The sequence below is a fragment of the Mytilus galloprovincialis genome, chromosome 1 (assembly GCF_965363235.1).
Source record: "Mytilus galloprovincialis chromosome 1, xbMytGall1.hap1.1, whole genome shotgun sequence".
Classification (NCBI taxonomy): Eukaryota; Metazoa; Mollusca; class Bivalvia; order Mytilida; family Mytilidae; genus Mytilus; species Mytilus galloprovincialis.
Window position 1 is genome coordinate 42,746,952 of NC_134838.1, and position 122,265 is coordinate 42,869,216.

At 32.3% G+C, this 122,265-nt stretch overlaps 2 protein-coding genes across 4 annotated transcripts; both read right to left on the reverse strand.

Moving 5' to 3' along the window:
* Window positions 1–12,985: 12,985 nt before the first annotated feature.
* On the reverse strand, window positions 12,986–56,345 carry LOC143075165 (protein shifted-like). Of its 3 annotated transcripts, none has more exons than XM_076250508.1 (10): window positions 55,409–56,345; window positions 54,671–54,804; window positions 29,793–29,895; window positions 21,101–21,244; window positions 20,800–20,814; window positions 20,281–20,376; window positions 19,969–20,064; window positions 18,046–18,132; window positions 15,800–15,958; window positions 12,986–14,829 (listed from the first exon to the last, which is right to left on the reverse strand). In XM_076250508.1, exons 1-10 carry the CDS (start codon window positions 55,518–55,520, stop codon window positions 14,690–14,692), a joined length of 1,086 nt encoding a protein of 361 aa, XP_076106623.1. In that variant the 5' UTR covers window positions 55,521–56,345; the 3' UTR covers window positions 12,986–14,689. The 3 variants fall into 3 exon arrangements, with proteins under 3 accessions (XP_076106623.1, XP_076106614.1, XP_076106630.1); XM_076250499.1 differs by having other exon boundaries at window positions 20,710–20,814; window positions 55,409–56,344; XM_076250515.1 differs by lacking the exon at window positions 20,800–20,814 and having other exon boundaries at window positions 55,409–56,344.
* Window positions 56,346–74,142: 17,797 nt separating this feature from the next.
* Window positions 74,143–117,115, reverse strand: LOC143060911 (protocadherin Fat 4-like). The gene is made up of 19 exons (XM_076233652.1): window positions 117,100–117,115; window positions 115,676–115,918; window positions 101,126–101,265; window positions 100,263–100,359; window positions 99,638–99,778; window positions 96,646–97,401; window positions 96,051–96,354; window positions 94,639–94,754; window positions 89,019–91,061; window positions 88,510–88,632; window positions 84,805–87,418; window positions 82,753–83,978; window positions 82,109–82,379; window positions 81,446–81,585; window positions 80,613–80,805; window positions 79,696–79,808; window positions 77,912–78,177; window positions 76,494–76,635; window positions 74,143–74,292 (listed from the first exon to the last, which is right to left on the reverse strand). The coding sequence occupies exons 1-19, from the start codon at window positions 117,113–117,115 to the stop codon at window positions 74,228–74,230; spliced, it is 9,009 nt and encodes a 3,002-aa protein (XP_076089767.1). The 3' UTR covers window positions 74,143–74,227.
* Window positions 117,116–122,265: the final 5,150 nt, after the last annotated feature.

Genomic DNA, 122,265 nt, shown 5'->3' on the forward strand with positions numbered 1-122,265 from the left:
CAGCGGTATACTACTGTTGCCTATATTCATGGTGACGGGGTGATATATTTAGTTATTTAAGTATAAATTAAGGTATTTGATTTATATAGTTCAAAGTATCTGCATTGTTTATTTTCATTGATTATATGTAAACTATAATATGTATAGATTTTAAATATTAATGTTTAAACTTTTTAAGCCATTGGCCCATATGGGCATAAAGTGCTTTTCAATAAAGTATTATTATTCCCGGTCCCTAATTTCAAGTGATGATTTTTGTGCGTCTGTACATCGGTCCTCCTGCCACATAATTCTTGTGACAGTAACTCCTCCTAAACAAGCTGACATAATTTTGTGAAATTTCCACATATTTTGAAAATCTTATAAAAAAGAAGATGGGGTATGATTGGGGGTATGATTGTCAATGAGACAACTGTCCACAAGAGACCGAAGGAACAAGATGAAACAGCTGTCGTGTCTAACAAGGAAATGCTATCTGTGTGTTTAAGGTTCGTGTCATGTAACAGAGAAATTAAAGAAGTGTTCACTTGCGTCATACATCGGGGGAAAAGATAGCAAATGCCATACTTGAGTCATTAAGAGACCATAACATAGACATAACAAAGTGTAGGGGATAAGGATATGATGGAGCGGTGGCTATGTCATCCATGAGGGTAGGTGTGCAAGCTCGTATCAAAAAGAGGGCACCTTTAGCAATGTACGTCCATTGTAATAGTCACGTGTTGAATCTCTGTATAGCTGCAGCATGTAAGCTCCCTCCAGTGCGAAATATGATTGACAGTCTTAATGAAATCTACTTTTTTCCCACAATTCCCCTAAAAGACAAACGTTTTTTGAACTTGTTGTCGAAAAAGAAGACAACCCGTCTAAAGTAAAAAAAAACTTGAAGGCTTATGCAAAACACGATGGGTGGAACGTCATCTATGTTATGAAACATTTTATGACCTTTTTCCAGTCATCTGCAAAACATTTGAAGGTATGCTGAACTCCGAGGAAGTGGACTTGGTAGACTTACCAAATGGTCTATGTATTTGGGATAGGGAAACAAAAACTCAAGGCTTATTGAGTACAGTAAAGACATCATTTATAGTTTATAACTGTCAAAAGCTGCTAAAAAACAATCAAACCTCTCTCTATTAAATTACAGAAAAAGAGATCAAGACATTTATACTGCCTATAACAGCATTGATAAAGTAAAAAAATCAATTGCAAACTTGCGCCTTAACATTGAAGAAGAATTTTCTGTGTGGCTTAAAGATTCTGAAAAGATCGCTGAGCATATTGGTACCGAAATTACAAGACCTAGAATAACAGGTCGACAGAGGCATAGAGCAAATGCCGAAAGTGACAATACAGAGGAATATTTCCGTCGAAATATTGCGATTCCATTTTGTGACATTTTAAAAACCGAAATGGCCGTAAGATTTCAGACGGAAGATCGGAAAGGTACTACATTATTTGAGTTGCTTCCAGTACAAATTACTCAGCTAGAAAGTGCAGATGATTTAGTCACAAGCCTTGTGCTTTTAGAGGACGATTTACTTACACCATCTTCACTTAGAACTGAGATATTGTTGTGGAAGAGATTATGGGAGGGTCAGAATGTGTGTGACTACCCGGAAAGTCTGCACGAGTGTTTGAAAACAATAGATGAAGACGTATTCCCTAATGTGAAACATCTTACAGTAGCATGCACCTTGTCGATATCGTCTTGTGAAACCGAGCGGTCATTTTCAACTCTCAGGAGAACAAAAACATACTTACGCAACACTATGGGCGAAGAACGCCTGTCAGGGCTAGTTTTGATGAATGTTCATCATCAAGATTTAAAAATCGATGTAGGGGAGATCTGCCACCTTTTCATTTCAAAGAATACACGAAGGATGTTTGAGAAATGTATTTTGAACATAAATAAAGCATAAGAATATGAAGATACCAAATACAAATTGAACAATTTTACATTTTACACGATATTATTGATTTCGTGGCTCATTCAGTTTTTCTTTTAAAATGAAAATTAAAAAAGTAATATTGTTTAAACTTTCTACTAGATATCTGAAATTATTAAAACTCCACTGTGTGTATTATGTAGTGTATATGCTTGCTGAAGTTGTCATTGAATTTCGTGCTGTGTATTAGAAATCTTATATGTTACATGTTCAAGTTGAACTACTAGTATATGTATGGTTAATCTACGATCAGGAAATCACTCAGCTTACAAATTTTGCACGTAAACGTAATTGTCTTTACATAAGAGAATTTGTTCTTGATTTGAGGTTACATGATTTGTATGTCGTGCATTTATATTTCACCGGAAGAAACTTGAAACAATGTTTATTTAAGTTGCTGCAAGCACAATTTGACAATGCTTAGACATTAAATGATTTTCCCGAATATAACTAATTGAATGTGTTGAAGCCCCCAAGTTTTCAAATTATCGAGTTCTGGAACCCTCCCTTTTTAAAAAAGGGCTGGATCCGCCCCTGGAATTTATATCTGCCTTATACAACATATCCTAACTTTTCAGAAGAATTCGAAACTCTGCACTCAGGAAAAAGTTTAAGATAAAATTGTAATATTTTACTTTTTTTAAGTTAGTTAGTATTTAAGATATATATAATTGTAATACATTTTATTTTTTAGTTAGTTATATTTGTACTCTAGTCACTTTCGATTTGATTATTATATATCAGAACCGTTAAAAGATAGTTAAATTTCGAATTAAGATAATCATTTCGGTATATATGTTTCAAATGAGCTAATAAAGATTTCAGGATGTAAGATATACATAAAAATTATGACTCGGCATCTAACAGTTGTCTATTCTGAAGAAACGAAAAGAGGTAAAAACTACATAATTGAACATATTTCATAGAACTTAATGTTTTACAATTTATCGACGAACATTTATAATCAAGAAATTATCGAAATGCAGTAAACAGCAATGTGTTTCTCAATCAAATCTTCATTTCTTTCTTTGAATAGATTATACCATGTCATTCCAATTATGTTTTATCTAAAACGAAAATTGACAGAACATTTTAGGGAAGTTAATCAACATTACGTCTCAGACACAAACAATTACAATGATAGTCAGTGATATCAAATATGAACCCTGCGTACCTTATGAATCAATCAAAGGTTCATGTTTAATTTGTTAAACACCAGTTAAATGTTATAATTGCGATTTAAAAATTATATATCATTCGGACGTGTATTTTGTTGAGTTCTCCGACACTTGGTTTAGTTTATCGTATATACAAACGTTTCTGAAAATTCCACTTTTCTGATACAATGTTTGATGTAAAAACTCAGGTTTTGTAAGAGTACGTTGATACTTTTTCAAACAACATATATGTGAACTACTCCCAATTTATTTCGGTCTTTACAATACTTCATAAATTTTGACATACAATGCTTTATATATACATGAATTCCGTCAGTTGTGTTTAATGTTATGAAAGAAAGGTTTCAGTGTCCCCCGCGGTGCACTTTTTATCTGCATGAAAGAAAAGTGTCCGTGCATTTACTTACGGACCGTTCATCCAAAGCTTTCAACTTTTTATATGTTGTTATTGATTACAAAATGGTGGTCAAGTAGCAATTGTTTTCTGTTTTTGTTTTTATTTTTTACCCATGGCGTGTCAGTTTTTTTTTTATCTACATGTATGATTTGAATGTCCCTCTGGTATTTTTAGCGTCTCTTTTAAATATTTCAACAATTTTCACTTTAACCGTTCAGGAGTTGCGGCTCTTGAAATATTGAAAAATTGTGTTTCAAGTTGTGCCCATGCTTTTACTCATGAACAGCAACCGATGTTTTTTTTTAAATTTAATATGTTGTTACTGATGACAAATTTGGGGTCAATATAAAAAAGAAGATGTGGCATGGTATGATTGCCAATGAGACAACTGTCCACAAGAGACCAAATTGACACAGATATTTAAAACAACTATAGGTCACCGTACGGCCTTCAACAATGAGCAAAGCCTATATCGCATAGTCAGCTATAAAAGGCCCCGATATGACAATGTAAAACAAATAAAACGAGAAAACTTATAATAAACCTTATTTATATAAATAAAAATTGAAAGAAAAACAAATATGTAACACATAAACAAACGACAACCACTGAATTACAGGCTCCTGACTTGGGACAGACACATACCCCCCCCCCCCCCCTAACCTTGCTTTAAAACGTGAACCGTACAACCAAAGCTTTTCAAATTTTAATATGTGTCATATGTTTTTACTGATGACACAATGGAGATTAAATTCAATATTGATGATTGTCACTTTTACCGTTCAAGAGTTATGGTCCTTGGGATATGGAAAATTCCAGGACACAAATTAATGTTAAAAAATTCGGTTTGCTGTCACTCGAGGAGCCTCTTGTTCAATTTATAATTCCAAGGGGCATAACTCCTTTGAAAACAGTTTTGGTTTCTGGAATTGTCATGCTGATATAAACCTTTGTTATGAATTTAATAAAAATAAATTGGCAAGAATTCTAGAATTTGAAAGCACTTACATGACCGAAAGGACGCTCGACATTCAATATAATGAAATTTGATACGACTGTCATACAAGTGACTATAGGTTTAGCCTTATAAAACCAGGTTCCATTCACAATTTTCTACATAAGAAAATGCCTGTACCAAGTCAGGAATATATGACAATGGCCATTGTTATATTATTATAGATCGTTTCTGTGTGTGTTACATTTTAATGTTGTGTTACTGTTGTGTCGTAGTTCTCCTCTTATATTTGATGCATTTCTCTCAGTTTTAGTTTGTAACCCGGATTTGTTTTTTTTTTTTTTTCTCAATCGATTTATGAATTTCGAACAGCGGTATTTCCCCAGTAGTCAGCACTTCTGTGTTGACTTGAGTTGTCATTGATATGTTCATAATTATAATTTAACTGTTGACAAAACTTTGATTTTTTGAAAAAACTAAGGCTTTTCTACCTCAGGAATAGATTACCTTAGCTGTTTTTGGAAAAACTTTTAGGAATTTTTGGTCCTCAATGCTCTTCAACTTCGTACGTTATTTGGCCTTTTAAACATTTTTTTTATTCGAGCGTCACTGATGAGTTTTTGTAAACGAAACGCGCGTCTGACGTAAATATAAAATTTTAATCCTGGTATCTATCTATGATGAGTTTATTATACTACTGTTGCCTTTAATTGTTGTCCATTCGTTTGATGTGTGTTATCATTTGATTAGGGACTTTCCGTTTTTAATTTTACTAGGAGTTCAGTATTTTTGTGATTTAACTTTTTTCGCAATGCCTCACTCGGGGGACAAAAAAGATTCGCATTTTTCCAGTTGGCATACATACATTTGTACCCTTATGGTTAGACCAAATGCAAATCTCATCAAAATTCTATATGTGTGTAGTCGAATAGTATTAACATTGAGTGGACTTTGATAGAACTAAGCATGTTAATCATTCAATAAGCAATCATATGAAAAAGGAATGATTAACGTACACTGTAATTAGAGACAGTTAAAACATGATTAAAATAAGTAAGCATATCAGTATATTCCATCAAGAAAATAATTTTAAAAACATGATAAATATTGTGATATTTTTTTTTTTTTTTTTCGCTACGGATTTCTGATTCTACCATAATAGTAACTTTTGATTGTTTGTATATTGCTTGAACAAATCATGCTGACTAAACTGTTTAGTGACTTTTTCATTAGAAGTGTGTTTCTGGAAATAAATGAACTCGCCATATATACCATAATCAATCTTTTTATTTACATCAGTGACGCTCGAACCCACAAAAGTTTAAAAGACCAAATAAAGTACGAAGTTGAAGAGCATTGATAACCAAAATTCCTACAAGTTTTGCCATATACAGCTAGAATGCGGACTACTGGGCTCGTGATACCCTCGGGGATTTAAAACTTCACCAGCAGTGACATCAACCCAGTGGTTGCAAATGAATTCATCATACATGTAGATACCTGGATTAAATTGAAACGCACCGATTAATGGAATGCTAATATTATAAAACTTTAACTTAAAAAGATACAGAATTAATAAATTATAATTTTATATTATAGTTTATTGTTTCAGGTCCAACAGCTATATTCACTCAATAATGCTTTTGATAACAACACGTTATCTGCTGATGTTATATTGCTTTTGCTATTTATAACGTATCATTCAAGCCAAAAATATCATTTTTAAACATCCTGCATTAAGTCAACTCTTATATAGAGGGCGGGGATCGTTCGATGGGGCATTCGTGTACTTGGGACACATTCTTATTGTTTTCAATTATTTTGGGTTAGACATTGAATTTCCCTTATCAAAGCACGGACTTTGTGCTTTTTGTGAGCTTTGCTGATAGTACTTCTAGTTTGTGTACTGTTTTCTATGATGCAAACAACGAGATGAACTATGTTAGGCTGGTCTTAAAAAAAAAACAGTTTCCTTAACAGCGTTTTAAAAAAATTTCTTGCATTGTTTATGTTTCCATACGAAATGCATGTACCAACCAGTAGAAAAGAGCCATCAAATGGTTTTTTTTCAATGCCTTTCTGAACTGAAGAATTCGGATAAACTCTAAATCAATAAAGAATTGTTAATTAAAGAGTTGCACTCAATTATATATTTTGCTGGTAAAATTCATCAATCATACATCGTACATATGATTTTACGAACAAGCAATAGACGTTTGCTTGTTAATTCGATTGCCCACACTAAGGATTAGTGAACATAACACGCAAGTATTGTAACTTTCAGAAATAAGATATTTGTTTTACTATATCAGTTCAATACATCAGTTCAAATTATCCTTTATAATACAACATCTTAATTGTTTTCTCATTTGTCTTCAAAGAAAGGATTTAACGGTGGGGGTGGAATATTTATATTCAACAGACACAAATGTGCAAGCAACATGATTATGTAAAATGTTTAATATAATATGATGCAATGTGATTGATCGGATATGAAGAAATTCGGTGAATGTGCAATTACAAAAATATAATAGTTCTATCATTCGGTTCGAAAATATTATGCAAGGATTATGGTGAGACGAATAAAATGATTTTTTTACATGCCTTTAATGAGTCCTGACCATCATTCACAAAAATTATGAATACAAAAGTTATATTCAATTTTCAACAAATCAATTTACAACCAATCTCTTCAAAACAGTATCAGTATGCTTTCATCGAACATTTGATTCAAAACTGCGGAGTTGAGAGATTCTTTCCTGGATGGTTAGTTTATTAACTCTAACATGTTTCTTTAATAGCTCTTAGATATAAAGAATCATATATTTTGAAAATGACAAATTGAGGGCGATTGTAGTTAGTTTGTACTGTACCATCCTCTTTTAGGGTAAACAGATACCGCTCGTAAATGTCCAGAGAACTCATATCACTCCGATTATCAACTTAACCGTTTATGTCAGGAATCGTTTATAGCGGTCTTATTGCGTTATTTACCTCTATGATATTTTACATTTTAGATCTTTCATCGTAAACACTTAAAATATTGTAGTGTAACAACATTGATCGGCAATCATTGACTTTCCAAGGATTTCCTGTGGTATAGAAATGTGAATGTCCATTGGATTCTCTAGTTTGGTAATAAAACACTTGCTTAATTTGGACTTCCATTTGGCTAAACAAGATGCATAGCAACGCAGACACTTCCGGTGGGAGTGAGGACTTTCTTTCTAATGCCTTGCATTAAGAGTCTGAAGTTTGCAGTAAACATGTACGTTTAAGACCCTTTGTAAACCCTTCCAGTATTTAAGAGTAGTCGTCTGATACATCGAAAATGCCAACCTTATCCTGCATGTTCTCATCTTACAGAGGTTATAGACATTATTTGCAAAACGTTCTATAACTATTTAAAAGAGCATAAATATAATTAACACATTTACCCCTGGACGTTAAGTATAACTATCTTTCTATAATTTTTTTGTGTATTATACATTAGTTCAGACGTATAGATCATTAATTTTGTATCAATCCAGCAGATAAACCAAATCTTAACTTCTCAAACATTCCCGATCTGTGTTGTCAAGAGTAGACACGTGGACAAATGAGACGACTTCTCATTATAGGGTCCTTTTTAAAACAGGCATTACAACTGATCAGGAAAGGGGAAGGGACTCTTCATTTATTTATATGAATAGATAAATGGATTGTTTTGCTTTTAACTTGTACATGTTTTATTGAATGTGTTTACCTATGGTTTTGGTTTTGTGTGTACATGTATGTTTTCATTTATATAAAATTTATAATGTTTATATGTTATATTTGTGTATCTTGCTGTCACAAATCTTATGACTTATATGACAATCAAATTATATTATTAATAGTTATTTCAAATTTCCAAGCATACGACTGAACAGAACATGTATTTTTTTATGTGTTGGTGCGGACTGTTATATTCATTGTCAAAAATGATATATGTTTTTGTTAAAATCCTGCAGGTTTTCATTTAACGTTTTATTCAAACACACAAATACGAGAATATGCTATTGATTTATGAATTAAAACTCTACCGAGACATTTATTTAATTTTAAAATGTGTGCATATACGAATCTTGAAATTCAAGTATTGATAATTAAACCAATGTGTCTCTATTTTCCACATTCTTTGGCATGCGTTTCTAAATGCACTAAAAAGAATTAAAAAAAAGTCAACACAACTGCATGTTTAATTTGAATAAATAATTTGTAATTGACATCGGTAGAATAAAAAAACAAAACCACTAAAGTCTTTCAATTGCACCTTTAACATTATAAATTCACATTAGTGCCTCTCCTAATTAGCACGTTTGCTAGAAATTTTAAACCCAGAGCAAATCGACTTGTTTTATATGCTACATTGATTCCAACAAGACAGTGCAAAACTAATTGTATATGTTTTATTACAAAGTTTTGCCGATTTGTTATAAACAAGAACGGCAAGCAAGCTATATACATCTACTAATTGGACGGAATCTGACAGAAGGAATTTAGCAATCACAATAAAACACCTTTGCTATGCATTTGTTATATCTATTGACCTGAACGTGTCACGCGACTATCATTGAGATCCTTTGAACTCGTGTTTGCAGAATTTATTTCTCTGTCCGATAATAGCAAGAACAGTCAATCTACTGAATTGATAACGTATATTTATCATTCTTTATTTTCCAAGTGCCGTATACGTTATCGCAATGAAATCAGCTATTTGCTTCAAATGTTGTTGTTTTTTGGATTTTATGAGCGTTCATTTCCGTATAATTTTTTAATTACAAATGTAAGAAAAAAAAAAAGGAAAAGATCCATACTTTAAGACTTAACTGTACTAAATCGATCCACTGTTTCACTCGCTTACACTAACCGGTTACCATTTACAGTTTACTATCTCAACAGATCACACAGAAGACAAAGATATCTGAAATCTCTATGTTAAACGTTTATTTTTTCTACAAAAAATAGTTCATGTTATCTTTTAACAAGCAACATAACATTAAAACATTGGTTGCGTGTGCTGCATTAACAAAGCAAATCGGACTTGAAATGTTCGAATGGCATCTGAATATTAGAGTGCAACGATAGTAAATAACAGTACTAGCTGTTTATGGGTAAAGATATGAGACTAAAATCACGATTTACAGTTAAATGTTATGCTGTATTATCTGTTTGTTAAAAATAAATGTTTATTTTAATAACCATTGTTTTATTTTAATCTGGCAACAACAAAAAAAAATGCATATTTAAAAGTCATTTATGCTGCTAAGTACTAATTTTGATTACTAAATACGTTCTAGTTGTTTATGTTGAAACGTAAAAGAGAACACTAATCTAGTAAGCTGGATGTTAAATATAAAAATAAGCTTATCAAACCATTTATCTGTTTGTTACTATGCATAGATATGAAATATTTTAATTTTTGTGCCAAACTTATGCATTCGTTTACATTTTTTAGAAATTGTTATTATTTATTCAATAAATTAACGAAAGTACAACACAAAAAATTTGCTCATAAAACAGATTTCAAAATAAAAATTTTAATTAAACTGGTGTTTCCTGCTACTATGTATGTGACCCGAATTATAACTTACAGAATGGCGATTTAAAAAGTAGAAGATTGTTTTTTTTTAACATTACAAAAAGACTGGCCTGAATGTCAAATAAGAACAGAAATTTATGATTTAAAGGAACCTCTAGTAAGATAAATAATAAAATAAAAATGATATTTGCGCACGTCAATTATGTCATTTCATTTTACTATACCACTTAATATGTATCCAAGCTATAGATAACTGTCAGTCTCTATAGGTACCATCCTCACAGTAGTCATTGCAATGCATAATGTTATTGACATGATTAAAAAAAAATGCATTGTGCTTGTGAATTTGTTTTTTTTTTAAACCGGGTGGACATATGTAGTAGTGTGCGCTTACACTTCCGAGGCACCTGAGATCAACCGCAGTTTTTCGTTGCGCTCGTTTCTTAAGTTTTCTATGTTGTGTTTTGTGTACTGTTGTTTATTTTCTTTTTTATTTTTTTTCAATTGCATTTTTTAGTTTATTTTTAAGATTGAATGTACTTTTGGAATATACATCTTTTCCCTCTCTTTTCAAAATGCTATATGATTATACTAAGGTTATCATTTCGCCCAAATCTACTATCGATTCCATAAACTTACATTTGCTGATACTCCATATTTGGGATAAGGGGAAAGTAGCACGGAATTTTGATTAAGAAAACCAGAAAATGTTTGCGACCATTTGTGACACAAATACAAAATGTATATGTTGTAACAGTTGAGCAAATCATTTTGTCCTTCATTAATTTTTTCATGCAAAGGTTCCATTTTTACCATTAAGTAATGCTTGACTTGTAAGCTTCTTTGTTAGCTGAAACCAACTACCAAGAGAAACATGAAATCGTTGGAATATAATATCAATATTCCACACCTGAAAAAAAAAATCGCAAGAATACACATAGGGGTTAAAAAAATCATTCGTACAAGAAGGACAAGCAGCACCTATCATTAATAATGAGAAAACAAATCTCGTGTTTTTACTTTTAGTTCTTTTTCAAATTGAATCCTCACTATCAATTCCAAGATTTAAATGACCCATTACAGCCGATTTCAATGAGTATGTAGCTAAAGATAATATCTTTTGTTAGCGTGCATGCTAGCTAAACCGTGAAGTCATTGTTAGTTAGGTATACTACCCTCCTTTCAAAGTAGCCCAGTCCTACAGACAGATATATTGGTTATCTGTCGGACTAGTCAACTCCTTAAAGAGGGTAATATACCTAACCTAACAATGACTTCCCGGCTCAGCTAGCAAGCAAGCTAACCAAATATATTACCTATAGCTACATACTCATTGACATCGGCTGTAAACATTTAAGAGGAATCGGCAAAAATACCACACAGAACAACATACATTTTCGTTATCTACCACCAGCACTCCTTAAAAACTAACATACATACAATACGGAATGACATGCTAGCCTGCCTGACTTGGTACAAACATAAAATATGGTGGGGTTACAACAGATTTACGTGCACATTATTTACAGAGCAAAAAATAGAGACATAAAACAAAACCAGCTTTTCCTGGAATAGTACTGTATAAAAATAGAAATCGTACACATGGAAAGTTTTGTTCCCCATCGATCGTTAATGTAGATGTTCAGATATGAGTCGATGTATATAATAGGTGTATGTATATTTGGTATCCTTTGATTTCCAAGTTCCATGGATATGTGATCAAATTTGTATTCTTAAGAATTCAGAAGTCCACGTCATACAATTAAGTTGGTGGGAAAGCATCAAGAGAAATGCCGATTTTTGCTGAAATTACTACCTCTAAACATTTATCAGATACCACAGGTATATTCATTCATCGGTCTACACACGCAAAATTAAGAAAACAAGACTGATAAACTCGAACCCCAACCAAAAAATAGGGGTGCTCGAAGGGTTAGCATATTCTGTGCCACAGTCAGAATCGATGTTTTACTTTTTGGTATTCCTTATTTAACCGTGCAGATGTTTAGTCAGAACCGTCGAAATGGAACTTTTAAGTTGTATATAATTTCTTTCTGTCAATGTGTAAATAAAAGTGGAGTATTATAAATATCCCAATGTGTGCAGTCTGATGGTCATAATGTTTCTCTATGCAGAATACAATGTCAGAATTGTATTTAAATATTCGTGAAATAAATTAAGATTAACAGATAATGACTGTAGTGCCAAGCATGTAACCCGAATAAATTTTTACTGGACACTTTTAATTTGCAAAACACTCATTTGCAAATCCGCCGCCGCCTCAAGCAAGAGCTACAGTGTCATGTATATAACCAAAATTGTCGGAATTACATGGGATTCAATAATTTCATTGGTTTTCTACTGTTACTAATAAACTGTTAAACTTCAAGGACAACAATTCGTTCCGTACAGAATGCTATCACAGACTGCATTTGTTTTGTTTAACTGTTAGTCCAAAATACAGACAGCCATTTGCATGTATTATAATGTGTTAGTAAACCTATTAATTGGCATTCTCAGAGATTCATAAAACTGTTAATCATTTAATTTAGGAGCTCAAACGCTATGATCCTTAATTTTGTATACGGGCAAGCCATAAATTAACTGATCGATCTGTGCTCCAAAAGAAACGACGTTATACATAGAGTGCCGTTCAGGAAAAATAATCAGTTGTCTCTTCAAGGAAAAGACTCAATATTTAAAGTTTTGTCCATAACACTCGTAGGGATAAGCATACAGCAAACATAATTATCTTCCATTTGTTCCTTACGAGCAAAAGATAATCTGTGTTTTATATCTAAGTAATAGGTGTTGCCCACCTACAAAATGTAAGAGCAATATGAAATACATGTAGCATAATGGTCTGCACATTCATCAAAATCATCTACAGTAAGTCCAAAAGTACAAAGACAACTGTTATTAACTGCATATATATGCTAAAACTAAAAGTTTCAATTTTATTAGAAATAATATATTTCAATAAAGTAATGCACATTATGAACTTAAAATATTACATTTGTGTAATGTATTGTCAATAATAACACCTTTTATTAATATCGGACATCAAAAATTAAGTACAATACTATGTTTTTGAACATTTTTAATGACTGTCAAAATAAAATTATAAACTAACATTTATTCTATTTAGTACAGTCCCTATAGTTTTATAGCGCTTTCTATGACCATTATTTTCTTTATAGACATCCAAAGCGGTAACAGGTACAGAAAAAAAACGAGGTTTTGCCCAGATGAAGTCAGTAAAGTCAGGTTTAAACCGATCCTTGTTTTTTTCATATAAGAAATTTACATTTCGCATGTTTAAGAGGTAAGAAGGTAGCATAATAAAATGAACAATTTCCCCATAATGAATTGTGAAAAAAAAAAAAAAGTATCAATACATTAAAAAAATTCTAATATTGACTGACAATTTAATGACCAGAAAAAAAAAATTAAGATATTGAATGTTCATGTAAAATCATAAGACCCACATAAGATGTTTTATGCCAAAAATTTCTTAATTTTGGGGACAGAGATAGTTTAAGCTCAACATCCACTTGAAGACAGATTTTTTTTTTTTTAAATTTTCTGAAAATGAAATATTTTTAAAATGATTTAAGTACTAGCTAAACTTCTTGAAAAGTGCTATTGAAAGATCACAAAATAAATCTAATTCATAATGTACAACAGTTGATAATTATATGGATTCTTAATTGGTCCGATTTTGTAGCAATTGTCGTCTGCAAGATTAGAAACATTTTGATAACTATAATTTGCTTTTATTTACAGTAGCCTACTGTTTCAGAAATTATAGACAGACGTTTTAAGATCCTACATCTAATACCATAAAACTTTCACTTTTACAGTCAGCTTATAACATAAATAAACAGAACAAGAAACTCCATTCTTTTATGAATCACAACCCACAAAGAACACACTATGTATAGCTTTGTTTATGAGACCCGTCTAACTCCATGTAATAAATATAAACAAAAACAAAAATAAACAACTCTTGTATACAAACAGACAAATCGTACTCTCCTTGCATCGGTCTTAACATTCATAAGAAATTTACAACTATAAATCACACCCCATTTCGTAACAGTATAACAAATATGTTTTGCTTGAACAAAATTACAATATATATACACCATAGCAATTTTCTTTCTTATCAATACAATAATTGCAATGACAAGATTTTACTAGAAAGTATCTCTACATTAGCAGAAGCACAATAAATGAAAGATTCTTCATGAAATATGTTCCACGAAATTCTGGACTTAATAGTTTTTTTCGGGATCACATTCGCATTTTTCTTAATTAAAAGGCAATTTTTAACACAAAATCGGTGAATATATTTATGTTCGATTCTTCCTTATTGCCAGCAAGTGTCATTTAAACATACTCTAGATTCTACCTTATTGCCAGCATGTGTCATTTAAACATACTCAAGACCTACATACATGTAACAATGAAGCATCGAGTTCACGCAATCGATTATCGTCTATCTAATGTATTTCATGTAAAACATCTTTTAAGTGCATTCTTAATAGAACTTAGTGTCAGCTCCCATCCTCGTCAATCCCTGTGGAGATGCAATAATTCGATGTTCTGCAGACAGCACTGAAGTTACAAAGTAAATCATTTCATTCACCGCACAAATAATTTGCGCCTTTTCCTCCTTTTTTCTTTCTTTTTCAGTTTGTCTAACTGTTTTTTCAACTCTCTATCCTTTTTCTTTCGTTGACGTCTTGAAAATCTCTCAACTTCAGCTAATAAAGATTTTCGTCCTGCAATGAAATGATATTATTCGGTTTTATAGCAAGCATGTATCATACTTTGTACAAACGGTTCTGAAAGCATGGCGATCAGAATCAATTAAGTATACCTGAACGGTGTATAGTCGCGCAACTTGTGTGAATCATTCTTTAAGCAAGAGACAATTCAAATATTGACAACATTCGACTTTCATAGATGATCAAACATTAAATAACGGCGAGAAACACTGACAAAATTAAGTACTGACTTTCTGTGTTTGTTAACGCAGTGAAAATACGCAATGTATCTAGTGTTCAAGTGCCTGTACCAAGTCAGGAATATGACAGTTGTTATCCCTTCGTTGATGTGTTTGGGCACTTAATTTTGCCACTTGATTAGGATTTTTATCTAGAAATTGACTATGAGGGTCGGTCGAAAACAAAACTTTACGACAAAAGACACGATTTTAGCTTCCCAATAGTGAAGCATTGGGAATCTGAAATCATCACTTCGTAAATATTACGGACGCCATCACGAGTTGGTTCACCCACCATTATGGAACATCTGTTATATAGATGATATCAGATATGTTCCTTATGTCGTAACTACAATCCCGTTCCCTTTTCACGAATTTGACCTACTTACTTTTTACCTTTATTTGTGACATTTTTACCTATTGTGTCTGTTTGTTTTGTTCAAGTATCATTATACATATTATTAAATGTGATGCGACTGTCATACAAGTGAGAGGTTTAGCGCTATAAAACCAGGTCCAATCCACCATTTTCGACATTTGAAAATGCCTGTACCAAGTCAGGAATATGAAAGTTGTTGTCCATTCGTTTTTGTCATTTGATTATGGACTTTCCAATTTGATATTCCCCCGAGTTCAGTATTTTTGTGATTTAACTTTTCACATATACCTTCAAGTTCGCTAAAATCCAAATTCGAATAAAATTCCATCTACTGTACAACAATCTGTGTACTTAGGCGCATACTTACTTTTTCGTTTTTTATTTTTTCTTCTTTTAGAATTCTTTCGGACTTTTTTATTTCGGCTCTTTTTTCTTGGACGACCTTTCCTGTTTTTCCGTTTCTTTTTCTTCTTTTTCCGTTTCCATTGGTTACTCCTTCTTGGTCTTTCAGTTTCCCTCGTCTCACCTGAAAGAACAAAACATGGTACATGTATTATATGCATAGCTTCCTATATCTAACATTCTAAATCATATTCTTTTAATTCGTCAAAATGATTAATAATTATTGTACTTTCAAATTATAAAGTATGAAAATGTGAAAAATGTGATTATTGTGAATGTATATATATTTTGAAATAGATAAATTATGTCTGTAATTATCCAAAACAATTGAATTTCCCAAAATAAATTAAAGTCATTGGAATTCTAGTTTTACTTTAAAAACGATTTTAAGATTGTAGCATGATTTTTCAACAAATGAACGTATGTGACATTTAATGAAAACGAAATGAGGAATTTACTAAATATTTTGACAATGCAACATATAAGGTTTAATGTCTTATCTCGATTCAGCGCAAACAAAAGAGATCATTATGATTTCCAATGTCATCTCAGTACCCGTCAATTCTCCATAAATATGTATTATCACAATAAAAATAGTACATCTTTGCTATAATATACCTAATATTAAGAAGAAACAAAGATAAACTTCAATCTGAAATAAAAGTGTCAAACATAAATACCACACTATACCTATTTTTTTAGTAGCATTTGAAATTGCTTACTGTCATTTTTAATTAACAATATACATCTTTAAGTATGCAAAGTAGCAATTTTGTATAAGTACACATATTTTGGACTAGTTTCACACACAAAGTTTTTGAGATGTTTTCACGTTATTACTTAAGTACAAGACCATTGAAAGTATTTGGGTTTATAAATTTTATTTCAATGATGTTTATTATTAGAGAAATTTATCAAATTTCCAATTATTAAATTATGATAGCGTCTTTGATGTTACGTGTAATACCAAAAAATCTCGGATACCAACTATTTCTACCTCGTCGAGAATGTATTGAATTGGTGACTTATAAAGAAATTGTCAACTTCATTTACTAGTTCAAGTTGACAGTGTAAATAAATTCTATAGATGAAAAGTTCTACTAATTTGTAGTCCGATACTTTTCTCATATCCAAAAGGTGTCGTTGTGGTATGTCAAATTACCGAAAGCAACGTCCGTTCGACAACAGAGAGTTAACTAAGAATCAATTTATTCAAATAACTTCTGAAATTGACATTCTTCAGTCGAAATCACTATTTTGATAAAATTCGAGTGCCTCACGTTTTCTGTGTTGAACAGTTGTGGTTAACAATTGCACAATTATCATGCACGTTTATTAAACGTGGCGTTTTGTCTTTACTGTAAATAACTGCTTATTAATAGCACCAATTACGAATAGTATTAATCATATTTTATATTGCATAGAACTGAAACTTTATATTTCTTTTATTCAAAACGTTTAAGTGAAAACATTAGAAAGGTCTAGATTTTTTTAAATACACAAATTTCCTATATTTAAAATATTTTAGTGAAAACTAGAGACAGATCTATATTTTTCTGAGCTATGCAATTCAAAGGGGTTTTCATCAATCTACAGATTTGGGGTTTACTTCCTAAATAATGTTTTGAGGGGATTGCCAGTAGTTTATAAAAGTTAAACTACTTACAGATGACCTTATATTATATTTGTTTATATCCCTCTTTACTGGAGAAAGGCCAAAATCTAGACCTGATTCTGTATATTTCTTCAATATTTCAAATAGGATTTTTCAAAAAACCATGATATTTTGGCACATTACCATGTTTTATTATATGTTATATGTACACAGTAACTTCCGTCAGATTATTAAAGAAAAGGCGCGAAAGATACCAAAGAGACATTAAAACTCAATGAACGAAATAAACTGACAACTCTATGGCTAAAAACGAATCAGACAAACAGACAAATAATTGTACACAAGACACAAAATAGAACACTGAAGACTTTAAGCAACTCGGACCCCATTAAAAACTTGGGGTGATCTCAGGTGATCCGGAAGGGTAAGCAGATCCTGCCCAACATTTGGCAACCGTCGTGTTTCTCGTGTTGTCATAGAAGCAGAAGTATCAAGTAATTAGTGCAGCATGTTAAGGGAATACCTATATGTAGCAATTACATGACATTGTATAGTTCATTATTAATAATACCGATATGATATATATTTATACTTACATATTGCACCGGAATACGCAGCTGGACATTGACATTTATTGTTTCCTACACAAATTCCACCATGTTTACAGTCCGGTCGACATTTGCCTGAAATATAAAAAAAATGCGATAATGAAGGGATTTACACAAACTACTAAATAAATGTTGTCCGTCAGTCAGTTATTATAATGATAAGCAGATTGATAAAAAGAGAGAAAGTACTCGAAAAAGAAACATGTAGATGGCCTGCTGCTGGACACAATTGTCGTTATTTAACATATTGATTAACTACCTCTGGTAGTCTCAATTTTCTGCCTTTTATCCCTACTGTCTCACCCTGCAGAAGCTAACATTGTCCTAATTGATAAAAAAAATAATCTGAAAATGATTTTTGTCGCTAAGGAATTAATCAATCATAATTATTTTTATAAGATGTGACAATAGGGATAACATACACACAGGCAGTTGTCTCAGAAGAAAAAAATCGTATAATATTAAGGCATATAAGGGAAATATTCTGAGATAAGTACATGTATTTATGTACATACAGTATTGCAGTATAACATGGGTTTGTGTTCATTTAATGAAAATGTTTACATCTTAAAGAGTTGATCAGATATTTGAAAAAAGTTATCTTTATCAAATGTAACGCGCTCTGTAATAATATTTATTGTTTAGAATATGTTTCTTCAGGGGTCACTTGTAGAAGATAAGTATACCTTACAAAAGGTCAAATAGATTTTATGATAAATTTGTTTAAGTAAATAGCTGATGGATATAAACTCAACTGAAATTTAACGATATTGGATCTATAATGCGGTGATTAATTTCTTCTTTCAAAAATATACTTATGAAAATGATCTTTTGGCGTTTTAATATCCTTTTAATGTACAGAAGCTGTAGTTTGGCACTGCAAAACGCATTCCAAAGCATGTTCACAGTAATCTTAAAATCCACCTGCTGAAATTGATGTGGCGCATGATGTAATAAAATAATGTCCTTGTTGATGAATATGTTACATGTTGTTTAGTATTTTAATAAATAAACCTGTAACTGAAACATTTTCTTGGAACACTAATTGTGATTCACGACTAATTTCTGGTTAATAACAAACAACAGATGGGCATTTACAAATGTTTTAACAACTGAGCAATGTCTGTATTTATGCGAGTGTCCTTGTACTGCTTTATATCTTTGTTTTTATGTTTGATTTGTTTTCACGTGTTTGTTTTAGGAAAAATGTTTAATTTTTGAATGATGTGATTGATAAAGTACTTCAATAAATCTAATAGAATTATATAAAGTACAAGTCTTCAAATGTTAGTACTACTAGCATCAGTATCTTCTTGAGCTCAAAAAATGTTGAAATGGTATAGATTTTTAATATCATTTTTTTTTCAAGACCATGACAGATTAAATGTCATATGCCAAAATATTTTTTTCATTTTTAAGTTTTATTTTCAGCTTTTCAAAATCTTACATCTATCATTATTCATATGTAACAATGTCCTTTTTTATCCTAATTACTTGATTGACAATTATTATTGTCCTTGTCTTTTATCGTTCTTAATGAATTGGCAAGCATTACCAATAGTGTCTTCTTCTCAACTTCGTATTTTATTTGAGCGTTTTAACTTTTTTGGATTCGAGCGTTACTGATGAGTCTTTGGTAGACGAAACGAGCGTCTGGCGCAAAGACAAAATTTAATCCTTGTATCTATGATGAGTTTATATCGTTCTATATGAATTTGGAACATATATATATCGTTCTACCTTAATTGGCAAGCATTGCCAATGTCTGTTTTACATCGTTCTTATCGAATTGGCAAGCATTACCCATATCTGTTATATAGTTTTTACCTAATTGGTAAGCATTACCCATGTCTATTATGTCGTATTTCCTGATTTGGCAAGCATTGCCCATATCTATGATATCGTACTTACTGAATTGGCAAGCATTGCCCATATATCCTTTGGTACACCAACAAACATCTTCTTGTATACACCGACCACCATGTTGGCAAGGCTCTCGGCATAAAGCTGTTGAAAAAACAAGTTTTAAAACCAAAAATAAAATTACATTTAAATAATTATAATTGTAAGAAAAATAAGATGCATAATTCCAATAACATAACATTTTAAGGCAGACGTCACCCCTTGAAGCCAATAACGGCAAAATAATTAAAATATTTCTTAAATTTGGAATAAAAATTGAGAACACTATATATATATATAAAAGATGGTTTTATTGTTTACCTCGTTCACATCTTTTTCCAGAAAATCCGTCTGGACATATACAAACTTCTGGAGACATACATGTACCATTATTTTCACAACTTGGATCACAGAGTGCTGTAAACAGAAAACGCATACTAGTATTTCAAGGTCAGTATAGATCTCTAGAACACTAAGTAAAAACAACAGATTAGAGTTAAAGTAAACGAAAGGTTGGTATATCAACTTCAAACACTGTAAAATAGTTTTAAAAAATATATTTATAAAATAAATATTCTTTTCCTGAGGTCCTGATATCATTTATCTTAATATATAAGGTGTTTGTATTGCTAGCTCTTGGTTGTCATTTTTTTATGTGTCACCGCTTTTAAGTTTTTCTTTTTTTATTTCTTATTCCAAAATCAAAAGAAGTTTTCTTGCATGCTGTGATTATCTACATGCAATACATACATTTTTCACAAGATTGACCATGGAAGCCTTGTGCACATTCACACAGACCTAGATGGTTACAGAATCCTCCGTTTAAACATTTAAACTTACAGCGAGTTGATGGCACTGAAAAAGAAGACAAACATTCAATTTCTTATACAAGCCTTTTACATACATTTTGTTTTACATTCAATCCACTAAAACCGTAAATTCCTTATGAACAATCAGAAATGCGGCTAAAATTACCAATCGAGGAAACAGAATTTGTTAACACATTTGCATTTGCGCTTAGATAGTATTAGTTAACTGTAAACCATACAGTATGCACAATAACCTAAAACAACCAGTCGTGTTCTGTAATATAAACAGAGAAAATTTTAAGTTTAAAACTAACATTAAGAACCATTCTTACCAAAAGCATCACATTTTTTCTTCAAAGTAAGCTTCATAGGGGATCCTTTAATTGGTCTACCTTTATCGGTGAATATTTGTAGACCTAATATCAATGTTGATATACCATCCTCCTTACCCGTACATGGTATGGATATTTGAAAAACTGGAAAACAAAAGCACACCATATATACAATGATAGAAAAAATTTTAAAACTCGTGTGTCGAAGGAAGAGGTTTCAATTTATGTGATTTAATAAAAAAAAAAAAAAAAAAATTGACCAAAAAAATATCGAAAATTATTTATATAGTCTACTTGATTAAAACAGTTTATAAGATGTTCCCATGACACTATTCCTCAAAATTGTGATATAATCTGGATGTAGCAATATTCGTGCATACATGTAGTTATTAGATTCTATTTTACTGCTGCTCCTCATATCATGAGACATTTATGAGTAAAAGCAGAGTATGTATGAGTTTGGGTAGATTTCAAGACCTTTAGGATTTACATGTTAAAAATCCGACTTAGCGTGTCGGTCTAACATGTTCTCGTTCATTTTTTAAATATTTGCCACTGGACGTTAAGTAACACTTCATCATCATGTGTTTGTGAGACGCAAATTGCTAGTCTGCAGTTATGCGTGCAAAATGCAATGGTTCACCAATCAATTCTTATTCTTTTCATATGAACGAAGTATTGAAATGAAGTGTGTATTATTTACCGAAAATTAATGTTTTGCTGAAATCTTACTTTCATCACCACAGCGTCAAATAGATATCAACTTGTCAATGTTCAGCATGTGTAATAATTAAAAGTAAATCGACACCACAATTTGTTTCTTCTGAAGAAGTCAGATGTTTGATTGAGCAGACGATAGAGAGAAGCGAAACAGCTGCTCTTACTTATAATAAAACTGTAGGTGCAGCAATATCATTGTAATAATTCTAATATTGTCTGATAATTTTTTGTACATTGAAAATTCATTATCTTATGTTAGATAATAATCAAAGATTCTTGAACTTTCAGTAACAGGTATCTATACATTGAGGCACGCGGTTAATGACGCAATTTCCGATCTATAATTTAAATTGTTATATTGCATATTATTCATTCCAATAACGTTAAAACAATTTATGATTAATATTAGTGATGACGATGCTATTTAAGATAATGATTTCGTCTTTGAAAAACGAGAAGCATTTTGAAACATAGTACGACTTTTATAGATAAACACCGGCCGTAACATAGACTGCCTATACTAAAAGTCATAGGAAACCTCAAATAAAAGAAAATGATGCATTTGATTTTTATAGCTAAATGGATAGTTTTCATTATAACTCTTTAATTTGTCCACTTTTTAAAGAAGTTTACTTTATTCCAACTTTTTGCGTAGAAACATTGCCTTTCTGCAGAATTTATTCTTGTCTATTATTAATAATGATCTTATGCTTATGATCTTAGTTTTTTTTAAATCTATTAAATTGTCATACACTCACAATAAAATGGATCTATGCTGTGCATTTTTTTTTAAATAACTGACTTGTTATAATTGATTAAAAATCATATGTTGACAGCCTCTTGATACCAGATAAACAATTAAATTGAAAATGGAAATAGGGAATGTGTCAAAGAGACAACAACCCAACCAAAGAGCAGATAACAGCTGAAGGCCACTAATGGGTCTTCAAGCGACAGCGAGAAATTCCCGCATCAGATACAAAATGTTGAGTGATTAAAAGTATATTTTTGCGCACCCTCCCCCCCCCCCCCCCCACCCTAAGTCACCACGTAGTTTCCGTTACTATACATGTTTACCATTTGTCGTTAAATGAAATACACCTTAAATAAATCACAGTAACACTTCATGTACATGCAAGATGAGAAACATATTGAACAGGTATTACAAAATGAATCTTATATATAAACTCATCATAGATACATGTACATGTACCAGGTTTGAAATTTTTGTTTTGATGTGTAGTTGATCGTTTCTCAAGAAATTCTAAAATGCTGTTATTTATTATAATTAGAAAATGCTAATGATACAAGACGAAAAACAACAGGGTGTTGTCACGAGCTGAATGTTGATACAGATGTTGAAAGGACCAATTATATGACCTTGCTATTCTTTATGTTGTCTTGAGGATGCCAGCAAAAATATATTTCAATCTTACACATTTAAAATTAACGCTCACATAGCCCTTCGCAGCAAGCGAGTCAAAAATTAATTCCCATGAATCAAAGAACATTAACCTTTAAATGGTCAATTTATTCAGAAATCTTCAAAGACGCCATTTTTTCAAGCAGAAATCTAAGCTATAAAACTGACAAAGCTTTAACAAAGCATTACATAAGTGTTATTAGGATGATGATGTAGAAAGCATGTTAAAATAATGTTGTTTAGACAAATTACATTGTGTAAATGTCAGAAAAATTCCAAGATGATATGGTATCACAAACAAAAACTTGCATTCCTATAATTTACTAAGATAATGATGTACCACGTTTTGTAGAACTAAATGTTAAAGGTATCTCATCAAAATATTTTTATGTTTACATGAAATTCATGTGGTAGACAGGGCGTGTTGTACTATAATGTTAACAATGAGAAAAATGTGCGGAAAATGAATGAAAGAAATGAGGAATGTTTATCCCTTTTGAATTATAGTAATGCTATATTTCAGTGAAACATTTCATATTTATAATTAGACTGGTTGCATTTTCCCCAGAAAAAAAAGATAAGAACCCTTTCATGTTTTGGTCAATTGTCCTTCCTTATATATATTAAAACTGACGAGGAAAAGTAACACACGGCCACTGAAAGCTTTATTTTTGTAGAGCCCAGGTGGTCGTGTGGTCTAGCGGGACGGCTGCAGTGCAGGCGATTTGGTGTCACGATATCACAGTAGCATGGGTTCGAATCCCGGCGAGGGAAGAACAAAATATTTTGCGAAAGCAAATTTACAGATCTAACATTGTTGGGTTGATGTTTAGACGAGTTGTATATATATATATATATATATATAAAGGAGAAATGGTATATGATTGCCTAGTGGGCCAAATATCCACCAGAAACCAAAGGACGATGTTGTAAACAACTATCATATGGGACTTCATTAATGAACAAAATCTATTGATTTTTTCATTTGCTTCAAGTTGTCTGTTTCTGTATTTCTATTCTCAGCTGTACTTAAGATTTGTATTAAGAATATGCAATCATGGTGTTTAATGTTGTCCATGAATGAACAAACCCACCAAACATTGAAACTCTAAAAAGTTCATATCTGAATACAGCCATGTGTGCCTTGGAGATGGCCGACAACAGGGCTGGTGATGTCCTCGGTGACAAAAGAGCCACTAACAGTGGCAACTCCCCAGTGGAAAAATACCGATGTCTGTGTACCACTGGGTCGATGCCACTGCTGGTGGACGTTTCGTCCCCGAGGGTATCACCAGTCCAGTAGTCAACACTTCGGTGTTGACATGAATATCAATAATGTGGTCATTTTTATAAATTTCCTGTTTACAAAACTTTGAATTTTTCGAAAAACTAAGGATTTTCTTATCCTAGGCATAGATTACCTTAGCCGTATTTGACACAACTTTTTGGAATTTTGGATCCTCAATGCTCTTTAACTTTGTACTTGTTTGGCTTTATAAATATTTTGATATGAGCGTCACTGATGAGTCTTATGTAGACGAAACGCGCGACTGGCGTACTAAATTACAATCCTGGTACCTTTGATAACTAAATATGTTGTTATCCCGACAAACAAAAGTATGCAACACACTACTTAGAAAACAAAGGTATTAAAATCATGAACCACACCAAAAACTTGGGGCGATCTATAGTGTTCTAGAAGTTTACCTTGAGATCCTGCTCAGCATTTGGCACCAGTCGTGTTGCTCATGTATGACCAACCCAGATGAAACAAATAAAAGACCACAGTCATTATAAAACTATAACAAATTAAATACTTGAACTTCAACATTCTGTCTAAAATATCATATGAAAGGGTTAGAGTCCATCTACTATAGTGGCTTATACTGTATGTATCAAATATAAAAAAAAAAGAAGATGTGGGATGATTGCCAATAAGACAACTGTCCACAAGAGACCAAAATGACACAGACATTAACAACTATAGGTCACCGTACGGCCTTCAACAATGAGCAAAGCCCATACCGCATAGTCAGCGTTAAAAGGCCCCGATATGACAATGTAAAACGTCTTTCAGAAATTAAACAGAGATTTAGAAGATATAACAAACATTTTCTTTTAATTTAGACAACACCTGGTCATATTTTCCTAGAAGCATTTAAATATGTGGCTAGTTTGGTATAATTCACTACACCTAACCGCCTTCTCCATTGTTTCTCATTATAAAAATAATATCCAGAAAGTTGAATACCAAAAAGCAACATCGAAAAACACTCAATAAAAATCACTTGAGACATTTTTCGGAACGATAATAAGACGACAGAAACATGTACAGTAACAAAATAAAATTGTAAAGTTGCATTAATCTAAAACAATTGTAGTTCCTGAAAAAGTAAACAGGAACGTACATGTATTGTTTGTCAGGTGTACAATGTATTCCGGAACATATAAGATTTAAACCTTGTGACCAATAATTTCATAATCTTGTTTTCGTCCATTACGAAGCTTTTCTCAATTACATAAACATTTATTTTTCTTCAAATCATCGGTAAGCCCAAATTAAATAACAGCATAACTAAAATAAACATACTCAGCAGAAACCAGAGTTAATGATTTGGAGTAAGTGTATTGTGTTACCATAATAGATTTACAGACTCATCACAAAGCCGTTTATTCTAACAATTGGCAAAAATTCAGACATCGCCTAATTATAAAGATATATGTTTTATTCAATATCACTATTATTTTATAAATAGAAGAATACATTTCTAACTTTCTTATTTCGTAGGATGAGACATAAGTGGATGATGTGAATGGCTAATTATCATTAATATAGTTCAGTATATTAGCTAGAATAAGGTATTCCAATGTGGCATTCGAAAACAACAAGTAGAAAAAGCCATATAAACGGATTAAAATAAATGAAAATAATGACACACAACAAATTTTAAAACACAACACAGCATAAAGCAAAGACTAAACAACGCATACCCAGAGGCTCAAAATGCGGACAAGAGTAGATGTAAAATGGTATGTAAGCCTTCTAGTAAAATAGCGCATGTCGTGCCGTTTAAAAGGGGTTGATGATTTTGGCTATGACAAATTATATATTCCTCATTTTTTCCAAGTCCCTGTTTAAGGCCTGTCTTTTACGAAAAAATTAAAGGAACAAGTATGTATATGCGAGAAGATAAGCACGGCTGGTACGTTGTACACATCTATACTATTAAACGAGAAGACCTCATTTTTGGTATCGCTTCTCCTCCTTTCACAATAAATTAATCATCATGCCTCTGTGTCCTATAGGTAACATGTATAGTCGCATTTGTCATCCATTCTTATGATCATTAAGTTTGGGTTATTTTGGGATAAAAAACGAAAAAGAATGCGTCCGGATATTTTCCCGTCATTGGACAAAACTTTAAGTCAGATTAGACTTCCGGTTTGTGTTTTTCTGTACTTCGAACATACAAAGACTATGAAATAAAGTATATGAATTTGCTTTCTGCTATCATTTTGAGTTCTAGCATGTATCATCCTTGCTTAACGTGTTTCAGTTTGGGTTATTTTGGGAGGAAAACGAAAATGAATAATATTTGCTATTTACTATCAATTAGTTTACAGTGGCGGATCCAGAACTTTTCATGAGGTAAGGGGGGGGGGGGCGTTGACTGACCTAAAGGGGGGGGGGGGCATTACTCTCATGCTTCCCCATATAATCAACAATTTTTTTTCAACGAAATGGGGGGCAGGCCCCGCAGCCCCGCCTGGGATCCGCCTATGGTTTACTATTAACGGCGGTCACTGCGGATATATTTCTATATACTTACATACATTTACTATGAATTACTGTATTTGTTATAATTTACTATAAATTCCAATGGTTATCTTTGGGGGGGGGACTCTTTACTATTCATGGCGTTCACTGATGTATATATATACGTATATATAAGTACCTTTGACTTTTGATACCTCTCCTGAAATTCTCTGTATTGAGTAATTAAAGTATATATTCATGTTCATAGAGTACAGAAAAACAGAAGGTATAAAAATCTGTATTTGGAAAATAGGAGGATGGCAAAAAAATGTGCCCAGTCCCTAAGTACCTTTGAATTTTGATACCTCTCCTGAAATTCTCCAGTCAGTATATTTTTTTTTTACAGTTTACATACGCTCTATTTCCCCGCGATTTCGCGGGTGTGTTCTAGTCAGATATTGATAGTCTTTAAGAGCAAGTTCCTCCCCTTCACTATTGACATCCGTCGCCTTCTCAATGGTACATGTATGTAAGCCTTCTAGTAAAATAGCGCATGTCGTGCCGTTTAAAAGGGGTTGATGATTTTGGCTATGACAAATTATATATTCCTCATCATCTGCTACAGATATTCATTTCGTGGTCAATTCAAGTTTTTCATTTAGACCATCATCATGGACAATTTTAATAAATCACGAGGAGCTTACGGTACCTATGATATTCTTTATTCAAAGTCCACTGGTTTAGAGAAATAAAGTAGTCCTCACATTATAAATTTTTAAACGCTTCACTTTTTAGTGGATTTGAAAATAAAAACAAGTGCAAGCTTCATTTTTTCCAAAGTCTCTGTTTAGGGCCTGTCTTTTACGAACAAATTAAAGGAACAAGTATGTACATTGTATATGCGAGAAGATAAGCACGGCTGGTACGTTGTACACATTAGATATTGATAGTCTTTGAAAAAATTAACGTCAATCACACGTTAAAATAAGTTAAAAATAAGTTGTCGAAGAACATCACGCATCTTGATGATGTCGATTTCACATATCATTTACGAATTTTCAAATAATGAAGTTTAAATCATCCCTTCGAAAATTTTACGGACGCTATCAAGAGTTGGTTGACCGTTATGGAGGCTCTGTTTGACATATGAAGACGGGCATGTTCATATTGTCGTAACCAAAACCCGGTACTCTTTTCCCCAAATGTAACCTACAAAGTTAGACTTAACTCCATTTGTGTACTTAAATGTTCCTAATGTGGAGCAACATCTACTTTTCCTCCCGGATCACCTGAAACAATTCCCGAATTTTGTCAAGGCTTTGTCGGTTTAATTTGGCTTATGATTGTGGATGTGCCTTTGGTGTTGTACTCGCCTCTTATTTGCAAGAGTCTGGGTGTGTTGCAGTATGATTAAAATCAAACCTCTCAGCGCACCCGTTTCTGATATGTCGCGTGGAAGCTGAGAGGTTTGATTTTAATCAGACTGGGTGTTTTAGGGTTTGTTTTTGGTTTTTTTTTTTCGTTTTTTTTTTTAAATAAATACGATTCTTTTCCATTCCAAGAAATATCTAGAAAGTTGAAATTGCGTTCGGAAAAATACATTTTATCACAAAATACGCCAGATTTTTAGAAAAAATCAAAGAAGTCAGCTTGCAAAGACAATGTTTGAATAGAAAATAGAAAAATAAAGTACTCCCTACCAATGTATAAGATATTTTTCAAGAGATTGATAAGAAAACTTGTACACATTATAGAATTCCAATAGTCAAATCGACTTTAAAAATCGAAATAGTTTGTACCATTGATGTAGGTTTGTTCAGTTTGTGTGTGCCAGTGAAAAGGTTATCAATGCTCATTGCAAGTTAAATAACCATGCCGACATTTTTAACCTTTTAAACATCTGTAAGATTAGCATTCCAAACGTAAAGTTGAAGTCGATACTGTAGGATGCTAAGATATTGTTTAAACGACAGCAATGAATTTAAGTGACTAAATATAGTAATTAAAATATTCAATTTACTTAGTTTTCCAATTTATGTAAAAACTTGTGTGATATAAAACGGACATGAAAAATCCACATACATTTTGTAAGACAATGCACCAATTGCCTTGTGTCAATTTTCTATTGTAAAATAATCAACTTCACATTGTGAGATTCATTTAACATTTTCAACCATGAGCCGAAAACTCATACTTTACGGACAGAATACTCATTTATTTTTTTAACTTTTAATTTTTTCATTTATGCTGCCTCTTCCCTGTATCGTTTGTATTTCCCATATAGCTAATCTCAGTTAACTATAGCAATAATCAATTAGTAAGCATTATTTAAGGCGAGATATATGTGGTCCGTAGATTTAGAATTAATGATAAATAACGGCTATCATCAAATTACATATTGATAATCGACAACCAAATTATCCATTTTCGATTTTACATTTGGGAATTTTAATTGTAAAATAAACTCATATTATTTATATGATGACAATATATATCAAATCTATTTTAGATAACGATCGAGGAATTTTACGGGCTTTTTAGTGCATACCTGTTAATTGCAAATCCTTCAGCTTTTATCACTGCTAATCTGTTTCTACAGCTATAATAGTAACATGTTGAAACTGATTAGACACTGAACAATCTTTTGACCAATTAGTCAAAACATAATATAGAAATGTCAAGTTTCACTTTTCAAATGAATACCATTTCTACATATGTAATGTATTTCACAAAGCATGTTTACATTGGAGTTAAGGGTTCTGTAGGTGCACGTGCTAACAAGGTATACTTACTACTTGGTCCACCGGGGATTACACCAGATGTCGGAATGCTTAGAAGTGGTGTGTACAATAACTTAACGTCTAGTGTTCTCAGCTCATCAAACCAATAAGTAAACTGAAATAATAAAAAAATAACAATATTAGGTACATTTTTTTTCAAGGCATTCAAATTTCAACGATAAAAGTGCTTGGTCTTTAAATATCACGTGATTGTGAATTCATTAATATTCGTTGGATACTAATTTTCGTGGATTTTGTGGTTACAGGGGAGCCATGAATTCAAATGTTCCACGATTATAAATTTTCTAAGGGAGACTTTGCCCAGACCACGAAATTAAATATCCACGAATATGCAAGTTTTTCTGAATCCACGAAAATTGGTACTCACGAAAATAAATGAATTCACAGTATTATTTTTAGAAATTGTCATAGGTTATGATTGCCAATGAGACAACTGTTCACAAGAGACCAAAATGACACAGACATTAACAACTGAAGGTCACCGTACGGCCTTCAACAATGAGCAAAGCCCATACCGCATAGTCAGCTATAAAAGGCCCCGATATGACAATGTAAAAAAATTCAAACGAGAAAACTAACGGCCTTTTTTTGTATAAAAAAATGAACGAAAAACAAATATGTAACACATAAACAAACGACAACAACTGAATTACAGGCTCCTGACTTGGGACAGGCACATTGACATACATAAATAATGTGACGGGGTTAAACATTTTAGCGGGATCCCGACTCTCCCCCTAAGCTGGGACAGTGGTATAACAGTACAACATAAGATCGAACTATAAAAATCAGTTGAAAAAGGTTTAACTCATCAGATGGACAAAAATACAAGTGGACGTGGCCGGGTACTTGTACATCCCGACAACAAAAAGACACTAGGAACAGATCTGAGAGTACTCTCAGTTATCTGAAAGCTAGTTCAAAGCCAATAACAACTAATAAAAAAAGGTCACTATAATTCGATTTTCAGCCATAGGAGGGGGCAGGAGGACTTTAACTTAACAAATATTCGTACTCAATTTCTGCATTTTGTGACAAAATTAGTAAGTGTCTATTCTTACAAAGCCAGACTATTCGTTGAAGTAATTTGTGTACTTTTTATATCAAACCAAAGACACAAAGAATATATCTTGTTTACACTAATAATTTGTCCAATACATGTATATTGCTTTCATAGTACAATTACTTATCAGTTATTTGAGATGACGTTATTCTCGAAATTATTCTTTATAAGATAATAAAGACGTTTATTGCAATAAGCACAATTATGCTATAGCACATTTAAATTACAACAAATTAAGAATGAGTGTAGAAATCAATTGTTCAATACATTTTCACATTATTTTTGCATTATACATACATATGCCTTTCATAGTACAATTACTTATTTGAGATGACGTTTTTCTTACACTTAGAAATTAAGAATGAGTGTAAAAATCAACTTTTCAATACTTTTGCACGGTAGTTTAACAAGTTGATAACCTACGTCCTGTAACAAGCCATCTGGATTTTGATAAAAATCTTGTTCGATTGTACAAAATTGAGAATGGTAATGGGGAATGTGTCAAAGAAAAAACAACTGGACCAAAGAGCAGAAAACAGCCGAAGGCCACCAATGGGTGTACAACACAGCGAGGAAATCCCGTACACGGATGCGTGCTTCAGCTAACCTATGAACATTTGTTTCCTTTTCTTTCGCTGCTCGTTTTAAACTTTCGTATGCCGACATACAGATCACTCTGGTACGCTGTTCGTTTTAAATTTTCGTATGCTGACATAGACATCAATCGGATACGCAGGTAGTTTTAAACTTTCGTATGCCGAAATACAGATCACTCTGGTACGCTGTTAGTTTTAAATTTTCGTATGCTGACATAGACATCAATCTGATACGCAGGTAGTTTTAAACTTTCGTATGCCGAAATACAGATCACTCTGGTACGCTGTTAGTTTTAAATTTTCGTATGCTGACATACAGATCACTCTGATACGCTGTAAGTTTTAAACTTTTGTATACCGACATACAGATCAGATCAATCCGTGATACGCTGTTAGTTTTAAATTTTCGTATGCCGACATACAGATCACTCTGATACTACGTTTAGAAAGTAATTTTAAATAAATTGGCAATCTTTCTATTTTCATAAAAGAGCAAACATGTATCTGCAGACGATGCAGATTTGCTATAATTAATTTTGATACGAGGTTATTTTTTTATATTCAGATATCAGTATTGATGACAATATAAAAATTGAAATAGTTTATTAAAAGAAAATTAATAAAACGGCGATGAGAAAGATACTTTAATAAGATTGTAATAAACGACGTTTCAATCTTAGTTAAATAGTGATCATGGCAGTTTTGCTAAGCAACTCGTGTAATATTAACTTTGCCTGCGCCAAGAAGCCTTTGATTTAGCTTCTGCTTAAATTTAAATGTAGTGTATACATTTTGAAAGTTAAATAATTTTGTAAATACACTATATAGGTGGTAGCAAATTCCTCAGTCAAAGCAAGCCTTAGACGGCTCGGCTCTTCTGTTAATAAGGCACTTGAGTTTGGTCACAGCTATCCTGATAAATGTTTAATATTCAAGAATCTCGTGTTGTTAGATCGAAAATTATTATCATACAGTTCTACAAATTCAAGATATCTTAAATTTTCATACACAATTGTAATGTATCGATGATTTATTGTTGTCTACTAAACGTCCAGTGACAAATATTTCACATATTTATATTTTTCTATGTCAACAATTTTAATTTTACAATTGTTTTAAAAACTAAGCATCAAGTGTTTGGTAATGAAATGTTTATTGAAAAAGCAAAACCCTAAAATTAAAGAAAAAAATAGGGTCTTCGTAAATAGAAAATATGAAGAAACGAAATACATGTTTAACATTAATGATATAATATTTTCTACAGGAACATGGTGCTTTGAACCATTATTCATACTCAAAACTCCCTTCTTAGATATCAGTTGGTCGATAAACTCTTTTCTTTCAAGGTGTTGATTAAAGACGGGAAAGGAAAACGGAACGGTAACGGAAATTATAAATATTTCTTTCCGTTTCATTTTCTGTTCATTACCGCCGTTTAGCAACACCCTTTCTTTCTCTTAGATTAATATGGTACTTTTTTATACAGATATAACTAAGAGACGTTCTATGGTTCCAATTAGACAGCGGACGCATCACAAATACCAAATAGACATTTAGAGTTCGATCTATAGTTTTCAACAAATACAATTGTTTTTACAACATATTCGTTCTTCTTAAATGTGTCAATAAATTAAACTTTCAAAGAACTGTCGTCAAGACATTAAAAAACAAAGCACAAAACAAATTTGTATCAGGTAAAACTTTTGAGTTTCATTAATTTGGAAAGGCACATACACATGAAAATCTGTAAAAACCTGTACTTTTTTTTCATTCAAGCACTTAACTCTATAATATATAATGATATACTAGATTACATAGATAACAAGACAAAAGTACCTTCAAAACAATAATAAACTATACTATTTATACTGTTTTATAGATTGTTCGCAGTAATTGATACAAACCTCAGAGTACTTTAACCTGTTGATATGAAATTATTTGATATGATAAAAAATACTAAAATGTTGAGATCAGATCATTTAAAAGCTAAATATAAGCAGTATTGAAACCCTAATAGAAGATTTGATCTTGAAACAATTACCATTACAGATTATTCTAAGCCCGCAATGACAAAAAACTGAGTAAAAGAGTAAAATATATAAATGAAAACCATATATATAAGTATTGATTGTACATGTATATATGCGCATATATGCGCGAAGCCCGACAAAGATTTTCAGCTCGTCTTGTATTTCCCAAGTTTTCCTGCTGGTTGTGATGTCTTTCCAAACAAATGTCACAGACATTTTGTCCCCCAAATATCTTTTGTTTTGGCTCGCATGCGTCATTTTTATTCGAGGCTGACAAATATGTCTCAAATTTTGCAAATTGATAGGTTATGGGAACTTACATAGCCAGGGGACAGCACTAATCAGTTCATAAAATTTTCTTTATTTTAATTCTATATAGTGTTTTTTCATCGGATACATGTACGTTGTAAACAAAAAACCGTCCGAAGATATGGAGTTGATTATTTATTGCGCATTTGTCTTCGTAAATAAGTTAAATTGATTTAAGAAATTTGAAAAACAAGTACCTATTTGCATTAATTAAGTTTAAGTATATAAATTTACTTGCATAATTTCCAAAATTCACTTTCACTGTAAGCTATTATGATTTTGTAAGCATCTCTACTCTCAGTTATCAGATTAAGAGATTTGTAAAGTATCTCATAGCATAAATCTCTAGGATAAGTTAGTTTTATGAATGCTTTTCGTGAATTTCAAATTTTTTCTGTAAAAAGCGATTAATTATATATTTATTTTAAAGTAAAATTAAATTTATTTGTAAAACGGCATTGCATGCACTTTAGGTATGCAATTTGAAAATGAAACTTAATGACTTCACAATAAAATTGACACTTTAATCTTATAACAACACAATCTTTTTCATGGGAGTCTTAACCTATTTACTCTATAAACAGTAGAGAACATCCCCTCAATAAGATAGGGTCAGATATCCTTAAGTATGGTACACGTCTGCTAAATTATACGGATCGGCTACATTTTGCCATCAGTCTAAGCCACTCTATATTTTAATACAGAATAATGTTCTGAGAAACCAAAGGAATTCACGTTAAATTACTTTATGGATTTCTGTGGAAGTCTCTTAAGATTACGTAGATTTTATAAATACTTATTATCTATTCCTAATGTTAGCATGTGTACGAGAAATAGAGGTGCATGATTAAAAATTAGAATGAAGCAATAATGGTAAATTAACCTATTAACATGGGCATTTTAACAACTTATGTGAGGACCGTTGTACTGTAGTTCCCAATTATATACAATATCCGATATGATACGATTTTGGTTAAGGAGAAATTCGATAGCAGCTGTATCATGAGAAAACTGACCTGTCTTTGGGTCGAACTTAAGGAATCTAACTGTAAACAGTTGGGTTATTAACATGACAATGTACTTTTGAAAAAGGATGCGCAAGAGTTGTAAATGAGTGCTTAAAAATTGTAATTGGTGTTTAACGCAACTTTCCGCACTATTGGTTATTCTATTGCGACCAATTTTCATTGGCGGAGGAAGCATGGGTTCCTATAGAGGACGTTCAACAGGAAAACTGACAATTTTAATCTATGAGATTGGAGAAGTCGAACACATCTGCCACGGGGGGGGGGGGGGGGGGGGTCGTACTCGGAACCTAAGCATTGATAGGCTATGGACTATTTTACTACGCGATGTTGGAAGGCTAGTAAATAAGTACTACTAAGAGATCACTCGGCCAGCGTAGCGATTTGATGTTATAATTTAAACATGAAATTCATTAAATTAACTATGAAAATTGTGAATTATTTTACAAATGATTTAATAGCATTGTCTGTTTTCCAAATCACAAATTGTGTTGTTTGTCTGTGATGTATGTTTACACAGTTTTTGGCTGTAAAAGGGGCCCTATAAGTCCCAATTATTGTTAATACATTACGTATTTAACCTATTATGTCAGTTTGGGTTGCTCACCCAATTTTTGTCCGTATATCGGAACTGTTAACAACTGTAATAATAGAGGGAGGTTTTACAAGCTAAAAACCAGGTATAACATATCATTTTCTCCGTAAAATGTCTGTACTTAGGCAGGAATAAACGGTATATTTTTATTCGTTCCATTGGTTGAGAAAGCACAACTTCCATTTTGTCAGTTCTTATGGACATCTTTTTATTTAAATATACTTATAGTTTGACCGTTTCGGAATTCTTATTTGCATATTAAATACCTATAGTTTGACCGTTTCGGAATTCTTATTTGCATATTAAATACCTATAGTTTGACCGTTTCGGAATTCTTATTTGCATATTAAATACCTATAGTTTGACCGTTTCGGAATTCTTATTTGCATATTAAATCTTCTAACTTTACGTAAGCGAATAATCATTTCTGTAGACTGTTTTGATAATCGAGATTATGTACTTCTTTTGATAATAATGACGTAAAATATACATTTTGACAATCGTATTGTATATAAGCGACTTCGATTTTTAGCTTGTTTTCACGTGATAACATCGTCACACGTTTGACTAAAAGTTGGAAAATAATAAGAGATTGATTGTTGCAGTAATGAACTATTATGAGGATAATTAAAAAGTTTATTTCAATTCTATAATCATCTTATTGACGTTCTTTATACGTACACTTTTATTCATGTTTAAAACATCACCATTGCCCATATAATCTAAGTCTAAAAATAAAGGTTTTCGCTATTAGAATAAAAATACAGAAAAAATAATTAACGAAATCACTATTTAAAATCAGAACATATCAGAACTAGACAACAATAAAGTTTGTTTTAAAGTTCGTAAATTACAACGCAATAACGATCAAAGACGAACTCCGTATAAAGATTTATTTGTTATCTTTGAGATTAAGCATGGACTTCGTCTGGAACTGAGATAATATCATATAAGAAATGTCAATTAATTAAATACACGGTGACGCAAGGTCTATATGCTTCCTTAGATGAACATCAGTCTTCAGTATTTTTTTTTTTATCAACTATTTATAATTTATCACATGAAAATAAACTATAAACTGTCTGTATGAAGATTTTTTTTTTACTACTGCGGTTAAATCATCATATCCCTGTCACAGTACATTGGGAGAGGTCACACATTTTGTTTTGAACACACATAAACATGTTGCATTAACATTAAAAACTGAAAAAAATCTCTTTTCTAATGTAGATTATCATTCAATGAAACTTCTTCAGAAAGATGCACATTTGCATAGAATTCCTCAGTCAAAGCAAGCCTTAGACGGCTCGGCTCTTCTGTTAATAAGGCACTTGAGTTTGGTCACAGCTATCCTGATAAATGTTTAATATTCAAGAATCTCGTGTTGTTAGATCGAAAATTATTATCATACAGTTCTACAAATTCAAGATATCTTAAATTTTCATACACAATTGTAATGTATCGATGATTTATTGTTGTCTACTAAACGTCCAGTGACAAATATTTCACATATTTATATTTTTCTATGTCAACAATTTTAATTTTACAATTGTTTTAAAAACTAAGCATCAAGTGTTTGGTAATGAAATGTTTATTGAAAAAGCAAAACCCTAAAATTAAAGAAAAAAATAGGGTCTTCGTAAATAGAAAATATGAAGAAACGAAATACATGTTTAACATTAATGATATAATATTTTCTACAGGAACATGGTGCTTTGAACCATTATTCATACTCAAAACTCCCTTCTTAGATATCAGTTGGTCGATAAACTCTTTTCTTTCAAGGTGTTGATTAAAGACGGGAAAGGAAAACGGAACGGTAACGGAAATTATAAATATTTCTTTCCGTTTCATTTTCTGTTCATTACCGCCGTTTAGCAACACCCTTTCTTTCTCTTAGATTAATATGGTACTTTTTTATACAGATATAACTAAGAGACGTTCTATGGTTCCAATTAGACAGCGGACGCATCACAAATACCAAATAGACATTTAGAGTTCGATCTATAGTTTTCAACAAATACAATTGTTTTTACAACATATTCGTTCTTCTTAAATGTGTCAATAAATTAAACTTTCAAAGAACTGTCGTCAAGACATTAAAAAACAAAGCACAAAACAAATTTGTATCAGGTAAAACTTTTGAGTTTCATTAATTTGGAAAGGCACATACACATGAAAATCTGTAAAAACCTGTACTTTTTTTTCATTCAAGCACTTAACTCTATAATATATAATGATATACTAGATTACATAGATAACAAGACAAAAGTACCTTCAAAACAATAATAAACTATACTATTTATACTGTTTTATAGATTGTTCGCAGTAATTGATACAAACCTCAGAGTACTTTAACCTGTTGATATGAAATTATTTGATATGATAAAAAATACTAAAATGTTGAGATCAGATCATTTAAAAGCTAAATATAAGCAGTATTGAAACCCTAATAGAAGATTTGATCTTGAAACAATTACCATTACAGATTATTCTAAGCCCGCAATGACAAAAAACTGAGTAAAAGAGTAAAATATATAAATGAAAACCATATATATAAGTATTGATTGTACATGTATATATGCGCATATATGCGCGAAGCCCGACAAAGATTTTCAGCTCGTCTTGTATTTCCCAAGTTTTCCTGCTGGTTGTGATGTCTTTCCAAACAAATGTCACAGACATTTTGTCCCCCAAATATCTTTTGTTTTGGCTCGCATGCGTCATTTTTATTCGAGGCTGACAAATATGTCTCAAATTTTGCAAATTGATAGGTTATGGGAACTTACATAGCCAGGGGACAGCACTAATCAGTTCATAAAATTTTCTTTATTTTAATTCTATATAGTGTTTTTTCATCGGATACATGTACGTTGTAAACAAAAAACCGTCCGAAGATATGGAGTTGATTATTTATTGCGCATTTGTCTTCGTAAATAAGTTAAATTGATTTAAGAAATTTGAAAAACAAGTACCTATTTGCATTAATTAAGTTTAAGTATATAAATTTACTTGCATAATTTCCAAAATTCACTTTCACTGTAAGCTATTATGATTTTGTAAGCATCTCTACTCTCAGTTATCAGATTAAGAGATTTGTAAAGTATCTCATAGCATAAATCTCTAGGATAAGTTAGTTTTATGAATGCTTTTCGTGAATTTCAAATTTTTTCTGTAAAAAGCGATTAATTATATATTTATTTTAAAGTAAAATTAAATTTATTTGTAAAACGGCATTGCATGCACTTTAGGTATGCAATTTGAAAATGAAACTTAATGACTTCACAATAAAATTGACACTTTAATCTTATAACAACACAATCTTTTTCATGGGAGTCTTAACCTATTTACTCTATAAACAGTAGAGAACATCCCCTCAATAAGATAGGGTCAGATATCCTTAAGTATGGTACACGTCTGCTAAATTATACGGATCGGCTACATTTTGCCATCAGTCTAAGCCACTCTATATTTTAATACAGAATAATGTTCTGAGAAACCAAAGGAATTCACGTTAAATTACTTTATGGATTTCTGTGGAAGTCTCTTAAGATTACGTAGATTTTATAAATACTTATTATCTATTCCTAATGTTAGCATGTGTACGAGAAATAGAGGTGCATGATTAAAAATTAGAATGAAGCAATAATGGTAAATTAACCTATTAACATGGGCATTTTAACAACTTATGTGAGGACCGTTGTACTGTAGTTCCCAATTATATACAATATCCGATATGATACGATTTTGGTTAAGGAGAAATTCGATAGCAGCTGTATCATGAGAAAACTGACCTGTCTTTGGGTCGAACTTAAGGAATCTAACTGTAAACAGTTGGGTTATTAACATGACAATGTACTTTTGAAAAAGGATGCGCAAGAGTTGTAAATGAGTGCTTAAAAATTGTAATTGGTGTTTAACGCAACTTTCCGCACTATTGGTTATTCTATTGCGACCAATTTTCATTGGCGGAGGAAGCATGGGTTCCTATAGAGGACGTTCAACAGGAAAACTGACAATTTTAATCTATGAGATTGGAGAAGTCGAACACATCTGCCACGGGGGGGGGGGGGGGGGGGGGGTCGTACTCGGAACCTAAGCATTGATAGGCTATGGACTATTTTACTACGCGATGTTGGAAGGCTAGTAAATAAGTACTACTAAGAGATCACTCGGCCAGCGTAGCGATTTGATGTTATAATTTAAACATGAAATTCATTAAATTAACTATGAAAATTGTGAATTATTTTACAAATGATTTAATAGCATTGTCTGTTTTCCAAATCACAAATTGTGTTGTTTGTCTGTGATGTATGTTTACACAGTTTTTGGCTGTAAAAGGGGCCCTATAAGTCCCAATTATTGTTAATACATTACGTATTTAACCTATTATGTCAGTTTGGGTTGCTCACCCAATTTTTGTCCGTATATCGGAACTGTTAACAACTGTAATAATAGAGGGAGGTTTTACAAGCTAAAAACCAGGTATAACATATCATTTTCTCCGTAAAATGTCTGTACTTAGGCAGGAATAAACGGTATATTTTTATTCGTTCCATTGGTTGAGAAAGCACAACTTCCATTTTGTCAGTTCTTATGGACATCTTTTTATTTAAATATACTTATAGTTTGACCGTTTCGGAATTCTTATTTGCATATTAAATACCTATAGTTTGACCGTTTCGGAATTCTTATTTGCATATTAAATACCTATAGTTTGACCGTTTCGGAATTCTTATTTGCATATTAAATACCTATAGTTTGACCGTTTCGGAATTCTTATTTGCATATTAAATCTTCTAACTTTACGTAAGCGAATAATCATTTCTGTAGACTGTTTTGATAATCGAGATTATGTACTTCTTTTGATAATAATGACGTAAAATATACATTTTGACAATCGTATTGTATATAAGCGACTTCGATTTTTAGCTTGTTTTCACGTGATAACATCGTCACACGTTTGACTAAAAGTTGGAAAATAATAAGAGATTGATTGTTGCAGTAATGAACTATTATGAGGATAATTAAAAAGTTTATTTCAATTCTATAATCATCTTATTGACGTTCTTTATACGTACACTTTTATTCATGTTTAAAACATCACCATTGCCCATATAATCTAAGTCTAAAAATAAAGGTTTTCGCTATTAGAATAAAAATACAGAAAAAATAATTAACGAAATCACTATTTAAAATCAGAACATATCAGAACTAGACAACAATAAAGTTTGTTTTAAAGTTCGTAAATTACAACGCAATAACGATCAAAGACGAACTCCGTATAAAGATTTATTTGTTATCTTTGAGATTAAGCATGGACTTCGTCTGGAACTGAGATAATATCATATAAGAAATGTCAATTAATTAAATACACGGTGACGCAAGGTCTATATGCTTCCTTAGATGAACATCAGTCTTCAGTATTTTTTTTTTTATCAACTATTTATAATTTATCACATGAAAATAAACTATAAACTGTCTGTATGAAGATTTTTTTTTTACTACTGCGGTTAAATCATCATATCCCTGTCACAGTACATTGGGAGAGGTCACACATTTTGTTTTGAACACACATAAACATGTTGCATTAACATTAAAAACTGAAAAAAATCTCTTTTCTAATGTAGATTATCATTCAATGAAACTTCTTCAGAAAGATGCACATTTGCATAGAATGCACTAAAAAACGTTGAAATATAATAACAGTTCAAAAAGAGTACGACATAATGTGTGATTTCTTTTCACCTTTAAAAATAACTCATCATCTTTTTGAAGATGTATGCCAAATTATATGTGCATCGCCCATTTTCTATAACTTCCAGAGTATGTTTTATAGATACACATATGTATTATAATAAACAATACTAGAGGTGTATAATACTTTTATATGTCTCTTACAATACCATACACAAGTGCTTACATTTAAATGCTATTTAAGTTCAATTTCAATCATTATCTTGTTTATTTAAATAAGAAAGGTATTACAAATGTACATCGATGTCCGTTCAAATAACTGAGATTATAAAAATATGGTCACTTGGATAACTATTGGACCTTTTTCGTGTATCTGGTAGTAAACCCAATGTGAAAGGCGTGCGTTTGGCTCTGTTGGGTATATAAATATGCAGTCACTTCTAGTCAGACTAGAGGCGTTAAATCGGCTGTCTCAAGTTTCCAATAGAAACTGGAAGATGGCAAAACATAGAAAGAGAAAACAGAAAATGTGTATTGTGTAATTCAGATGCCATTGGTGATGAATACCATTAAATTTTTCATTGTTCAGCTTTTGATAATTGTAGAAAACAATGTATTGCATTTTACTATAGAAATAGACCAAACACATTGAAGTTTTATAACTTAATGAATTAAAAAAAAAACGTACAGAACTGAACGAACTATGTAAACTTATTAAGGAGATCAATAACGAATTAAACTTTTCTGGGTGAACTATTGTGAATGCCTCTATCTACTTTTGTACATTATTTATGTATGTTATTGTATTGAAATATGTATAATTATCTCTATACCTTTGTAATTTGGTTTGTGAGAATAAAGATATATAGTAGGAAGAGTACACATTAAAGAATCCTTGCACGGTCAAATTTCTAGCATGTTCAACCAAACCCTTTTCCTACGGTAAGCTGAACCCCCCTACCTTCATCACAGTTGATATACATTGAAAATTCTACATATTTGATACATTGTGTGTTGAATATGCATGTAATGTATTCCAATAAACAATTTGTCAAGCAGATACATTCAATACTCTCGGTAGTTTTCCCACCAATTATACCTACTTTTTAGTATTGCTACTGAACGTTTAGAACACAACAATCAATAAAATGTCATAAGTATAGACATAATGATATGGAGTTAATTTCACAAAAATTAGACTAACGACTAAGATTTTTCGTAAGTACATTTATGCTGAATTGTTCTAGGCTTACGATCAATCTTTATCTCGTCAGAGAAAGAGACTCAGAGGCTTGCAATGCTCGCATGTACAATATGAAAATAAGAAGATGTGGTAAGATTGCAATAAAACAAATATCCAACAAAGTCCAAATATCGTGAAGTTAAGCAATTATAGGTCACTGTATGGCCTTGTAAACCAACCCAAGGCCCCGACATGACAAAATGTGAAGCAATTCAAACGGGAAAAAGCGAAGATCTGATTTATGATTTTAAAATAATAAAACGAAAAACAGATACTGTTTCATGTGTATAGTGACAGCAACCAACACACACCACCAAATAACAGCATCAGTATTCACGCCAATAACCGTACTTACATCGTACGAAACATGCAATATACGATAGACTGTTCTATTTACTTTGGCGATCCCCTTTAAAACTTGCGGTTGTCTTTATTTTGAAAATCTTCCAAGTCAATACTTTATTTATTCAATTTTTCAATTAATAAAACATTAAAAGAAGATAACATTCTTTATTTTTCTGTCAATATTTTATGTAAACTGCATTAAAATCTTACATACTGACTAATTTAAACAGATTAAAGCAATATCACATTTCTCTGGACTTAAATTATGTTAAAGTATTTTTAGTGTTGACTTTTAAATATTTGCCAACTAATATTTATACTTTATTATAGTGTTTACAGCTTAAAAGATTGAATCACACAAGCTGGACATATGAATGGTATATAACATAATAGAATTGTGTTTCCGGTTTGTGAATATCCAGTTCAGGATTCAAATGCAATTTCAAGGTAGCAAAGACAGCTAACGGTTTCAAAACCATAATTTCGGCATGCAGTGTTTTAAACCTTGTATTCGGTTTTAATATATTTGAGAAAAAGCCCATGACTCAATATTTTATTTATTGTTTTTCATAAACTTAAAGCCACGGATACATTGCTTTCGTTGTTGTTGTTCCTGTTTCTGTAGGGACATGTACCTAGCCAGTTTTCCTCTGTGTAGCATACTATTCGTAAACACTTCTCTGGTTGATGCTATTTGAACCTTTTCAAACACTCAAGATTTAGTTTAATATTCTCTTGCACATGTAATTTATTTTTATCAGATGACAATTGTCTGTGCTATTATAAATAACATTTTAAAAAGTTGCATAATAATCTTGCCTAGTACGCTTAATCAAGTCCTTGAATTGCACATTCCCAGTATCATAATGTTATGGAAGACCACGGGATATTTCATGGTTATAGAATAAAAGGAAGAGAATGAATTTGCATGTATTCAGTGTATAAATTCCCTATCCGTATACTTAGCAAACCCAAATGAAAAGGACACATGCTTGATTTTAGTCGATCCCTTGCACCAATGTTTTGTTCTACTATAGATTTCGATAACGCTATAAATTTGCTTATTGAAACACAGATTAACATTCGTAAAAAGCAAGGAGTACAACAATTCTTTAGTCCAGAAAGGATTTCAGACAGGATCACTTAAACTCCCCCACAAACCATGTGTAAACCGTGTAAACTATAATGTCTGAATGAAAGTATGGTATCAACATACTGAGATATTTGCTTTATGAATGATCCAGATGATGCATGAAACGCGTGTACATGTATATCACAATAGATATAGAAACGTCTGTCAAGTTTTCTTGGCATTTATTATGCTTTATTTACGTTTCCTCGTGCTGGTTCTTTCTGTTGTTATCGTAAGAATCTACGCGAGGAAAAGTAAATAAAGGATAATACAAAAGAAAAGACAAACGTTTAGAAACAAGAAGCTATTTGTATTACTAATATCGTTTTCCTTATTTTGAAATCAATACATGGTTCTTTACGATTTTTAGTACTTCTGTTTTGTAAATGTCAATTTAAAGGACTGTTCAAGTGGGTTGAACGTTTATCCAGATTGAAGGTACATCGCACGATTTGTCATATACATGTATTTTGCGTTTCATTGAACATTCATCAAACCTGAGTAAGTTGCATGAGATTTTTGGTATATGTTGATGAAACAGCAACCCAACGATATCCTTTATTTTTCAGTTAAGATGTCATTTTGTTTTGTACGTAGTACATTCCTTAAAAATGAACAAGTCAATCACCGGCACTTTATTTTTCTAGGATAAACTGTAAGTTTCCAAGAAAGACAACCACAAACAAGTTTCTTGACTTGTGATTGGCACGTGCAAATAGTCGCCATAACAAACTTGCTTTATTGGTTCGAATGATTACTCAAAAGAAAGTGATAAATACCACAGAGGACCCAGCATGAGTAAATAATAAATTGATTTGTGATGTAATTTTACAAGTACATGTACTAACGTTTACTCTTTGTATGAACGTAGCTTATACCAACAGAAGTCAGAAATGTTACCGAAGTACCGCTTATACATTTAAAAATTCAAAGGGGTGTTAGTGGTAAAAAGTATTTTTCACTGAACTAGTACAAATTTTGTTGAGATGCCAGCTGAAGCCCATCTCCGATTGCGGTTGTGGCCTTGGTTTGTTTTGAGCTCTTATGTCGGGTTGCTGTCTCTTTGACACATTCCCCGTTTCAATTCTAAATTGTAGTTTGTACATATTCAAAAGGGGGACTCGTTGAACTTAAATCATTATCATTATTATCATATTATGGTTCTCTTCCTTACATGTAGTTGAGACACATCTATTGGTGGTGAATAATTGTGCTTCAACAATAAATGATAGCCTTCTCTTTGTCTATCAATTCAAATGAGATTATTAAAGGAATTACAAAACCTCTATTTTCTATTTGTTCGACCTTCACTTGTTTTCCATTGTATATAATACATCAAGTAATATCTGTATGATAACTTAATGGAAAAACGACCTTCTTTCAAATTTGAACAATTCCCACTGAAAATATTACGATATGAAACACGTACTCCTAATAGTTTAATGAGTTTGCTGTAGGACAGATTATCATGGGCTTAGGTGCAGGTGCTTAATTGGTACGAGACGAAATATTACAAATATTAAATTTTAGACTAAAAAATCAGATATTCTATTTGCTATGACAAAGATATAAAATCTAAAGATAAAACGAAGTCAGTCTACGGATTAAAATCAGTGTAAGAAGATAAAGATGAAAAACATTGTAAATTCACATGTCAACACAATTCTGACCGGAGTTTAATACCGGATTAGTGGACGTGTCAGGAGGTCAAATGGTATGTCAAATAGCTTTAGTTACACATTGAAAATTTCAAATGATGTCCAGTCATGCCTTCCAATGTGAAAAAATATTAAATTTGTGAGAATGATATTTTTAATACGTATAAGTGAAACCCGGGGAGCAGTTGTGAGAAACAGCTATAAACTTGAATAAGTCTGATCAGAGCTTTACATCTTTAGATTCTGGATTAAGCGTGTCCGTTTTTTGCATTTTTTTTCTATTCAGAGCATTGATCAAGCAGTGAGATACCAAATTTTCAACCAGAATCGATAAAGAAGAATTAAAAATAATCACAAAACTATTACCTGATATTTTTAAAAAAGAAGATATTATTTTCATTAAAGCTATATACATGACTTTTAATATATACACACTGTAATAAAACTGAATTGTCCAATCAAAAGATCAATTATCCAATAGATAAATATGATTCGTTCTTCAAATTATTTCAAATAATATACTATGTCTGCTATACACATTAGTCAAACATCCTAATGAAGGTATTTTCAGTCGTTCACCCCCTTCACAACGGAGCCTCGGTTCCCGAGTGACCAAGAAGTTCACAAATAGTGATCTCTAGCCTGACAACACTAATGTTTTGAGTTCGAAACCTGCTTTTGGCAAGTTGCGTTTGGTTCAGTCCATAATTGACTAGGATTGCCGGTTTGTATACCAAATATCGGTGGTTCTCGCGGAGTATTTCGACTTCCTCCAATAAAATTTAGCCGCCATGATTTAGCAATTAAAGTGTACTGAAAACCACAATATCCTTACTAAAAACTTTCAAGAAACAAACAACAATTAAGTCCAACAATTGCCCTTACGACTTAGTTGACCGATACGATATTTGTACCCACATGTGATTTACTTCACGACAAATACGTTTTCGCAGTCATAGATCCTAACGGTACTACGAAAGTTCTCTGATTAGAAACTGATTGTGACATGTTTGACTGGGAATACATTTGCATATAGATAGTACGTGATGTGTGCGTACAGGCAAGTTAGTTTTCCACTGTGATTTATTCTAATTGAATATTTGGGTTTAGACCTCGACTGCTGTCAGTTTTCATTTATTCTCATGTACATTTGACAAATCTCACTTCGTCCTCGTGTATCTTACTTGGCGTAGTGTCAGATTTCTTGAAATCTACACTTTTTTTCAAATCTGAATACTTTCAAAACAATAGCGTTTTCATGGTGCAGTACTATTTATGATTAGGGTTTTGATTGCGGTCGTCAGTTATACGTTGGAGGTTACTGCAGTACTAAGGATAAACAATACTAACAAAGACGTATATCACAAAAAGAAAATACTAAACGAATTCAATGGATGATTTGAAGATAACATACCGGGATTAATTTTATACATGTTAAGGATGGTTGATATCATAATGCGTTTTTTTTTTTTTTTTTTTTTTTTTTTTTTTTAAATATCCACATTTAGTGCAATAAAGAAGTGTTTTTTTAACAATTAAAAGGGATAAACCAGACTTTTTCTCAATTACCTAACAAACTCATTCATAAATGTGTTAGTCTAGTGCATCATTTCATTGTCTACAAATGAACATACGTGATATTGTAAATAAAACATGTTAAAGCCTTTCCCAATGCAGTGCATTCTATCACAAAATTGATACATATACAATGAGTGTCTAAGTTATCATCCGTTCTTAGATATCAAATCCCCTTTTTTACTTTTGACAGTGAAATTGTGGCTAATTCTCAATTGACATGCATAATTATGTAACATCTCATAGGCCCCCTTTTTGTTTCGGGTACTGTTTCAGTCATTCCAATTTCGACTTATTGCTTTTTGAATTCCCCCTTTACGCTTGATTTCAGTCATTATCATCAGCATGAATATTCGCATAATCCGAATGTTACATAATTTGAACAAAACAACTATGTTAGGAGTAAAAAAGTATGGGAATCAAAATCGTACAACAAAATTGAAATGTTAATTCCTGAATTATAAATAAAAGTTGCGTAATAAAATTCCACTTCGTTTCTGATACCCCCAAAAGACTTCGCATTCATAGAATCAATTTATTGTGTAGCAGACGCAAATTATGACAGGCGCGTGCTCTCTATCATAAGTAAAAAAAAAATAATACATTGCAATATGTTTAAACTTCTACATTTTATATAATAACTGCTATTCATCTTTCAATTGAGATTACTTATGTTACAGCAATTTTTCGTGCATCAATCTGTTATACTTAAAGGGGATCTAACGGGTGAATACAAATACATAAATTAAAATTAAGTTGTAATCCTCCAAACTGAATAAATACTTAAAAGATATTAAAAATTCTGACCAAAAGAGTTGTGTCATCGTTTTAATTTGGAATGTGAAAACGTTAGCGCTTTTATCAGTATCTTACAACCACCTTTCATGTTGTTTTTTTTCTTTCTTTCTTTTTATAAACACTTTGATATTTATATCACGTGCAGCTCATCATTTTCAACAGAAGAAACGTATCAAGGGACTTAACCATCTTAAAGAAGTAAATAATACATAGAAGTGTTAAATAATGACGGCATTCTCACTAACAATAATCACTATATCTAGATAAATAAACACCAGGAATCTATGCAGTTGTGATTTGGCAAAATACATATAAACATCAATTTCTAACTGTTATATGAAACAATAAACAAATCGTAAAGTAATAACATCAGAATTACATCCCGTGATAAAATTGCAAGTGCTCAGTACTATTGCTGTCTGTCAAAGTTAACTCAAATGAAGTGAAGGAAAAAACATGGCCTTTTCTTATATTGTGCTGTATTGTCACAGGTTACATGTATAAGTGGGGAAAGTTGGGCACCATGTTAAACCCCCGCCACATTCTTTATGTGCCTGTCCCAAGTCCGAAGCCTGTAGTTCAGTCTGTAATTCTGTCATATTTGTTTTTTGCATTGCAAATTGTTTTGTTTCAAAATTTTCATTGTTGAAGGCCGTGAGGTTGATTATCATGGATTGATTTGAACTTTGGTAGATATTTGTCTCATTGGCAATCATAACTCATCTCCTAGTTTTTATGTATACTTCATCTTTGACCCCCTTTCCCCCTTCCCAAAGTAAAAGCACTTTTCAAAAACTAAAGTTTGTTGTTTAATTTATACAACTATTAAATGTTCCTTTCAAACACATGTTATTATCATTTCCTATTTATGCTTTGACCCTTTGTTCCCCATTTCTGACTTTTTTACCCATTTTATATGTTTGTTTTGTTTACACATCGTTGTCAATATAATGGAATTTTATACAACTGTTATACAAGTGAGAGGTTTAGCTAGCTATTTAACCAGGTTTAATCCACCATTTTCTACGTAAGAAAAAAGCCGGTACCAAGTCAGGAATATGACTGTTATTAACCATTCGTTTGATGTATCTGAGCTTTTCATTTTGCCATTTGATACGGAGCTTTCCGTTTTGAATTTTCCTCGGAGTTCTTAATTTTTGTACTTTTACTCTTTTTTTTTAAAATTAGAGACAAAAGTCATAACAAAGACAATAAAAAGAATGTTTAACATACATATATATATATATATTTGTGAAACTATAGACACGGGATCACGTTTTCTAGATGTACAATGTTTTTAGATTGCTATCAGTAAGTGCAGAAAGGCATTATTTAGAATTGTTTTTACACGAATTCGCGTTTTGCCGAGTGTTATAGCGAATCGAATTAATGAACAACACGTTTTTAAACATTTTTCCGTGTATCAAGATAATAGTTGAAGGTTAAACACTAGTTGTGTGACTGAACTATCCACATATCTCATCAATTGTTCTAATCATTAAGTAAATGTTTCTGTCAGATCTTTGGGCTCTGTGTAGCAATTTGGTGCTGGGACACAGACAAATAGAGTTCCTAATGTAGACAGTTTGTAACTTGCATACACCTTCAAAATGCATTCTTTTATACTATATGCCTAAAATAGCATATTTAGGAAGCCTTCAAAAAAAGAAAAGAAAAATACAATTTACAGGATATTTGTTCGAGACATTTCTTGTAAAGTGTTTTTCTTTTTGAAATAAAATTGAGAATGGAAATGGGGAATGTGTCAAAGAGACAACAAGGCTTCGTAAACATGCTTTATGTTTATATTTGTATAAAAAGGTTTATATTAAGTATGTACTGTTGGTCTGCTGTCTCAGGTTGCAAGCAAAGAAAAAAATTAGAACAAATTTAATTCCAGGAGCACACAGTAAAGAAGAAAAAAAAAGATTTATTAATCATTGACCGATACACAAACAATATTTTTTCCGTTCGGTTAAATTTGATACCACTAAATTTGAGAACGGTCAGAATTTAATCATTCTTTTTAGTTTGTATGATTATCACACATTTTAATTCGAGATTTTCTTTTGGATTTTCCCACTTGCAGCACTGGCACAACTTCGTTCTGAATCTTCCATGTAAAAAAAAGTTGTTCCAAAATTGTATGTAGTCATTACTCTTAACCTGAACGACCTGTTTGTATGTGATTTCATCTTCAGGTGTTTAAGAAATGTTTTAAGACATCTTCTGTTTCTATGATTGTTTTGTTTTATCTTAAGATGTGATGAATTACAACAAATATTTGTCTTATTATCAAATATTGTATGATTAGTTGTGGTAATATGCGTTAAGTCTCCCACTATGCTATGAAATTGATCACGATAAATTATCTGCCTTCAAAGTCAAGTAATTATTTGTTTATTTTATTACATTGTTCATTAACAAGTTAAGTTATAAGTGGTTTTTCAATTTTTTTTCAAATTTGCTTCAATGAAATTTCACTTTTTGTCTTTACTATTCATATTACTGCTATACATAGTATTGATAGAAAGAAAATCTTTACACAGCCCTTTTAGAAATTTCAGTTTGATTCCTAAGACATTTTCTAAGGTAGGGACCAAAATATTAACCAAACAAAGTTATTCATGCTGGCTGAAGTTACTATGTGTTTGAATTCAGTTGATAATAATTAGGGGTATATGTTTATAAAACATAAGCCCAGCTCAGAATAAAATAAAACTAGAAAAGACAGAACCATAGAAAAATATTCAAATAAAAATACATCCTTATCAAGTGTTCCTGTCCTAGTAAAACAATATGATAACTTAACAGACTAAAATTGAGAATGGGAACGGGAAATGTATCAAAGAAATAACAACCCGACCAAAGAATAGAAAACAGCCAAAGAGGTCTTCAACACAGCAAGAAAATCCCGCATCCGACGCAGGCTTCAGCTTGACTATTATAAACAAAAATGTGTACTATTATACGAGGACGTTACACTAAACTCTAAAACATATAAACGAACCAAAATTGTAAAAAATATCAGACTGAAAAAGGCAAGAAGTTGACTGGGACAGGAGCAAAAATGCGGCAGTGTTATAAACAGGTTTTGCGAGATCTCAACCCTCTCTCTACATATACCTATAGCCAATGTTGAATCAAAAAGAAATCACAGCATTACGCACAGTATAACTCAGTTTAAAAAATGTCCGAGTCCGTTGTTATACATGTATAAGGTAACAGAAGAAACTTAAAAAATACTACATGTTAAAAATTCTGTCGAATAAGTATACACGATAGTCATCATTTAATATCATTTAAATGTAAAAATATGCATTATATGAAATACCCTTGCAAGGTGTATTTTTGTTATCAATTTGAAACATTTCAATATATGCACCCGTATTTAGAATAGCGAACTGGTATAGTAATCATGCTCACGCGTATATATAACAGTACACCATATGATATTTAATAAACCAAGAATGAACGTTATTCTATTTCTATAGAACGCTTTATATTTCAAATAAATGATAAATGATTTAATGTATTGTGCATATATTGTAAAAGAGCGACATGTCATTATTAATTGCAACAATTAAATGTACATTTTGAGCAGAAGCAGTGACCTATGATATTTTTCTAAATCATCAATTCATAAATCTATTTTACTTCTGTCAATGAAATATCTGTTATAAGGAAACAAAAACGTTTTGATATTCTTCTTTTTATGTCGGAGAAGATTGATCGAGTAAAAATTGAATTGCATAATTCATTTTTAAGTTTGAAAATTGAAATTAAAGAAACCCGAACACTAAACATTTATTTGAAAAAAAACATCAGTAAGGTTAAATTTTATGTTCAGTGAGATGGTTTATCTGTATTAAAATTCACGATCGAATTTATTTTGCTTTTTCTGTCTGCTTTTTGAAATATTTGATTTAATGGATTTGCATTTTAAGTTAAAGTACCTTTTTTCTTTTTTATTTATCAAAAGCGACGCAGACAATCATAATTCAAGATTATAGACTTAGGCTTGATTGACCGAATACGGAATTCGTACGTGGTTAAACAGTCAATATTTGTAAGGTATTACTTAACCAGAGTAAATTGATGCTTAAATAGTTTAATAGCGTCTGAAATTTTGTGTGAAGACAATTTTATTTCTGTATCACTAGCTGGAGACACCGAACTGTATTTGTATACCTCTTAAACGGGGAGTCTTCTTTTAAGTCGCCTGTAGTTCTTATTTAATTGTCGGTGTAAAATTGCCGTTAAAAGAATATAAAATAACATTACTTGACAAGATTTTATGTCCCAATAAAAAAGAAATAAGTTTGATAAGTAAATGGTTTTAACCGACTCCCCCTACAGAGCAATAAAGAAATTTACAGTGTTATAAGTTATATTACGTTATAACTGTGAATATATTTCATTGACGAGCTGTAGGAAGGATAGAACAAGAATTCTAATATTTTGACTTAGAAAACTGGAAAACTGTAACGATAGATTTAAAATTTATACCTCTGGTCTTAAATTTGTATATTATGGGTATGTTTTGCTCAAATTGCTGTGAGATATCACAACACTATTCTCGTTTTAGGAATATGAGTTGCAGTAGGACACTAGGTTCTAAACATTCATGGAAGTATAGTTGAAATTCTGAAAATGGTTTTTAAAAGTAGAGTTAGCTGATACAATGTACGGACTAACAAACTGACTCACGTATCACTTTATATGTACATCAGTTTCAAAGATTTTGAGTTTTCCGAAATTTAACATTTTTTTTATTTACACATATATTAAGGCTAAAACATACGTGTGTTTATGGTTTTTCACTGTTTCTAATGTAAATTAATAACTAAATGCCTCCTAAAACTTCAATTGACATCCGGAAAAGAAGAAAACTGATGGCATAATGTTATAATAAAACTAGTTAGTGCCTTGGGCGAGTTTCTTGTCAGGAACACAAATAAAAAACTAAAACATGACAAGAAGAAGGTCCAACTGTGGCACAACAACCAAGTATGCCAGAAAAAAGGAAGAGAGGGGATGCATGTTAGCGGTAATGGGACAGTGGTTAAACGGTCAAATGAAACAAACACCAAGAATCACTTGCAATGGTCCTAACTAATCAGAACGGCTATTTGGGACAATTTACCCATTAAGACGATAAATTTGTCTAGTTTTATTAATAATTGTATATACGTATAGTAATGTACAGTTACACCCTTCAACATCAACGGGAAATACGCAGCTGAATCGTTAATTATCCTTAGACGATATTAGCAATATTAAATAAATAAGAAACATATTGAATTCCGAACACCTCGGAAATTCTGTAATGAAATCTGATCAAAACTTCATCAACGTATCAGTCAAACTGAAGCAATTATCAGCGTGGAATTGTGGGTAATAAGTTAGGTCTATATCGATTTCAAGCCAAACCTTGCTTAGGGCTGAAGATAAATATTACTTCATTGTAAAAATTAGATCCTCAAATTTTAACTACACGTGACAGATTTGTTTTCACGTATACAAGTTAAAAGCCGTATCTTATTTGGGTTAGAATAAAAGATTTTTGATTAAATCGCGACCTTTTTCGTTTGAAATTCAATAAATAATAAAAACGACAATTTTCTCTTTTAGTGAAATCTGATGTTGCTAACTATTATTGACAATTTTGACAATGGGGACGTACTTGTGTGTGTCCGTCGTAAATAGTCCAAACTGATAACATTCTGTTTTGAAAAGATCCCGAGATAGAGGAATTGTTCCGGTTGGGAGCCCTCATTGTTTTTCCGTACTTGCATCGCCAGATTTTAAAGTGTTTCAAGTGTCTCCTTATTTATAGATATGCGATGTTGATCCATAAATTTTAAACAGGACAATATTCAATTAGTATTGACACTCAGAATTGAAATAAATGGCTTTACAGTTCACTAACGGTTAGTGGGAGTTATTTCAAGTGTTTTTGTGAATGATAATTTTTCTAATGGCTTTTAGATGAAAGAAAGAAGATACGAAAAATAACGATCTGCGAACATAGTTTTATGTCTTAAAAGTAATTTAATACATTTATAATGTTTTAACAGTGCAAAATAGACATTACAAAGATTTTTCTGTAAAAAAAAACCCTCAATGATACTTCGAAGTTTAAAACCATATATATTTGAATTTTTAAAATCCTGAAATCTTATTTAGCATCAAAAGATTATTTAACAGACTACTGATTTTCTCTTTTCTCTAATTTGAATGCCAGCATGATGTTTTAAAAATTTCTGACTTTGTGTTTCAACATACACTTGACATATGCCTGCCTTCTTAATATAAAAGTCTACGTATCCATTTTATATATTAGACAGTCACAATGTAATTAAATATACGTTAAAAATTTCTATCAAAATTAATTAAATTGTGTCTGAAGGAAAGCGATTAAGAAAATACTTAAATATACCATGAAATTCTACAGATAGGGTGTGGACATTTTTAATTACTTAAATTACATGCTTTTTAAAGCAGTTGTGGTTTTATGAAACAAAACAGACACACGATTCACTATTTACAGATCCTAAGAATAAGCGTTTGGGTAAGCTTTTATAATAAAGTTATTAAATTAAGCATAATCGAACCAATTTTTCGATTGATGAAGATCATGCTAGAATATATAATGAAAACCTGAAATGTGTCAAAGAGACAACAACACAACCAAAGAGCAGAACACAGCCAAAGGCCACCAATGGGTCTGTAAAGCTGCGAGAAGACCCCGCACCAAGAGGAGGGATTCGGCAAACCCCTTAAATATAATTGTTACATACCGTATCATGACCAGCTTCCCATGTTAAATTAACAGTATCAACTTTTGAAGGAATAACAAATTTGTCAAATTCGGGGTGTTGTAAGTACGGCACTACTTTTCCATCACTAATAATATATATTTCCATATCTATTCCTGAAAAGGAGATATTTTGTGTATTACTTATTGATGTTTATTTCAAAAAATAATTAAACTGTATGAACTATATTACATAAATTCGGAGAGTAAAAGTAAAGAAGAACAAAGTTAATCTCTTAGATATATGATGGAACCGTTGCACGTGCTTCATTTACAACTGATCAAACAGACGATAAAAAATAATTGAAATATTCTACGGCTTTTAGAATGCAGGAGATCGGTTCTGTTTTAGAAACCGTATACATCACTCAAATTGTTAAACGCTACTTTGTACAAATGGTAATTCTTAACTGGAGGACATCAATACCACTTCATTCAAAGAGAGTAAGGTAGATTTACGTTCTACATTAAACAGCATGGAGAGACTGTTCAAATAAATTTTGCAATGATGTGTATGCAAAATGTAAAATATGAGGTGAGAATTATAAACAAGAAGGAAACATCTGAATATGATTGCTTAAGCAGAGACCTGATGATTAAAGAAAATCGTACTATCTCTACAGAACTTGGATCTGTAAAATGTATGCTTTATGAGATATTTTCAATTATATTTAATACCTAGCATTAGGCGTACAAGATGATGGTTAAGATATCTACATACCGATAATGTTGTTCACTTGTTTCTCATCAATCCAAAGCGAAAGCCTACTACGGGATCCACATATCGTCCAGAATACATGAATCGTAAAGAACACTAGAGTTCTGTATAGCATGGCAAAGAACAATAGCCGCACGAAGGCTTCAAATTGTTAATAACATCATTCCTTACCCAGCACGATTAATCTCACAAACGATTAAATAATTGTTCTTTCCATTGCGAATGATAAGTATAAAAAAAGAAAAATAAATCGGAATAGTTCCATGAGTTCACATTGCTAAAAATACGGTATCTACACACGTTAAAAGTTGTCTATGTTTTGTCCATGTTGTAAAACAATCGGAATAAGTATTACTATGTGCCAATGTTTCGGTCATCTGAAGGAATGTCGACGCTGTGACAGACTTTCATCTGCCATATGATTATAGAGATAGAAGTCGGTAGATACAATAACTATCTATTACAAAATTATTGACTGAAAATCGTAGAAGGCTCATTTCAACTTTCTCTTTACAGACTTGTCAATCTTTTGTATTAAGTATACTGGAGTTAATTAGTATATCCAAATATTTTCATTCTTTTCTTCCTTCCAAAGCCATTCATTATCCAATAAGAAAAACGTTGACCCGAGCTCCTCCTTTTCTACGGGTTTAAATAGAATTATATGGTATTCAATCTCAGCAAACTGTGTTTATCCCATCTCCTTTAATTATTTGTTGAATATCTATACATTCCACGTGTCTCAACTGTAAAAACGTGGTTTTGCTACCAACAAATTTGAATTTATGGCAGAGCGCTTAAGTACCTGCTTCGCTTTTATTTTACCGATTCATATCACATACGCATGAATAGGGGTCAAGTTTATTTGTTATTGTAAGCACGTATGAAATTTCTTCTTAAAACTATTGACTTTTTCAAAGATAAATATTAACATCAGTGTTCAAACGTTATTGTGTACACAAACCATTTCATGCTAGAGAGGTGTGTCGAGAGAGTTCCGAAAGAACACGTGCAGATCTCAGAAGGCGGAGCAATATGGGAAAAAGTAGTTACGTTAATTTCTTCAAATTGAAGTAACCGAAAACAATTAATTTTATGCTTGGTATTACGTCTCTATGATAAAATAAAATTTATTTCGTCATAATGAAGTATTGCGGAGTAAATCAAAAGGAGATATTTGAAGTAGGTGTCATTACTATTGATAAAGGCGAATTTCTATCAAAAAGCACGTACAATTGTATAATTTAGATTGACTCAGACAAAAACGAAAGGGGCGTTTCTTGAAAAACTCAAAACAAATGTGAAACTTTCGTTATATAATCAAATCATAAGGTCCATAAATACCAAGAAAATTGAAAATCTCTCAGAACATTAATAACGGTGTTGCCGTCTTAATACAAACTGTCGTAAAGAAGAATGAATTATATTATTAGCAGGCTGTTCATGTATAAAGTGGTGAATACGTAAAATTTCTTGGCTTGGGTAAACGTTAAATTCACTTTCATGAAGCTTTACTCGCGTTTTATACCTTTTTCATTATTTTATACTTAAAAGAACATTGAATCATAAACTTTACGGCTTTGCCCTACATGTGTACTCTTAAAAAGTAAGATGAACCCGAATTAATTTTTATTGCAAAATGAACACACTTCTAATAAGATAGTAATCTCGCGAGTTATAATAACAAGGTGAACCAATTTAAACAGATATTTATATTGTCCGTTAAATACCAAAGGCAATACATCATACAATAACTGGGTCTTAAGTTACGAAAATACCAAACACATAAATGCACTAGCTTTTATGTAACAAAAGCCAAATTTCTCTACTATTATTAATAATGTAAGTAGAATGTTTAAAATGCATACGATAAATACACACCGAACTATACTATAAGTGTATTAATAAGATTAGTTATTTTTATGATATGCATTGTAGAGAAAAGAATTAAAGGGGCACCAAAGAAGATGATGATGATTAGGGCTTGTTAAAGTCCAGTGGCAAATTAAATACACATTAACCCTGCCTTTTATGAGTATGACATTCTGAGCCGCATTTTATCGTGCTAGCAATTAGACAATTATATAATATTGATATGCTTAGAAATCTTTAAAAAAAAAAACATAAAAATTTCCAACACGCATGAAAATAATTAATCTTCTAGTTTTTCAAAATCATTTTCGAAATATATCAGTATCAGTATGTTATTTTGATTTAATAATCAAGCAATGCTTGATTGATTGTTGGTTGATTAGTGTCCAGTGGCCAATATTTCATACATATTCAGGTCGAATCAAGCAATGATGATCAATTGTCAGAAGTATGTAAACAGGTGGTTTCAGCATCCGGAGATGTGACATAAATAGACACCAGACAAGCCATAGGCGGCTCCATGGGGGGGGGGGGGGGGGGGGTTAATTATATAGGAAATCACTGTAGCGCAAACCCCCTTTTATGAGCAGTTCCGTCTGCCACTGCAATCCCATTTCAATTAGTATGAAATCAGTTTAATATTCACAAGATCTGTAAAATACAGCTCTATAATTTCATAAACTATGAAAAAGAGTATTCACACATTTTTCAACATTATGATAGTGATGAGACTACGGGTATGATAGAATATAACACAAACGATTAACATAGAACCATAACCCGGAAACAACAGACACAGATACCATTTAGAGTACCAGGATTATATCTGGTGTATGATTTGGTATATTGAGTCAATCTTTTGTGGATACTGGTTTTTTTTTTTTTTGTGTATTTCGACCTTTATTCCTCTGTCTTAACTTTTTTTTATGTTTAGACCGTTTTGGTTTTAATGGTTATTTGAAATACTAAAACTATTGGTCTCTCTCAGGCAAATTTGATCATTTACAGTTTTGGTCGTTCCGTTAAGATAATCTGGGTATCAATGCTCTTCAATGCATGCTAAATTATCCTTACAGCAATTTTATCACTTGTAAATGGAGCGTTGGGTGTGTGGGATGTCAAATAAAAAAACAGCAACAACTCAGCCAAAGAGTGGGAATCTTAATTCCGAGACCCAATTTAGATGAATCCAACATCTTTTTAAAGATTCCGTAGATGGTCTGTTGCAAGACAAAAAGACACTATACCAGAAGCATGGCCTCTTTTTTCAATGGCAGTACAAATTGCCTGCCCTTCTGTGCAATGGACTCCCTTTGAAAAAACATAAATAAGGCCTTTGGTTTTCTCGTTTGAATTGTTTTACATTGTCATTTTTGGGACCTTTCATAGCTGACTATGCGGTATGGGCTTTGCTCATTGTTGAATGCCGTACGGTGACCTATAGTTGTTAATTTCTGTGTCAATTTGGTCTCTTGTGGAGAGTTGTCTCATTGGCAATCATACCACATCTTCTTTTTTATAATTGAGTGTAGATTGTTCATAAAGTTTTTACACTGGACTTTCAACAAACTACCATTAAGTTGGCTGATTATTTTTGTATTGGGCAAACTTGATGAATGTTACTCCAGCACACATAAATTTGATACCGGTATTTCTTGCACCTTTTCGAGTTCGAATATAAGCAAGTCCGACTTTTTTAGTATGCTTCTCAATGTCAAGGGAGTCCTCTTTTGTGATATGTGTCCGAATGATAAGGATGAATTCTTATATTTGTTATAATATTATATAAATTAAGTTCATGTAATCTAGTTACATAAACAAAAATATGTTTACGTGTTAAACAAATACAAAAAAAAAGAGCTGATTGATTGATTGATTGTTGGTTGCTTTACGCCGCATTAGCTCAAAAAGGCTATATCGCGGCGAGAGCTAATTCGAATATTTTTAAATTTAAAGCATATTTTTAAAATAAGACAAAAAGTCCTTCAATATACTAAAATTCTAGACTAAAGCAAATTTATTATTTACAAATAAAAATCAACAGTAAGATAACGTGATAAAAATTAAAAACGACTTAAATATAATAACATTTTTATATTCTATAATAAATTCCAATTTCTTTTAAAAATGCAACTAGATGTTTGTGTACTTGCTGAAACTGTGAAACATTATCTACTCAGACTACTGTACGTAAAACTATATCCACTTATATCCGGTAATATCAGTTTATGACTATAAATCAACAAGTTTACTCTTAAAACACACATCGGAGGACGAAAACAACAAAGCAATCAAAGTTACAAAGAAAAAGAAAAGAAAAAAACTGAAATCATCATCAAAATAAACATTCTCAATTTTATAGGTCGTTAGTTTTATCGCTTGAATTGTTTAACATTTATTATTTCGGAGCCTTATATATTTAACTAAGCGGTATGAGCTTTGTTCATTGTTGAAGGCAGTGCGATGACCTTTAATAGATGTTAATATCTGTGGAATTCGATCTCTTGTGGAGAGTTGTCTCATTAGTAATCAGACCACGTCTTATTATTTTCATATATGTAATATCACAATTATAAAACGATATTAGACTAAAACAATATAAAATTAATCAGACAGATGTATTCGAAAGTCAGCAGTTAGCACGATGATAAATGCAATGAATGGTCCTAATACACTGAAAATATAATGTAAATTGGCAAAATCAGAAGATGGTGCTTAACAAGTCTGCAATTTTAAATGTTATATTCCAAGTTTGAGAGATATAAAGAATAACTAAATGTCGATTTTATGATATAATGTTTAAGGTTATTACATAAATTTTGCAATCCATGACATTTCTTTTCTGTACATAATTTTTTAACTGCTATGGATAAGTATTTTGATCAAACTGTTGCGTAATGCTGTTGCTTTCTTAAAAACATTAATCACTCAAGCACTATATTAACATAATAGACGGTTCCGTATCCGTATTTTAAAGTCCCATAACACTTAGTTACTTTATTGTAAAACTGTATACTTTATTTTGGTTTTAACATCATCTCTTTAAAAGAAACAAGCCCAGACTAAACATTTAGTTTAATAACCTCTTTACTTCAATCCAATGTAGATGTCACGAGCAAGGATTTGATTTTAAAATATAAGTAGAAAAACATCTATGTCAAAATATTACATACCTAGTTTAATTGTATTTATATCTTGTTTAAACAACGATGGATGTTATTTTATGTGTACGCACTTTTAGAAAGAAGAATTCAAGAACATTGCGTTGGCATTGCCAAGAGTTTGTGGCAGCAGGTGAATGCGTACTGACCTGTATGATTTTTTTCTTGCTGTAAAAGTAAGGACTATGATCAAGGTAGGAATGATATGTTGCATTCCAGTTCGATTTCTATGTTAAAAGGATAATTGTTATCACAATGTTGATGTATACATGATGTATCACATGTCCTCCTTGCTATCAATGATAATATGTACCATTTCCAATCAGAAATGAAGATCTTTCGGTTACTTGAAAATATTCAAAACTTGGTTTCTGTTCTGTAGTATTGTCTCATTGGCAATCATAACACTTTTTTTAAAATTTTGAATTATATGTAAAATGATAATATTTGCAGCAGTAAAGTATTCATATTTTTCTCATGAATTTGACTTTCAAATTATTTTTTTTAAGGATGCCTCTTCAAAATATGTTCCTGTCTATTCTGTATGGTGTTTTTACTGACAGAGCTGTGCGTATACTTAATAAGCTTAGATTTGATATTGAAAAGGACGATAACTTTTTTTTTGTAAAGCCATTAACACTTTACGTTAAGTAATCAGTATGTAAAGGGTTGAGCTCTAAAAATAGTATATTAACCTCGTTACATTTTTATAAGACTATCACAAATCCGAAACCTCGCCAGTAGCTGTCGTAAGTCATAGTTCAATGTTTTTGCAATCCGGGGACTTGCTTTGGGCGCTAAAAAGATCTGCTGTTGTTTCTGTTAGATTTTATTTAAATTTTTATAGATTCGGGAAACTATTTAGTCCTTCGTGTATTTAAAACCTGTCTGTTTTTCAACACTGCATGTTGCACTTTACTTTAAACATATTTATTTATAGTGGATTGGGAAACAAGTTTTGCAAATTATATTAATCCCTTTCCTCTTTGCGGATGCGAGTGCTGCCTTTTAGCGGCATTAGCCTACTCTTTATCGAAATCTACAAGGGTGTCTTTAACGTGCAAGAGATATGGCTCTCTCTTAACACGGATCAGCCATTTATCGTCCACTTCCGACGGACTATCATCGTTTCCTCAAGAACATACAGATGGTGTCAAGGGAGAGCAGAAAATTGAGTTCTTGAAATTTACATCCCAAACGGGAATCGAACCAGGAACCTTTGTGTTAGTAGTCCGATGCACTAACCACTACAATACGGCACTTTGGATGACTTTTGATTAGATTTTGTCGTTAGGTTGAAGATTCATTGATACATGTATCCTAACCCTAACCCACTTCTCATTTTCTTCATAACAATATTTGAATTCTTGCGGTCACCTCCATCACATAAGTTCCATTCAATTTTGCGAGAAGTTGATATTGAAATCATACATTGAATGCTGATACGTTATTTTAAAACAAAATTCCAATTACAGTATCTAGACAGTCATGATTGCTTTAAATATGACAGTCATTTCGATATGGAGCATTGAATCATGAAGTAGAATAAGAAACAAGAAAAGAACACAGAACTACCATAAGTTCAACATGACGGGTGCCACATGCGAGGCAGGATCTGCTACCCTTCCGGATCAACCGAGACCACTCCTAGTGTTTTTGTGGGGTTCGTGTTGCTCAATTTTTAGTTTTCTATGTTGTGTTTTTTTGTACATTTCTTTGTCTGTTTGTGTTTTCTTTTTTTACAAATACACTTTAACTCATCAACCATGGCGTTGTCAGTTTATTTTTAAATTATGAGTTTGAATGTCCCTTTGGTATCTTTCACTTCTTTCAGAAAATCACTGAACTCAAAAACATTGTAACAATCGATACATAAACAGTGGTAGATAAGATCGTTTCAAGGAATGCTCACCATGAATTAAAGCAATATCAAATTTAATCTGCAGATTAATAAATCATGTCCCGTAATATAACATTATACATCTGCTCAAAACAATTTCTCGTAGATATCATTCTTTTTTTACTTTTCAATTATACGTTAAATGAACTGAATTAGTTATTCTTACATTTGTAATCCCGCCTACACAATCAGTGGCGGATCCAAGGGGGGGGGGGGGTCAGTGGATTAGGCATTTGAAAGGGGACCCATCTTTTAGTCTCAAATTGTCTTTTGGTATTAATGCTGGACTACATGTTCTCTTACTGATGTATACCTCGTATCTCCTTGATTCGTATTCACGATACTTGATTTAAAAACGGTATTGGCTATTTTCGTATTTACTTTGATAGCTGTGATACATGTATTCTAAGAAAAAAATCTGTTTCAACTGTTTGTAGAAAGCGTTTTAATTGAGGATTTTATCAAGATGAGAAGATATATCATTATTGTCAATGATGCAACTCTTCACCAGTAGAAGTAGAAGTTTTAGTTTTGTCTTCAAAATACACCTTAACTCATTTGATACTGAAAGCTTGTTGCCAACCTTAAAGTTTACTAAAATGTAAACGTTATAACAATTTCGCACACGTGTCTACAATAGCATTTTACAATTGATGACATTCTTCTACAAGTGTAGTTGTGCATCTATTATTGATCAAACTGCTCTGAAGCAAGTGACGTTGTACATCTATCTAGACCAGAATGTTGTACAGCAAGTGCTTCTATACATCTCTTATTGATCACACACCTTCACAAGTGAAGTTGTGCATCTATCTTTATCACACTCCTCTACAGCAAGAGTAGGTATACACCTATAATTGATCACATCCTCTGCAGCAAGTGAAGTTGTACATCTTTCTTGACCAGACTGTTATACATCAATTGTACCTGTACATCTATTATTGATCACACTCCTCTACAGCAAGTGACGTTGTTCATCTATTATTGATCACATTACTCTACATCAAGAGCAGTTATACATGTATTATTGTTCACACCTCTCTACAGCAAGATTAGTTGTACACCTTAAATTGATCACACTACTCTACAGCAAGTGAAGTTGTGCATCTATCTTTGCCGCACTCCTCAACAGCAAGTGAATTTGTACATCTATCTTTGCCGCACTCCTCAACAGCAAGAGTAGCTGTACATCTATTATTGATGACATTCATCTACAGCAAGTAAATACATATATCTATCTTGATCACACTTCTCTACAGCACGTGACGTTGCACATCTATTATTAATCACACTACTCTACAGCACGTGACGTGCACATCTATTATTGATCACACTACTCTACAGCAAGAGTAGTTATACACCTATAATTGATCACACTCCTCTACAGTAAGTGAAGTTGTACATCTATTATTGTTCACAATTCTCTACACCAAGAGTAGTTGTACACCTATAACTGATCACACTTTTCTACAGCAAGTGAAGTTGTACAGCTATCTTGATCACACACCGGTGATCTGCAGCAAGTGATGTTGTTCATGTATTATTGTTCACACTTCTCTACATCAAGAGTAGTTGTACATCTTTCTAGACCAGACTGTTTTACAGCAAGTGTTTCTATACATCTATTATTGATCACACTCCTCTACAGCAAGCGAAGCTGTAAATCTTTTATTGGTCATACTCTGCTTCAACATATGAAGTTGTATAATATCTTGATCACACTCCTCTACAGCAAGGGTATCTGTACATCTTTAATTGATCACACTCCTCTACAGTAAGAGTTGCTGTACATCTATAATTTATCACACTCCTCTACAGCAAGAGTTGTTGTACATCTATCATTGATCACACTCTTCCACAGCCAGTGAAGTTGTGCATCTATTATTGATCACACTCCTCTACAGCAAGCAAAGCTGTACATCGATCTTAATCACACTCTTCTAAAACAGGTGAAGTTTTACATGTATTATTATTCACACTTCTCTACAGCAAGAGTAGTTGCATATCTATTATAATTGAGCATACTCCTCTACAGCAAGAGTTGTTGTACATCTATGATTGATCATACAGTATACTCCTCTACTACAAGAGTAGTTGTTCATCCATACATGTAAATAATCAACTGACTCTGCAGTAGTTAAAGTTGTACATCTATAATAATTAACCAAATACCTCTCCAGCGAGTTTAGTTGTACGGCTATATTTTATAACATAAGACTACATCAATTGTTATTGTAAATCTATAGTTACTTATTTCTGACTTTAAAGTTTCGCATAGACATACAGGAGCTATCAGTGAGATTGGAGAAGTAGGGGAAGAGTTTTGAACTCGGAATCCCTCAAAGAAATATAAAAAACAATAATGCTTTGCAATCGCATGTTACAACTCAAAACATATTTTTGGTTGTTTAAATATTTTTAAAAACTTGATGTGATACCTGGAAGAGACTACATGTACAGTGGAGATCACTTCTAACCTCTCATTAAATCTGTCAGAATCTGTCAGGAGAACTGTTCTAGGACAGTACGTAGAACTGTTAGCCTGACACCTTTTAGTCAGTTCTAGGTTAGAACTGTTCTAACTAGAACTGATTTGGACAGTTCTACCTAGAACTGATCCTGACAGTTCTACCCTAGAACAGTTTTAGACAGTTCTACCTAGAACTGACCAAATCTTTGGTCAGTTCTACTTCTAGAACAGTTCTGCGGTTAGAATTGATTACAAATTCTACGGCCAGAATTGATTTATAAATTCTACGGCTAGAATTGATTTATAAATTCTACGGCTAGAATTGATTTATAAATTCTACGGCTAGAATTGATTTATAAATCCTACAGCTAAAATTGATTTATAAATTCTACGGCTAGAATTGATTTGGTTTAAATTTAAGAACTCTTTGTCTAAATATAAAGGCTTCGGCAAAATAGCGATTAATATTATAAAGAGTTTTGCTATTTTGCCGGTATATTCTGCATGTATGTGACTGTTACAAGTCAGGAGCCTGTTTTTCAGTGATTTTCTTTTGTTGATGTGTTACATAAATTATTTGTTTTTCTTTCATTTTTTGAACATAAATTAAGCCGTTAATATTGGGGGGGGGGGGGGGGATTATTATTTCATTTATTTTCCATTTGTCATTCGGGGAGTCAGGATGACTCGTTTTACATAACAAAATTATCTGACCTTAATGTAATACGTTATTCCGGCCCAAACCACCAGGGACGGATCCAGCAGTTTAAAAAAAAAGGGGGGGGGTCCAACTAAAATTTATTGTCCTCATTCAAATGCATTGATCGTCCATAAAAAGGGTGCTGTACAGTAATTCAGTTATAATTTTAGGTCAAGAGGGACTGTAATATATACAAGTTATAGCAATATTGGAAAACAATGACCTCAAAATTTTGTACGCATGAATTTATAGTGCCAGCATGTCCTCTTTTTATTCAAAGTATTGAATCGTAAACAAATATCAGTAGTTTTCATACTTCAGACGGAGTCGTGTAATAAAATCTTTTGACCGCCTCAATCTAAACTGACCTTATTTGCTCTTTCTTTCTGCAAATCTATATAGCTGTACAGTAATTCAGTTATAATTTTAGGCCAAGAGGGACTGTAATATATACAAGTTATAGCAATATTGGATAACAATGACCTCAAAATTTTGTTCGCATGAATTTATAGTGCCAGCATGTCCTCTTTTTATTCAAAGTATTGAATCGTAAACAAATATCAGTAGTTTTCATACTTCAGACGGAGTCGTGTAATAAAATCTTTTGACCGCCTCAATCTAAACTGACCTTATTTGCTCTTTCTTTCTGCAAATCTACATGTATATAGCTGTACAGTAATTCAGTTATAATTTTAGATCAAGAGGGACTGTAATATACAAGTTACAGCAACATTGGAAAACAATGACCTAAAAAATTTGTTCGCATGAATTTATAGTGCCAGCATGTCCTCTTTTTATTCAAAGTATTGAATCGTAAACAAATATCAGTAGTTTGCATACTTCAGACTGAGTCGTGTAATAAAATCTTTTGACAGCATCTATCTAAACTGACCTTATTTGCTCTTTCTTTCTGCAAATCTATAAAGCTGCACAGTAATTCAGTTATAATTTTAGGTCAAGAGGGACTGTAATATACAAGTTACAGCAATATTGGAAAACAATGACCTCAAAATTTTGTTCGCATGAATTTATAGTGCCAGTATATCCTATTTTTATTCAAAGTATTGAATCGTAAACAAATATCAGTAGTTTGCATACTTCAGACTGAGTTGTATAATAAAATCTTTTGACCGCATCAACCAAAACTGACCATATTTGCTTTTTTTTATGTGAGTCTATATAGTTGCACAGTACTTCAGTTATATTTTTTTTTACTGTAGTATATATAAATAACTGCAATATTGGAAATTGAACAAACATCAGTAGTTTTCATACCTCAGACTGACTCATGTAACAAAAATATGTGTCTGCATCAATCAAAACTGACCATATTTGACAGCATCAACCAAATCTGACCATATATGACTGCATCAGCCAAAACTGATCATTTTGCTTTTTTTAATGTAAAAATGCGCGAAACGGGTTTTTTAATAGTGTGCACCACATTTTTTATGTTATTTCGAATAGACAGAAAAAAATGATAAGTCATTTCTTATAATTTAATTCTAAATTCCATTTTAAACCTTGCCAAACCATGAAAAAACGTTGATGACATTACGGTCACATGACTAACTTATGTCTATGGGCGCTGATAACACAATAACGACAGAAGACCCGTTACATCCAAACTTAAATTATTAAATAATGAACCGTCACAAAAAGTGACTTTTTAAGTCAGTAGTTCATGATGTTTTTTTTTTAAACAAAACTATTTAATGACATCACCCAACACTCACATCACTGATTCATATACTTTATTTTAAAATAAAAAGTACATGTATGAGAAGTTCTCTTCTTGGAAAGGTATACTGACTATACTGTTAATATAATTTGAAGAAGGAAAATGATTGGTTTTGTTTGTAGCCTTACGTCCAGTGGCAAATATTTCATTCATGTTCAGATCGAGTATATTTTTCTGACGTTCCAGACTCCCAGATATTATTCATTGTCGTTATGGATAAGTTTGGCAACGAGATAATGCAAATCTGAGACCTCAGTGCAAATGTACACGTAGTTTTCTTGCGTTTAACAACACTGTGTTCATTACTATGATATCCCATAATTCATCCACTGTACAATTTTCGTTTGAACATTTGTCAAAACTGAATCTTAGATCATGAATGTAAATCCATGGCAAACAAGGTAAATTAAGATTAAATTTACTTGAATTAAATGCAGAGTTATATTTACGAAGAGACTGTTAAAAACGGGGAACGAAGAAACGTAAACAATGATGTTTCATTTGCAATCTCATAAAAATATTTCTCCGATGAGTTGGATAACCTCCTATCCACTTCGATATTTGTACATGTAACTTTTGATCAGTAAAAAATATAGAAACATCTGCTATTATATAATAGTAAAGTAATTGGAACTGATTTTTTCTTCTAAATTCTAAATTGCCCTTTCTGCAGTGACGTCATTTAGAACTGTTCTACAGTCCTGACTGATTTAGTCAGTTCTGCTGACAGTTCTAAGGTTAGAACTGATTTGGTCAGTTCTACCTAGAACAGGTTTAGACAGTTCTACCCTAGAACTGATCCTGACAGTTCTACCTAGAACAGTTCTAGGGTAGAACTGTTCTAGCTAGAACTGTTCTAGGACAGGTTAGAACAGTTCTATGACAGAATATTCTGACAGTTCTAATGAGAGGTTAGCATATGAAGTGATCTCCACTGTACATGCGATTGCAAAGCATTATTGTTTTTTAGATTTCTTTGAGGGATTCCGATTTTAAAACTCTTCCCCTACTTCTCCAATCTCACTGATAGCTCCTGTATGTCTATGCGAAACTTTAAAGTCAGAAATAAGTAACTATAGATTTACAATATTTAGAGGCACAATTTGTTGTTATTTTCAAATATCTATATCACTGAAGAGAAAACAACAAGTTTGAATGGTCCAAATTTTCTTACTCAGAAACCACAACGCACAAGACAAATAAAAATAAGATAATTCATTTTGTATTTCATATATCAAATTTTATTTAGCTGTCATAAGTTGGTTCATTCTAAAAAAAAAGAAGATGTGGTATGATTGCCAATGAGACAACTCTCCACAAGAGATCAAAACTACACAGAAATTAACAACTATATGTCACCATACGGCCTTCATCAATGAGCAACGCCCATACCGCATAGTCAGCTATAAAAGGCCCCGAAATGAGAATGTAAAACAATTCAAACGAGAAAACTAACGTCCTAAATGCATACTGAACGACATTCTAAACGGGTGAAATCAATCTAAAGAGTTAAAGAGTACAAGATATATCTAATCACATGGTGCTTGTTAGCATTTGATTTCGCCTTTGAAAAGGAGATATACTGATGCATGCAGAAACTTTGTACCGAAAGTTATAGCAAACACTGACCAATACATGACTACAAATGTCAAACACACCTATTATTTATTATAGGTATACTGTTTCACGAGGGAACGACGCCAGAAACATTGAAAATAAAAACAAAAAGTAGAAAATACTTGACGGCCCGATAACTTAACTGATAGTGCAAGTAACCTCAGTAAGCTTTTAGAAGAACCATATCTCTATGATAACTTCCGAGATACACTGAATGCAATAATTACATTAACAAAATGCCAATCAAAATTTTCATTGTTTTCAATGCATTTGAATATGCCACAGGAAAATCAAGACAAACGACGAATAAACAAACTTGTAGTGAAATTGAATGATTTGATATTTGTTATTTAGATTATTAATTGCATCTCTATATAAACTGTGTTCAGCATTCGGAGCAATGATACTGCTTTTCATGGAAAATCATTTAACATACTTTTTTGTGACCTATAGTTGCTAACATTAACGTCATTGGGTCTCTGGTGAATAGTTTCATTGAAAATCATACCTCATCTTCTTTTTTATATATACATGTAGGTGTGAATATATAGATCTTCACTTTGTTATTGTCTGAGAGTATAATTAATTTTGCTGATCATGTAAAATCATGAATTTACGGAAACGTATTAGGGACATAGAAAAAATAAAATTAGCAGTCAACTTTTTTTTCAAAGTCGAAATTTTGAGATTTCAAATCTTAAAATTTCGACTTTAACTCGAAATTTTAACTTTTCTTATCTTGAAATTTTGACTTTCAAAAATCTTGAAATTTTAACTTTTTTAGAATTCGAAAATTTGGCTTTGAAATTTTGACTTTCAAAAATCTTGAAATTTTAATTTTTTTAAAATTCGAAATTTTGGCTTTTTCTAAACTCGAAATTTCGACTTCTTTTAAACCCAAAATTTCGACTTTTTTAAAACTCAAAATTTCGACTTTTCCTCAGTATTTATACGTTTGCGATTACCACATTCACAGTCATTTATATCAGCAAGCGGAGAGCCATATACATCATAAACTTAATAAGCATATTTTAATAAACTAAACCATTTTAAAGAGGTTATTTTAGATAGAAAATCTTGTTCTTGCCGAAGAATAAATAAAACATGTTTCACGTTCAAATACATATTTCAAGTCTGGACTTCAGATATATGTATCAAGACAACCCTGTTATTCCGACACATCTATATTACGACATACTTATATTCAACAGTCTAATATTATATAAAGACAAGGGTTAATAGTTGTGTTATAAGAATGCCAACTTGTAGAGAATGTTCCAGAAAAAAGAACCACATTTCAAAATTCCAAAAATTGAAAACTGAGCGGCTCATTGGTTTTCCTGAATATGCATTGCATTATTGGCTACTTGATTTACCATTGTTTAAACAAGGCAAAGTCAGTGACTTGCTATTGGAAATCAAACAGGCCTTTGAAACTGTGATGCTAAATGTCCTCAGATCTGACGATCCTATGAAAGTGTCTTGGAAACTAAAACATGGAATATGGGAAAACATTTTTTTTTCTGTCAACATGCATGTTCTTTCCGAATTAAACTCTTTAATATTAAATGCTAATCCATATGTTAATTTAAGAACAAAACCAATTTCTGAATATAAATTGCCAAAATGTTTGAATGACGCTTTAATAATTTGCCTCGATGTCTACTCCTTCTAAAATTGCAATAACTGTGTTTGAATACTAACATCAAAGTTTTAAAAGTACTTAGAAAAAGTCAAAATTTGGAGATTTCAAAAGTCATTATTAACTTTAAAATAAAAATTTCGAGATTTTAAAAGATGAAATTTTAAGTTCAAAGTCGAAATTTCGAGTTTAAAAATAGTCGAAATTTTGAGTTTAAACAAAGTCGAAATTTTGAGTTTAAAATAAGTAGAAATTTCGAGTTTTAAAAAAGTTGAAATTTTGAGTTTAGAAAGTCAATATCAAGTTTAGGTCAAAATTTCTAGATTTGAAAAGTCAAAATTTCAAATTATAGTCAAAATTTCGAGATTTGAAATGTCAAAATATATTCTTTGAAAAAAGTTCATTGCCAATTTTATTTTTACTATGCCCCTTATACGCTTCCGTATGAATTTTGAAGAAGCCCTTGAGTTTAATTATAAATCATTATTGATTGTATCAGGGAAAAACCATTACAAAGTCCAACATCAATTTTGATTGAAAAAATCCTAGTAATACATGCATGTATCTTTTGATTTTTCTGCATTGATGTTCTGAACAAATTAAATCTGAGCATTTGTCCGTGTTTTTTCTGTACCATGCATGTTGTACATTTGTAGCTGTATGTTATACAATGTATGTACCAAAGTACAGCAACCAATTTTAGAATGATATAATTCGTTAAGAAGATAGCAAATGAAATACTTCAAGCGTGCTTTTGGCAACTGCTAGGATTCTTTGGAACTTTTGTTTGTTGGTATTTTGTTGAACAGTTTATATGAATGATATATGTAGTGTTAATTGGTTTTTTTCTTTTCGATACATACTTTTACGTTTACATAATTATGTATATTAAGGTTGTTCTATAGAAGAGATTAAAAATAATCTAGTTAAAAATCACGCCACAGGCCTGTCTGCCCTTCCGGAGCACCTGCCTGAGATTACCCCCAGTTTTGGTGGGATTTGTGTTGCTTAGTATATGATATAGTTTTCTGTGTTGTATTTTGTATATTATAATTGTTTGTCTGTTGATCTTTTCCTTTTTCAGCCATGGTGTTGTCAGTTTAATTTCGACTTATGAGTTTGAATGTCCCTCTAGTATCTTTTGGATCTCTTTTAAGTCAGGAATCTGGTAATACTTTCTGTCAGGGTTGTTTGTTGTATAGGGAATTTGTCATAAATAGTCAGTCTTCGTTTAAATTCGTTTCTTTCAGAACTTTTTCCGACGTAGTCGGTATAGTTTCGGTTTGTGCCCTATGAACTTAAGGACGCTTAACTATGGCAACACAATACGCATGCTCGAAAATCCTTTCTGTGATTGGACAAAATGCTGTCATGGTGGGTGATTTGGTTGTGTTTGAAAAAACGTCTCGTTAATTATATGGTGATGGAAAGCAAATGAAAAACTATAAATATTTGAACTAGATCTTACAAAGATTTATATTTTTATTAAAATAATTATTTCTCCAATAGTTCTTTGCATCCGTGACAGCTGTTTATTCGGGACAATTATATAATTTTTAATGTAAACTTTGTTATACGAACGTAAATGACTTTTAGAACGCACCTACGCATGTGAGATTTCCGCGGGGGTTTGGTGAATGTAAACAGAAAGATACGAGGACCGAGAATACTGAACACAAATAGAGAAAACGTTATTTAAATGGTATCTTTGTGCTTCTGAAGGTTATTGAAATGATAGTTTTAAAAATAATTTTATACTCAAATTCAAATACGTCGGATATCTTTTCTAAAGATAGTTCTTGTTAAAACTCGAAGCAATTTAGAGCGTGATCTATCGTATAGACAGTAGTCTATACATGAAGAAGACACGTTGTGACTTCTTTTAATTATATCTTGGCTTTTTTGTGTGTCACAGGGTTGACGGCTTATTGACATGTAACGTACATCTCTTTTCAGTAGCTTGTTTTTATTTTAAGTTAACAGTGTATGCGGATTTACTTACGATTTTTGGTTGATAAGTAAAGTTTTGGATTTTTCATTTATTAAACGAATAAGGTTTATTTGTAATCTGAGCAACGATCTGTTTTCGAACAGTACATTTAATACACTGTTCGTCTATCTCAGTAATAATGTAAACACAGACACCAGATTTACTATTAAAATTTTATTTTTCAGTTCTAAAGAATCTTGATAATTTTCCCGCCAAAATATGATACACCAAATTGGCCATCAATTTTTATTAACATGTTTACCTTTTTGTAAGCTTTGTTTACAAATATTTAAATAGGTTTAAGATCGACAATTGTTTTAAACCATTGTACACGAAAGTGTCAAAACGATATGATCTTAACTGAAGAATATCTATGTATCTTAAGATTTTTTAGAGGTGATAAACACTTGACACTTTAGTGTTAATTTCATTTTGAAATCGAATATTGTTTAACGAGAGCAAAGCTAAGTAGATGAATGTGACAAAATGTATATCTTAATCTGTTTAAATTAACAAAATGTTCTCAATTTTCGCAACTGATAGAGCTATTGTAATGGTACAAATACTATTTATTAATTATAACTGACTTCTAGATATTTTCAGTTTGGGAGCTATTTTCCAACATTTCTAACCAGCAACTTTTTTCAAGAAGAAAAATAACTGAAATAACTGAAAAACATTGAGTTGATATTTAAATTTTCTTATTTAATTGTTTTTTTTTTAAATTTGCTAATGAATGTCTACATGTACGCAATCCCAACATATACACTTAATTTATTCATTTCCCAAAACTCCCCTTCCAAACAACGGGATTATTGTAAGTACAGAAATCGTTGGACATCTTTTTATCATGCGATAGATGCGACAGATAGTTTTACAAAAGGCCCGTTATGAGTTGCACTGTAATGCACACAGACAGACAGACAGGTGTACGTATTGACAAGATGATTCTTATAAACCCCGATAATCTTTATTTACGGAGGGTATGAAAAAATGTTTTGTTTGTCAGTACAATATGATAATTGCATGAATTTTGCCAGTTGATATCTGACACCGCAACTTAAAAAAAATACACACACAGGACAAATGCTATAGATAAAATGATTTTCAATCCTAATTTTTTAGTGTTGTAGCGTAACAGTAATACTGTTGTTTTCTCTGTTTTCTTTTTTATTCGCGGGCTTTAGTGTTGTCTGTATGTCTTTTATTTGCATTTTTAATATTTTCTTTCTATCGCTTTTTATATTTCTACATTATACAAGGAAAGCATGACCAACGGACCACACCAACAATCAATTCGTCTCCGAAAAATGTACAAACGATGAACCACACAGGGAGCAGGTCCTTGATTTGGTATACAGCACACACATTGGTCGGTATCATGTGAACTAGGTATACGTGTACACTACTACTGCCAATCTACAGCTTATGTCTTGAAAAGAGGAAAGCATTACCAAAGAACAAATCAAAATCATAAGAGGATGGAAATCCGATAATTCCATAGCAAAAACGAAAAACAACGAAAAACACAACAAAACAGTCTACAAAACATTGTACAGAAACTAAGCAAAGCCCCATCATAATTCCGGTTGCAAAACACGCACAATACAAAACCTGTTCGTGGTTACTGACACATTCAAACTATATGTTCAAAATAATTTTATTCATCAACGATAAAAAAAAAATCTTTATAACAAACATGTAACATATTTAAAATATCGAAAACAAATCAATTGTCATTAATGTACTTTTTTGTACCTGTTGCATAGTCGATTTCCACAATCTGCTTAGAAGCTGAAACAAGTAATATCAAAATATTATTTTTTATACGTGTAGTAAATCTAATTCTAAAAGACAAAAGGAAAAGTTCTAAAAGATTCATTTAAGTTAAATTAGGTGTGTGATAGCTAGCTAGACTGATAATTTTCCTAGGCTGATATGCATCAGTGGCGGATTCAGAGGGGGGCGTAGAGGGCGTACGCCCCCCCCCTTTGCTCGGACTTTTTTTTTTTTTTTTGTAAAATGATTAATAAGACTACACTTCATGAACTTTGCCATTTCCCGTGTACTCTTTATTTTATTTTTATGCGAAAATTCTTTAATTATAATATTTTTAGCTGTAATCAAAGTCATGTGTCTGTGATTCGCTATGGTGCAGTTGACCAGTGTATCGAAACAACTGTCGCTCAGTCATTTTAATATTTAAATTACAGTAACACATTGCTTTTGCTGAGGATGACAATAATGACACTTTCAAAGCAACCCAAACAGAAAGTAATACTCTCTATATATAGACTATTACACTCTCATGACAAAAAAGTTCCGCATCAATATTAAACACATACGAAAACATGTTTAACCCCAAACGCCCGAGCCTATTTTAAAATAACATAGCTGAATAATGATCCCCAGTCCAGTATGAGCTCTATATACATTTAAAGTCTAATGTACGAACAATTTCATTTGAGGAGACAGTCTTGGATATTTGAGAGAAAAAAATTGACTCTGATTTTTGCCTTAAACAAAAATTCTGGTCGTATCTGGATTGAAAACAATAATCTTGTCCACATTTTTGCTATTAGAAACGAAAATTTCCAACAGAATTATTAAACATTCAATTAACATGATGAATAAAAACGTGCATATTTTATTTTGTGGCAAGAGTTTGCATGTCTGGCCGACATATCTGTTTCGCCGAACTGATATATTGAATATTTTTTTCAAGACCAGACTGCAACCTGCCTGCTGGGTGTGGCCTTTATGTTTCAATTTGTCGGCCGTCAATCATAACTTCGTTGTCATTTCAGACTCATTATTAGCGATTGGTTGATTTGAAAACCCTCATTTCTGTTATTTTTGTTGGGTGAAATATATCAACCAAACATTTGGATAACAATTGCTTGTTTGTCTTTTTTTAACTCGTGACTGTCGTATTTTAAATTTAATCATATAGCCCGGCGTACATCTTGTTTACAACACGAAATTTGTGAGGTTATGATAAACTTATTACTTGCAACAGAGACATATAATACATGTATTATATGTCTCTGCTTGCAACAAACCGGCGAGAATTTTCCATGTCTATTTTTTACTGTTAAGTCCCATGCACATCAAATTTATCAGAACATAGACTTTGGATCCATACTACTGGTATCATTTAATGATAGACAATAATAGGGAGAATACAGCATCGAAAATATCCAACCCTTACACTTTACAGCAACTATAAAATATACATGCCCCACACCAGGACCCGTTTAAAAAGTGCATATTACACTTTATATTTTATGTTTTTAGCCCAAAAAAGGTCCCAAAAATTTTTCGCCTCGCTCCGCTCGGCGAACTTTAAAAACTTCGCCCCCCCTTTCTAAAATCCTGGATCCGCCCCTGTGCATAGTCTTTAAACATTCTTTAGAATTATATTCTTTCATAAATATAATTGTGTTAAATGAATGTGTCTATGAAGGACAGCAATTCCGAAAAAAAATGTGACATGCTAACCTGCTGTCTTTTAAGTTGAATAAAAAATCATGCCACCACTGCAGAGTAAGAAATGTATTTTTGCTGGGTGTTTTTTCCAAAATGAAACTAATTAAGGAACAACAGTAATTGAGAGTTCAACTTGCCTCATCACATCGTCTTGTATCTATTGTTTAGGCAAATTGATATAAGAGAGACAACTCAATTTTTAAAAAATATAAAACTAGTTTGTTTATTTTCTGCATGTCTCGCATTTCTTAACTATAATACATCAATAATTCTCGTTTCAAAGGTTCGAAGATTTACGTAAAGCCAAAAGTACACAATCATGGATTGTGCCGAAACATTTTAAATATTATTTAATTCAGTCAAATATGAACGACCAACGTTGCAATGGACAAGTACAATTCTTAACACTGAAGTAGTGATCTTAGTGTTAGAATTCATGATAGGAAGTTTTTGCTTTTTGTAACATGAAAAAGCGATGTGATATTTTTTTACGACATATATATTACCTGCATCATAAAAACGTGTAACTGTCGGTCTTTCAACTTTATGTTCAGTTTTCTTTGCTTTTGAAACGTTATTGAACCCAGTGACATTAGGAAGTGCCATATCATTCCAGAAATCATTGTCTTTGTAATGTGTCTTTTTGTCCTGAAAAAAATACAGAATGTTCAACTTTCTCTGGTATTTTATGGATCTGCTAAATAACAAGAGGAATTTCAAACAATTGTTTAACTTAATACATGCTTGTAAATTTTATGAAAATTAAAAGTGTTCTATTGTCATTTCGTTGTGTTATTCTAATATATTTGCACAAATATCATTCAGTTGTCCTAGATTGTATATGCAGTCTTAAATGAAATCCTAAAAGACAGACACATTCCCCATTTCCTTTCTCGATTTGATTTTTATTTAGTGTAATAAAGTATAATTATGTTTATATAATTATGTTTATATAACGAGAAAACATTATGGTATTTTGTCTCCTCTTTCTAGTAACTGATACAAAAAAAATAATAATACAAATGCTATATTCGTAAATGAAAATTAAAGAAATGTAACGTCAAATTTTACATCAAAGAATCATGGTAGAGAAGACCTAGGCAAAAAGAACTAAAAGACGAACAGATAACAAACAGTCCAGAAAACCAAAAATATGCAAAACGAATATAACCAAAACCCGATGATTAAAAAGGAATATTGGTCACCGTAGGTTAAGTGTCCTGTTCCACTAGTAGCACAAACTATATTCCTTATGCTAAGTATAATATATAGTGGCAGGTCAAATTCAGTGATCTTCATAAACAAAACAAGAGGATTGTGGATACTAGTGATCCATATTCATAATCATATAAGACACTAATATACCATAACGCTCAACAGGGAAAGCCCTCCAATTTTGTATCAATTGTGAAATAGATACTTCATATGCTACCTGTGATTAAGTATTGCTGCTTTAGATGAAGGAAAATGAATCAGTGCGAAACAGATTCACCCTCTCACATTTTTTTCTCGAGTTTTCAGGAGTCATAAAGACTCAAAAACAGTAACAGCGATAGTACATAAACAGTAAAATTATTAATTCTCGGTTTAAAAAAGGACATAACGCAACAACGTTAAAAGTTAAGCCAACCAAATTCGAACTCGATCTGTGTTCAGTGGTAAACATCATTGTGTATAAGATTCATTATATTTGGATGTGGCAAACTTATGTTAGAGACGTAAACTAATTTCGGGAACTTCGTACGTACAAGGTTTAACTTTATTGCAACCTTTTGCTTTTGTATTGGTCCCATTAACACGGATAACTTTATACCGATACCGTATCATAGAGACCACATTTATATAAGGGTTATCATTCAAAGAAAATAATAGAAAATATAAGATAAATGTCTGTTAATTTATATCAATTCATAATACACTTAACTATTTTTGGCATTGGTCCCCTCACTATAACAGGTGGTGGAAGCTTGCTTTTGTCGATTTCGTCATAAAATTTGTCGACATTTTCCAGTTTTATGTCAGATTTAGCCGCAGACATTTGATTTCTAAACAGATGTTTTGCCGAAGCTTGTGTTCCTTTTGGAAGGGCTGTTGATACATGTGTTCTTCTACTCTTATTACTGAAGACTGAACCTATTCTACTTGGTTGCCGTGTTGACGGTGAAGTCTTTAAATCATCGAGATCGTCCTCTGAAATATAAACTAAATGTGTTATATACTATGCAATGTTTCTAACATAGCATCGAAGCAATTCTGACACTACAACAATTAATATTTGTGTTTAAACCAATGGGCTTATGATAGAATTTTACATGACATGTATAAAAGAGGGACGAAAGATACCAAAGGGACAGTCAAACTCGTAAATCTAAAACAAACTGACAACGCCATGGCTAAAAATGAAAAAGACAAACAAACAACAGCACACACGACAAAAACATAGAAAACTAAAGAATACACAACACGAACCCCACCAAAAAACTAGGGGTGATCTCAGGTGCTCCGGAAGGGTAAGCAGATCCTGCTCCACATGCGGCACCCGTCGTGTTGCTTATGTGATAACAAATCCGGTAAATAGTTAAATTCGGTAGGTCACATTCATGAAAGGGAAGGGGATTGTAGTTACGACGTAAGGAACATATCTGATATCATTTGTGAAACGGTTATTCCATAACGGTCAACCAACTCGTGATGGCGTCCGTAAAATTTACGAAGGGATGATTTCAACTTCACCATTTGGAACTCTTGGTTTAATAGCTTCCTTATGAGCAGCAACCCTCTATCAAGAAAATCATGATAGGAAATGCAAGCACAGGAATATCGTATCAATTGGGAGATATATACCCCGTATGCAGGTGCTGCTGGAATGTTGTTACTTAGAAATGGAAAGTCCACAATTGGAAAGCTGAAATCATCTCTTTTGTCGTAAAGTTTTGTTTTCAACCAACCCTCATTGTCAATTTCTAGATGTAAGTCAAGATATGAGGCCGACTTAACTGTATCTGTAGTATCCTTTATCTCTAGCTCGATTGGATAGATGCGTTCCACATAGTCACCAAATTTTGAATCATTTAGTGAAAGAACATCATCTATATAGCGAACAGTAGAGTTGAAGGATATTGCTAACTTCTTATCTTTCTTCCTAAGAAGTTCCTGCATGAAGTCAGCCTCATAATAATAAAGAAACAAGTCGGCAAATAGAGGGGCACAGTTTGTTCCCATTGGAATGCCGACAGTCTGTTGAAAAACACGTCCTCCGAACGTAACAAATATGTGTCAATCAAGAAATCAAGCATCTTGATAATATCAGTTTCAGAGAATTTTTTGTTCGAATCAGAGTGATCCTTTAAAAAGTAGGATTTATCCCTCCCTAAGACAAGATACTTGTATCTACGTTGGCCATTCTTTTTTACGAAGCAAAGCAATACCAACTCTTTCAATTTGTCTTTTAGTTTGGAATGTGGAACACTAGTGTACAGAGTATAAGAGTTAGAGCTCTGTAGAGCAAAGTAAAGTAAACAAACAAAAAAAGAATTGTACACCATTTGTTTCAATAAATTGTGTTTTTTTTATGACTCAATATTTGATAGTATTTGTCGATCCCTGCTAAATTCATGTTTTATTTAGCACATCTTTCATCATTCTGACCTGTCTATATTTTTTTTGTAGTATATAACAACAATTGTTTAAATCCCTTATTTATCTTACCAATTTCTATTAGCATAGTTTGCTTTTTAACATCTGGAGGTTTCTCTAAGTCCTTTTCTTCAATCTTCGTTTCCAATCTTTTTTCTTTTTTCATTTCTTCTTCTGATTTTATTCTGTAATGTAATATTGAATACATTGGCTCAACAAAGCCATTTTAGACCAAGATAGAAAAAAGGATAAGAAATACGACTCATGCTTTCAAATAACATAAGTTTTATCATTGTGAAACTTAAAACTTATTTTCTCTGGATTTTCAATGACTTCATTTCCCAACTAAAACGTGAAATTCTACCAGAAATATGCGGAATTGGAAGGGGAACAAACAGTCCCTTGCAAGATTATTTTCTGAACAAAAATGTGTCCAAAGTACACGAATGCCCCACTCGCATTATCATTTTCAATGTTTAGTGAAATTGGGTTCAAAACTCTAATTTGGCATTTAAATTAGAAAGATCATATCATAGGAAACATGTGTACCAAGTTTCAAGTTGATTGGACTTCAACTTTATCAAAAACCTACCTTGACCAAAAACTTTAACATGAAGCGGGAGAGACGGACGAACGGACGAACGGATGAACGAACGATCTAACAAACGGACTCACAACCGAAAAATATAATGTCCATAAATGGGGCATACAAAAAAATATTTACTTGAAAAATAAAATTTCCGTGGCAAGGAAGACTTTCTGTGAGATTTTTAATAAGATTTCAATTATGCAAATTCCGAATTTGCTGCGTTTGAAGCATTTAATAAAGAAAAATCGGAGACAAAAGTTTCTGAATTCAATAATTAAAGCAGGCTGTCCAACCGAATTAAGCCATAAATAGTACGTAAACAAAAACTAGCCTGAACCAGTTGCAACATGTGTTTAAACCTGTAAATTTGAGTCATATAACAGGTGAAGTTTATCCTTACTTTGGTTTTCTTAAGGTCTTTATCAGGTAAACGGTTAGTAGAACACCAACTACAATTAATACACAAATGATGCTTAAAACTGCAATTCCTGTAGGTGACGTTATCCACTGATCGTCTGTCGAACCAGCCGTTGATGTTACAGTCGCAGTAAAGGATGAAATACCGGTTATGTTGAACTGGTCCCAAACACCACCTAAAAGGTATGATGATGTAAAAAATTATCATTTATACATTGTTCACTTTAGCAGTCCAAGATATTACCACTACACAAAAAATAAATAATTGACAAAGTCAACTATTAGACAAAAATTCAGTAGAATTTTAAAATTAAGACTTAAAAAAAAAATCATTTCTGAAATATGTATATTTCGACTTGGCCATGGATGTCAGACCTCACCTTACAAAGTCTTTTGACCTCCTACCACATGAAATTGTGCTCGATAAATTATCAGCATTGCTATTGGTGTCTCTTCTCTTCGATTTCACCTTTTTAATCATATTGTCACAGGAAACAGGAAACAGCAAATTCAAATTATTATTCTATAATTATAGAGCTATTTTTGTACCACAGAATTATATCCTTAGCACTCTCACATTTCAAAAATATGTTAACCATGGTAGCGGGATTAAAACTGATTTGGTATATATATTTGGACATCTCCACTGACTTTCAAGTTTATGTCCCCAACATTCAGTGTTAACAACCTAGTCCAAAACCTATTCGGAAGGACGAACGAAACGACTAGAATGCATTATGTCCCTAAGCATAAAATGTGAAACACAGTCAAACACATATTCTAACGAACAGAGCAATGCATGTAAGACAGACTTACCAGACAAAATAAGAGATCCATCGGAAGTCGTTAGCAGTGACCGTATAACTATTGCGCTTATCATTGTTTTGTTCTGTGGTACATTATTTGCCGATTCTGTAGCATTGTTTTCCAAAACATATACTGAAACATCTATTGAACTAAAACATAAAATTGACGACTTAATGTCATTGGCAAGTTTATTTCTTATTTCTGTTCAAAATGAATGTGTGAAAAAGCTTATCAATTGTTAAACCACCACTTCAAATAAAACATAAATTTTACAATCCATTAAAATGTGAAAACCGTTAGCCATATATTATAGATAAACATAAAATTAATTGTCCACGTATTCTTTTGCATGCGTGTACATATATATTAATGATTTTTCACTTATATGTATATCCATACATGTATAACAAAACATTTTAATATTATTAATTTATCTTCTTTAAAAAGTATTTAATAAGTATTCATTGAAGAAATGAATTTATTACAAGCGATAAGGAATGTTAGTTTGCACTTCATGATGTCTACTACGTTTTCATCATGTTTATAGATCGGTTAAAAACCCAAAACGAATATTACATAATAGAATCTAGGCAATACATGGTCATTCGCTGTAAAATTGGCAAACTTCCGTTAAACAGTCATTCCGTCTTTTATTTAATGAATTATACTTACCTTTCTGATGTTGCTTTAATACACCATTTTCTAGTTTGACTAGTACTGTAATTTTGCTGAATAACTAAATCAAGTTCGGAAATGAATGTTTGTTCCAACGGTTCAAAGGCTGTTTTGTTAATACCAAGTGATAATGTCACAACTGCACTCTCTGATTCGAATGTGTCGACTCGAACTTTCACAGTACTGTTAGTTAACGCAGTGTCGCTTGCAATGATTTCCAGTTCATACTTTGTGTTTTCACCAGGCGTTGCGATCAGTGATATCACACCTGAGAGCAAAAGATAAGCACGATATTTTCACTTAGCTAATAAATAATAAAAAAATAATTTATACATTTACGGTTGTTAAAAAGAATAAATTTAACCTCATACTTTAACATTCGACAACATTGTTTTCATTTATAACATGATGTAAGATTTTTAATTTCAGAATTTTGCAAAAGGATACATTTTTAAAATGTAATACCGATATCACCCCCAGAGTTGATTTATTGAACATCGCCTCATTTGAACATTTATATACAGTATCCATATATACCATTATTTATGTTGAGAGTAATATGGTTTGCATTGTCGTTGCGTAAAGCCATGTTATATGGCTAATGTGCAGTATCAACATTAACTTAATTAAACAGTTCTTACCTGAAGTAGAATTCAAACTAAATATATTTGAATATTCTGTTGTTGCTAGGTTGTATGTTACAATATCACCATCATCACTGTCACTAGCTGAGACCACCGCAACAGTCACATGACAGTTATCATTGTATGGTATCTCTGCATTATAAAAACTGGAGGAGAAAGATGGAGCATTGTCGTTCAAATCTTCCACAATGAAACTAATGGAAGCGTTAGATGATTTTGATGGCGTCCCACCATCAGTAGCTAGTAGTGTAAACTGGAACGATGACGTAATCTCACGGTCGATATTTTGCTTTACTGTTAACGTTTGTGTCGCTGAATCAATAGCAATGTACGTTTCAGTTGTTTGTCCATTTGTTGTTGATGTATCAATTGTTAATATTATGTCCTTATTGGCACCAATATCGGCGTCGGTTGCAAAAACATATACCAATGTGGTACCAACAGCCTGATTTTCTGGGAAAGATGCAGAATAAGCTGTATCATTGAACATCGGATCGTTATCATTAACATCTGTTATCGTTATTGATATATTAACAGTGTTAGTGAATGTTGGTGACCCGTTGTCTGCTATTTTACAAAGTATTGTATACGAATCGAATGTTTCCCGATCTAATGCAGCAGCTGTTGAAATGACACCCGTCGTATCATTGACTTGGAAATGAGAATTCAAACCCGACCAAAATATTGGTAAAGAATATGTAATATGCCCGTTACCATCAGCGTCCAAATCATTAGCAGTCACGGTTCCAACTTCTAGTCCAATGGCAGCATCCTCAGCGATATTGAAATTGAAGGTTACAGAGGTAAAAGTAGGACTATTGTCGTTGAGATCAGAAATAGTAATAGTTACATTCACAATGCTTGATTTCAATGTGGATCCACCATCTGTAACGTTTATAACTAAATCGTATGATGATGTTCTCTCCCTATCAAGTGTTTTGGCTACCTGTAAAAGTCCAAAGCCACTGTCTATTTTAAAGTCATTGTCAGTGTTACCGCTTACAATAGAGTATGTAAGTTCAGCATTTACACCGTCATCGGCATCCGTTGCATTGATAATTACTACGACTGTGTTTATTCCAGAATCCTCAGGTACTACGGACAAGTAATCCCCGTAAACAATCGGAATGTTATCATTGACATCATCAATTAAGACTGTAATTGTCGCTGTCCCAGTTAAAACTGGTGACCCTTGGTCGACTGCAGTTATATTTAATATATAGCTGCAAACATAATAAATATAATAAGGCAACAAAAAAAAAAATGCAATGATTTCAACGTCTCATCAGTATCTAAAATTATAGTTAAGTGTTTAAAATATTATATTATTTTTTTTATATTTTTAATAAATGAAAAATGTTGATTTTTTTTCAATTTTAGTGAAAAAATATATCATAAATATAAAAACCATCAAGTTGCAAATATGTCATTTAAAGTTGTCTGGAAGTAATTTTCGAAAATTATTTAACTAAATTGAGATGTGTGGGTTTACGTAAATTAGACAACAACGTAACGACACAATCAGCTAAACATGTATAACATCAAACAGCAACAACAAGTTGGTGTTCATATTGGGTCAACCTCTTTAGCATCCTGTATACAGAAATAGTTGATAGGATAAACAGAAACAATCTATAATCGTCTGTTGCGTTGTTACTCCACTGTAACTCCGCCACATACTGCATCATGTGCCTGTTATATGCCATGCGACATGTAGTTCATATGCTGTTGTTTGTTGCTTTACTTCCTAACTAGCATTAAAATTCTTGCTATGACGTACAGGCTTTGATAAAGGCCGTAAGGTGACATACGGAAGTTCAGCTTATATGTCATCTTCTAATTATTATTTTTAAAGATATGCCATAAACACCAAACTCTCAAAAATATGGAAAGATATGAATATATCTTATTTATAATTTTTTTGGCACTGCTTAGAAAATAAGTTTAAACTATTCTCCAAATCTTATATATATATATATATATATATATATATATATATATATATATATATATATATATATATATATATATATATATAATTTTACATACCTTGTGATGTTTTCTGTATCTAAGCTAGTAGTTGTTGTTATTATACCAGTCGAGACGTCAATAGTAAAGGTATCAGAAATCATATTGTATGTAAATACGTTGTTGTTAGACACCGCTGAATCTGGATCAACTGCATACATTGATGTTACAGACGTACCAATGACAGAATCCTCGGCAATATTAATAGCAAAATTGTCAGGTTGGAAAATTGGGGCATTATCATTAATGTCAGTAATTAAAACTTTTACTAAACATCGCGATGACAAACTGCTAGTGCCATTATCTTTGGCTTCCATAACTATCGAAAACAAACTTTTAGTTTCATAGTCAATATCTGATGATGATGTTATCTCACCAGATGTTTCATTGACAGAAAATACACTAGCGCCATCACCACTAACAATAGAGTATGCTACTTCGCCATTGTTTCCAGAATCGTCATCAGACGCCCCAATACTGCCGATCAAACTACCGGTAGTTGTATTCTCCTGAATTGTGAATGTATATACATTTTGCGAAAACGTTGGAGTGTGATCGTTTTCATCCGTTAGATTTATATATAGCCACATATAGTCAGATTTAGAGTCAGAAACGTTAAATCCAGTGTCAATGACTTGGACTGTCAAGTTGTACTCCGTTGGTGCTGTATCATAATCTAATGCAGACCAAACAATCAACTGTCCACTATATTCGTCAAGTAAAAATTCGCTATATGTAATGTTGTCAGCAATATAATACCGTAATGTTCCATAATCTCCTGTATCTTGGTCTGTTGCTACAAATGTGTACAAAATAGTTCCAAGTGGAATAATTTCGCTAACCGTTATCGAATTACTGTCATTAGCAAACGCCGGAGTGTACTCATTAACAGCTAAAACTTCTATATGAATATAAGCATTGTCTGATAATGATATTGTTCCATTGTCTCGTACCTGTATTTGAAGTTTGAAGGATGCTAATGTCTCCTTATCTACTTCACTTGCCAAAATTAATTTGTTGTCAGACAAATTAAATGTATGTCCTGTATTACCAGATATAATAGAATATAGAAACCCTGACTGTCCGTTTTCATTTATATCGTCGTCCGTTGCGCTCAAACTAAGCGCTGTAGCGCCTATTACAGCATTTTCCAATAAAGAGACTGAATAGGAGCTTTCAGAAAATCTTGGATAGTTATCATTGACGTCAGACACGGTTACACTAACAAAAGTGGTTGAAGTCATAGAATCAGCAGCCGATAAAGAACTGTCCGAAGCCAAAATAGTCAAATTATAGAATTCACTGGTTTCTCTGTCCAGTTGTCTTACTAGTTTTATTTGACCCAATGTGTCAACGGCGAAATGACCACTTGAATCACCGTAGAATATAACATAAATTATGGTACCATGGAAATTACCAGTGTCAGAATCAGACGCATTAACCAAGATAACATTACTGTTTAGCGGTAAATCCTCCGGAACGGATACATTGTATTCCGTTGACCCGAATATTGGAGGTTGTTCATTTATAGGGGTAACATTTATGTAACACTTGATATTTATGCTGCGGTTATGAGTACCATTATCTGTTACAGATATAACTAGAGTGTATTGTATAGAATTTTCATAATCTAAGCTATTGTTTAGCGATAAAATTCCAGTCGTTGCGTTTATTTCAAAAAGTTGGTCCGTATTTCCCGATGTAATCGAAAACACTAGATCTGTATTCGAAATATCGATGTCTGAACAATTAGGAGTTACAATACTGGATCCAACTGTTGTGTTTTCATTAAAAGAAACAGTATACACACTTTGGTCACAGAATGGATCGTTATCATTCACATCAGAAACTGTAATGGTTAAGTTAGTTGTATTACTATAAACACCATCTGTTACTTCTATTTCTAATATGTATTGGCTGGTTGTCTCTGCGTCAAGTGATTTTAGTAAGATAATTATACCAGTGTTGGAGTTAATTGTAAATTCTGAGCTTGTAATCCCACTGACGATTGAGTATACAAGTGTATCATTAGAATAGTCATCATCAGTTGCTGTTATATTATATATAGTACCAGCTACTGGAAAATCTTCAGCTATCGTAACACTGTAAGAATCAGACACCGAAAATACTGGTGTGTATTCATTGATATCGCTTACTGTAACATATATGGTGACAGTTGTATAATATTTCATGTCTGTTACGTTGACAACAAGTACAAACAAAGGTGTTATTTCTGCATCTAAGCTATTATTCAATGTCAACACTCCAATTGTTGCATTTATTTCGAACTCTTGGTCTGTACTTAGTAGAAGATATAACAAATTTGAGGTGCCATCATTATCGGAACACGTCAATTGTGCAACGTTATCTCCATAAGTTGCATTTTCTGTGACGGTGGCAGAAATAAAAGAATGCAAACAGGTAGGAGAGTTATCATTGACATCATTCACAGTAATAACGACATATGAAACATCAAACTGAACAGGACTTCCGTTGTCAGTTGCATTTATTGTTATATTGTACAAATTAGTTATTTCAGCATCCAAAGAAGATATAACTTTTACATTACCACTCAAAAGGTCTACAGCAAATTTTCCTTCTTCATTTCCAGATGAAATGGAGTAATAAACTAGCCCTGGTGAAATTTGAATAGAAAACAGTCATACATTAATTGTTTTAATCTGATAAAATTTTCTCGAGGATATGCAAATCTCCTTCATATTATGAACTCATTTGAGACATTTACGGCTGTTGTTAATACAGGAATCCCTAAACCAGATACCGTTAACACCAAACTATAATACGTTATTTCCCGGTCTAAAACGTTCAATAAGTTTCATTGAACGATGTTGTGTGGTTTCAGAGAGTTGCGATTTCAAACTGTTACAGTAGAAAATTAAAGTTAAATTTTTTAAGTTGAAAGGGATTTGGCTAATAAAAAAAGAATTGATTCATAATTTCCTGATGATGTGCATATAATGTCTTTAGTATCTACTATATTTCATGAATTTCTGTTGTGTGATTTCAGAGGAGTGGCGATTAGAAACTGTTGCAGTAGTATTTAGGTAAAAATTATAATTCAAAATGGGCATAAATCCTAGAAAATATTGAATCATAGCTTCCTGTCGACATGCGCACGTAAATAGTTTGTCCCGATTATCTACCATGTTTCATGAATTATGCTGTAATGTTACTGCGAATTTTTAATGACAAGAACAGGACTGATGGACTGACGAACAGACGGACGGATGGGTCAAAACATTATGCCATACGCAACTTTGAATAAGAATATATTTGCTGATGATCCAAATTATTGACGTGCTGATTTACTATGTGTTTGTCAAAATGGTTCTACTAAATTGTTAGCTCGGATTCCTTTCACGGATTTGGCTATACTTTTTGAACCTTTTGGATTATAGCTCTTCATCTTTTATATAAGCTTTGGATTTCAAATATTTTGGCCCCGAGCATCACTGAAGAGACATGTATTGTCGAAATGCGCATCTGGTGCAAGAAAATTGGTACCGTTAATTTTATTGTTGCCATTTTACTCAATACCTACGCTCAAAAAGTAACCTCACCGAATAGCAATGCAGAGCCAAAGCCAAGACGAACGTTACAGTAAATCGGTATGATGAATCAACGACCTTTCAATGGTAACCCGTAAATCTTGTATGTTTTCATTATTTAAAAAAAAACGTACAAGTAAGCAAATATGAGACATACCTGCTCCGCTAGAGTCTGAATCAATAGCCAGAACTTGTCCCACAACAGAAGACAGTGCAACGTTTTCATCTACCAAGAATGTATATGTGCCATTTGTAAACTGCGGAGTGTTGTCATTGATATCTACAAAAATGAATTCAATAATGATTAAAAGCAAAGCAGCAAACACTGCAGGCCTATTCAAAATAACGCAATTTACCATAAAATGGCCTGGACCGATATTCATATTCGGATTTTAAGCATACAGGCTCGCAATATATGTGTTACGCAAAAACACATTTAGTTCATGAGTTTTACTCCAATTTACTTGTCGCTTTAAATACAAATTACATAGTTGTCCGTTAAACGCAACAGGAAATGAAGATCACGTATTCCTGAGCCAAATACTACGAGACCATAGAGGAAATACAAAAGGGTTAAGATATGGAAATATTTTAGACATTAAATTACTGCAAAAAACAAAAGTCTTGCACAATATATACAGTTAACAATTCTAACAAAGAACATACCTGATATTGTTATAAAAACATTTACGGCTGTTGTCAATACAGGAATCCCTGAATCAGATACCGTTAACACCAAACTATACGAGGACGTTGTTTCCCTGTCTAAAGCGTTCATTAAGCTTAGTTCCCCAGTTGTGTTGTTCAAACTAAAGGCATTACCAGTATTCCCGCTTAAAATAATGTAACTGAGTTGGTTATTTATCAAATTTGGATCATCATCCCCGTCTGAACAGTTAAGTTGAACAACAATTGTCGAGATAACACTGTCCTCTGCGATTCCGTGTGTTATAGTATTTGACGAACATATTGGTGTTACATCGTTCACATCTTCTACGATGATAATTAAGCTATACGTGGTTGTAAAACTTGATGGTGTTGTACCACTGTCAACAGCCAACACATCAATAATGTACTCCTTTGTCGTTTCGCGATCTAGTACACCCGTCAGTTTGATAGACCCAGATGAGCTTTCGATTGCAAACTGTGTTGTTGATGCGTTAATACTGTATTGAATTATACCGTCATCGCCTCTATCATCGTCTGTTGCTAACAAAGTCAATATAGTTGATCCAACAGTAGTGTTTTCTGGAACGGACACGTTTGAACCATTTTCTGAAAACACAGGAGAATATTCGTTATATGCGACAACAACCAATTTAACTGTACCAGTACTGCTCAGACCACGGGTATCTTCGGCTTGTACAATAAGTGAATGACTCGTTGAATTTTCATAATCGAGACTTGAGTTAAGCTCTAGTAATCCTGTTGTTGAATTAAGAGTAAATATGGTAAACATATTTCCTGAAATTATGGTATACGTTACATTATCATTATCTGAATCAGTTGCATTCAAGGTAACAACCGATGACCCAATGGACGAATTCTCTGATAATGAAACAATGTAAAGGCTCGTTAAAAACATCGGTGGCTTTTCGTTTTCGTCAAGTATTGTTATCTCAATAGTTGCTGATGTTGACCGGGAGGAGTTAACTGTTCCTGAATCTAAAGCAATAACAACAATGGAATAACTTGGATTAATTTCCTTGTCAAGTGCTGACTTCACCTTTACTTCGCCAGTTACGTAGTCAATATCAAATGCAGAGTTAGTACTGTTAAAATAGTAGTAAACTAAATCAGCAGAATCTGAATCAGTTGCTGATATATTCTGCACAACAGTTCCGATCGAAGTTGCTTCTGAAATGCTAAATTGATATGTTGTTGACGAAAACACGGGGTCATGCTCGTTGACATCTGTTACAGCAAGATTTACTGTTACTGTTGTTGATCTCTGTATTGTTCCACCATCAGTGACGTTAATAACGAGAATATGATTTTCTGTGTTCTCGAAATCTAAGCCGGAAGTTGTTGATATAGATGCATTTGAATCAATTGTAAACGATCCAGACCCTGCAACGGTGTTGACACTCGTGATTGTATATGAAAGATTTCCGTTGTCACTACTGTCCGCGTCTGTACAAGTCAAAGTGACAAAGGTCGTTCCAATTGCGGCATCTTCCCCTAGAATAGTTGTATACAAAGATGGATAACATTCTGGATTGTTATCATTAACATCGTTCACAGTTATCATGGCGCTAGTAGTTTCATTACGTGCCGGACTACCTTTATCGGTAGCCGTGATATTAACTTCATATGATGTCGTTGTTTCATAATCTATATTGTCCTTCAGATAAAGTGTTCCAGTTTCAGAATCAACATAGAATTTGGTATGCATGCAGGAATAATAAACGTCACCAGCTATGCCACTATCGCCGTCAGTTGTAAAAACGGTTAAAACTGGTGCACCAATGTCTATGTCTTCGTCAATAGATGATATAAACGTATCATTAAAAACTGGGTCAAATTCGTTTACATTTGTAACAGAAACTGTTATAAAAGCCGTCGCTGACAAAGATTGACTGTCTCCCGCTCTGTCAACAGCTCTTACAACAAGCGAATAAGAGGTTGTAATTTCATAATCAAGCTGTTTTGTTGTTTCCAGTTCCCCAGAAGTGACATTCATTTGAAAGTCGTTTGTTGGATCGCCATCTGAAAAATAAAGTCCAGTATAAGTATATATTGAACTACAAATGCATTTGATATTGTGCTCTGGAAGAAAAGCTGTTAAATGTATGTTGTATAACTTTGATTTATACACAATTGAGTTTTATTTTGTTTCTAGAAAAATATGCATATAGAATGAAATTCAAAACAGTGTGGCTGTGGCCATTGATTGACACATTAAATTCATCCATTGACTGGGACAATTTAGGTGACCGTTTGTATGTAACGACCACTGCTCACTATGTACTTTTTAAAGACGCTTAAACTATGGGGTCACCAAAGGTTCTTAACACCTGAATAATGTAATTCGAAAAATTAATCAGAAATAACACGATGTTTTGATTTATATCAATTATATAAATCAAAACCTAAAGGTTAATATTCCTGATTAATTTTTCGAATTATTTTATAATTAAAGGCGTTAAGAAACCTTTGGTGACCCCACAGTTTAAATGTTTATCGTAGGTACGTCGTGAACAGTGGTCGTTACAGACAAACGTTCACGTAAATTGTCCCAGTCAATGGATGAATTTAAAGGGATAATTCGCGATTTTTCGCTTTTCATCTTATTATGTTCATAATACCATAAAAAACATATTCACCAAGTTTTATTTTGATATGAAAAGTAATAAAGAAGAAAATTGGGAATTATTAATTTTATTTCTTCTAACTTCCTGACTTACATGTATGTGACGTAGTTTAAGTCTTTAAGCATGCCGGGAGTGAAATTAATCTCATTTAAGTCTTGTTCGTTAACCATAGAATAACGCTAATTAAAGCGCATCGACGACTTTTGGTGTAGCTATTAACCAACGAAAAATAAGTGATAGCCACGCAACTTTTAAAAGTAGATTGTAGGATTTATGTGTGGATTTTTTTATACGAATTTTAGTAATTAAAGTAAATAATACATGTACAATAGAACATTTTTATGATTTTGTTTTCTACAAATAGTTTAAACAAACATAGGAAACTAACATGATCGATAGTGTATTAAAAAATACATGTTTGTATTCTGACCTTTTTGCTTCATTCGATTGCTTGTGGAAATAAAATGTGTATTGTTTTGTGACACTTAGTGAATGTTGAATGCCTAGTTAATTTCAAGGTAATTAAAAGATTAGCATTATGTAATTCTAATCTTTTGATCTTCATTACTGAGTCAGTTATAGGTCTAGACACAGAAATGTAAGAAAAGAAATAGAATTAATTTACGGGAGTACTAAGGTCGCACAATAACTGGATAGCTGTTGTATATTTTTTTTTATATATTTATCATATTAAAGCTCTCTTTTAAATGAATTTTGACTTCTGATTACTTTTGTAACGATAAAATACTGAATTATTTTGATTGAATAAATTTATAAATAAAAATAGCCTTCTAAACACGAGTGTATGAACTAAAAATTGTACTATTTTAAATTAGAATCGACAACCTTTAATATTTCAACATGAATAAATTTATAAATAAAAAAGCCTTCTTAACATGAGTGTATGAACTAAAAATTGTACTATTTTAAATTAGAATCGGCAACCTTTAATATTTCAAACAGATCATTAACAATTGCAATTATATAATTTAGTCAATCCAAAGCGATCTTTATTTATCTATTTTAGGAATTAATGTTCTCATAAAAATATTTTAAATCTCACAACGCATGAATACTTCAGCTATTTGAAGAAGAAAAAAAAACATGTTTTAGAAATTGACAGGAAATTTAAGGATCTTTTTGGAATGATATCGAAAAATTACGAACAGATATTCTTTTCAAGTGTGAAAAACATCAACCAAATTTATTCATAATCGGGAAAGTCCTTATTAAAATAGTCTTCGTCTCACAACGTATAATACTTGAGCCAATGATGTTTAAAAAAAAAAAACGACAGAACGAATTTAATGTCATCTTTTCATATTTTTGAATGTTAAGTATAAGTCTGTTTTAACTGACAAGAAAATCCCTAAAGCGGACAAGCAGTTTATTCTTTAAATTGCTGTCATTGAATATCAAGAAAGAAAATAAATCCCGAAATTGATTTGAAACTTTAATACTAAATAGTTTTACTGGAAAATATTCACATCCCTTTGGGATTATTAGTGTACGCCCAGTTGCATATAAATTACATGCATGTCGGAACAATTGTGATGATGACGAGTTTCTTCCTTTATTCGAGAATAATCTAATTGATATATAAACTCTGTGATTTTACTATGTCATTAACTTCGATGAACCAAAGCAAGTTATATATCGACCTGTATTTAAATCAAATTGGTTCTCTTCTTCTTTAGGTATACAATAGTCAACATTCGATGATTACATACGTGGACTAGTCTATTTACAAAACTTTCACCCCAATTTACACAAAATGTATGTTTCTTTCTTATGTTCAATGTATACATGTATATATTTTAAATTGCGCTATAGTTTCGTAACTTTCTATCCAGGCGTACGGACGAATCGTCGACAGGTGCGTACATTTTTTTAAATCAATATTTCTGGTATGTTCTAATCTGTCCTTCACTTATATAACATTTTCCCAAATTTATTCTTGGAAAAAATATGTAAACATATTGTTATTTCATCAAACCTTTTTTGTTGAGGTATTTTTTTATATTTTTATAAATAATATTCTTTACACCAGAAATGTTATTTATAGACAAGCGTATGAGTTTAGTAATGACTAGTATATTATATAATTTTCGGACACGCAAGACAGAGATGTATATTATACACCTGATAGTTCAAAATGGAAAGTTATAAGTTATCAGTCGTGTACACTGATCAAAACCTTCAGAAGTGAAACGATGCATGAACTTGCCAGCCCGACAGGAAATCGCTTGAATACCTGGACGTGTCACCTCACACCCCTCACAATACCTTTGGGAGTCATACCTTTAGCCATGTCGGTGATCAGGTGAAGATCCGAATTTATTTTAATAAAGTTTATTACTATAAAGAATTATGAACAAATTAGATTTTCGAAAACAATTTTCACGGAACACTTATCTATGATTTGAATTTTGACTTTTTAACTAATTCCAATATTAACAGTTTAAAAATAACAGACCATGGTTATCTAAAAAAAATAAGAACATTTTCCGTATCAAGCTAGTTATTCGGATAAAATAACAGTACGATTGACAAGATATCGACAAGCAATTACGACTACATCGGTTACTGTAGTTTTGGTCCTTTGTGGTTTATAGACATATAGTGGTTTTAAACGGACAAGGTGTCAAAATGGCGGCACGCAGATGATTGATACTCGAAATTTAAAATCGATGGTGATCTCTTATCTAGCTAAATAAAACTTTCATATGAAAAACTATGAAGTTGAGTTTTTTTTATACAGAATGGACATAATATCAATTTTTGATTTTTTTGCGAAGTTTCCCTTTAATGTGTCAATCAATGGCCACAACCACACTGTTTTGAATTTCATTCTACTGTTAATTAAGTAAAACAACACTTATGTCGACTAATAAAACGGATGATTGCACCTTGCATTCCAGTTTAAGCTTGAACATAAATTAATAAATCAACGGGTTTTAATTAAAACAAACCTATGATGCTAAAAGATATATTTCCATTCCCATCAGTAAGTATGTCGTCAGCATCAGTGCCTGCTACTGTCAGTATAACACTAGCAGCAGCTACGTCATCTTCAGACACAGTTCCCCTAAAAAAGATTCAAAATACTATGTAAAGATAAAAAGATTCTTATCACAGTATGAATAACGGTTACAAAAGTTACATGAAATGGTAAAAAACCCCACAAAGCATGAAGTAAAGTTGCCATATGAACGACCCATAAGATATCGAGAATAAAGAGAGCATTAATATAATTTAAATGTCCAAAACTAAAGGAAAAATATAGAAAAGATACTTATACAATCAAAATTTATAGGTCGAAGGATGACATACAATACCATGACAACGAGCAAAATGAAGTTTAACAAATACACCAAAGAAAAACCAAACAAACCCTACTAGAAATCGGAGATAGAACAGGTGCGTATGCAGGGTAAGTAGTTCATGCTTTACAAATGGAACCTAACGTGTTGCTGATGGCATATAAAATGTAAGATACATATATAACTGTATTGTGAGATTACATCTTTAAAAAACACTGTGCGGATCTGAATGTAAACATGATGGAGGCGATAAAATCATAGCAATAACACAAAAACTATTTCTTTTCCCTTTGCGTTCATCGTTAATTTAATGTATAAACACAAAACATTCTTTTGAATGGTAATCAGATATTTTGAAGTAGTTTAACAGGTATCAAACTTCATTCAGTAAATATTTTTGCCTTTACCCAAAAATATTATAATGCGCTAATAAGTGGAATAAAAGGCTATGGACAGAGGACAGGCCAACCAGAAAAGGTGATTGCTGTTAACAACTACTCAAGGTGTTGAAAAATTATAAACAACTAAAATAAAAATTTAAAAGATTGCTACAAATAAAGCATTCATTGCATTTTGTTAATTTACATTGTTGTACTAGTACACACGCACGATTCCGTGAATGAAATAAAGTACCTACGTCTTATTTAAAACACTAAATTTTATACATATGTTTTTGTAATTTGATAAAATCATGCTGCTTATAAGGTGCGCAGTTTTATATGCAAACCTCTCCTGATCCCGATCGTGATTTTCGAACAAAACTATAGTGGTGGTACTCCAGAACGTGGAGGGCAGAAAAAAGAGGAACGTCAACCGGAAACTACATTTGACTTAAAATATTGGTATCGGTATCGGATTCGACCCGCAACTGGTTAATTATTGGCAATATCAATTATGTGGAAAACAAAAGCGCTTGGAATGGTGTAAATTTAAATCAACACCATTGTCCTATATCAGTTAAAAATAAAGTTGAATGATTACATCGTCGTTTTTGCGTTATGCAGGCTAACAAATTGGACATCGTTATTTTAGTATTAGATGCATGACTAAAGTACTTGTACCTGTATGAAATTGGATTGAGGATTGGTGCATTATCGTTTACATCTGTCACTGTAATTGTTACAGTTGTAAAGTTGTTATTTATACTATCTGACACTGATACGTTTATTGTATGACTATCAACAATCTCCCTGTCCAGCTCTTTTGTAAGAAGAATATCACCAGTTGAAGAATCAATACTGAAGTATGACCCTGATGACGTAATAGTATACGTTAATACATCAGTTGTATCGGTATCTGTTGCTGTTAATGTAACAATGGTGGAACCAATGGTAGAATTTTCAGCTACATCTATAGTGTATTCCACTGAAATAGAAAGTTCACATCGTTCACATAGCTGATGAACTTTAATGATGCAATCTGTTGAATTAATATGTAATATTGCAGATTTATGTCAATGTTAATGATATACTTCAGTATATTGTATTTTTTATGTGAAGATGAATGCTTTTCTTTTATGAATTTACTTATACACCGGTGTAAAAATTTATAAAATTTGTATTGTGTTAGATACTAATACTAGTCTAGTAATCGTCGAAGAATTCGAATACATTTAAATTTGTTTAAAGAAGTAGGGGTGTAAAAAAAATATATAACCTGATGTGAATTCTGGTGCTTCCTCATTGACATCGGTTACAGAAATTGTTCCTGATATATTGACCAAGTTTGTCCCATCCGAAACCTGTATGACAAGATCATAAGATGTTATATCAGACTCAAAGTTTAATGCCGTCTTCAGCAACATATCATTTGAAGAGAGTTCAAAAACGCTTGTATTACCAGATACTATTGTATACGTGAGTGACGCATGAATTGTTGAATCAATGTCTGAGCAGTTAAATGTCTGTAGAATTGAAGCTGGTGCAATCGACTCTGCTATTTCTGAACTGAACGTCATAAAAGTACAAATAGGAATGTTATCATTTACATCACTAATTGACACATTTACTGTTGAAGAAGCTGAATAAGTCCCAACTTGCTCTTTTGCTTGCACAACTAGCAAATAATAGTCAGTTGTTTCGCGGTCTAAGTTTCCGTTTAATGTTATCTGGCCTGTAGAAGAATCAATTGTAAACTTGCTATCCGTATCTCCAGATACGACTGTGTAGAATAGATTTCCAAATGTCGAATTTGAATGATCAGGATCTGTAGCGGCTACTGTTTCTACAACAGTACCAATAGCGGTATTTTCTATAACTGATGTATTGTATATTTCATTAAAGCTTGGTCCTCCGTCATTGACATCAGTGATGGTTATGTCAATTGAAACGGTCGCAGATAGAGGTGGAGTGCCGCCATCCACTACCAATACTTCTAAAGCATATGCAGTAACTGACTCGTAATTAAGAGAACCTGGAAAGATACCAAGTGATATTTTATCTTTATACAGAAGATCAATGTGTTTATGACACGATGTCTTTGACATTTCAATATATCTGCTACATGTGTGAATTATGTACTCCATTTAACTATATCTAAGAAATATACTCGAATATCAAAACATTTCATAGATTCAATATGAAGATCACTTCATCTTACCAATTTCCACAAAATTAAAAAAAAACTGGCTTTCCCTTTGAATACCTTGTTATTTGAATTTGCATAGCAATGTTAAATCCAAGATTAATGACAAGCGGGTCTAAATTTTATTTTTAAATGCTTAGGCTGTCTGTTAATGGTAAAGTTCCATTGACCTCTTCTTCAAATTACCCAATTAATATGTAATTGTATGTTTACAATGACATTCTGATTTCATTATTCAATACCCCAAAACGGTTTTGTATAAACTGCTTGTCCTTGAGGTTCCTGACTTTGGCTACATAAACATTTTACAAACTTGTTGTTAATAATTATACTGTTATTGTTCAAATCTTTCGTCAGCCAATTTAGGGGTTAAGAAAGATTCGCCTATTTTAAACTAAATGGTTTTTTTTAAAGGTTTTCCCTACTTTTAAAGGAGCATCGATAGCCAATTGTTCCAAAAAGTCAAACCACTGTATTACTAGCTTGTTAACACCGAGCTTGTGAGTTCGAATTCTGCACGTGGCCGGTGTCCCGAATTTATTCTCAATTGACTAGGATTGTCAGTTTTCCTGCCGAAGGTCGGTGGTTCTTTCCGAGCACTCTAACTTCCTCAATAAAAAAACGCTGAGTGCCTCGGACTAACACAGGTAAGAGTGCTGAATATGACATCACCAATCAATCAATCAATTCTGCCTTTTAATTCTGTATTGACTGACCTTACCTTTGCAAAAAATGTGCGGTTCCTTATTTTATATGACATTGCTGAATGAAATCTACTCAAAACACAAGATACCGATATCAGTAAATGACAACTTAATTTCATACAAGACTAAGTACTCAAACTGGTTTTCAGTACTGGTAAACATGCACTCATTGGTATGATTTTGTTTGAATGTCATTCCGAAGAGGAGCTCGACTTATATTTATTCTACATGTCGAAAATAATATTAGTTATCTTGGTGTAATCAGGGGTGTACAGAATTTTACACCGTTGTTGAAAATTCATACACCCTGAGGCGCAGCCGAACGGGTGTATGAATTTTCAACAACGGTGTAAAATTCCGTACACCCCTGATTACACCAAGATAACGAATTTATTTCTTATGAACAATTCCTTTACTCATTTTGAAACCAGGACGTAAAATTGTAAAAAATGGTAATGAAAAACTTCCAGCGTAATATTATTTCAATGTCCATGTTGCTGCACATTGTCAAATACTTTTTACTTTATTTTTGGAAAAATTCTGAAAATTTTTGTGTTCTTTTGAGTTTACAAAAAAAAAAAAAAAATATTTAAAAAAATTTTTTTTTTTTTTTTTAGCATTTTCTTATTATTTTTTTTCTAAATTTTTATTTTTTTTTCTATATTTTTTGAAAATTTAATTTTATATTTTTTTTTGGCAAAATTTAATTTTTTTAAAAATTTTGGCAAAATTTTATTTATCCCCGGGTGAACAAGGGTGGGGTGCTATTTACACCGGGGTAGTCAACCAATCAGATTGCAGTATTTTTGCTGCATAAGAAATAATGTTTCTTTCACAGTGTATGGTCGACTTATTTCACTATAGTGGTGAATACCACATGTAGATGTAATATTATGGTTAAAAAATTTCATACAGCGTCATTACACTGGAAATAAAATCAATATCAAAATGAAAGAATTTGAAAATGTTGAATAAAACCTTTTATTGTAATACATATCAGAAAACAATCTTATATATCTTCATGGAATTTGGTGTTTATTTTAGATATTTCAAAGTATCTGTGAAATCCCCTACCACACTTCCGTTCATACTTAGGATTGATACGTGATCATTTGTGAAAGTCATAAATATTGTGTAGACGTGATTTTTTGTTTTGTTAAAGGGTTCTTGTCTCACTGGTGTTTACATACATAACCATTCATTAGTTCGTATAAAATGTTTCACAATTTTGGAGATAGTTTGAAGACAATATTGTCCTTGTAAAACGGATAGCTGTCATCTCCTTGCACTTTCAAGAATTGTCGATCAAATTTTGTGTCACATTTTCATGCGAAACTAATGTCAACTAAACATAATTATACCTGCTAAATTCAGAGATACCGTTCCTGATTCCATTATTGAAAACACCGATCCAGGGGACTGTGTTAAGGTAAAAGTTAAATCTGCATTTGCACCAGAATCATCATCAGAACAGGATAAATCGTTTATAATCGTTGATGGAACTAAAAATCAAACATACACTTACTATTAAAGAAAGTATCCAATTGAAGCATGAGAAATATATTCATGTATTCAATTTTTACGTGTTTATAATGTTGAATTTTTTATTTTGCTTTCCCGCCGTCGTGAATTCTTTGATTAGACATGAGAAAATGTTAAAATGTAATCGATTACGTGTCTCTGAATTACAATGTAAAGTATTATTTGAAACTTGACTCATATCTGAGAAGTATCGTGAAGAAATCCATAAATACAAGACCTACTCTGAAATATTTTGACAAAATAATATTCCAGCAATAAATATCAAGCATCGTTTAAAGGTTATATAAGAACAAGACAATTGGAAAATATATTAAAATTAAGGTTTTATAAATTCAAACCATTGTTTTTATATTAAAATATTCAAATTAGACCGGATATGAATAAAATACTAATGCTTCATTGTAAACTTTCCATTTATTAATCAATCAAACTACTATTTTTTACTTGTGTCTTCTGCCAATGATTTCACGTAAAGAGAATGCAGACATGAAGGTGCATTATCATTTACATCTGTAACTGACACAGTAACAGTTCCAGTGCCCTAAAAAGTAAGCATTACACAAAATAAAACTATTCAATATTTAGTAAATAGATGTAAAACATACTTTACAAAAAAAATTTAAACACATACTAAACAGATCAACATAAACATCTCTCGTTAGTTTCATAATGCTCTGAGAGCATCCGTTAAATAAAGGCAACAGTAGTATACCGCTGTTCAAAACTCATAAATCCATGGACAAAAAACAAAATCGGGATAACAAACCAAAACCGAGGGAAACGCATTAAATATAAGAGGAGAACAACGACATAACACTAAAATGTAACACATATAGACAAAATCCCACGAGAATAACAAATATAACATATATATATAACATCAAAACCAAATACATGAATTTGGGATAGACAAGTACCGTGACACGTCTTATCGCAATGTGAATTTACACTCAAAAATAAGAGAAAACAAACGACACAACGTTATAATGTAATACACACAGAAACGAACTATAATATAACAATGACATAATATTGCACATGATTCATAAGTATTTCTTGCATAGGATTTTTTTATCCGCTCATTAGATCATTATTTTAAAAGATACCATATAAATACAGGCACAAGTAGTATACCGATATTCCAATGTCATAAAACGATTGAGAGAAAACAAAACCGGGTTAAACTCAAATAATATAAATGAATTGGGAGATTAAATTTCTTTACCTTTACATATAAACGAAAAAATATACCATATAACAAATTTAAAATAAGTTTTCATGTATCTAGAAGAAAAGTTTTCCCTTACCTTTAGACCACCGCCGTCTTCAGCAACAATAGTTATTTCATAATACTTTGGAGTTAAGGTGTCGTAATCCAATGACTGTGATAATTTGATATCTCCAGAACTTGTATCTATTGAAAACTTGTCGCTTCCGCTGTTGCTTACTGTTAAAACGATATTTTAATTATTAGTCTGCAATCCTCTATCAAAATCGATAAAAATCAAGAATTAATATACATATGTTAATCTAGAAGCCATGTTTGAGAGATAGTTGTGTCGTAAAACAGAATTCTCAAAAGGGGTTCACAAATATTGACCAACTTCCTCAAGTCGGAAAGCAATAAACTATATATACGAGGCTATAGATGTCGGTCATTGCATTCTCAGAATAAAAAAATCATGGTAAGAATCTAATAGGAAGAATCACATCTCTAAAAAATATGCAAACTGGTATCAAAGGAATTTTCTCAGAACTTCTTTATATACCATGTAGCAGAAGAAGAACAAATATTTGAAAAAGACTGTCAAAGAGACAACAGGTGCTCAAACAGGTTGTTTGCGAGGAAGAGTATTGTATTTATGTTGTATAGATGCTGTTTAATTTGGATCTTTATATGCAGTTAGAAGCCTGAAATAATCAAAAAGAGATTGAAGACATACCAAAAGGGACATTCACACTCACAAGTCGAAAAAAAACTGACAACGCAATTGATTAAAAAGAAAAAGAAAAACATCCGACAAACAATAACACATAAAATTAAAAACCAATTGTTCAGAGAACAATTGAAAGTCTTTCCACACCAAAGAAATTTTGATAAGAAGGTAGTTTCTTCGAACTGATGCGATAAATGACGGTTTATCTATCTTTTACAGTGATTTAAGAAAGATAATATGCTACTACCGGTGAAATAAATGTCACAACCGGTCTCATATGATAGCTTCTTTCACACGGATTCCAAAAATATATACTTTCTATATACTTTTACATGTAGAATGGGAGATAATTGGCCACTTCCGGTTTGTTGGAAGTCATTTTTAGTCTTCGGTTATCTGTTCATGTATCTATATGACAAAATATATGGATTCTGAGCATTTCATGTGAAAAAAATTGCAAAAAAAGCAACTTCCGGTTGTCTGAAGGTCACTTCCGGTAGCCATTTTTCAAGGTCAGTTGTCACTTAACCTGTTGTATAAGGTCAAATGTCTTTATAATGAACTTAATTGAAGTAATAATCAAATAATCTTATATCAAGACATTTCAGGGGCACTAACTCCTATAAGATGCCATTTAATTATATAAGACTAAATGTAGCATATCTTCATAACAATAAAGCTGACATTTTGCACTTGTTCTTTTATATGTATCTCTCAAAGTGTCGGAGAAAATGCAAAAACAAGCAAATGTCACAATTGAGAACTTGACCTTGACCTTTGACCTTGACCTCATTTTATAAGTTAGGACCTAGGGGACTCAAATAAAAACATTCCAGGGTTATACGGTTAACTGTGTATGAATTATATAAACATACCAACAAATTTATTTTGTAAAGGTAGATAACTCCTATAAAATTTCATCGAATCGCTTCGATCCAAATTAGCCAAAAATTACTGAGGATGTAACGAACAATATATAAAAAGAATTTTGTCGATATCTTTTTTTGTTACGAAGGAGATGCACACAGATGATAAACAGTGAATAGGGAGATAACTCTTACAAAGAAAATGGTTCGTCTTAGCAGGGTGAAATTTAAAAGCGCATAAACTATACGATACAATATGAGAAATATCTAAGCGACATATTGCGAAACAAACATTTATCGCAAGAACAAAATTTTGCGGAAAAAAAAAATAATAATCAGAAGAAAAACAATAAGTCTTTCCACAGAAAAGTGGAAAGACTTAATAAAAGATAGAAATAAAACGAAAGACTGAGCAACACAAAACCTTGAAGATATGTTTTCGGTTTCAGTACCTGAATATAGTTTTACATGTGTTTTATCTGATATTATGGATAACCTGTAAAACGAGGTTTCTTCAAATGACTCATCTAGAAAGTTTGCAAGCTGGTACATTTTGTTACAATTGATTATTACAGGTTTAGTGAGGTATAAGATACAATATACAAAGGTAACGAAGAAACAGGCCGGTAACAACCGTTGCCGGATTGTTTTTCTGCACGAGTAGTCAGGTCGAGGTCCGAGACGCTAGCCGAGGACCTTAGCCTGATTACAAGTGCAGAATAACTATACGGCAGGTTGTTTCCAGCCTATTTTTTGTTACCTTTGTTTTGTATCTGATTTGTACGACGTTTCAGGAAGGAAGCAGTACATTTTGCATTGAGAAGAGGTAGCAAAACTCAACATATTAGAAACTTCAATGGCCATATACCGGTTAATGTAAGTTACAGTTTAAACACATTTTTTTCACTTAAGGTGGTACCTAACACTACAGGGAGATAACTCTGTAAAATCAGCAGAACGTTTTAATGACGTTGTGTTGTTTAGGGGATATTAAGCATCTCAATGATCAAAATAAGTGTCAAACTGCTATATAACCAGTGTAATTTTTCTCCATTTAGGTTGGTCCCCTCCGTAAAATATCCAGTATGACTTCGGAATATACACATATTAACAAGATTATTAAAGGTATTGTCAAGAATTTCAATAACGGCCGGGAAACAGACTACTCTCCATTTCCCCTTTAAAAAAACTGAATTCTGCTTGTTTTTTAGATATATAAATAGGCATACAGCCCGTAACAGAGAAGTGATCGAATTGATGTTTCTTTACCATCAAAATTAGCTACGTTATCGACAAACTTAATTGAGTAGTGCCCGAACTATTGGTTCTTTAACGTTAAAAAGATTGACAATGCTGACAAACTTTCATGTGTCAATAATCAAGTTTAATACCGATAATATTGAAAATAATTCTAATAATATGAAACAAAATATGTCCATGCACCATTTCGATTGGGCGAAAAGTAGTCATTTCTTCAAAGTCAGAACAGAAAAAATAGAGTTATGGAAGAACGTCTTGATAGTATTATTTCCTTACAATTTTACCCAAACTAAAAGAAATATACTGGTCAACAATTAAAAAGGTGTTTGATAGGAATGAAGTCCTTTATTTTTACAATGTGTACTGTATGTGTGATGGATTTGAATTCAATCAATAACTTTAAAATGTTTTCTCATATGTATACACAAAAGGGAGGACTGGTACAATGTATTTGTACTTCTGTTAGAATATGTCTTTGTCCGTTTCACATGCCAAACTTTTTTCTAGTACAGTTTAAACGGGGAAATTTTGTTGAGAATTTCTTTTAATAAGACAAAATAACGAGCAAAACTATTTCTTGAAAGGGCACACACAGAGAATATTTATTTTAGTAAAAATCAGTAAAAAAACATTTCTCCAAAATATACCATGGCCAGGACCTGACAGTTTTTAGCAGTGTACAAATGAAAATCGGAAAACTGCGCCTGCTGTCATTTTGAGGGATCATGCAACATTTCACCTATTACCCATAAACAACGTAGGTTCTCAAGTACTAAAAAAAGTTCTAAAAGATAATTTCAAATCAGAGTAAACATATTAACTTCCTTATATCCAGTCGAATTTATCTATAGGTTACACAAAGCTGGTTCTTAAAATGTTTTTATCAGAGAAAACATTTTTCTTTGACTTTTAAAACATTCTTTTCTGAAAATAGGCACTATCCAAGGCCAAGTATGTTGTCAAAAATTCTCACTTTTGAAATCCAGAATGTACACGTATGTTTTTCTTAAAACCTGAGCTACTTCCGACTTCGTATCATTATTACCAGAGACCATTTATCAAGAAATAAAGCTGGGATTATCTTTTTGTTGGTAAAGTGGGATTTCAATGTCCCGGATTGTCAGGTCTCGAAATTTAGGACGTGAAAAAGCCCGCCGGAACTTTGGTTTTTAAATCCTTTTATTTTCATGTAGAACGGTGTGAATTATTCAGCTTGAAGCAAGAAAACTCTTCGATCAAACGAGGGAATCTCTGGCGTTAATTTACCAATTTTTGTCGATATACACACACATTTCTGCTTAACCGCGTTAATTGAACAACTTAGTGCTAACACACATCTGCTAAGGCACGAAACATTTGATTTTCAGGAGGGGAAAATGGGGGGGGGGGGGTATATAGTAATATATCTCAGAATATTTTAATAACCGCTTCACTGGTCAGATTTTTATGCCCCGCCTGTAGGCGACGGGGCATTAAGATTTACCCTTGTCTGTACGTCTGTACGTCCGGTCTATAAATTTTTTGTCAAATATATATCGGCTTGTGTATGTCGGATTGGTTTGATATTTGGTCTGAAGCTTTATCAAGATGCATTGTACTGTGTCTCCCCTTTTCAGGTCTGTCATTCGTCTACTTCCTGTTTGGCGGGGGCATCTGTGTCTCATAGACACATTTTCTCTGTTTTCTATTACAGTTTATACAGGAAAATTTTGTTGACAATTTTTTTTTCATATGACAAAATGTTGAGGCAGCAGATTTTTTAAGTCAAAATCAGGGTCAGAATATTGTTTTCTAAAAACTACCAGGCCCCTTCCTCCATGAAAATTAAATGGTCCGTGGCAAAAATAAAAAATTCCCACATGTTCAACTTCAAAATTTGACCAGATTTTATTCCTAACTGTCGGATAATATACTAGGATAACATAGAAATTGTCCTGTATGGGACGATTCTGTACTCATACTTTACGCGTAGTTGGGTACAAGTGTCCTCGTAGTGAACGCACCCGACTACGCGTGCAGTAAAAAGGTGTACTCTTACGTCGGATACCGGGCAGTTTCTTTGTTATATCTGTACTTTATCAAATACATGTACATGTTAATATTTACTTAATATTAAATAGGTAAAAATTATTGCTGAAAGCCTGTTCAGGGTTTCTTTCTTGTGCATGATTATATCATTTTTCACATGCCTGAACTCATTGACGATAATGTAAGGTGCTCTATTAGAAAAAAATAGATTTCTAGTTCAGGTTTGAAAAAGAAATTTCGCCTTTTCTTGAGCCTGTTTTGTACATTTAGTTTAACATATATGATCCAATGGAAATTTTCACATGGAACCTTCGGTAAATAGGAAAATGAAAAGATATGGGGGTAATTTACAGAGAGACCACACTCAAAAACGGAGGGAATTTAAAAATCTCGAGGTCTCCACAAGGCTTTCAACAAGGGTAGAATCTCACTCCTTCTGAAAAGCTCTAAATCGCCCCAACGTGTACAAACGTTTGGTCATCAAGAGATTCTGGTTTCTCTTTTTGTGTGTCATAAACATTCATTTCGGATTTGAATTTAATATACCGAAACATTTCCGTACATTAAATCTGAGGACGGTCAGAACATTTTAAGGACGCAGAAGTACAATTTTAAGTAGTTACTGTACATAGATGTGCAATAATTCAGCTTCCTGTGCATGTTCATGAAGTTCTAAATTTTGAATGTTGAATGTTGAAAACACCATTTTTTTACAATAAAAAATCTCAAAATGTCCGTTAGCAATGAAAAAGTTTGACCATGAAAAATCACATATCTAAGAAAAGCAGTCGTTTAATTGATTATAAGAAAGTTTCAGTATATCATGTCAAATTTCTTTAATTTGAGAGTTTTCCTTTAGTTACAAATGTAGCTCTATGTCTGATGGTGAAATAAAAATGAATGTCTCAGAAAGTGGTGAATTAGTTTCCATAAGTGACAGATGAATCGGGCCAAGCTTAGTAATTTACAGTAAACAGACTACTGTAACATTGACGCACTCGTCGAACTGTTTAAAAGAATTGTGTTTATGACCAAAAATTTATATACAACTTCATTTATAAATTAATCTGAATTTCATAGCGCGTCGTCACAATAATGAAAGTTATAAAAAAAATCTATAACCAGCAGATCTTTACTTCTATAAAGAAAGTATTCTTGTACAAAAGAGTATTTATTATAAAACGGTCCTAACTATAGAATAGATAGTTTACCACAGAAATCTTAAACGGAAGTTTCGACAATTTTAAAGAGAAGAGATTTGAAAATAAATTTAACTTTAAATAAACACTGAAATAATTTTAATACCTCGAAGGTGTAAAGAATAAACCAACAATCTCAATCTTTAAAAGTGTCTTCATTGCACTAACCGACGAGTTCATGTTTACAATAGAAACAGTGGATGTGACTCCAATAAATTCATTATCATTGTAGTCATGAATATTTATCGCTTATATTAAACTGATAAACTGTAATTGTACTGCTCCTCGGGGCGTCTTGATTGACAAATAAAAATTGTTGTTGTTGTTGTTGTTGTTGATAAAGATTTTATCGAGGTCGCACCAACTGTTTCTACAGCTAAGATCAGTTACATGTAACATGATCTCGTCGATTCGCACGACGAAGCCATTGTTCAGTTGTTTATGACAGAACACATATTCTAGATTATGTATTTTTGTTTCCGTCAGTTCGAAAGTATTTGATTCTTTCAACTCCTTTGTATTTCATAATATGTGTCATGAACAAAGACATGTGTTCGATTGAATAATGATTTCCTCGTAACAAATGATGGAAATTTCGGAGATCCCGTATTTGATCCTTTACCGTTAAAATGAAAATGCCAATGACAGAGGTTGATTATAAAAAATGTTTTACTGTGTTAAAAAAAACTTTGACTTAAACAATGAAAACTTACACGTTGGACATGAAATACTTTGTCGATGAAGAAAATTAAATTATGTCACTTCTGAAATAAGTTTGTCGATAACGTAGCTAATTTTGACTGTAAAGAAACATCAATTCGATCACTTCTCTGTTACGGGCTGTATGTTTTGGATTTTTTTAATAGTTCATACATATAGGTTTTTTTATATGTCACCGTAGCTATTTATTAGAGTACAGTTATATGATCTTATAAACTTGTACTACACTATATGTTGTGTGTATTATATATTTACTACCTTTTACACATTCATTCATACATTCATTCATTCATACATTCATTCATTCATTCATACATTCATTCATTCATTCATTCATACATTCATTCATTCATTCATTCATTCATACATTCATTCATTCATTCATTCATTGACGGACATTTAGAAAAAGACTTTATTCTATATATTACTCTGCACGAATTTATTATGCATGCAACCCCGCCACTTTTTCTAGCACTATATATACGGTGAACTCGTACAAATGCGAGTTTAACACTTTAGCACGCACGCTGCATAAGGGACAAATAACCTTTTCCCTATTTTCGGGTAAGCACATTTTCTTTTAGGCCTTATCATGCATGTACTTCTATCCAATTCATAGTTCAATTTCAAAGTAAACTTCTAGTCAACATTTGAAATAAATGTTTATTATAATTATGTATTTTCAGTGTGAAATAAATTGTTTGCCACAATAAATTTCGTCATATATTCAAGGCCCTTGTTACGGCCAGAAATCGCCTTTAAATTGTAGCCAACAAAAGACACAAATCAATAATAAAATTTAACAATATTTATTATATAAAAGTTTACAAGAAGTATTACACAAATATTACTGTCAACTTAACTGTCAAAATATGAGTCCAATCTTTTATCTTTATCTGTATCCGGATATCTTTCGGAATCCAATCTGAATATTACGTTCACTACTACGGTCACAATCCAGTATGATGTTGTTTGTAGAATAAAAGTGTCAATCCAAATGCTATGAATATTAATGTCTATCAATGTCTAAGTCTAAGTCCAAGAGTAAGTCAAAGAGTGAGAGTTTAACTTTAGTGTCTGTATATATATATAGTTGTCATGGAAGATTCTAGAACAGTCTATAATGGAACATCCTAGAAAGTTACAATAGAAGTTTCTAGTAAAATGTAGAAGTTTATATAACGCATCTTTTATTAGGATCATTCTGGAAAGTTCCAATCATTCTGTAATTGTTCCAGTGATTTCTAAACTGCACAGTTCTAAGACTATTCTGTAAACATCTATCAGGCCACACAACACAAATCAGGCCAACATAAATAAATACAATAATTACAATATCATAACACCTCCCCCTTAAAAGAAGATTTTGTGTAACAAAAACTTATCATGAATAAAATGAACAAAAATACATAGTATATACAAAGTGTTTTAATAAGCTCTAGATAAAGCATCTGCTATTACATTATCTTTACCCTTAATATGTTTTATAATTACATCATATTCCTGTAACAACAAACTCCACCTAGTCAACCTCTGATTCTTGTTTCTCATTTTATGTATGAAGGTGAGAGGATTATGATCAGTACAAACAAGAATAGGATATACAGTGGGATTCAAAGATACATCAAAATGTCGAAGTCCTGACAACATTGCAAAACACTCTTTTTCGATAGTTGAATAATTTTTCTGATGTTTATCTAATTTCTTGGAAAAATATGATATAGGTTTCTCAACATTATTATCTGTCTCTTGATATAAAACAGCTCCAATTCCTACATCGCTTGCATCAACGGCAAGTTTAAATTGTTTTTCAAAGTCTGGAGTAATCAGAACTGGACTATTAATTAAAAGTGATTAGCTATTTTCAAAAGCGTTTTGACAATTTTCACTCCAGATAAATTTAGAATCTTTTCGTAAAAGATGAGTCAATGGTTGAACCACAGTAGCAAAATTTGTACAAAATTTTCTGTAAAATCCAATCACGCCTAAATATCTCATAAGTTGTTTTCTATTTGTAGGAGGAGGAAATTTGGAAATAGCTTCCACTTTAGCCATAATAGGTTTCACTTGACCTTGGCCAACTGTATGCCCTAAATAATCAACAGTGGCCTGACAAAATTCACTTTTACCAAGATTAATAGTCAAATTTGATTGTGACAATCTATCAAAAGTATCATACAAATGTGTTAAATGCTGTTCCCAGCTATCACTACATACAATTAGATCATCAATATAAGCATAACAACAGTTTAAATCTTTTATAACATTATTGATCATTCTTTGAAATGTAGCTGGTGCACTTTTCATGCCAAACGGCATTACAGTATATTGAAATAAGCCATCTGGTGTAACAAAAGCTGATATTTCACGAGCTCTCTGTGTCAATGGAACTTGCCAATAACCTTTCAACAAATCAAATTTGCTCACAAATTTTGCTTGACCAATGTTGTCAATACAATCGTCTATCCTTGGAATCGGATAGGAATCAGATTTTGAGACTGAATTTACTTTTCTAAAGTCAGTCACGAAACGAAAGGTTTTATCTGGTTTTGGCACAAGGAGACAAGGAGAGCTCCATTCACTGTTACTCGGCTCAATAATATCATTGTCAAGCATATATTTAATTTCTTTTCTCATAACTTCAAGTTTGATTGGATTGAGCCGGTAAGGATGTTGCTTAATTGGAGAAGCATCTCCTACATCAACATCATGACAAACAGCAGTGGTTTTGTTTGGCACATCTGGAAAAAGATTTTTAAAAGAAAATACCAAAGTTTTTATTTCTTCTCTACGATCAAAAGACAGATGTGCAAGTTTGAGTCTAAATTTGACAAAATTTCTGAATTTTTCAATCTAACTGTCTCTTCCAGAGTTTTAGAACTAAAAGGTGGTTCAATTACATCTGGTTTGTCATGATTGTTCTCAAATTTAACCATGCCTAAAGTGGCAACTGGTTTACTCTCACATTCATTAGTACGCTCAAAATATGGTTTTAACATATTAATATGACACACTCTATTTTGTTTGCGCCGACCTGGAGTTTTTACAATATAATTCAAATCATTGATTTTACTCTGTATTGTATAAGGACCACAATATTTAGCCTGTAAAGGAAGTCCAGGGACTGGCAAAAATACAAGTACCTTATCACCAGGCTCAAAAACTCTATCCCTGGCATCTTTATCATACCAAATTTTCATCTTGTTCTGTACATTTTTTAAGTTTTTCTGAGCAATTTGACAAGCAGTATACAATTTTTCTTTAAATCTAGATACATAGTCTAAAAGATTCAAGTCAGTATGTTCAGTAAGCCACTTTTCCTTAATCAATTTTAACGGTCCCCTTACAGTATGGCCAAATACCAACTCAAATGGACTAAATCCAAGGTATTCTTGAACAGCCTCTCGGACTGCAAAAAGTAGAAAGTGAACTCCATCATCCCAGTCTCTTGTCAAATTGAAGACAAAAAATTCTAATCATGTTCTTCAATGTTTGATGAAAACGTTCTAAGGCACCTTGAGATTCTGGATGGTACGCACTTGATCTATACTGAGCAATCCCTAACTGGTACACGACTTGCTGAAATAAACCTGACATGAAATTTGATCCCTGGTCGGACTGTATAGACTTAGGAAGTCCTACTAACGTGAAAAATTTGATAAGTGCTTTGACGATAGTAGGTGTCTTGATATTTCTTAGCGGAATAGCCTCAGGAAAGCGAGTGGATGTACACATGATTGTCAATAAATACGCATTTCCAATTTTGGTCTTTGGTAAAGGTCCAACGCAGTCAATTAGAACTCTGCTGAAAGGTTCGTCAAAGGCTGGAATAGGCAGAAGTGGTGCTGGTGGTATTTTCTGATTAGGCTTACCAACAACCTGGCATATATGACATGATTTGCAGTATTCTGCAACATCATTTCTAAGTCTTGGCCAGTAGAAATGCTGCAAGATCTTAAGGCAAGTCTTCCTTATACCTAAGTGTCCAGCCAAGGGGGTGTCATGGGCAAGACCAATAATTTCTTGCCAATAAACTTTAGGCACCACCACTTGGTATAACACTCTCCATTCCTCCTCTGGGGTAGCATCAGGAGGCCTCCACTTCCTCATTAAAATGCCGTCCTGATGGTAATAGCATTCGGCCACTTTGTCTGCTTCCTCCTGTGGTTGCGCCCGCTGGTTGAGCTGGAGAACCTCAGGGCCTTTATGTTGTTCTTCGAATAAATTCTGTCGGTCTAATGAATGGCTGTTTACGTCTGGCCATGGCATAATAACATTCTTGTTAACACTATGTGATCTTATTATGGCCTTTTCTGAGCTACCAGGACCTTCAATGTCAGCTAGGAAAGTGTCAGAAAGGTCCATGTAATCAAACTGGTCTTCTTGCAAATTCTCATCTTGTTGTTTTCTAGCCATCGCCCTAGTAACAACACAAGCTGGATACAATTCAGCATCATCTTCAGGTGATTTAACATCCACCACTGGGTCACTGGTAACAATTGGTTCAGCAACCACTTTGTTCCTAGCTAGATCATTTCCTAGCAATAATGTAACACCCTCAACAGGGAGATTAGGACGAACACCCACAATAACTGGTCCAGTTATCAAATCTGACTTCAGATAAATACGATGGAGAGGAACATCTATACAACCTAACTCTACACCTTGTAACAAAACGGAGGCACCAACAGAAGTCTTCTCGGACAAAGGCAACACACCTTCTAACAATAAAGACTGAAAAGCTCCAGTGTCCCGTAAAATAAAATAGGCTGAAGAGTGGTATCATCAACAATAGAAATAAACCCATCAGACATAAAGGGTTTATATTCCTCCATGTAATCACAAAAACTGGACTTAAAAGCCTGACTCGCAGGACATTCCAACGTACTGGTAATAAAAGGTGTCGTACAAGCACTGGACTTCGGCTTATTATCTCGTTCATTCTTCTTCTGGAATCTAAAACAATCAGCCATCAGGTGACCATTTTTCTTACAATGAGCACAAATCAGTGACTTCTTCTCAAAAGTATCAAATTTTGGACTAGACATATTATAACTGGACTGACTCTTATTCTGTGCAACAGGCTTACTATCAGTACGCTCAGTGCTTTGATTTTTGTAATTTCCACTTGAAGAATTAACATTTTGACCCTTGAAACTTCTTTTATGTGAAAGGGTATAATTATCTGAAATTACAGCTGCATCATGTATTGTCCCAACAGTTTTGTCGTCTAAATGTGTTTTTAAGTCTAAATGAACACATTGTTTGAACTCTTCTAATAACATCAATTGTCTAAGGTTATCAAAATTGTTATCTGTTTTCTTTGAAGTAAGCCATTTATCAAATAGATATTCTTTTTCCCGAGCAAATTCCACATAGGTTTGCGAATCAAACTTTTTATAAGATCTAAATTTCTGTCTATTTGCTTCTGGTACTAGCTCATAAGCTTTCAAAACTTCCTGTTTCACCGTGTCATAATCGGAACTTTTTTCTGATGGAAGTGCAGAGTATATTTCAGCGGCCTTACCCTCAAAAACACTTTGTAGAATTGTAGTCCAATATGGCTTTGGCCAATTCAAATTATGAGCAATTTTCGCAAACTGTGGAAAATATTTATCCACTGTTTTTTCACAAAATTTGGGAACCAAATGTATATTTTTTGCTGCATCAAAATATTCTGATTTCGACTGGACTTTAGTGTTGCTTTCTTCTTTGACCATTTCAATTTTCATTTTCTCCATCTCTAGCCTTTCCCTCATTTCAACTTCTTTTAATTTAAATTCATCTTCTTTTTCCTTTTTATCAATTTCCAATCTTTCCTTCATTTCAAGTTCTTTTATTTTCTCCGTCTCCTTCATTTCCAGTTCTTTTAATTTAAGTTTATGTTCCAATTCAAACTGTTTTAATTTAAAGGCGTCAACGTTTTCGACCTTAAGATCAAGAGCCTCTTCACCTAAAATTTCTGCGTCCACTAATTTGTCTATAACCAAATTTTTTATAATTTGTTTTCTCATAGATACTCTAAAATCTAATTTCAGATATTTAGCAAGCAACACTAATTCCTCTTTCTTTAAATTATCAAAACTCTCCAGATCTGGCGTTTTCAAAAATTTACTGGCATCAAATGCCATTTTGTAGAATTTTGTTGGCTAGTTATAATAAAAATTACTAAACAAATTTTGAATAAGATATTTTCAGTATCCCGGCCGAGCCCCCAATTTCTGTTACGGCCAGAAATCGCCTTTAAATTGTAGCCAACAAAAGACACAAATCAGTAATAAAATTTAACAATATTTATTATACAAAAGTTTACAAGAAGTATTACACAAATATTACTGTCAACTTAACTGTCAAAATATGAGTCCAATAGTTTATCTTTATCTGTATCCGGATATCTTTCGGAATCCAATCTGAATATTACGTTCACTACTACGGTCATAATCCAGTATGATGTTGTTTGTAGAATAAAAGTGTCAATCCAAATGCTATGAATATTAATGTCTATCAATGTCTAAGTCTAAGTCCAAGAGTAAGTCAAAGAGTGAGAGTTTAACTTTAGTGTCTGTATATATATAGTTGTCATGGAAGATTCTAGAACAGTCTATAATGGAACATCCTAGAAAGTTACAATAGAAGTTTCTAGTAAAATGTAGAAGTTTATATAACGCATCTTTTATTAGGATCATTCTGGAAAGTTCCAATCATTCTGTAATTGTTCCAGCGATTTCTAAACTGCACAGTTCTAAGACTATTCTGTAAACAGCTATCAGGCCACACAACACAAATCAGGCCAACATAAATAAATACAATAATTACAATATCATAACACCCTATTTACAAAGACCAAGTGGCCATTTACCGTGTGACATATATGTCTCTGGTAGTATTGATTAGGCTTTAACACGTGTCACTATGTGATCCAATCGCAGCTTACCGTTCAAAATTGATGACATTAAATGATCTTTCTTCACGATTTGCTGCATATTTGAACTTGTATTATACGGATACTTTTTATGTATTGGATCAATCGTGCATTAGTGAGTTGATAGGGATTTTATCTTTTGATTATATTTGATTTTTTTTTATTGAAATATAAACGTTGGTACCAGCATTTCTTTACTTTCAGCATTGTTCAGAATACTATTCATGTCCATATGTTGAAGGAAAAAACACTTACGGACCGACCATTTAGCTTCAAAAAGGGGTATGGTATCTTCTTTTCTGAGTAAGAACATTATTCATTTTTTCAACGCTATCACCCAATTATATTCATTTATTTTCGGAATTAGATGATTATATACGGTATATGGAAAATCAGGAATCAGAAGATTATTTTGTCATCTGCTTGACCACAATATATAATTTTTCTCATAAAATTGGGGATCAAAATAAAATGTATTTTTTAGAAAAAAGACATACCCTCTTTTTAAAATTTTAAATGGTCAATCCCTACGTGTACTGATATTAATAGTAATTTACTGAAATTGTTTGAAATATAGTTATTGATGCTAAGCTAACGTAAATATTTTAAACAAAAAGACAGAAAATATGTCGGTGAAACAAAAAGTTCAAATCTAATTGAAATTTTAAGTGCCCATGAACTCACTGATCATGTATGAGTGATTCTATTCATAAAAAAGTGTCCGTTTATCAACTAAAAAGTGTCCGTGTAACATCCATTAATGTACTGTTTTTCTATAGCTCTGCTGGGGGTAAAGTCGTACAAAGAACAAAATCAATGTAGTGAAGTTTTTAAGACATTCTAAACGGGGCATTTTGATCCTTCTTTTTACAAATCAGTTTTAATAAACGCTGTTTAATTCAATTAGTAGAGTATTGTTTACTACCTGCTGTTATCGCATATGACGTAATATCATGTGGAGGAAAATCAATATCCGTTGCTGTGAATGTTGTTATGGAAGTACCAATTGCCTGATTCTCAGCAACAGTTTCAGTTACAGTGGTAAAGGTTGGTGTGTACTCATTAACTGATGTTATGCTAACAGTCACACCAACAATTGTGGAATGAAGACCATCGCTGACCGTAACATCAAATGCATACGACTGTTCTGTGCTGTCATAATCAACAGCTAGAAATATATAAGGTTAGAAATGTATTTGTTTTACCTCTGACAAATATCGATGTAACAATATTATATCAAGTTAGAAATGTTTACCATTATACAAATAAACTATTAAATTATTCCAAAATAACAATACATACATGTACATGTACTAGTAAAATTACGACAAAAGGGTTTGACGGTGATGTTCCTTTGCCAATGTCTTACGGTGTTTATATATCACAACTAGTTCGCGGTTCTGTTACAGTAGTAACGTTTTGGATTTTAATGAGAATAATGCATGCACTACTGTTAAATAATTTTCGAGACGACAGACTACCTAAAATCCTGACAAAATTCTTCCAAAGATACAAAGATTTTGTTTGCATGTTTGGCTGTATCTTATTTCAAACGAAAAAGCACATCCTTATCTTTACACTGATGTTGTGTACCGAGCCCGGAAGTTAAAAAAAAACCTGGTACACTTATCGTTCCTTTAAATTAATCTTATTCTAAATAGTTACATAACACCTAATTCAAAACTGTAAATACTATATATTTGGATATTGTTTAATTGGTACAAATATTGATTTTTCTATCAGTAAATTAAAACCAATCTATATATATATATATATATAATTGTTAAACACATGCACATTCAAGGTAATGTTTAAGTCTTCGATACTTTTAGTTTTCTTTTATTAGTTGTTGTTGGCTTTGGACAAGCTATCGGTAATTGCGAGTACTCTTAGATATAATATACTGTGCGCCCCCCCCCCCCATTTTTAGGTATGTATACATACTCTACCATGTCCGTCTGTATATTTTGTATTTCTAGTTTGTATCGATCTGATGAGTTAATGCCCATTTCAACTGATTTTATAGTTTGTTCTTCGTTTATCTCTTTGCATAATTTGTTCTGTCGTTGCACCATCGTCCCAGATGGCGGGGTGGTGCCTTTAACCCCGCCATATTCCATGTGTACCTGTCCCATTGCAAAGGCCAGTAATTCAGTGGTTGTCGTTGGCTCATGTTCGTCATATCTTTTATCCGTTATTTTTATTTTCTTAAATTATGCCGTTAGTTTTCTCAATTGAGTTGTTTCATATTTTTCATGTCATGTCCTTCTAAAGCGACTGTACAGCATGGGTTTTCTCATTGTTAAAGGCCGCACCGTACGGTTGCCTATATTGCTTCACATACCACACCTCCCTTTTTTGTCATGTAATAAATATGATAAGATGAATTATAGATTATAAGCAACTTACAATCTGCTAGAGTTACTTGTCCTGATGCTGCACCAACAAAAAATTTTGTCTCTGTAGTGCTATATGATAAACTTCCGACACCGTCTTGGTCATTACAAGACAAAGTTGTTACCTACAAAATAAAAGCAAATAATATTTGTTATAAGTTTGCTGAGTATCATACACAAACTAGTAATAGACCTTTTCAACAACTCTCGACACCTACAGTTGAGAACGACTACGACAGGTAAAATGTGAAGGGTCGTCTCAAAAACTAAAAAAAAAAATCAATATTTATTTTATTGCTTTCATTGACTTAGAACTTAGAACTTTATTAACACTCTAGACAGTTTACACTGTAACAAGAGGCAGAAAAATAATACAAATAATAATTTACAATGGTGAACAAGATAGAAAGAAATATACATACATAGTTCATTATACCAAATTCTCTGTACACAAGTATACACACGTGATAATCATTCAAAGCTATAATAATGGGATCTGAGATCGTCAGTCCAATACATGTAAATGAATAATATATTATAATCATAGATATTTCATAAGTTTTTTTTATAAAAATAGACAAGTTAATGACAAGACAATGATACAACTTTCCTACAGAGTCCAAATACCATGGATTTGTTTAATTTATTATAAAAGAATAATGGACTTTAAGTCACATTTCGTCTTTTTAGACGTTGAGCTTTTAGCTGTTCTGGTGGAATTTGGAAAATGAAAAGAACTAAGCATGTTTAATTGTAGTTGATATTTAATTAAACAATGTTGTATGTCTGCTGAAAAGGGCGGCATATGTTTCCACAATGTCTGTCAGTTTTGGCCTTGGGTACCTCCATAATGTACTCAATACTTTGTATATTTTTAATTCATCAATTTGGTCTTCCACTTGAATTCTGTATTCACTAATCACGTGATTTAGTTTTCTGCTCTTTCTCTCAAATGTTATGGCTTACGATTAATTTGAGGTGTTGTAAATGCTGTAACTAAAGGATGACGATTTGGATAAACGTTGTTTCTAGAGAGAACACAGTCCTCCGGGAAATGCAGAGGATAATTTTTCCCAAAACCTTCTTATGTATGGTCATAGATGAGATAAACAAATCTCAAGTACGAAAACAATTGAAAAAGGTACAAAACTTTGTTCCGGAAATTGGAAATAGAGAAACACATTCTGACCCAGTGAAAACAAAACAAAATATAGCAACGACAGTGTATAAATAAAATTAACGAAATTTGATCAACTTCTTGTAAGACAACCAAAGATCATTTTCAGGAACGGGGGAAGGACACTGTGACGAAGGCACAAGGTATGCTGTTTTCGGGACATCAGCCGTTGTTCTCCAAACACCTGCTTAGCACTGTCCATTTTGATTTTGCAATGTCAACAAGCTCTATAGTATTAACGAACAACTTGAAATGTCAATTCCATACGCAGGTATGTTAAAAAAAAACCGCATAGCTTAGGTTTTGTAACATTAAAACGAGATGTCAATTATACATCTTTTTTCAAAATCCATCATGAAAAAACATCAACTCTAACAAAATATCTTGAAGCGGAGAAGTCCGTCGTTGATAAAAAAAAAATAAATGTGATATTTTCCTTAGATCTTCAAAATCAATATGTGATTATCCCTCCTGAAATTGAGTATGTGTATCAACTAAGGTGAAGATCGGTTGAAAAATACCAATTTGGTCGTGTTCACAAGTGTGATACGGACGTACGGACAGTCCAATAATTATTTTTCATAAATTTTGCATAATTTACAAATTAATCCTTATTTACATGCGGCAAATAGGTAAAAGACTCGCATGATCTCACATAATCATAAAATTGAAGAGAAAGCGGATCAGGATGCAGAATGGTTGTTGTATTTGTTTTAATCAATTCAACATGTAATGTCGTGTAAATACATACAAAATAAGTATTTGTTATTATATGACAGAGACATAAAATGTATATATATTTATTTATTTTGTTGATTTATTTTCTGAAGCTATATAGTCAAGACAGTATTTACACACTAATCAAACATGTTACGTATTGATAATCATGATGGTTTGGGTCTTTGAGACAACCCATCCATTTTACCTGTAAACTGTAGGTGTCATTAGTCTGTGTCGAGAGATGTTGAAAAGGTCTAATATGCTGCACGTGGGTACGTAGCTTTCGTTGTAGTCGCATATATATCCTATTTTTGTTGTTGCTTAAAACAATCAGAACTATATCAGAATGCGAAATACTTTGGAGTCCAACATCAAACAGATTTTGTTAGAAGTATAATATCAAACATTTTTCTGGGCACTTGTCCAAGTTCATATTTGAATATATCGACAGTAAGTGAGTAACAAATATGAATTATAAATGTATCCAATTGAATGTTTATATTGTCTGTGAACGAGTTTTTTTTAACCTTTTTAGCATACACAACTCGTGAGAATTATACTAAATCGTATAATTTTGCATTACATACATTAATACAAATTATTTACACTCCAAACGTATATAAACTATTATTCTTTCAAACAAATATATCGATACATACATTTATACAATGGAGCTTTTTTTTATCTATTATTTTTGTAAAATAAAAAAAAAAATGCAGAAAAAAATTATACTTGCTCATACGATATTTTATATTTGTTTCACTTCCTCTCTCTCTTTGTTTCACTGAAAAGATGATCGAAATTTGAAAGTTGTAAAATCTTACTGAAATTTAGGTTTTAAAAAGTCTATATCGTATACAAAAAATATTTTCAAACACTTTTAAGCGTTTCCGTGAAATCAGAATCATCATCATAATAATAATGTATGTTTTCTAATCTTATAATTAGTTACCGTATCACCAACGGAAGCTGTCTCTTGAATTGGAATTACTGATAACGTTGTGCATGTTGGTTCATTGTCATTTTCGTCCGATACGGTTACAGAAACTGTACAGGTAGCAGACTTATCCGGAGTGCCACCATCTTTAGCCTTGATGTGAAGAACATATGATGTTGTTGTTTCATAGTCTAGTTTCTTGATAAGAGTAAGTTTCCCTACTATTTCGTCAATACGGAAGGAGTTATCAGTGTTTCCAGCTACCAAAGCAAGTAAATTGTACGTTTAAATTGTATATTTTTTTAACAGTGTTGTATAAAGAAATTTATCATATGTTTAGTAGTAAATGCAGTAGTTTTACATATTTGATAAATAGCCTGCTGTTTAATCCATATCGCGCATCTTTGATGCACACCCTTTATCGCATACCCTTTATCACACCCCTACTTTTCTTTTCTTTTTTTTTTTCTTTTTTTTTACATAAAGTCAGTTTATTTATTTAAGCTTAAGATTTTTTTTCTCAAAATAGGTCTAATAGAGGCAATTTATTGAATGACGTCATTGTTTGGTATGTGACGTCACGAACGTCAAATTTTCATAATTTTTGGCACACTAAATGCAACTACAAAATGAGGGTCTGGATGGGGGGTCTGTTATTCTGTAAACATTTAATTTTCACCCCTTTTTTTTCTGATCTTCAAAGAATTAACCCCTTTTTTCTCCAATATCAAAAAATTCGACCACGCATTTCTCTAATCTTCTTTTTTTTGCCCGTTATTCTCTAATCTTCATTTTTAAGGGCATTTTTCTTTAATCATTTAACCCCATCCAAACCCTCCAAAATGTATAAAAAATACAAAACACACAAAAAAATACAATAATAAACAAAATATTTTAAAAACAACAGCACGCAAATTGTAAGGTAATCCAGGTGCCTCGGATAAGTAATTGAGCAGTTCTTTTAAGGCTTTTGAAACAAGACAACAGAAGAATTGAAGGTAACCTAGTGCTATGGATCAGAAAACAGTTCATATAATATAATACTCTCCTGATGAAATATATGATAAAGTGTATAAAACATGGCAAAATCCATATCACATGCCGTATCACCCTCGACCAATATCATCTCTCGGGCTGATACGACATATGATACGGAGTTTGCCATGTATTATTCTCTACTTTAATACTTTAAACTTGTATCAGAAATAGTACCGAAGAGGAACAATAAAAAAAAGTAGTCAGTTTAGTTGTGAAAGGACCACTTATACAGCCATCCATAAATAAATAAGAACGATAATTACATTGAAGTGTTATGTCTGTGATTAGGTGAGAGCAAACTTGAGTTTTATATTGCTTGTATTTAAAAAAAAAATCAGTAACATGACACTTAAACATGTACTTAAACAAATAATCTAACATTAACCAGTGTTTGCATAAACGAGGTACGAAAGATACCAGAGGGACAGTAAAACTCATAAATCGAAAATAAACTGACAATGCCATGGTTAAAAATGAATAGGACAAACAGACAAACAATAGCACACATGACACAACATAGAAAACTAAAGAATAAACAACACAAACCCCACCAAAAACTAGGGGTGATCTCAGGTGCTCCAGAAGGGTAAGCAGATCCTGCTCCACATGTGGCACCCGCCATGTTGCTTATGAGATAACAAATCCGGTAGGTCACATTTATGAAAGGGAAGGGGATTGTAGTTACGACGAAAGGACCATATCCGATATCATTTGTGAAACCGATCAACTAACTCGTGATGGCGTCCGTAAAATTTACGAAGAGATGATTTCAACTCCACAATTTGGAACTCTTGATTTATAGCTTCCTTGTGAGCAACAATCCTCTATCAAGAAGATCATGATAGGAAATGCAAGCACAGGAATATCGTATCAATTGGGAGATATATACACCGTATGCAGGTGCTGCTGAAATGTTGCTACTTAGAAATGGAAAGTACACAATTGTAAAGCTGAAATCATCTCTTTTGTCGTAAAGGTTTGTTTCCAATCGACCCTTATTGTTAATTTCTAGATGTAAGTCAAGAAACCGATATTAATAATATTTAAGATAATAACCAAAAATTGCAAAATTTCCTTAAAATTACCAATTTAGTGGCAGCAACCAAACAATTTGTTGTTCTGTTCGTTTGAAAATTTCAGGTCTGATAGATCTTAACCTATTGAACATATTTACCCCAATGTCAGATTTGCTCTAAATGCTTTAGTTTTTGAGAAATAAGCCAAAAACTTCATTTCACCCCTATGTT

Bases quoted from the DNA above. Each gene is read 5' to 3' on its own strand.
- LOC143075165 (XM_076250499.1), bottom strand. From the start codon at position 55,520: ATGCTATACAGAACTCTAGTGTTCTTTACGATTCATGTATTCTGGACG. The intron at 21,245-29,792 runs GTAAGTATACCT...TTTGTTTTCCAG, and splicing joins AATCCCCGGTGGACCAAGTA to TTTTTCAAATATCCATACCA. The intron at 14,830-15,799 runs GTAAGTATGCGC...ATTTCATTGCAG, and splicing joins AAAAAATAAAAAACGAAAAA to GACGAAAATCTTTATTAGCT.
- LOC143060911 (XM_076233652.1), bottom strand. The intron at 101,266-115,675 runs GTAGTAAACAAT...TCGTTTTAACAG, and splicing joins GTCATATGCGATAACAGCAG to TAAGCAACAGCGGAAGCGAC. The intron at 81,586-82,108 runs GTAAGTATAATT...TTTATGTTTTAG, and splicing joins ATTAAAGCAACATCAGAAAG to TTCAATAGATGTTTCAGTAT.